The sequence below is a fragment of the Triturus cristatus genome, chromosome 5_1 (assembly GCF_964204655.1).
Source record: "Triturus cristatus chromosome 5_1, aTriCri1.1, whole genome shotgun sequence".
Taxonomy (NCBI): domain Eukaryota; kingdom Metazoa; phylum Chordata; class Amphibia; order Caudata; family Salamandridae; genus Triturus; species Triturus cristatus.
In genome coordinates this window covers 6,702,824-6,847,002 of record NC_140587.1, presented here as the reverse complement: position 1 = coordinate 6,847,002, position 144,179 = coordinate 6,702,824, and the positions used below count along the sequence as shown (strand labels likewise).

Sequence of the window (144,179 nt, the reverse complement as noted above, 5' to 3'; positions counted from 1 at the left end):
CGCCCTGTTGAAAATTGAAACAGCGATGTGATTAAGCATTCACTAAAGACATGAATTCCCCTTTAGGACCGAGTTTCTTCCCTTATGTTGACTAATGTTTGAACTCCATTTTGTATTGTCATGTCTCCACGTGCTCAGCACGAGAAGAGTCCTATCTTCGTGTCAGTTGCTCTTGTTATCTGCCTAGTAACAGTCTATAAATAGCTCCTTTGTCCGTCTGGCGCATGCCCAGACTTGACCACATATGTTATCAGTTAGTCTTTGCTTGACCATGTTTCGCGGGCTTAAGGAGTGTGTTAACTCCGCCCACATATTGATTCTGTATCGAAAATGTCCATAAAAGGCAATATTCTTTGCTTCATGTTGTATCCACCCACTTATGAGCCCCTCTGTTGTGTATAAAAGGGGACCGTGTACGCAAGTTTTTTGTGCTACTCTATGCAATACTGAAGAGTGTTGTATAGGTTGTAGGACCACCCTTAAGGGTTAATAAACTCTGTCTTTGTACTTTGCAGTTTCCGTGCCAACTTCCTTCTAGTTTCCATTACAGGAGAGCGAACCCTTGTACTCTGCGGGCCTAGCTGGGGCCTATATTCATCAATTGGCGCCCGTCACGTGGGACACATCGGCGACTCGGATGCTCGAAGGACTGGTCGTGACGAAGGTGAGGAATTTGGCCGGGGATGTGATCACTGCCAGAGGCATTTTAGTCCTGGCATCCCGAGGTTTTTCTTCCTTCCCTTCCGAACTGACCATCTGGGTGGCGCCGGTCCTCGACTGAGACCTCTTCTGTCGGTTTTGCCGTGACAGCCGTTTGGGCGAATTTTGGAACTTGGCAGTTGGAATCTGGATACTCTTGATTGGTAAGAACCGTTGTACGGTACTTGCTCCGAGTTTTGAAGCCTGGGTTGGCCATTTGAGTTTGATTTGTGATGACCGGTCATATCTTGTATTGATTACTGTGAGAATATATGCGTTGCAACACATATAGGCAGGTAATGTGGAGATATTTCTCCGGAGCTGTGTAAATTTGAACGGCGCAAAGTTTAAGTGCCATTTTTTTGATAATACTGCATATTTTGCATTATTTTTGAGCATGCCTGCTTTTAGAGCACTCCGTAAGTGGTGCTGCTGCTTTGGAAACCGGTTAAACCTCGAGTAATCTGCTCCAGCTCCCCCAGAGGGGACTCCTAATAGGGATATGTATGTGAAGCATGGTCTTTCTTCTTTAATGTACAGCACAGTATGGAGGAAATACACCAAAAAGGATCCTGAGTTGCGTTGGCCTTTGTATGGATCATTTGATATGCGTAAGATTGAGTATGTGGAACAGTGTATGTGTAAACGGCGTGCTCGTCAGGATATGTTTGAGTGTGTACGGTTGTGGGTGAAGGAAGTGCGTGAGCGAGAGAAGCGTGAGAAAGCGCTGTTTGATAAAGAGCAACGGAAGAATGATCATGTGCGAGCGCAGGAAGCGAAGCGTCGGGAAGAAAGAGAACTGACGGAGAGACAAGAGAAAGAGCGTAGGTTGCAAGTCTCGGGTCAATATGCTGTCCGTCAGCCACTTTTTCCTGTCCTTACTAATCTTGAAGATGATTTTTATTTATTAGATCGTTCTCCGCCTCCTTATGTTGGCGCGTCTGCTACGAGATCACAGGATTCTGGATTGGTTGCGGGTAAGGTAGACACGCGGTCCATGTTATCAGTTGACCGAATGGGTGAGCTTCGGCAAGTTTCCTTTCGTGCACTTAAGGGCAAGCTATCCCTTACTGAATTGTTGGACTCTTGGGAAAAGTGGCAGGATAGAGAGAAGTTGTATTTTTTGGGACACTTTTCTGAGGAAGTGATTACTGTCTTTCGGAAATATTCAGACGTTTTTGAGCCTGATGATGTGGTATTAGATGCTAAAGCATTACGTAACGGTGTCTTTTCTCCCTCTAAGGCCCCTGATGCGGCTCGACGGCTGTTTGCATTACGGGACGCGGCGAGTGCCCTTAAAGAGAGAGCGCGCCTAAAAGCCGGGGAGGAGGAGCAGTCGGATCCACGTATCGGCGGCGACCAATCATCTACCTCCCACTCAGATAAGAGCGAACTAGTGCATGCTAAACCAATGCGAGAGGCGGCACCTTTGTATGTTCCTCCTAAAGGAGCGGGAACTAGTTCGGATATTACTTCCACCGATGCTAAGGGATATTTTGTGTATAATTGGGTTTATACTCCCTGGCATAGGGCTGATGTTATGGCATTAAAGAATGCATTGCCTGACCCCCGCAAGAATCCAGCGGCCTTTTACGAAGAAGTCGAAGGGGCCTTGAATTCTTGTACTATGACCTTAGCAGATATAGATTTGTTCTTTGGGCTTATCCTACCACCGGATATGTGGCGATCTGTGCGGAAGGTGGATGATCAAGCCACTTTTAAGGCCAAGTGGTCTGAGATTGAGGATGAGGATAGGGAGAGGAAACCCGCGCAAAAACCGCCTCAGATTATTTTAGATCTCCCCGCTGCTATTTTGACCAAGTTGAAAACAATTATTCCCCCCTAAAAAGATTGACTGGAATATGTTAGCATCGTGTAAACAGAAGGTTGATGAATCAGTCTCAGATTTCTTTACGCGTTTTGAGGAGACATTTCATGATTTCAGTGGTCAGTCACTTACATATGATACGGGTCGCCATCTTTTTGTGGATAAATATGTGGCGAATTTATTACCGGGAATAGCAGCTCGTTTAAAAGCGAGTGAAAGTTCCTGGTCCGCTTCGTCTCCGGCATCCCTCCTGACTATGGCTCAGTATTATGAGCGTCAGGAACAAGAAGCGAAGGGGCAGGAGGAGAAGAGATCGAAAGATTTGAAAACAAAGGTGATGTTAGCGCAAGTGTATGGTCCGCCTCGTCGGGGTGTCGACAGAGGTAGGGGAGGATTCTATGGTCCCCCTTCAGGTCGGTCAGATGTAAATAGGAATCAATGTGCGTATTGTAAACAGTCGGGTCATTGGGCCAGGTATTGCCCGGCGTTGTATGCATCTCGTCAGGGACGTGGTCAAGGACCACAGAGAGGTAGAGGGGGCTTTTCGAATTTCAGAGGAAATTCTAATGATCGTGCTCGGTTTGAACCTACCGCGCAGGAGCGAGATAGACCCAATGTATTTGATCGACAGCACCAGTATCAAATGTCAGGGACTGACCGCTCTGGGTACCATGATTCGCAGCATGCATAGGAATGCGTTGGATGGGGGTTGGAATCAGTTGAAGTGCCGGTTGATCAGAAGGGTCCTTATGTTTCAGCAAAGGTTTTGGGTTCTACTGATCGGTTCCTAGTTGATACAGGAGCGACCCGCAGTGCGCTGTCCAAACAATTGGTTCCGAGGGCTCCCCCATCTGGCTTAATGGTTACATCGGTAGGGTTTGATGGTACACTCTCTCGAAGCCCTCTTTCCCGACCCCTTGCATTCCATGTTGATCCCTTTTCTGTACCCTGTCCGTTTTTGCTTGCCCCGAACACGCCTGACAACATTATGGGTCTTGATATGCTTAAGCACTTCAGAGCTACGATCCGCTGCTCCCCCGCTGGAGTACGTGTGATATTGAATGATAATCACCCGATGACGGACCGGATGTGTGTGGTCGTGGAGGATACTGTGTTAGCTTCTCTCCCTCATTCTTTGTGGGCTACTTCAGATACCGATGTGGGACAGATGGTGATTCCACCTGTCCATATTAGTGTCCAGGAGGGTGCGGTGTTACCGCGCCTCCCTCAGTATGACATTTCCCAGGAGGGGGAGGAGGCACTCACTCAGATTGTGCAGGATTTGATTAAGGTGGGGGTAGTGGAAGAAGTTCCCTATAATGTTTGTAACAGTCCTATTTTACCCATCTTGAAGAAAGATATGGATGCCAAAGTTTATCGGTTTATCATTGATTTAAGGGAAGTGAACAAGATTGTGATACCTCAGTATCCAGTGGTTTCGGATATCACAACGTTGCTCACTTTGGTCCCGCCGAAGGCGACCACGTTTTCAGTTATTGATTTGAAAAATGCCTTCTTTTCAATCCCTATTCATCCTGATAGCCGATACCTCTTTGGCTTTACTTTGAATAATAAATCTTATCGATTTTGCAGAGTCCCTCAGGGCTACACAGAAAGCCCTAGCATTTACAGTCAAGCATTGAAAAGGCAATTGGATTCCTTTGTTCTGCCCGAGGGTGTCGCCCTTATACAATATGTTGATGACATCTTGTTGGCGGCTGACACTCCTGAGCTGTGTGAGAAGAGTACGTTATCCTTGCTTTCCTTTTTGGCATCTCACAATCACAAAGTGTCGAGGAAGAAATTGCAATTCTGTAGACCAAAGGTGACTTATTTGGGTCACCTTTTGTCTAAGGAGGGGCGTGCACTCACACCAGATCGTATTCAAGCAATTTTGGACACGCCAGTGCCTTCCACACAGAAGGACGTGCGTGCATTTTTGGGTCTTGTTTCTTTTTGTAGGCAATGGATATTAGGATTTTCACACATAGCTAAACCATTGTTAGCCCTTTTGACAAAGGACACACCGATTCCTCTTCCCTGGTCAAATGAGTGTGAAATTGCCTTTCAGCAATTGCGACAGGCCCTCTGTTCAGCACCAGTGTTAGGTACTCCTGATTATACGAAGCCCTTTTCACTGTATGTGCATGAGAAAGATGGATGTGCATTATCAGTTTTAGTGCAGATGCACGGCGACAAGCAGCGCCCTTGTGCATATTTTTCGGCCGTACTTGATCCTGTTGCCCGAGCATTGCCTGGTTGTTTTCGATCGGTCGCGGCGACAGCTGTGTCAATACGCCAAAGTGAGGGAATTGTGTTATCTCACAAACTGTTGGTATTAGTCCCCCATGCTGTTGATGCCCTGCTTAATCAGACAAAGACGCAGCATTTGACCAGTGCTCGTTTAACGGGATATGAGTTGACACTTTTGGCTCCTCATATTACGTTAAAGAGGTGTGTAACGTTAAATCCGGCCACATTGTTGCCGTTCCCGGAAACTCAGTCTGAAGCACAAAAAGCACACGACTGTATTCTTGTGACTGAGGAACAGACAAAGGGTCGAATTGATCTCCAGGATACGCCCTTTTCAGATGTAGATGGAGAACTGTGGGTGGATGGATCATGCCTGAAGCTACCAGATGGTACGACTTCAGCAGCGTATGCAATTACCACACTGCAAACAATAGTGGAGACAGCACGCATACCACAGAAATCAGCTCAAGCAGCGGAACTGATAGCATTAACACGAGCATGTGAGCTCAGTACAGGATTGTGTGTGAATGTTTATACAGATAGCCGCTATGCCTTCGGAGTAGCGCACGATTTCGGCCTACTCTGGAAGGAGAGAGGGTTTCTAACGTCACATGGAGCACAGATAATGCATGGAGTGTTAGTTCACAACCTTTTGACTGCATTAACATATCCAAAGAAGATTGCTATAATTAAATGCAGTGCCCACAAGAAAGTGGTTGATAAAGTTGGAGAAGGGAACGCTTTTGCAGACCGGGTGGCACGAGAGACTGCGATGCAGCCTGGTGCTACTGCAATGTACGTTGTGAAGTCGCAGGCAGAAAGATGGCACGATGCAAGGAGAGAAGTGCTGGAAATACAGAGGACCGCTTCCGATAAGGAACGGGAGCAATGGTCTAATGATGGAGAATTGGATGATGAAGGTTGTTGGAGAAATAAGCAGATGGATAGATGGAAGTTACCCACAGCTTTTGTACAACCTATGGTTCAGATGGCACATGGGCTAGCACATGTTGGAGCTTCCGCAATTGTAAAATTGCTTACTCAAGTCTGGGAGCATCCAGAGATTGCTAGTACGGCAAAGAGGGTGGTACAGACTTGTATGATTTGTCTGAAGTACAACCCTGGAAAAGGGACACGAACTCCAGCAGGAGGGTTTGTAACACCCACTGCACCTTTTGAGGTATTGTAGATGGATTACATTCAGTTTGAACGCTGTAACAATCTGAAGTATGTTCTAGTAGTGGTTTGTGCCTTCAGCAAATGGGTTGAGGCCTACCCTACGAAAGACAATACTGCAATGACTACAGCCAAGATGCTATTGAAGGAGTTTTTCCCTCGATATGGCGTTTGCAGACTGTTGTGGAGTGATAACGGACCCCATTTTATAGCAGACGTTATTAAGTATGTGCTGAAAGGACTGGGAGTTTCCCAGAAATTTCATGCAGTGTTTCACCCTCAGTCTGCGGGATTCGTTGAGAAGTACAATGGCACTTTGAAACTTAAGATCGCGAAGATCCAAGCTTCGACTTCTTTGACTTGGCCAGATGCTTTACCGCTGGCATTATTGTCAATCAAATCGATACCGCATTCTCGAACCGGTCTCACGCCGTATGAGATCGTGTTCGGACGCCCAATGAATATTTGGGGTACACCAAGACCAAAATTAGTGTATGACATACCTTGTATAATGATGAGTGATTACTTGGCACAGTTGACTGATAACTTGGTTTCTATTCATCAACAGGTCCGAGAAGCGCTCCCTGACCGATCCACTGGTGAAGGCCATTCCCTTCGACCTGGAGATTATGTCCTAATCAAAGCGTTTGAGAGGACAAACAGTCTGGAGCCGAGGTGGTCGGGTCCTGAGCAGGTGTTGTTGGCGACAAGAACAGCGGTGCGAGTCTCCAATCGAAAGAACTGGATTCATTCCACGCACTGTCGGAAAGTGCCGCCAGGTTTGGTGGAGCCGGCTGTGTTGACCGACCATCGAGAGATCCTGACTACCCAGAAAGGCCGTGTTGTGGAACCGAACGACAGCGAGGAGCTCTTCTCGGACCAAACGATTCCAGAAGTAAGGCGATATCATCTCAGACCAAGGAAGTGAATTCTTCAGTATCGGGACAAATTGTCAGAACGGCCCTTAGGTTAGTGAAACGGAGAGCCAATGAGGCAAGGGGGGGGATCAGCCCTGCCTTAGTGTAGCGACACCCGTCTTGGCCCGCTGGTGAAGAAATCAACGGCTGCCTAAGGGGAAGAGTTCTGACAACCTTTTTAGTTTCAGGAAGATATTGACCCCTTACTATAAGATGGAGAAGAAGAAGAAGATTCTTTGTGTGACAAGCTTTATTATCATTGTGGCTATTGTAGGTATAACCACATGGTTTGTTGAGGATGTGACTCCTGCCCGTGAGTTGCTTGTTTTGACCACCCCAGTGCCTGAGGAGCACTACTTTTATACCCTTCCGTATCAAGAATTGAAGCACCGTCAGTCTTATTTGAATAACACTATCATCCAGATGTTGCATCATACCCATGTTGCTACAAATGCTACGAATTGTTGGATATGTGGTATGATGCCAGCTCATCAGAAGAAAGGAGGAACGCCATTCATACCTCTTCCCTTTTCTCATAATGGCTCTTGTAGAGCATGGTACACTCTGCTTTTTGCTACACGGAAACCTACCGTGGGACGGTTACTCTTTAGACTTAATAGGGAATGTCACCAAGATAAAGATGGTTATCCACAAGCGAATGGGACAATATGGGAATGGGAAGAGTATCGACCAGACAATGAATCGATCCCCTACATTTTCACGAACACTAGAGACACTGTGGGGAAGGACCGATTCGTGATTCAAGTAGCGCAAGCACAAGCGGACCTGTGCGTCCAGAGTGTGGGTTATATTCCTGTTGGTGTTAGTGACTGTATCACTATCCTGAACATTGACGGGTTGAATAATTGTACCTTCTTGGCTTCCCATAACACATACTTTGTATGTGGGAATAAGGGTTATTATCGTTTGCCAGCCGGTTGGTCCGGAGTATGTTATGTAGCATTTCTATTACCCCCTGTATTCTTGGCACCTGCATCCTATCATAAAGATTTGAAGTTGTTGAATAATGTGACTGTAAATAGGTATAAACGTACTCTATCTATTGATGACGTTGACCAAACTGATACTAGCTTGCAGCAGTATATTGACTTTAATTTAGGATTATTTTTCTTTGTTGGAGCTGCCCTAAATAGTAGGAAAGTTCGAAGATTGACAAGAGTTGTAGAGGCTGTGACAAATCAAACCGCTGCTGCTCTTGGGAATCTTACGGAAGAATTACAAATTACTAGAATTGTTGCATTACAGAATCGTATGGTGTTAGATGTTATGTTAGCTGACCGAGGCGGAGCATGTAAAATTATCGGAAGTAGTTGTTGTGTGTTTATTCCTGACCACACACCATCAGTCTTTAATGCTATCAATAAATTACATAAAATTGCAGCTGAAATCCATACAGAAAATGGCACTTGGACCTTTTCTGGATGGTTTTGGGCATTGATTACCACATGGGGGTGGAAGGTTTTAACTGGTCTCTGTATTATCGTAGCAATTCTGTTTTCTTGTTGCATTTGTGTCCAATGTGGTCCTTTACTCTGTTCCCTATGTGTGTCCTTCTGTATTCCTGATAAGAAAGCTATTGCCAATGTCACCTATCAAAAACATTTAACTAAAGAAATAGAAGAAATGATGAAAATTGACATATATGATGATTATTCTAATAAGCCGAATGTCTTCAATAAATGCTGAAAGGGTCGTCTGTTGAAAATTGAAACAGCGATGTGATTAAGCATTCACTAAAGACATGAATTCCCCTTTAGGACCGAGTTTCTTCCCTTATGTTGACTAATGTTTGAACTCCATTTTGTATTGTCATGTCTCCACGTGCTCAGCACGAGAAGAGTCCTATCTTCGTGTCAGTTGCTCTTGTTATCTGCCTAGTAACAGTCTATAAATAGCTCCTTTGTCCGTCTGGCGCATGCCCAGACTTGACCACATATGTTATCAGTTAGTCTTTGCTTGACCATGTTTCGCGGGCTTAAGGAGTGTGTTAACTCCGCCCACATATTGATTCTGTATCGAAAATGTCCATAAAAGGCAATATTCTTTGCTTCATGTTGTATCCACCCACTTATGAGCCCCTCTGTTGTGTATAAAAGGGGACCGTGTACGCAAGTTCTTTGTGCTACTCTATGCAATACAGAAGAGTGTTGTATAGGTTGTAGGACCACCCTTAAGGGTTAATAAACTCTGTCTTTGTACTTTGCAGTTTCCGTGCCAACTTCCTTCTAGTTTCCATTACAGGAGAGCCAACCCTTGTACTCTGCGGGCCTAGCTGGGGCCTATATTCATCAGCCCGGCCAGCGGTGACTACCACCAGCCTGGCAGGGGCGATCCGCCCATCATCCTAATGGGCCCCATATTTGTTTAAAATATAATTTTTTTAATTAGTCTTATGTATATTACATAACTGAAATGTATGTGATTTATGTTTTTTGTATAAGTATTGTTTATGTTTTTTAATGTATGTGTTACATTTTCAGTAGTTATCAATTTTATTTTAATAATATTTTGCGTTTTTTAGTACCATAGTGGGTTGTGGGTTTATAGGGGAATAGGGTGGGAAGTAATTTAATATTTATTTAATTGAGATTTTATAGTGCTAATTGTGAGAAGTAATTTATTTGTAACTAAATATAAATTACTAATTGATTGTTAATTAATATTATTAATTAATTGGTAATTAATCATGGTAATTGTGCAATTATTTTTAAGTGCGGGATGTGAGGTGCATAGGGGTAAAAGGTGGGAAGTAATTTATTTTTAATTATTTGATATTTGGTGGTTAATTAATAATAATTAATTGATTCTAAATTAAATATGTAAATTGTTTCCTTAATTTTAGGTACGGGTTAAGGGTTTATAGGGGTAAAGGGTGGGAAGTAATTTATGTTTAATTGATTAATATTAGTTGTTAACTAATAATAATTAATTAATTGAAAATTAAATATGGTAATTGAGTAATTAATTTTAGGTGCAGGTTGTGGGACTTATAGGGGTTAAAGGTGGGGAGTAATTTATTTTTAATTAATTAATAATAATTGATATTTAATTAGAGTAATTGTTAGCTTTTTGTGTGTTGGTTTTACTTTTATAGGGGTAAAGGGTGGGCAGTAAATTAATTTTACTTACTTTATAACTAGTTGTTAAATACAATTCGGTTTTTAATTGTTAATTTTGTAATTGATGTTTTTACAGTTTATTGTTAGCAGTGGGTTGTGTGGGTTAGAGGCGTATAGTCTGGGAAGTTAATAAATGTTTATGAGTTTTAATTAGTTGTTTAAATAATAATATTTCTTTAATACTAATTAATTATGTTAATCATGGAAGTACATTTTCTTTAAATTTAGATGTGGGTTGAGAATTTTGTGGTGTTATAGGATAGGAAATCAAATAATTAATCATTAAAAAAAATATTGTATAATAAAAAATCTTTATTTGCTTCAAAATTATTCTTAATTTTATTTAATATAATATTTGTATGTATTTGTCATATGTATGTAACTTTATAATACATTGTTTTTATTTTTAATATTAAGGTGCCGATTCCGATCCTGTAAAACCCGGGTACGAATGGTCGTACGGAGCATTTTCTCCGTACGACTCGTACCCGGGAAATCCTCCTTACAAACCAGCAAGTACGATTCGTACAGAAATACCATTTCCGTACGATTCGTACAAAACTACGTGCGGCTAAAAAATACCCACAATTCCGATCCCGGACATCGCGCACGTGACGTCCGGACGGAGTCAGGCAGCGTTTCACGGACCAGCAAGTACGATTCGTGCCTACGTCACTCCGCACGGCTAATATTTTACGGCAGCCAAAAACTCCCGGGAAATTGAGGACGACGCGAAGAAGGAGCACCTGTACGCGATGGACAGCCATGGACCCCATCCTACGTGTAATCCCGGCCCTCCTAGCCTACGACCTGGTCCACAGAAACCGACGCAGACGCCGCAGAAGGTCAGAACAACACCCATGGTCAAAGGGGGGGCGAGGGGCATGCAACTTAACCCCTACCCAAATCATGACACATATATCATGTACATACAGCATCTCCAGGGTCTGGTCACTTCGGGGGGTGTGTTCACCAAGGCCTGTGCCCCGCCACAACGGAAGTGGACGTGGACGCGTCCCGTCACCACATAAATGGTGGTACAACCCGTACCCACGCCCTCAGAGCGTGGGATCGGCCCGTACCCCAACGTCACCCCAACAATGATGGTACGGCCCGTACCCATGCCCTCAGAGCATGGGTACAGGTCGTACCACGCGTACCCCTACGTCACCCCAACAATGGTGGTACGGTCCGTACCCACACCCTCAGAGCGTGGGTACGGGCCGTACCCCTACGTCACACCAAGAATGGTGGTACGGCCCGTACACACGCCCTCAGAGCGTGGGTACGGGCCGTACCCCTTTGTCACCCCAACAATGGTGGTACGGCCCGTACCCACAACCTCAGAGCGTGGGTACGGCCCGTACCACGATAGTTGGGGTGACGTAGGGGTACGCGTGGTACGGCACGTACCCACGCTCTCAGAGCGTGTTTACGGTCCGTACCCCTACATCACCACAACTATGGTGGTACGGGCCGTACCCACGCTCTGAGGGCGTGTGTACGGCCTGTACCACTATAGTTGGGGTGACGTAAGGGTACGGCCCATACCCACGCCCTCAGAGCGTGTGTACGGGCCGTACCACCATAGTTGTGGTGATGTAGGGGTACGGACCGTACACACGCTCTGAGAGCGTGGGTACGGGCCGTACCCCTACGTCACCCCAACAATAGTGGTACGGGCCGTACACATGCCCTCAGAGCATGGGTACGGCCAGTACCACCATAATTGTGGTGATGTAGGGGTACGGACCGTACACACGCTCTGAGAGCGTGGGTACGGGCCGTACCCCTATGTCACCCCAACAATAGTGGTAGGGGCCGTACACACGCCCTCAGAGCGTGGGTATGGCCCGTACCACCATAGTTGTGGTGATGTAGGGGTACGGACCGTACCCACGCTCTCAGAGCGTGGGTACGGACTGCATCACGCGTACCCCTAGGGCACCAGTACATCAGTGATACAAGGCGTACACACGCCATGAATGTTGTCATAGGGCCTGGTGCAGCATCTAACCAGTGTATTGGGGGGGTGTATGCCCAGGAGAGCAGTGTACTGCACCAAGGGTGCAGGCGGGTGGGTGGGTGTCTGCCTAGGATTCACATCAGTGGACATGTGAGGGGTGGGTGCATATCACTCCCAGCAGTGGACAGAGACATGGGGGTGGGTGCAGAGGAATACCAGCAGTGGACAGAGATAATGAGGGGTGGGTGCCTATCACTCCCAGCAGTGCCCAGACATATGAGGGGTGGGTGCATATCACTCCCAGCAGTGGACAGAGATATGTGAGGGGTGGGTGCCTATCACTCCCAGCAGTGCCCTGACATATGAGGGGTGGGTGCCTATCACTCCCAGCAGTGCCCAGACATATGAGGGGTGGGTGCATATCACTCCCAGCAGTGGACAGAGATATGTGAGGGGTGGGTGCCTGTCACTCCCAGCAGTGGACACAGATATGTGATATGTGAGCGGTGGGTGCCTATCACTCCCAACAGTGGACAGAGATATGTGAGGGGTGGGTGCCTATCACTCCCAGCAGTGGACAGAGACATGGGGGTGGGTGCAGAGGAATACCAGCAGTGGACAGAGACATATGAGGGGTGGGTGCATATCACTCCCAGCAGTGGACAGAGATATGTGAGGGGTGGGTGCCTATCACTCCCAGCAGTGCCCAGACATATGAGGGGTGGGTGCATATCACTCCCAGCAGTGCCCAGACATATGAGGGGTGGGTGCCTATCACTCCCAGCAGTGGACAGACATATGAGGGGTGGGTGCCTATCACTCCCAGCAGTGGACAGAGACATGGGGGTGGGTGCAGAGGAATACCTGCAGTGGACAGAGACATATGAGGGGTGGGTGCATATCACTCCCAGCAGTGCCCAGACATATGAGGGGCGGGTGCCTATCACTCCCAGCAGTGGACAGAGACTTGGGGGTGGGTGCAGAGGAATACCAGCAGTGGACAGACACATATGAGGGGTGGGTGCATATCACCCCCAGCAGTGCCCAGACATATGAGGGGTGGGTGCCTATCACTCCCAGCAGTGCCCAGACATATGAGAGGTGGGTGCATATCACTCCCAGCAGTGGACAGAGATATGTGGGGGTGGGTGCAGAGGAATACCAGCAGTGGAACGAGACATGGGGGTGTGTACATCATCCTCAGATGACCACAACTCCATGGGTGTATGAACGCATCCACAATGTGCGACTATGTTGAGAGTGCCATAACAACACATCACTGACACCAGTGTCCCACTCCCATGAGGATGGATGTCCTTCCCCCACTGCATGACACACCGCATGTGTGTGTGATGACAAATGACACATGCATACCCACCCCTGGCGGATGCAGCACAATACACACACTGAGATCATGCCACAAGACTGTATAGTCATGTTAAAGTCTACTAAACTAAAAGAGCCAAAGGGAACACACACTGTCACGCACATTCCAGGAGTGATAGGAATGTACAGGTGCTGGGACAGCCACCAAGTTTTTGTCTCCCATAGAAGGAATAGGGTGGAGTTCCCACAGATACAATGCCCACAATTGTGAGTCAGGTGCCCAAATACCCTGAAGAACAAGTAACATGTGTGCTATGCAGGGAGTACACACATGCATAGTGTGTAAAAGGGACCATTTCTACATGAAGGCATGGCAACATACTCTATACACAAGTACAGTGACTACCAAGGATGGCACAGACGATGCAGGCGGAGACATTGCTCAGCAGGCATGGCCATAGTTGAAGGGATCCATCACCCACCAAGGAAATGTAGACACAGGTCAGCACAACAATTGTGCAACTCCCTGCAGGGAAGATGTCAGGTGCCACAGAGGAAGGAACACTCCTTGGGACAATGTCTCCAAACACAAAGAGCATACATGACCAAATCTTCTTTGCAGAGACCTTGTGATGGGACGCAGATACCAGGGTCCACCCCATGAGCAGCAGACTACAACATTTCCCAGACACCTAACACATTATCACCACCCCAACTCAGGGAGCATCAGCACCAACATCAATACCAGAAAAGCAATAGTGTGCAAAGGAAAAACAAAATGCTTTATTCAGCATTAAATTAAAACGTATTAAAGGACACTATTTACAAAGGCCATAGGCCAGTCCAGATGCGAAGTCCTGGGTGGGGACACATGGCCACGTGTCTCCCCTAGCTTGCCTGCACATTAGACACTTCATGTTCATCCACTGGGGGGGGGCATCATGTGGGGAAGGACCAGGCACCGCAGGGACAGGAGGGGGAAGGGTAGGTGCTGTGGGTGCAGGGACGGACGACTCCACCACAGGGGGTGGGGCAGCGCCAAAGGTGGTGATTAGCAGGGCGCTGCACACTTCCGCAAGCTCGTCCAGCATCTCCCCTGCACCCGAAGAAATCACAGGCCCCATGGAGGGGGGGGGGCCGGAGGGATGGGTTGCAGCGCTACTGGGGGAGGTGGTGGACAGGGGGGGGACTCAACTCCCCTACCCGTGGAGTGCCTTGCCCGTTTGCGGGCTGGTGAACCAGTGGGGCTGAGGCCCAGCACAGCCAAGTAGGTCTCCTTCTCAGATTGTGGGGCAGGGGAGCCGAGGGGAGTGACATTGGAGGGACTGGGGAGTGAGGAATGCGGACTCCGACTGTGGCTGCGTGTCTGCCTGTGTGCCCCAGACCCAGTGGGTGTGCCTTCTTCCCCCTGAGTGTGCGTGACAGGAGGTGTGCACTTGCCCTTCCGTGTTGGTGTGCTGCCTGTGTCTGGTGGGGTGCATGCCTGGGAACGTCTGGGTGTGCTTGGGACAGGCATGGGAGTGGGAAGTGTGGATGGTGCAGGGGTAGGGGGGACGAAGCGCTGCAGAAGACTCGCTGCTGCCATCAGTGACGAGTCCATGGACCTCAGCAACATCCGTTGGTCAGACATCGCTGATGACATGCCCTCCATCTGTGTCAGCAGTCTGGTGTGGCCATGGATGATACTCAGCAGCGATGTCTGGCCAACCTGCAACTGCCGCTGAATGTCCACAGACTCGGCAGTGAGGGCAGCAGGGGAGACAGGGGCAGGGGGTGCGGTGCCTGGCACAAAGGAGACATGTTGTTGCCCTACACGGACAGAAGGGACCGGAGCAACTGGGAGGGCGGTGATGGGAATGGAGGGGCGGTGATAGATGTAGTGCTGCTGCCAGCTGTTGGAGCAGCCTCCGCCCCCTCTGGGAGTTCAGCCTCGGACCCGTCAGCGTCGTAGTCGGTGTTGGTACTAGACAGGTTCTCCGCCTGACTCCCCTCACCCTCCGTGCCACTTGCTGCGCCAGACTCGCCAGCACTGGTGGCACCGGTGCTGGATCCCTCCTCCACGTCCGTGCAGGTGTCTCCCTCGGTGTCCCCCGACGATGCAGTGGGCAAGGTGAAGAGACAGGAAATAACCAGACACCTGTATACATATGACACATTCGTCCAAACAAAATAGGTCACAGTGCATATCATGAAAAGCATCATGAGTAACATCTACAATACTCCGCACATATGTAAGCCCTGCACTCCCCAGTTGGTTGACCCATCATGCCCCTTGGAAACAATGAATATCAGGACACAACAGCTAATAACTCGATATCCAATTAGACAGAGGATATGGTGTCTGGGAATTGTTGAGCACAGCCAGACTATGAAGGCATGCCACCTCTTGTTCACTGTGAAAGAAACAGTATTGGTGCACCCAAGGGCAAATAACTGACGCCGATGCTGAAGGTGTCCCCACACTCAGAGACCAGTGAGTAGTTAGGAAAGCCAAAATAAATACATTGTGAACCCTTGGGAATCACAACACTTTACACAATCGACGTGTTTGGAATGTGTGAATGTGCCACTTTTTGATCAGAACACACATGTGCCTGTATAACAGAAGTCACACAAGGAGGTGCACAGAAAACTACATTTACACAGTCATTGTATGAGCTGGCAGCCCAAATCAAATAAGTCACTGTAAAGAAGAAATTGGGTATCAGTAAGTACATATATATGGCACCATGGTGGTCTGGATGACTTGACACTCGTAAGTTGGTATCATCAACAACCAAGAACTTACCCAAATGCAACCACACAGTGGGAACATGTATATGTATAATCTCTAAACAAATATTTTTCTAAACTGTGCCTTCGTTTTTAATGTGCCAGCGTGTCACATGGCCACCCGTAACATCATGACACATTTGGCAACACATCTGACCCACTACCTGTCATGTGGAGTGGCACACATGTTTAAACACAGGACAATGCATTAGCTAATGGCCCTACAATTGTGTCGGAACAAGGAGCACCTGCACTGAGGAGACACCCTCATGGGAACCAAGATTGTCCACACAGATGTCAGCACACACAGACCAAACTACGTAGCATCTGGACCACACACCGTTGCCAAAAATGGATGAGCAGGAACCATGTCTTTTAACTTTTGACACATGCTGCAAAGCACAAACATTAAACCCTGTACAACATGACTGGGTCACTGCATGTTGAGTGTCTGTCCAGACAATTATCACACACAGGTCGGACCTGGCAAGGAGACATAAGGTTTGGACATGTAGGCCTTGCCCGCACAAACCCCCCCTACCTGAGACAATGTGATTGAGACAGAGCAAGTACTTACACCTCTTAATCTGGGTTTACTAAAATGTGCATCAAGAACTCCTAAATGTACTCAACATCACCTCGTGAGGCTGACCACACATATTAGTGACAAACAACCATCATCAGATAGTTGTACATAGACACACAGGCACTGGCCAGTGTGAGTATGCACAAGCCAAATGGGGTCACCCTGTACAGTGGACACATGTAGCACACTTTACGTAAATACAAATGAGGCCAGGGAACAATGCCACAGAGGCAAACCTATGCTGAACACACCGAGAATGTCCACAGTGTTGGATGACACACATGATTCCTAGGAAAAGGTGTCTCAGGGGACTGTAGTGGGCACACTGCTCCATGGTCCTGGAATGATCTGACTGCAACAGGAGCAGCCGTCCCGGCACTATGCATATCTCCCGCTCATGCACATCATGTCTGATGCCACAACATCGGTCATGCATGCTGCAAGTCTGTTCATTTTAAGCCTCACACTCCTATGTTGAGACTCAGCATCAGTGCCAACAATTATGGACCCCCAAATGACTGAACAGGACAGGGCACAGGCAAGGTACCAACACATGTCACAGACCACCCCCACACATGATGCAGCAAGCATTGTGCACTTGGATTAACTGGCAGCCTAGATGACCATGTGCAAGAGTGATTACACACAGACCAGGGAACACATGTCAAGGAGGGTAAGGGAGGAAGAACAGCACCGGTTGACTTGGGGGAACAGGATATTCACTGCACATATAAACCCTGGCAGTGTATCCAGGCGACTGAGCACTTCCAAAAGCTGGTGACACACAACAAACACACATGTACCTACCTCCTCCTTGCTGCTGTCTCTCCTGTAACCGCCTATCCATGTCAGGGAAGACCACCGCCAGGACACGCTTCATCTGGTGGGTCAGTCGTCGACGCCCGCTGTTGGGGCGTGGAGGTGAGTCCCCCAGCAGGACCCGGGTGATCCTCCTGGTCCAGCACCGAATGTCCTGCCAGCGTTTCCTCACTTGGGGTAGGCGCCGACACCAACCCTCCACCGACATCACGGCCCTGACGGCCCGCTTCCAAATTCTCCCCTTCTCGTAGGCGGTTACCTGTGAGGATGACAAAGTGAGACAACATCACTACACCTGCTCCATGTCACAGGGACACACATTTGAACATCTTTGCTTTTCTGAACAGGGCATAGTATGCAGCCAACTAATAGCACCTTTGTCATAGGGACATTAGCCTCTTGGGAAGCCCAAATGCACTACATGGCATTGAAAGTACACAGGTGGCATGAGGGGTGCGACACACTCACTGATCATGGCACACACTGTGCATCACAAGCAACACAAGGATGATGGACAGCACCTCAAAGCAGTCACATGCCCCAGGCCACTGACGCAACCTCAGCAGAGTAGACAGACACACACAGGCACACATCAATCACCTGCCATTGACAACAGCGGATACAAACCTCACTCTGCAGATGTGCCACTTGCCTGGGGGGTGTCACAGGTGTGGGGCTAGCTCAGCACGTCAGACACACAGCATGGCTTCCTTCTCACATCAAATGGGTAGAGCATATGCCTCCTCCATGCAGCTGTGGTGCAAAAATCCACATAGACACTCACCCACATGACAAGGAACATTCACACACATCAATGTCCAGGGGGCGTACACATCATTTGGACACTCTCACCACAGCTCCACTCAACTCACACACATCTGTGGGTACAGTCACCTGTCACACCGGGGGAACCACAGAATCACATCATGACTATAGAACAAAAATGCCCAAGAGGATTAGCCAGGCTGAATGTGCCATGCACCATGCAGTGATTGTCACAGTAAGCACAATGCAAGTGAGGAATACAGACATGAACTACATCATGCTCTGCATGGGAGACATAAGGCATTCCCCCCCTGGGACCCACTCTAAACAACATTGCATGTCTGTCACACCTGGACGCAATGCCAGAAGTGACAGACACAAAAAAGGGGCACAGTCAAAGCTAGTGGAGTCAGAACTCACCTGCTCCCCTGGTCTCCCATACAGGCTGGGGTACTGTGGGAGGATGACGTCCAGCAACGCCTCATTCTCCTCCTGGGTGAATGGCTGGGCCCTCTCCACAGACCTGGACATGGTGACAGAGGAAGCAATGACAGCAGCAGTGGTGTCCAATGACGTGTTGTGCAGGCAAGTGCCCTCTCATGGGTTCTGGCTGCCTTATATCTGCCTTGCTGGGCTGTTTCATTTACAGGAGTACAGAGTGATTGGTCAGACTCATTTGCATCCTACGTTTCCTCCAATCCCTTTAAACATACACCAGTGAGTGCCTTTGCATGGTTCAAAATTTGAGCATCATGTCAAGTCAACAACCACTTTGCAACATTGTATATTGTCTCCAACCGACTTTTGCTGGCCACCTGATGAAAAAATTTGAACTGGAAACTCGATCTCGATAACAACCAGCATGCATTTAGGCCATAATACTTGTCCCTCATGTGTCCCCTATGTAATTTTACAATCCACACACAGATACGGTGCGTTTGACACGTACCCCTACGGCACCAGTTGCACAGTGCGTTTGACACGTACGTGTACACACTGGTCGTACACGTACGTGTACACACTGGTCGTACACGTACGTGTATGACCAGTGTGTACACATACGTGTACGACCAGTGTGTAAACGGACGTGTACGACCAGTGTGTACACGGACGTGTACTATACACGTCCGTGTACACACTGGTCGTACACGTCTGTGTACACACTGGTCGTATACGTACGTGTACGACCAGTGTGTACACGTACCTGTACGACCAGTGTGTACACGGACGTGTACTACCGTATAGGCCTGGGCGGTAAATTCCGTTCCGCTCGCGGAATTTGCGGAATTTGCGGAATTTCGCGTTCCGCGGAGAACGCGAAATTGCTCAAATGTCTGCTTTCCGCGATTTCGCGAAATTTTTTGCTTGTTCGCGTTCTCAAAATGCGTGTTCGCAAGATATTTCTCCCCGAGCACGCAAACAGCAATTGTGAACAGGAAAAAACCATCGCGAACAAGCAATTCCGCGTGTTCGCGGAATTTCTGCGTGTTCGCGGAGATTTTTTACCGTTTTGCGGAGATTTGCGTAACGCAATTCCGCAAATTCCGCCCACCCCTACTACCGTAGTACACGTCCGTGTACATACTGGTCGTACACATACGTGTACACACTGGTCGTACACGTACGTGTACACACTGGTCGTACACGTCCGTGTACACACTGGTCTTACACGTACGTGTACAACCAGTGTGTACACGTGCGTGTACTACCGTAGTACACATCCGTGTACACACTGGTTGTACACGTATGTGTATACGGTCCTTACACACACGTGTACTCCTACGCCAACACCAATATAGTGATACGTACCGTACACACGCCCTCAGAGCGTGTGTACGGTGCGTTTCACATCTACCACTGGTGATAGGAGGTGCACAAGACAGGAATGGAGGTCTCACACTCGCACAAGGCTGAACATCAAGTCATTGTCAGTGCAGTCCTTCTTGTGCAGGACCTATGTGTGTCAGGCAGTGATATGGTACATTTCTCCTCATGTTTTTGCACAATAGATGTGTGATGACCTGTGGACAGATGGCATGTGTGATGGGGCACTATGTGGCACACTTCCCCTTCACATTTTGCACATATGTGCATGTAGTACAAACGTGTCAAGCACTGCATCACTGGTATGGCACAGTTACCAACACCCGCAACTGTACCCTGATGCCAGGCACAGGGACACTGACACCTGACATCTCACTACCAGCGTGGCCCGATGTGACTATGTCGTGTGTGTAATGTGTTCCCATGAGCTTGCTGTTGGTGTTCCGTCAACTGCATCTGCTGTTGCTGCAGCCAACATGTGTCTTTGCGTAGATGGCCATGGAACACATATACACACACCATGCCACATGTGGATTCACACGTTACTTGTGTCTGGATGCTTCGAACATGTTCTTTTGACATGAGGACATATCTGCGTCGTCTCCATGTCTGTGTTTTCTTTTTTCACGTGTACCCCTTCATCACAATGTGTGTGAGCTGCTAATTTTTAATGACATGTGCCCTGTGCGTCTAGCTTGCCGCCAGCTGTCTGTATGAGATGACATCCTTCAAATGCAGATATGTGGATGTATGTCACTCCTGTGATGTCTCTGGCTGTTCACTTACACTGGCCCACAGCTTGTTTCAGGGCATGTAATGTAGAACTTGACAATCAACGGTTATAGCTGGCTCTTCGTAGCAGTCTCATCTGGCTGGCATACGTGTCCTGGATGTATTGCACAGACCAGACTCTGTATTTCGCAGATGTGTATTAGCAGTTGAACATGTGCTCAGTTTATTGACATTGGTGTTGTGATGTACTCACTCTTCGTTATTCCTTCCAAATTTCTGCAGGGCACCGCCTCTCCCCCGACCAATGCCAGACTTGGGTGCCATGAGGAAACTTGACTGCATACGCCGTTACAGATTCACCCAGCAGTTAATTGAGGACCTGACAAACAGGCTGGCACCAAACCTCCAACCGCGACACAGTTATCCTACTGCGCTGACCCCCAAGATGAAGGTGATGGCAGCCCTACATTTTTTTGCCACCGGTACGTTTCAATTCACCATAGCTGATGTGGGTGGCATGTCCAAGACCATGTTCAGCCGTGTCCTGCATGATGTTTTAGAAGCCATGTTGGAGCACCTGGTTGAATTCATCCATTTTCCGACTCCTGAGCAGTTGACAGGTGTCAAGGGTGAGTTCTATGCCCTGGGAGGGATGCCCCATGTAATTGGGTCCATTGATGGGACACGTGGCTTTGGTGCCACCACAGGCACAGGAGGTAGCCTATTGAAACCGAAAACATTATCACTTCATTAATGCCCTTGTGGTGTGTCTACCTAACATGCTGATTTCCCATGTCTGTGCACGTTTTCCAGGGTCAGCACACGATTCCTACATCATGAGGCGTAGCAGGGTGCTAGAAATGATGCTGCGGCTGCACAACGAACGAGCATGTCTTGTTGGTGGGTATACTCTGTTTGTCCTGTATTTAGCGGTATCTTTGTATCTTACAGCATCTCCTGACCCACTTCTGTACATGATGTTTCCATGTAGGGGACTCTGGCTATCCCAACATGCCATGGCTGATGACGCCTCTCCACAACCCCAGAACAGCTGCAGATCACCGTTACAACAACACCCATGGGCAGACCAGGCGAGTGATTGAGAGGACGTTTGGCCTCCTGAAGAGCCGATTCCGGTGCCTTCACAAAACAGGCGGATTCCTCCCATATGCACCGGTCAAGGTCTGCAAAATCTTCATTGTATGCTGCATGCTACACAACATGGCAGTGGAGAAAGCTGTGCCACTCCGGATGAGCAGGAACATCCACCCGTGGAGGATGAAGGGCTTGGTCACGGGGCAAGTGAGGAGGTGGAGGATGAGGAGGAGGACATCCAGAGTCAGCTCATACGCAACTTCTTCTCATAATGGTGAGTCCCTGGGTCTGAGTGTGCACGCTTTTAGCCTTGTGTGGCATGTGTTGCGATGTGTGTGTCCAGCTGACTGTATGCTAAGTGACTTAGAGGTGTGTTCTGATGTGTCACTCGAGTGATGATGTCATTCCACACATTGTGGCTGAGACAGTAAATTTAAAACTAGCATGGTGACAACCTTATTCCTGTAGAGTCAATGACCATGCAGGCGGTTGACTATCTTTTCAGTGACTTCTTGTGTGTCTGTCATCCCCAGGTAGTTGCGCATGCTGTCTGCTCGTGGCATCGTTGGGCTCCTGCTATTCCTCATGAGTATTGCAACGTGTGCTGAATCAGCGTTACATGCACGGACATGGTGAAAATTCTCCTTTGGGTAGGATTGCAACAAGGCTTTTTGGGTGTGGTAGTTGTTTGGAATGTGTGGGCACTGCTCCTGTGCATGTTTTGTCACTATGCATACATGTCGACTCACCATGGGGCACCTGACATGTAGCATGACTCCCATGAATTGATAGTCACCCTACTTGACAGTCATCTGTAATGGGATTGTGGATTGTGAGGAAGGCATCAATGTGTGTGAAACTTCCTTCTGAAACATACGGGAAGCTACGGGTGGACATAGTGTGGGACATCCCCATAAGAGGCTCAATGGGGAATTGCAGCCTCTCCGTGTGCAGCAGGGGTTGTTTGGCTCACCCCCTTCACTTGTGTGCCAGTTCAATGGCTTTACAGCATCTGTGTTGTGAAGGGGTGTCCAGTGTAGGTCCCACATGTTCAGCCAAATGAGCTGTGAGTCTGTTCATATTGATGCATTCCCATAGGTGTGAGCCTGAGTAATAAAGGTGTTCCTCACCCTCCAAGGTGCCTCATCTCTGTCAATGCAGGTCTCTTGCCACTGTGCATGCGGCATCTCTGGAATAGTTGTCAAAGATTGTGCATATGAGTCAATGTGTAGATGAGCAACATGCATGGTGTTCTTCATGGATTTGAATCTCTATTGTGCATGAAGTCCATGGTTGTGTACGGGCCCTCAACACCTGCTGAGGGTGTGTTTCTTGTGCGCAGCTCGGCCTTCAGTTTCATGATCCGGTGTCAGTCATCTTTGGTGATTGTGCATCCATTGTCTCTGGGTGTGCCATTGAAAACCGGACACTCCTTCCTTTACATACACCTGTTGCAGTTGGCCTTTCTGACATCCTTGTCTTTGTGTGCAACTTGTGGCATATATTCCAGGACATGCCGCCTGCTGCTGCAGCCCCTGCAGCAAGGGCACACAGAGTTTCTGGATTTGGCAACACACACACCTCAAAGATGCTCCTCCCTTCCTCTCCCCACCCATTCATTTGGCTGGCATGAGCTTGTCTGTGGCACTGTTGCGGCCACGCGGTGCCAAAGGCTGGACCGTCTGCACATGCAACGTGCACATTGCACGACCCTCATGTCCTTGCATGACCCACATCACACTACAGTCTGATGTTGCAGCCACCCTCCATGCAATGTCCATGCGCATATCTACTGGCTGCTCTCAGGCATACACTAAGCGCACACACAACACCTTTGCATGATGAGTGTGCAACTCCGACTGCCTACACAGTGCTGCCACACCTTCCAGGCCCTGTTACACCAACCAGGTCATGTCCCTCCTACTCCCCACCGGCTCTGTACCCCAGCAAGGCCATATGCGTGGGACTCAAGGCTTCTGCATGTAGTATGGTGTCGTCATCTGGCACATGGCACAGGTATCATCTCTCAGCGTGTCAATCTACAATGTGTCCAGGAACCCCCTCACCACCATCACATGCGCACAGCACCTCATCATCAGCTCGTATGCCATTGACAGCCAGGTGCTCCTCACCCTCACCAAAGACGCCGACATTGCCAGTTCAAATAATCAAGAATGCATGAGATCCATTGATGGATGGCTGAACATCAGCCACCTGAGGCTGGACTTGTACAGGACTGAGGTAATCATCTGCGGATTGTCCCCTTACAGCAGGGTCAACTGCTTGTGTTCCACCCGCAAGAGCCCTGCACAGGCACCCAGTGGGCACGCACACAAGATGGTGTGCATCATGTATTGCTCGCTCACATTTGCCATGGTAATCACCGGCATCTGTACCTCAGGCTGCAACACCCTCTGCATCATGCACATGATCCACAGATAGATCCACTCCAAGGAAAGACAGACCATCCCCCAGGTCCACGACAACATCCGTGCCAAATACTGCCCTGCCCTCTACGGAGCTAGTACATCCAAACTCCCGGGAAACTAGTACACATCCAGGGTGCATCTGCACACCTCAGCTTCAACATCCGGCGCCCCAGCCACATCACCGTCCAGCAGAGATAGCTGCGATGGATCACTGTGTGCTGCAGGATGACCTTCAGACTCCCCACCCACACTCAGGAGTCAGGCCACAATCCCGACCCAAAACCAACCTTGTACCACTGTCATCCGAGACCCCGTTGGGCCATCTCCGTGCATCCAACCTTGCCCTGGCCATCATTCTTCACATCCACCATACTCCAGCATGCAGGACTTAGTTCTCCCACCTGGGAAAACATACCTGGTACTCCCTCCCCGGGAACCTCCACTGAGCCATGACCTCTATGCCTTAATGATACTCTTCCATATAGGTCTGTCCGCACAGAATTGCAAGCCCACCCTCAGCAGCTTGAGGCCATCACAGGTGAGTATTGTGCTCCATGTCTGCATTGAATGATACATTGTGACCCATGTGTGTCCTGTACCAGACTCAGATCCAAGGGTATGGATGGGTGGAATTAGTTGAAAACTGAGGCATAGTTTGACATTTACACACACATATGTTGTGGACTAATGCTAAATGACTGCAACATCTCATGATACAAAATAAATCTTTTTATTTGCGGTGGGGTACGTGTTTTGGTAGATAAAATGAGGTGCTCTACCGGGTGCATGGAATCCAAAGTTCACAAGGGGAGATGGTATCTTTGGCATTAGAAGTCATCAGAGTCCAGACCACAGTGTTGGTCATCATTGGTCAGACTGTGACCAGCAAGTCCATGTGGCAGAGAATGTCATTGGATGTGGTGCTGCTGTTGCGCCAGAGGGCCAGGTGCCAGGCCAGGTGACCTGGGAGATGTGGATGGTCCGCTGCCTCTTACGGTCTTTTCCGTGGACGACCCACCTTCCTCCGGGGACCCTCAGATGCAGGCCTTGACGATGTTTGGGACGCTCCGTCGGACGAATCCTCCTCCTCCTCCTCCCTCCCTGTGGCTGGTGCTGGTCTGCGCCTGGTGTCACAGGAGGGTTGCCCATGTTGTCGGCGATCTGACGGAGTGAATGGCTTATGTCCCTTTGCACCGCCAGGAGCTCACCCAGTCTTGCCTCCATCCGTCCTTGGTGTTGTTGTTGACTGGCGTGTTGCTCGGCCTGCAGGTTCTTCATCTCGTCGAGGGTCCCCTTCATCTCTGTCGGGCTCCCCACTACCCGGCTGATGCCCCTGGTGTCACGCTGGTATGTGTCCAGGATGTGGCGTATGTGTGACATACCGGTTCCCTCAGCTGGCTAGTCAGGTTCGCGCCTCCGCCTGCCTCCACTCCCACCACCCTTGCCCACACGAGCCTGGCCTGCCATTGTGGGCACATTGGGTCTACGGGACCCCTGAGGGATGGCATTTGCGGGGTTGCCTGCCTCCTCCTGGGTACCCGGAGAACCTTGTCCCTCCTGGTCAGACTGGCTGTGTTGTTCATTGCGAGCAGGGCTCCTGGGTGTCTCCTGGGATGTGGCAGGAATGGGGGTGGTGGTTGGCACAGATGTACCTGAAGCAGGTGCTGCAGGGGCTTGGGCACCAGAGGGGCCAGGTTGGTCGGGGTCATCCACAGAGTGGTGAGAGTCGTCGCTGCCGGTGGGATCATCTTCACGCCGAGCCTGGGACTGTGATTGTTCCCCCCCATTGTTGGGGGGAGATCCATGACATTGCGCTGTGTGTGAGAGAGAGACAATGTCAATGCTGTTTCCTGCGACATCCGTGTTTCAGACATATTCAAGTTGGCACAGTTCCTCCAGGTAGTTGGATGTGCCTAGCATTCCTCTCAATGTCCACTTGTGGATAGGTATGTTGCGGGGGACAGATTGATATGTTCTCCTGAGTGTTTAACCTGTAGAATTGTGGCTAGAATGCTTATTTGGCTATGGATTGATCTTGTGTCACATGTCCATTGTGAGAGTGGATGAATCCGTTGCCTGCCCCAGGGGTGTGTGCTTGTGTAAGGGGGGGGGGGTTGTGACCTGGCCTGCTGTTGTGTGTAGTGTGATTTGTCATTGGGTCTCCCAGGTGATGTGTCTGTCCCCTCATGGTGCATGCTGGCATGACAGTGAGTGTGAGTTCCTGTGCTAGATATCTGAGCTAGTGGAGTTGGTGTTTGAGTGTACAGTGGTCACAGGAGGGCCTTGTGCTGCATACAGTGGGGCCAAGTGTCAGCTACCTTGTCAGTACTTTGCCAGTCCCTGTGCCTTGGGCATGCTGCATGGGTATGTACCTAGGCCATATGGGCTGAGGGCATTGGTGTCTGCTTCTGAGTGTCACGATGTGTTTTGTGAGGCCCACCCTCCCAGCATCCTGGACATCCAGTCTTGGGTTTGTGGTTCGTGTAGCCTGGGACATGGCATGGCCTTGCTTAGTGAATGGGGCATGGACATGTTAGTGGCATGAGCGTGGTTTTTGAGTGTGGTTGTGTCCGGTGAGGGCTTGGGGCTAGTTGCGTGCATTTGGTGTATTTGGGGTGTGGATGCCATTTCCCCCATGTTACGTAAGTAGTTTGTGTACTCACCAGGCTCTCGAACTCCTTCGACTCTGTGTACTCCCACCGGCGGAAGCAGGGCCATCACCTTCTCCTCCCAGGGATGATAATGTACGGGTCTGCAGGGCAGTCCACCTCCAGTGATGTTGCGCTGGGCGTATTCCTCGTTCATTTTCCGCTTGACTGCCCTGCGCAGATCGTACCACCTGGCTTGGCATTCATGCCTGTTCCTTCAGATGGGCGCAACAGCATTCACCTTATCGACGATCCTCTGCCACAGGCTAGTTTTTTGGGCTATACTGGTCTGTCTGACCAATGTTCCAAACAGCTGTGGCTCGACTCTGATGACTTCGTTGACAAGGGGGTCCAGCTCCACCCTTGTGAACTTTGGATTCTTGTCTGTGGGCATGGTGTGGGGTGTGGGTGTGGATGGTTGTGGGTGTGTGGGTGTGAAGAGGGGGTGTTTGTGAAGGAGGTTGTGTGAAGGTGTGTAAGTTAAGGTGTAGTTAAGGTGTAAGTAAGATGCAGTTGTTTGTCTGTGGGGTCTGGCAGCAGTGGGTCTGTTGCAGAGGCTCATGGTTGTGTGTGTGGGCCCTTTTTATTGGTCCATTTGTGGGTGTGGCTGGGTTTGAATTTGTGGTGGGTGTGTTATAAGAGGTGGTTGTGATTTAGGGCCTCTGTTTGCCTGTTTTGATGTGCCAGGTCAGTCATTGAGATGTATTTTGTCATGTAGATGTGTTTTGTGGTGTTGTGCGAGTCGAATTGACCCTCCTTGTGCTGTTTTACAGTGTCCTGGTTCTGTACGAGTCTTTTTCGCGTAGGTAAGGTCCATACATACGCAATGCTGGGTGAGGGTGCTGGGGTACGGTGTTGGGGTACGGTGCGTACAGGTACGGGGCTGGGGTACGGGCCTGGGGTGCAGCGCGTACAGGTGTGGGGCTGGGGTACGGTGTTGGGGTACGGTGCGTACAGGTGCGGGGCTAGGGTACGGTGTTGGGGTACGGTGCGTACAGGTATGGGGCTGGGGTACAGGCCTGGGGTGCGGTGCGTACAGGTGGGGGGCTGGGGTACGGTGTTGGGGTACAGTGCGTACAGGTACGGGGCTGGGGTACGGGCCTGGGGTGTGGCACGTACAGGCACTACGGTCCTGGGGTACGGTGCGTACAGGTACGGGGCTGGGATACGGGCCTGGGGTGCGGCACGTACAGGTGGGGGGCTGGGGTACGGGCCTGGGGTACGGTGCGTACAGGTACGGGGCTGGGAGACGAGCCTGGGGTGCGGCGTGTACAGGTGCGGGGCTGGGGTACGGTCCTGGGGTACGGTGCGTACAGGTACGGGGCTGGGGTACGGGCCTGGGGTGCGGCGCGTACAGGCACTATGGCCCTGGAGTACGGTGCGTACAGGTACGGGGCTGGGATACGGGCCTGGGGTGCGGCGCGTACAGGTGGGGGGCTGGGGTACGGGCCTGGGGTACGGTGCGTACAGGTACGGGGCTGGGAGACGGGCCTGAGGTGCGGCACGTACAGGTGTGGGGCTGGGGTACGGTGTTGGGGTACAGTGCGTACAGGTGCGGGGCTGGGGTATGGTGTTGGGGTACGGTGCGTACAGGTACGGGGCTGGGGTATGGGCCTGGGGTGCGGTGCGTACAGGTGGGGGGCTGGGGTACGGTGTTGGGGTACGGTGCGTACAGGTACGGGGCTGGGGTACGGGCTTGGGGTGCAGCGGGTACAGGTACAGGGCTGGGGTACGGTCCTGGGGTACGGTGCGTACAGGTACGGGGCTGGGGTACGGGCCTGGGGTGCGGCGCGTACAGGCACTACGGTCCTGGGGTACGGTGCGTACAGGTACGGGTCTGGGATACGGGCCTGGGGTGTGGCGCGTACAGGTGGGGGGCTGGGGTACGGGCCTGGGGTACGGTGCGTACAGGTGCGGGGCTGGGAGACGGGCCTGGTGTGAGGGGCGTACAGGTGCGGGGCTGGGGTATAGTACTGGGGTACGGTGCGGAGGGGGGGTACGGTGCTGACATACGGGGTAAGGTGCTGACATATGCAGGGGGTGGGGGGGCTGTACGACTCGTATCCGGGCACAAGTTTACCCGTGTACATGTGTGCTACAGCGTTCGCTCCGTACGGGGCCTTTTACATGCGGTTGTGTATTCGGATGGGCGGTACGGATCGTACTTGCGCGTGGGGACTACTGTTTACATAACATATTCAGGTTCTCTTTTTTGCTGTTTTCAGATTCGATTGAATTTCACCAAACACAGTGATTTCAATGTTGATCATGATATAACAGCGGGCAAAAAATACAATCAATAAGATTGTAAAAAAGAACCAAATCTGTTTTCAAAATATTTATAACAACTTCAACTATCTGTTTACATTTTCAAAAATAAACACTCTCATTAACATTGCATATGATACAAAGATCAAATATATGAACTACTTCTTTCAAACACAATTTTCTAAATGCAATATCAAAGAAGAGAAACGATAATTCAAACACTAATTGTTGACATCATCCCAATAGGCCGAATGATGTTTCCGAAATCATTTGCTTTGAAAGCATCCTAAAAAACCAATTTAATTCATGTTGACATCTTCCCAATTGGCCTAATGATGTTTTCAAAACTTTGGCACCAAAAATATCAGATGTTAATTTGGTAATTCGTAAGGCAACAGACATTTGAATTCCAAATGGGCATTGTTACAATGTGTCCATCCTTTATTGCATATTACATACACAGTATAGTGTCCAGATGTTGTACTAGGTCCATCATGTGAAATAATAGCCACTGCTTTAAAAGTTCTTCCTGAAATTGACACTTGACTTGCCACAACATTTTTAATTTTTGTTTTCAATTTTCTTAATCTGCTGATGAAGATTTTTTAGACAAAACACGACGTTTACAATTACATTAGCATAGCAGTTGATACCTGAACTATTTTCTAACTGATATCCTGAACTACCATAAACGTTATCCATTTTCATTTTTTTTGCAGTCTCATCATTCTCTTGAATTGTTTTCTTCTTTCCAACCTCACTAGAGTGTTTCTCATATGTTCATTTTGGAAATACTACACGTTTTTCATATATGGGATATTCACTAACCCTGGGCGTAGTTCGTGAAGTAGCACTACGCGAAGCTACGCAAAGTGCACTTCGCACTACGCGAGCTATGCGTAGCACTTCGCGAACTGCGTAGTACCCTGTTCGCACTGTGCAAGATGTCGTTTTCAATGATTGCACAGTGCGGACAAGCAACCGGCACTGTGCAATCATTGAAAACAGCATCTTGCACAGCGCGAGCTGTAGTTTTCTGCCGCTCGGGTAGATTTTTACTCGAGCGGCAGCTTTCTCATCGCGAACTGGTAGTTTCTCGACCACTCGCAATGAGAAACCTGACCTCCTCGCGTTGAGAATCTCGCCGGGAGGTTTATTTTCCACGCTCGCGATCGCCAACTTGATGTTGCTGATCGCGAACGAGGAAAAAGTCTCGCCGGGATGTCATTTTGCTTGCTCGCGGCCGCCAACTTGACAATGAGGACCGCGAGCAAGCAAAAAATGACTGCTGCACTACGCAACACTATGCTACGCGTGTTTGCACTGTGCTACGTGCAATTCGCGTAGTGCGAAGTAGCGCAAACTTCGCAAACTACGCGAGCGTAGCGTAGTGCTTTGCCCAGGCTTAATATTCACCTTACTTGGTAGCATATAGTCTTCTTAACCGATTATACTCTCTTACACAATTTGCATCTGCACTAACCTTTTTCTCATCAAAATCAATCAAATACAATCCAGATAATGTTCTTACTCAAGATAATGCAACATATACCATTCCTTTTTTAAAAACTGTACTTCCAATGTTTACCAAAGCACTGGCTTCACTTAAACCTAGAGATGTATGAATGGTCACCGCATGTGCTAAAGTAAGAGGAAACTGTTTTCTACGGACATACAAGTCTTCGGCCAGCAAAAAATGAACAGCGCAACGCGCTATCTATCTTACCTCTTCAATCTGATCAAATTCGAATTCAATTCCATCTCTGTTCGGATAATTAACAAAATCAACAACTTTTCCCATTGCTACATTTACTAAACCTCTTTCTACATCCAAATTACACCGTAAAATTACCCGACAGTTTTCACATACATATAAAATCTTTTCTAAACAGATATAGACTTTTCCAAAGAATCCAATTTTTATTTAAATTTTTCTGAGAGAATAATAGTAATTCCTTCGTGTTCTATTTTATCAATGGCTTCCATTTTCATTATTTGTTATTTTTCCAGCTTCAAAGGTTCTTCATTGAATGTCGAACACTCTTGCAGTGTTGGCATTAGGCAAATTATAGACTTCTTTTCTCCAATTTTTTGTACATTATTTCAGGACCAATATTTTCATTTGGAAACATGTTTGTAAGTAGGCAACTTTATAAAGTTTGAAGTTGAAGTTTATTGGTTTATATAGTGCTGAATCACCCCAAGGGGGTATCTCTGCGCTTGGACGGTAGTCTTAACAGCCAAACCAGAGGGCTAGAAAAGACGAGTTTTAAGAAGTTTCCTGAACTGAGAGAAGTTCGAACAGTTGCGAAGCTGAAGAGGTAGCTCATTCCAAAAAGCAGGGGCAAGATGAGTGAAAGCTTTGTCAACACTGCGTGTTTTTTTAATTCTGGGGGTGCATAGAAGGAGTTTAGAATCTGATCTGTGAGGGGGTGTACTTGATTAGCTTATTAGAAAGATAGGAAGGGCCTAGGTCGTTTAGGGCCTTGAAGACAGTGCAGCCTACCTTGAATATCACCCGCTTTCTCACGGGGAGCCAGTGGAGTTTTTTGAGAAGAGGAATAGAAGGGGTTCTAGGTGGGGCGCCTGCTACAAGGCGAGCAGCCATGTTCTGCACTACTTGTAGCTTGTTAAGGGAAGCTTCATTGGCCGAAAGAAGCAAAGCGTTACAATAGTCCAGTCTACTTAGTATCAGGGCTTGCATCAGCATTTTTTTATTAGTGGAAGGGGGTAGCAGGGGCAAGATCCTTCTAAGTAGACCTACAATATAGTAGCAAGTGCCAGCAGTGGTGTTGGCATGAGCGTCTAGAGTGAGGTTCTGATCGATTCTGATACCTAGGTTCTTGACCACTTCCTTAGGCGACGGGGCATTACCCAGCTCCTCGGGCCACCAGCTGGGTGACCAGCATATGGCAGCTCCTCCAAACAGCATGATTTCAGATTTCTCTCTGTTTAATTGGAGGAAGTTATTCCGCATCCAGGTAGCGATGGCCATCATGCCCTCGGAGAAGATGAGTTGTATGTCTGGTCTGTTCTTATCAAAGGTGTGGAGGAGCTGGGTATCATCTGCGTATGATATGGGATTAAACCCTAAGTTCCTCATGAGTTGAGCCACGGGGGTCACATAAATGTTAAAAAGGGTGGGGCTCAAACACGAGCCCTGAGGGACCCACTTGGTAACATTAGAAGCTTCTTTACCATGTTTTGTCAAAACACCAATTCTTATATCTGGAAAAATGTTTCCATAATGTTCATCACTTGCTTGTTGCCTGTTATTAATAAGTTCTTTATATTCAAAATGAGACCAAATGTTGACATTTCCAATATGTCCCAAAGATTTCTTAGTGTCTTCATGGACAAGTGTTTTAAAAACTGGTTGCCCTTTTATAGGAGTAAGTTGTAGTAGGTCGCTGAATACAATTCCATGTTTTTCTCCAACTAAAACATCATAATCCGTTTTTAAAATCTGCTGCATTCTCAAATGTACAAAGGCAAGGATTAAGTTTGAGACCATGCTCTCCTCATCAATGTTTCTTTTTCTTTAGTACTCTTGAAATTTCATAACAAGCTTCTCCAGATAGCTTGTCATATTCCAACTTATTTTCATGTTCAACTGGTAGCATCAGTAAACAATGTAATGTAGTCCCTTTAAAGTTTAATGTTGTGTGCTGCTAACCCAGCTGGAGCGGTTACAACTCAAGATAGATGTGAATCAGTGGTTTTCTGTAGATAACTGGTCAAAACTTTAATTAAAAAACTTTTCCCTGTACCAGCTTGACCACTGATATACATTCAAATAGGTTTAAATGATGTGCAGTTCAATTTTTTTCATGATGTAAACCATGCTCTTTCTGTTGTGTAACTTGCTGATATATTTCTTTCAGTTCAATATTTAGTTGTTCTTTGAAGTTTCCCATCTCCATAATATCCTGTTGTGCTTGTTGCTTTGCCGTTTCTACTTCACTCATGGCTATTGCTGCTTTATTTTCAAGAAATGGTTGTCCTAGTGGATCTTGACTTTGTGGAGCAGAACTTTGACTATCTTGAGAACTGTCTCCTGCAATTTCAGCTGCAATAGTAGTTTCTTGTTCAATCTCTTCATTCAACATTTGTAGATAATTTGGAAAAACTGTGCATTCAGTGTTATCTTTACATGCATTAAAAGAATCTTCAGAGCAGTCAAAATCTCCAAGTAATTCCATTTCACTAAGCCAAGGCTTGAAGAGTTGCAGAAGTGCTAAATAGAATCTTTTTTTTTAATCTGGAGTATCACACCTGAGTTTCCTGTGATTAATAAGATGTCCTTTGGTATGTTTTACCAAACATCAATCAAATCCAAATACAGCATATTTTTATTCATTTATATTTTCTGTAACATTTCTCTTAAAGCTGTAATATTGCAGAACTTCATCGATGTTTTCCAGATGTGGACTTCTTTTAGGATACTGCATTTCCAACATGTTTTTTTTAACAATATCTGTACTTTCCGGTTCATTTAATGCTAAGTATTCAATTTCTTGGAAAGATTTCAATACTCCATTTCATGTTGCAGCAAGACCTAGACTTACCCAAATGATTCTTCTTGACTTTGAATATAAAGATGGAGATGTCAACTGATCCGAACATTTGTACGATCCAATCTCTCGATGGGAAAGCATCTTCAAACTGAAGCTGTACAATTTATTACTAAGAGTCTTCTCTTGTGAAATTTCTTCCCACATTTCTTTCAACTCTGTCTTTTCAGATTTTGTTATGTACGATGTAATGTAGTGAGCAACAGCAATTGAATTATCTGCAACATACTGGATATCCATAATTGCATTCAACATGGACACAATCACTGGATTGTAGTCATTAATATACTTTGAATGTTCACTTCTTTTTATATTGTAAGTATTCTTTGGAGATTTTCGAGTTATAGTATGCCTCACTGCTGACATGAAACTGTTGACTCCTCCTTTGGAAATTACTGGACGTGGGAATAGCCACCAACTCTAGGTTATTATGTGCAGCTCTAGCTGGCATTCTGTTCTCTTCTAATTTGCTGCAACATTATTTACAAATACGTTGACCACTAACCAACTCAAAAAGACCTTCCACCAACAAAAAAGCACCAAATTCCTCCATCATTGTTTTCCTTTTAACTTCTTAGATACACATCAACATTCCTAGTTTGATTTCTATAGTGAGTACGTCGACAAGAAATACAAATATAGTTTAATTATTTAGAACAAATTACATTAAACTTTGTAATTTCTTCAACAAACTTCTCAGTAGTACTATCTTCCACCTCTTCTTCAACAGCTACACTTATCAAACTCTCACGTTGTCTACACTCTTCTGCAGAACTAAAGAAACAATACTCTATATCATCACAAACTTTTTTTACATCCGATACTGACCCATGCAAAAGAGCAGTTTTTATTTCACTTAAAAATAATGCAGGACTTTTTAGATAGTACAATCTTCTTACTAACTTCCGCATTGCAGAGTGATGTACTGCTAACATTCTCAAATGATGAAAAACGCATTGACACACTGTTCTAGAAAGACAAGCCAGAGAATTTCCCTGCAAGCCAGTATTTTTTCTCACTTTACAAGCATCTAGTCCTTGCAAACTCTTATCTTTTGTTTAATACTTGTTTTTAGTACACTCTCGTAAGAAATTTGGTAAAATATCAAAAGACTCCTGTTGTATACTACTACAATCCCACGTATACACTGGAGCTTGTGAAGGTCTCCCTTGAAATTCTTCAGCTATCACTTCTTTCACATTTCTAGGAACCATCTTTCTTTTTTTAATTTCACAACTGTTCTTCACTTCACAAGCACAACCACTGGTATCAACTGCGTGAACTAATGTATTGTTTTGAAAATAGACCTCTTCATTAAAAAAAAGTTTTCGGAACTAGAAGTGTGCTTCCATTCACCCAAATTGTTTTTACAAAAGTTAGTTCTGTTAATTAGTCTTTTCCTTTTACTTTTCTCCTTCATAGAATGCATTGGTTTATCCAATGTTCGCATTCTTTTCAAAACTAATATAAACAAACTTATTTTTCAATTCAAAAGCCTTTTTCGACTATACTTTCAATCTGTTGTTTCTTTTTGTAAAATGCTGATATTTATGTATATTTTTTGCAATCTTTCAATACATTTTGTAGTACTCTACCTTTATACATACGTTTCCTAATATTGTGATATTGTTTCATCTTTCTTTCAACATAGATAGTTTTCTCAACTTTGTTCTTTTGCACTTTTTTGTCATGGTGAATCTTTCTTAATAATAATGGAAAAGATCTGATTTTTAAAAAAAATAATGTAATATTATTAAAATAATTATATACAAATATTCTTTTCTATTACTAAAGAAAAACCTTCTATTTAAAAGCTACAAGCAAATGCCTATATGGTTTTTGGAATATGGTAACACTTACACCTGAGCTGCAAAATAAGAGAAGAGGGGTGCAGAAACAGAAAAAAGGAATCCAGCAGTAACGCCTGAGCGATTACAGCTCTGCATATCTAGTGCCTGCATTAATGTAAAACTGCTTGGTGACTACTTGGGTGTTTTATAACTGCATGAGAGTTGGACTCAACTATAAGTCTCTCCATATTTTTACAAGCATGCATACATATGTCTCTATGTTTTCAAATCATCATAATATCTAAAACAAATATGTATACAATATTTCTGAAATATTATAAAATCTAGAATCTGAGACATGTAATTGATCTGCTTGAGTGGTTACATAACTCTATGGGTAGTGCTTGGGTGATTGAATGAGTGCAAAGGTAGTCACTGGGTAATTGCAATAGAAGATGAAAGAGGAAAGACAAGTGCAGAGAGACAACAGGGGTGCAGAAAGAAGCAAGAGAGGTGCAGAAAGAAGCAAGGAAAGTGCACAATGAAGCAACAAGGGTGCAGAAGGAGGCAAGAAAACTGCAGAAAGAGGCAAGAGAGTTGAAAAAACAGGCACAAGAGGTACAGAAGAGGGCTAATTGTATGAGTGCAGACATAGACGTTGAGTGCACAGATAAGTGTATAAATACCACCTGAAGGCATACATGAGTGTATAGATACAGAATGCATGATTAAAAGACTGCAGGAATAGTACATAACTAGTGCCTGTGTGATTGCATGACTATAGGGGTAATATGTGATGGATTACTGGAGTGCATAGCATGAGAGTTGGGCCTAGCCACATATAAAGCAGCCCACTATGACAGGTAAACGGGGTGCGGAAAGAAGCAAGAGTGGCTTGCACGCCATTAATACCCATTTAACACCAACATTTAGCAATAAGTAACAGGCGACCATTCTAGGTTTGCACAGGGCCTTCCACCACGCTGCAGCACCTGCCACTGCATTTTTGTTAACGTTTGAGCTGTTTGACGTAAAAACAAGGCTTTTGTGTTCAAATCTGCAGATTAGGGTGCAGATGATGAATTATGTGGCTAATGCAGAAAATGTATAATTGTGCGAAAGTTGGTGCAGCCAAACAGTCGCATAGTTCCCGTTGCCCTGCTCATACCTCTGACTAGGTTCACAAGTGCTCCTCAGTGATTCTCCCCGTATCTTTAAGAGTGCGCATACATATGTCTCTACGTTTTCAAATCATCATGATATCTAAAAGAGATATGTATACAATATTTCTGAAATATAGTGAAACCTAGAAACTGAGACATGTAATAGATCTCCGTGAGTAATTCCATAACTCAATGGGTAATCCTTGGGTGATTGTATGAGTGCAAGGGTAGTCACTGGATAGTTACAAGAAAACATGGATAGTGACTAGCTTATTGCATGAGTGCACACATACACACTGAGTGCATGGATAAGTGTATTGTCATGATTCTGCCAATCAAATGTTTTTTAGTATTACCAATTGTTTTGTTTTTACCAGTACATGTTTATTGGTTTTGCCAGTGCTTATAGTTTACACACTATCACTTGTTTGTGCCAATGCAATAGTGATTGTTTATTGGATTTGCCAGTGCTTATTGGTTGCACACTATCACTTGTATCACTCATTTGTGCCAATGCTTGTTGCGGACTTCAAACTCATAGTCTGCTGCCCAAGGTCTATTGGCCCTTCTCAGCTCCAGTAGTTTACCTGAGAGCTGTCATCTGGAAACTTCTTGAGAAAGCCTTTAAAAAGGAGCCACACCCTGTTCTCTTTGCCGGTTTTTGAGAACTCTGAGCGTGAGCAGCAGCAGTAGATCTCCGGTCTCAGTCAGCAGATCTTTGACGACTCAATGCAGGTTGTAGATCCTTCCCTTGACCACCAACAGGTAGGATCATTCCATTTTATTTAGAGGAGCAACATGCTGATATTTGCATATTGACTCGAGCTCTCTTCCTCAAAGTGATTCATTGGACATTTGTTTAGCGGACTTTGGTACATCACGCTGAAGCACGTCTTGGGTATTTTTCCCATATTGAACATTGACACAGTGCGCTGAAGCGCTTCTTGGGCATTTACATATTGGAATGTGGCACATCGCGCTGAAGCACATCCTTGGGCATTTGCATATTGGAATGTGGCACATCGCGCTGAAGCGCGTTTTGGGGCATTTGCATATTGAACATCGCACATCGCGCTGGAGCACTTCCTGGGCATTTGCATATTGACTTTGGCACAATGCACTGAGGCGCTTTCTTGAACATTTGCATATCAAACATGGCCCACTCGCTGAAGCGCTTTCTTGGTGATATGCATAAGATAATATTCACATTACAGGTTGAAACCAACCTTGCATTTGAAACCTTTTGTGCATTATAAAATCATTTGTTGGAATTAGCGTTTTGATTCTTAACAGTGTTACATGAAAAATCATAATTTAAGATAGAGACAGTGTAACAAAGGCTAATAGACTCTCTTATATGAAAGTGTGACTCGCTCTGGGGCATAGTGTTTCTGTAATAACGAGATTGATCATAGAGTCTATATTGTCAATTTTTGTTTGGAGAATTATAGGAACAGCCATCCCATTCCTTGTGAAGAAGGTATTAGAGTGACGACTGTTTCATAAGTAACCTGCTTTTCTTTACAGGTATGTTGTTGTTATTTAACCATGCTAGTTTCGTTCAAGAGTTCACACGGTATATCAGGAAAGCTAACTGAGGATAACGTCTTGTTCCAGGACTCCCTCCCTGCAGAACCCTTCCCAAATCCTGCCCCCCGTCTGGCCACTTTGATCCTCAGTGCAATTAGGCTTGAGTCAAGGCTGCTGGAAGGTGGGCTCCTTGAGGGGACTGCTCTGGAGGAACCCAATGATATTTACCAGTTCTGACATGTATAATTAGCACCTAAAGGCATGGATGAATCATTGAGTACTGCCTAGGGGAATAGATGAATCCAACAGAAGGGCATGGGTGATTCTACGACTGCAAGGGTAGTGTGTAGGTAATTACATGAGTGCATAGGTACAGCCTGCATAATTGGATGACTGTAGGTGTAGTACATAACTATACCCTGGGTGATCCCATGCCTATAATGGTAATAACTGGGGGATTACTGAAGTAAATAGCAAGTGAGTGGATGATTTTATAAGTTAATGAGTACCCACCTGGGTGATTACTGAATGACAAAGATAGTGCCTCAGTGACTACAGAAGTGCAAAGGTAGTGACTGGGTGATTTTAAAATGGCATGACTACTGGCTGAGTGATTACATAAGTACAAGAAAAGAGCGTATGTGATTGAAAGACTACACGGGGATTAAAGGACTACATAGGTAACACCTCGGTGATTGCATGACTACAGGGATAATGTCGGGGGATTTCCATAACTACATAGCAAGTGACTGGGTGATTTTTATAAGTGCGTGGGTACTTCTTGGGTGATTACAGGACTACTGAGCTAGAGGCTGAGTAAATAAAAGAGTGCGAAAGTAGTGCGTGGGTGATTTCATAACATCATGACTACTGGCTGAGTGATTACATGAGTACAAAGGTAGTGCCTCCATGAATCAAAGAGTGCAGGAGTAGTGCCTGGGGGCCCGATTCACAGAACTAACTTAAGACAAAATCCTAAACTTACTATCATTTTGGTATTCACAGAAGGCACTTACTCATTTTGGTATTCACAGAAGTTAGGACTCCTAAACTGAGAAAAATCCTAACTTTAAGACTTTCAGTAATCACAGAAGGCATTTAGGAGTCCTAAAGTTAGGACTCCTAACTTCTGTGAAACAACGAAATGAGTAAGTGCCTTCTGTGAATACCAAAATGGTAGTAAGTTTAGGATTTTGTCTTAAGTTAGTTCTGTGAATCGGGCCCTGGGTGATTATATAAGTACATGCCTAATACCTTAATGTATGCATAACTGCATAGATAGTGCCTAAATGATTGCATCAGTGCAGCAGAAACGCCCGAGCGGTTACAGCGCTGCATGCGCGACGCCTGCGTCATTGCGAGCCTGGATGGTGCGTGAGAGTTGGGCCTAGCCAAATATAAAGCAGCACATTATTTCACATCTCAACTGTGAGAGTGTCCATATTGTTAAAATCACGCATACAAATGTCTCTACGTTTTCAAATCATCATCATATCTAAAATAAATATGTATAGAATATTTCTGAAATATAGTGAAACCTTGAAGCTGAGACATGTAATAGATCTCCCTGAGTAATTCCATAACTCAATGGCTACTCCTTGGGTGATTGTATGAGTGCAAGGGCAGTGAATGAATGAATGAATGAATGAATGAATGAAAACAAATTTTATAAAGCGCTACTCAGCCCAATGGGCATCAAGGCGCCTAACCAAAAAGCTTGATAGGTAAAATAGACTTGCTTACTGGTAGGCCTTAATAAAACACCATGTTTTGAGCGCTGTTTTAAAATGGACTAGTGACGGTTGGGCCTTAATCTCTGCGGGAAGGGCATTCCATAAACGGGGGGCTACATTGGAGAAAGCTCTACTGCCCCATCTAACTTTCTTAACACGGGGGACTACCAGAAGATTCCTCTCAGAGGAGCGAAGGCACCTGCTAGGAGTATAGCAGGTTAGCAAAGAACCTAATGCATTAGAAGATCCAGCAGATAGGGCTCCAAATACTAGGCTCAGAAGTTTAAATGAAATCCTCTGCTGGATTGGAAGCCAGTGCAGACTTTTTCTGGCTAAAGTAGCCGAGGACGAATAAGGTGCAGCGATAACAAATCTTGCTGCAGCATTCTGTACCGCCTGGAGGCGAGAAATGAGACCCTTGTTGTTACCTGCATACAATGCATTACAGTAGTCCAATCTTGAGCCCACTAGGGCAACTACCGTCTGCTTACGGGCCTGGGGGTAGAGATAGTGAACAATTCTCCTCAGAATCTTAATAACCCCCCAACAGGTGGCCACCGTTCTGTTTACCTGGAGAGTCATATTCAGTGAGGAGTCAAATATAACGCCGAGATTCCTGGCCGAGCGGGATGGCATAGGGCAGGTTCCCAAAGATGGGGGCCACCATTCATTGGACCAAATGTCCTGATTATTACCAAAAATCAGAAGGCAAAAAGAGGACAGAAGGCTCAGGGCCGGGCCCGCTACTCCTAACTCCCTCAAGCGTGATGTTAAAGTTGAGGGAGACAGGGTATCGAATGCTGCCGTTAGATCCAATAGGACCAGAAGTGTGGTCTGACCTTGGTCCACCTTCAATCGAATGTTGTTCACCACCATAGTGAATGCCGACTCCGTACTATGGAATTTCCTGAAACCATGCTGGGAGTTGTCCAGGTATCCAGAGGAATCCAGAAAGGCCGACAGATGAAAATTCAGTTGAGATTCGAGCATTTTGGCAGGAGCAGGCAGCAGAGATATCGGACGGAAGTTTTTCAATATTTCTGGGTCCAGGGTGGGCTTCTTAAGCAAGGGCCTCACTATCGCCTTCTTCCAGGCTACCGGAAAAATCCCCTGTGCCATGGCACCATTCATCACCTCCAACAAAGGAGGTAATAGCGTGTCCCGACATGATTTCAACACTTTCAGGGGACAAGGGTCCAAAGGAGAGGCTGATTTTGTCCTGTTCAGCAAAAGATCAAGCTCCTCAAGGGACAGCGGAGGGAAAAGAGTAAAGGTCTTAGAAGGATCTCTAGTCCAAGACTCCATTTTTCCCAAGGCCGAGGAGGGATGAGTTCCCAAGGTACTCCTCTGTGATTCCAGAGCAAGATAGATATCCTCGATTTTATTGTGGAAGAACTCTGAGATTTTATTACACAGCTCCTGCGACCCTACCACTGGATCAGGCACTTGAAGGGAACAGAGGGAGTGCACGATCTTAAAAAGTTCCTTAGATGACAAAAGGGATGAGGTAAGATTAGAGAAAAACTCCTGCTTTTCCTTTATCACCCTGACCTTATAATCTCGCAGCAGATGTTTGTATGCCTCTCTTTCCCTGGGGTCCCAAAATTTTCGCCATTTTCTTTCCTGTCTCCTAACGCCCTGCCTCAGAAGCCTTAACGGCTCAGAGAACCACGGAGCAGAAGGTTTACGTCTTGCTGCATACCGAAGGGAAGTGGGGGCTAACACATCAACCGCTCTAGAGATAGATTTCGCGAGCTCTTGTGCAGCCTCACCTGCTTCCTTGGTAGAGGAATATGAGATAGCCCCTATGAAAGGAACAAGAGATTTGTTGGTAATATTCTTGTAGCTCCTTTTAGGTACTCTATTGATGGAACTCAGCTTAGGCGCCCCTACAAGGGGAGATACTAATTCTAAGGGCACTGCCAGATGGTCAGACCAAACCAGACGTAGGGGGGGACCAACTGACAGTCTCGGGTCGTTGGAAAACACCCCATCTAGGATATGTCCCGCTCGATGGGATGGACTGTTTACCAATTGTCTAAAGCCACACGCGTCCAGCGAGTCAACCAGGGAGAGCGTATCATTGGAACCCAAATCATCCAAATGAAAATTTAGATCTCCAAGAATGGTCAAATGGGGCTTACCAAAGTAGGGTTCCAAAATTCTAAGAAGCTCACAGCTAAAATTAGATCTAGGTCCAGGTGGTCTGTAAATAAGAATACCTGTAAAAGATACCGAAGGGGAGCAAGAGATACAGAAGTACATGGCCTCAAAAGAGTCTGAGGACTCGGACAAGGCTTTAATACTACAGACAAGGGAAGTTTCATAGAGAATTGCCAGCCTGCCTCCCCTACATCTTCTTCTATCAAGTCTATGCAACGCATAGCCATCAGGAATAGCTATCCGTAAATCGTGACCAGCAGAGTCCGACGCCCAGGTTTCAGTCACAAAAACCCAAGAAGGTTTCCTCGCGGAAAACTCATGAAAAGCAACATTGTTTTTAATAAGAGACCTAGCATTGACTAGGAAGCCCTTTCTGAGTTGAATATCATGCCCTTGGATGATAGAAGCATGAATCACCCCATTATTAGAGCAAGAGGGCAGTAAAGTGCCATTACAAGTACGACAAAAAGTAGAGCGTAAGAGGCCCTCAGGCGAAAACCTGTGGTGACATACTAAAGGGGAAGGCTTTAAAACAATCAGCTCCTGAAAGGAATATGAACATAATACCTGAGGCAACGAATACATATCCTCAATGCCCAGCTCATCCCGCAGCGCGTCCTCAGCGCGGACGGGCGCAGACGGGCTGAACTCAGGCGTAACTCCGGCGGAAATCCGGCGACCCCGCTGCGCGAGTCCGCTGCGCGTCAGCATGACCCCCTTATTTAGACGTCTAGCGTCCTTGTGACGACTAGAACGTCCGATGTCCAAGATGTCACCGCCAGGCGTCCCAATGTACACCCAATGTGGCCGACAAGCTCCAACTTATCCGGGAAAGGGACCCGCCCAACAGCGGTGGAATAAGCGTTTTTATCGTGCGGGTAAGAGGGCAGATAGAAGGGCTCACAATTAAAAGCAGGGGATAATGCAAAGCAACTTTAACCAAAATACAAAACGGCCGTTTTAAAAAACCAGTAGTAAGCGGGATGGCAAGCAACAAATTGCAGAATGTGCTCTAGGCGCTCTCACCTAGCAAGGCTCTCCGCCTAATTTACCCCCCTTATGTAGACGTCTAGCGTCCTTGTGACGACTAGTACGTCCGAAGTCCAAGCTGGCGCCGCCAGGCGTCCCAATGTACACCCAATGTAGCCGACAAGCTCCAACTTATCCGGGAAAGGGACCCGCCCAACAGCGGTGGAATAAGCGTAAGTCACTGGGTAAGTACAGGACAAGATGAAAAGTGACTGGCTAATTGCAAGAGTGCAGATATAGATGTTTTGAGAGCACAGATAAGTATACCAATAGCAACTTAAGGCACATATGAGTCATTACGTACTGCCTAGATGACTGTAACAGTAGAGCCTGCGTGATTCTATGACTGCAAGAGTAGTGTGTGTGTTATTACATGAGTCCATAGATACAGCCTGGATGATTACATGACTGTAGGGGTAGTACATAACTAGTGCCTAGATGATTGTATGACTACAGGGGAAATATTTGGTGGATTACTAGGGTAGATAGCAAGTAAGTGTGTGATTTAATAAGTACATGAGTAATGCCTGGGTGATTACTGAACTACTAAGGTATTGCCTGAGTGATTACAGGTGTGCAAAGTTAGTGACTGCGTGATTTTAAAAGTATATGAGTATTGGCTGATTGATTACATAACTACAAGAAAAATCCCTGCATGATTGAAAGGATAGTGTCTGGGGAATTGAAGTACTGTATAACAAATACATTGGTGATTCCATTAGTACAACGGTAACGTCTGGGGGATTAAAGGAGTACATAACACTATCCAAACCTTAAAATTTTTAAAGAACAAACATACACTTTCAACCAAACATCTAAAATTATGCAGCATCTTTCAACTATACCTTTCTACAGACTAGTAAAAAAAAAGCCTAACTAATAACACCTTATGTGAGCATCTTTCAAACCACAATTTTGTGCTGCATCTTCACCATTCAAACTAAAATTATGCGGCATCATTCAACTATACCTTCTTACAGACTAGAAGAAAGAAGCCTGGTTAATAACACCTTATGTGAGCATCTTTCAAACCACACTTTTGTGCTGCATCTTCACCATTCTATGTAAAATTATGCGGCATCATTCAACTATACCTTTCTACAGACTAGAAAAAAGAAGCCTAATTGATAACACCCTATGGGAGCATCTTGCAAACCACACTTTTCTGCTGCATCTTCACCATTCTGCAAGTACTCATAGTCTTGACCCTACCACATAAAAGGCAACAACAGCACTTTATTATACATCATGCACCTTCAAATTTATAAGACATATGAAAATACATATATAAGTAGAAACATACTTGGGACAGAAATCCATGCACATGTTACAGGCTCCACCTTCAAATTTAAAGCAACAGCTAAAATGATGCGGTATACTACAAATGTACATATCCACACACTAAAACAAACTACCATAATCACTAATCCATCTTCCAAAATACACATATTACTATACAGAATCTTTTTCAAACTACATTTAAGTACAATAAAACAAACTACAATACACATCTCTACATTTAATAATATATTATAAACCTAACAGTTTTTGAATAATTGTAAAAGTTCAAAAATAAACCTAAAGCACAATACACCTCACAAATTTATAACTGACCATTCAAATAGATTTGTAGAATTTAAAATATCACAAACTCTTAAAAGATTTTTTTTTGCACACAATAAATATAAGGCAACAGTTTCAGCAAGGTAAAACCAGTAATGGCAAACGTTCCATTTCTTTCTCTACACAAATACATGTAAGTAACAAATCACACTGCTTCCTAGATTATTTCAAATTGTAAAACACATTTCTATTGGTTACACAAAGTGCCCAAACTGCTTCTAGATTTTTTTGAAGTCGCGACTCCACCGTGCACCTCCGCGATCGAGCCATGAATTCATACTGGAGTTCAAAAATATATTACAAATAAAAATACCGCTATCTTTCAAGAATACACCACTTCTAAAGATACTACTGACTTGGGAAATCTTACTTTAATAACATTTCACTTATATATAAATTACAATTTCACATTTTAAATCCATAGTATGTTCTTTAACAGCTAATCAATTCTCTACTTATTAAAAAACAGCATCTTATCCACCATTTTACATACCTCTCATTCTACCAACTGACTTCCTCAGCTACATACATCTTTCCATTGCTTCCAGACATCCCTTCAAGATGCTTACAGTATGGATTGTTAGGCACAGCTGTGTTTTCTGGTGCAAAGGGTATGCTGAACACAGAGGTATTGACAAAGATCTAGCTTTTCAAAATGTGGATATTAAATGGATTGCACAGAGAGGATTAAAGTGGCACCAATTGATGACTTTGGTTAAAACTTTTTTGCATCTCCAACGCCCTGACCTCATGATTGTGCACTGCGGTGGCAATTACCTAGGCACATTGACTGGGGTAGGTCTGGAAATGCTAATGAAGGACACCTTTGGACAATTGATGTTACTTTTCCCCAAAACTATATTTGTATACTCTAACATATGCCAAAGACAGTAATGGAAGTGGTCAAATCAATTCTGTCCACAGATTGAAAAAGCTAGAAAGAATGTCAATAATGCGGTTTCTGCTTACCTCAGAGACCATTGGATGGGCTCCATATATAACAACAATCTACGTTTTGTTATGGATCACATCTACAGAAGTGATGGAGTACACTTCACAGATCAAGGAAACACAGTCTTTATCAATAACCTAAAGCTCTGCATCAGCACTTACATGTAGCTCCAACAAACTCACAATGAAAACAAGGGCTCTTTTTAGAGCCACCCTATAACATAATACTGATTATTATTATTTTTTACACATACAATTTATTTTTATTTTTGGTGGGATTCGTGCACGCAGCGCAAATTCACAAAACAAAGGCACAAACTCAATGCACTACAACAGTTTTTACAAGACTGCAAGATGGTCGAGCAGACGTGAATGGTCCCGGCTCTCAGTCCACGCTGGTGGCTCGACTCTATAATCACTCACAGACTTCACCAAACTCGCTCCCGGACATCACCTTCTGCACCCGACCTGCTGGTGAGTGCGCAGGGGCCTTGGGAATCCGCAATTATGCTGATGTGAGCCTTTTTGGGGCTCAACTGTGCTGGCCACGAAACCTCACAAAATTGCGGCCGCCAGGTCTGCAGCGCAAAACGGCTGCTAAATGCTGGCTCTCCCCTGTGGGAAAATCGATTAATTCACTGGCGCGACCGCTCCCCTGTACGACCTCCGGAGCGCAATACCAGTGCTGCTGTGAACCCCTCCAGGTGGCAGAGACCGCGATCAACATCAAAAGGCACATGAGCGGGAACTTCCATTGTGGCAAGAAAGGTAGGAGCAATAACGGGCCAGCCTGGAGGGAGTGTGGAGCATTGGGACCCCAGGGGGCTTGGTCTGGTGGGCACTCGAGTGGGATTTCAGTGCCCTATAACTCCACGCCTGACTCTGCCTGACCTTAAGATGTCGGCAAGTATCTTGTCGAGCAGTTAACTGACAGTTGTACTGATTCCATGCTTGCCACCCGGGACACTTAGTACCAGCTAGCGCCCTCAAAGCAAGGAGGCATGTAAAATCCTGCACCTTTGTGGTATGTGCAAGCCCAATGATATGGCCCAGCAGCACCCATATCCCTCCTACCGTTGGCCTCCCATCCTGTGCCTGAAACGCTGCGCTGCCAAGGGGAGGGTGACACAAGTGTAGAGCTTTGTCGTCGCTAGCCTCTATTGATGGTGCTACATTCAAGGAGTAAAGAGGCTCTTGCCTTCTGCGACCAGCGACACCACCTTCCACGCAAAGGGTGGTGTGGAGCTCGATCCTATGCCTCCAAAGAAGGCGACAACTAATGTCACCAATTTTACCCCCCCACAGACAAAAGACAGCCACTTGAACACGGTGATCCCACGACTGCCATGGCTCTCACCAAAGAAAACCCCAAGCCTTGCCTGACTCCAAGATGGTGCCCGCCAGAAAAATACCATCGGTGAGGGAGGATCCCGAGGTTTTAACTGGTCAAAAATCATTACGGAATAAAGAATCTCACTATAAGAGCCAAGATAAACTGCTGAGTCATGGGGTTAAACAGTCCCCCCTTAAGCATCACTCCTTACCTGGGACTTGCCTGACTCTAAAATGGTGCCCAGACTTCAATTCATGACTTTGAGACCCCATTTAAACGTTGGGCCCGTTTACTCTACCTTCTTGGGCCCCCACGAGGTTTTTCACTCCCACTGCTGATCAGCAAGATCTGACCCGCTTCCCAGTCTCCTGCCCCCCTTCCCTCTTTCCTCTCCTGGGGACTTGTTTCTTCTGTATTGGACTTTTGCAACTCTAACTATTGTAACCATGTGCCCTTTACCAAAGCAGTCCTTCTCCCCTTGCTTGCTGGGGAGGTATCCAGCATTTATACCCTGGAGTCTCAGGCACCCCTCTGAGAGAGTCCACAGCGTCAAGGGAGCCACACACAGGGGAGGTATGGGAATGGCGCCCCTTTGCCAAAGCACTCCCTCTACCCTTGTTGGGGAGAGATCCAGTATGTATGCCCTGGAGTCTCAGAGACCCGTCTGAGAGAGTCCACAGTGTAAAAGGAGCCACACACAGCAGAGGTAAGGGAATGACACCATTTCCACTGGGATCACAGCACACCGGACGTTGGACATGGTTTTTCCTCATCTCCCGGTTGTGCTTCTTTCACCCCCCCCCCCCTCTTTCCCTCTTTCATTCTGTGTCTACCTCCCCAGCTCCTATCCCCTCTCTCCTGAATCTCTCCCCTTACCGGCTTTTTCCCTTACGTATATGTATTTAACGCATGTAACTACGCTCCTACAACTTGTAACTATGCTCTGAAACTGTGTAACTTGTAACCATGTAACTTGTAACTATGCTCTGAAACAATGCTCGTCCTCATTTACAGCGCTCTGATACCTCCGGGTCTAGACAGCGCTATATAAAACTTTTCAAATAAAATAAAATAAAATAAAACAACACACTTTTCAACTTTAACTATTATTTTTTAATTTTATATATTTTTAACAACTCTATCAATTGTAATCTTGTCATTAACTTCAATCACAGTACCTTTTTAAAAGAAATTCAGAAATACTACCATCTACATTATATAATACCTAATTATTTATTTAAGGTGGATTTGCGAACCCATCGCAATTACACGGGGGGCGCGTTGGGGTCACAACTCCAAACTCGAAACCAAAAAAAATGAACTCCTTCAATTATTTCGTATTCGCCCTGGGGACGCCATCCCCTGGGGCCTGCCCTTAGTGTTGGGGACCGTCGGGGGAGTCCCAATGTCCACACGGTCCCGCTGGTTCCCGCCTCTTGCAGGAGCCGGCATTGCTTTTGAGCAAGAAGAGCTGCTGACATGCAGCGCCCCTTGCTCAAAAGCAATCCTGCTTTGCTTCATTGAAGCGAGAGAAGGTTTTCCTGCTCTCGCTTCAACAAAGCAAAGCAGGGTTTGCTATGACAGGGTGTGAGTGTGCTCCTGCTCTGTCATAGCAAACAGCAATGTCTGGGGGTGGGCAGCCCGGGATATTGCAGAAGCCGGCCCTGGGGAGGTGGGGGTCCCCAGGGCTTCGGGGGTCCCAGCAAGGCCCCCGCCTTACAATTACAAATGCCCCGGGGAAGTGACAGTCCCCGGGGTAGTGTGGGAGGTTACAATCCCCATGCATTTAATCAGCAATCCCCAGGGAGCTTGAGATCCCCGGGGCTGCGGGGGGTCCGGGGAGGTGTCGGTCACCGGGGCCACTGGCCCCCCAACCTTACAATTACAAATCCCTTGGGGAGATGGCGATCCCCGGGGCAGTGTTGGGGTTCTGACCCCCCCATGCATTTAATCAACAAGGCCCGTGGTGGTGGCAGTCCCCGGTGCTCCAGGGGCCCCGTGGGCCTCCACAAATTAATTACTGATTGCCCCCAAGACCTACCCAAAGACTTATACAAAAAGAAGCGCGGTCGCTTGACGATCCTTTACGAAATTTTCTAAAATAAATATTTTTTCAGATAAGCTCCTATCTTGAAAGTTTGGGGTGATTCGTCAAGGGGGGGCTGAGAAAAAAGGGGGGTCCCAAAACATGTTTATTCCATGCAATATCCATAGGAATCTTTAGACAAGGCAACAGGTCAAACTGCTGAACTGTATTACGCCAATTTTAGCAGTGAGAAAGGTCTTGGTCCCAGAAAGCACGCTTTTGTTTAAATGGTATAAATCCATTCAATAGTTTTTGAGAAATATCAGAATTTACAGATATCAATATTTGAAAATTCTGACATCCGATTGGCTGAGGCATTACGAGCATGAGCTTGCGGCTCATTGGCTGTGAACGGTTGAAACTAGGAAGTGTTGGCAGCCATTTTGTGACTCAGTAGAAAGGAGTAGGGGAAACAAAGAGAAAAATTGTATAAGAGGGTATAGTAGGAACACTGTGAATTTAGATTAAGCAGTCTGTACGGTGCAGAGGGAGGGAGTTTGAATGTTGCGTAGGCCGTGGAAATCACGTCCACAAAACAACGATGCGTGGTATTTCAGCAAGGTTGTGTTGTCTCTGGAAATCCCATCGGGAAAACAATGCACCGTACTGCGGCGGCAAGCAGTGTGTAGTGTTCACACACAGGTAGTGTGAATGTTGCGTAGGCCGTCATTAGTGTGTGAAATTAAGCGATGATTTCACACGCTAATGAAAAGCTTGATAATAGGGAAGTGTGGACGTAACCAAAGAATCCACCTCCCATTCCAAACATGCCTAAGTCAAGTTTTGACCAGGCGTAAGGATCCGTCGTAAACCTCGGTTAGCGCGGCTTTCATCATCGCTTCGTGGTTCCGGGGCCACGTTGTAAATAACGTGATGTCCTGTTCGCGACCTTTTTTCATGGTGATACGGTAAGGTACGCCTACTGTGCATCTCATTAGCGATGTATATCGCTAAGATGCGTGGTGTTACAAAAACGGCAGCTAACATGCGTCAATGCATGTTAGCGCCACCTTGTTAATAGGGCGATGAAATTATCGCCGCTTTAGCGGCAAAAAGTCCCGCTAAAGCAGCGATAATGCCCTTGTAAATATGCCCCATACTTTCTTAGGAAAGTGAAGCTGTATAAATCAGATGGGTGACAAATAAAAATGCAATTCATAAAATATCCCTTAAGCGTGGCCACACTCTGCCTTTTTTTGTCGGCTATAGTTTGTAAAAGTGTTGCCCCATTTTTTTTTTTGTATCCTCATTCGCCATTAATCTCACTTCAAATTGCGCTCCAGGTGTCTGTACTTACTCTCAGAAACTGAGGGACTTAGGCTGTTAGAAGTGGACGCCCGCCCACTAGTATCAGAAGCACCATAGAGGTCAACATGAAAGCCGCTGAGATCTCTCCTCCCAAGCTCTTAGAGCAAGATGACATTCGCCAAAAAGGCCACCACAAAACCTGGTGGTACGTGGCTTTAGCTAGAAGAGTTTTAAAATGGCATAATCATTGGTTTATTTGGGAAAAAAAAAAACACTCCATGATTTTTACTTTGTCATCTGGTCCGCCCATCTAAGTTGCAGAGGCTTCCAAAAGGCCTTCTTTTTGTCACTCCCTTGTCTAGCCAAATCCAATTTAGAAACTGCTAGTACTGAAGACTGCCAGTCCAGCAGAGTAGGAGAACTTGATTCAGTCCATTTTATGCAGATTTGCCTCCTAGCTAATAAAATGGAGTAAAAGAGAAGCAGTTCAGCGGGGCCCTTGATGTTATCTGCAAGGCCAAATATTATCAAAGCTAAATTCATATTAACAGTGCGGCCCAAAACGCTCGTCAGGAAGTCACCAACCTCTCTCCAAAAGGTGGCCAGGGCGGGACATTCCATGAACATATGTATGTCTGAAGCTGATACCTGGCCACATTTTTTACAGCTAACTGGTGGCCCTTTGGAAATTAATGACAACTTATGGGGAGTAAAATAGGCCCTATGGATGGTAAATAGGTGATTCCTTTTTAACCAAGCTGGTTTCACAACTTCGTGTAGAGTCTTACATGATTTCTGCCAGAGTTTAGACCAATCTTGTGTAGGTGAAGAGCTCCCCCATAGTTCCTCGGCTACCTTGAATTCGCCATCTACTTCGTCCAAAAGGCTTTGATACCAAAAGGAAACTTCTTTCCTGCCCGTGGGCTTATTTACCAGCTGATGTTCTAGAATGCTGCCACTGTCCGAAACAATTTTCCGTAAACCAGTTTGGAACCAACTCTTGATTTGATAATATTTGAACCGCGACAGACCTCCCCCAACCCTATCCCGGAGAAGTTCCCAGGAAATAAGGGTGCCTCCAACGAGGAGGTCTCCCCAAACCGCCAGCCCTGTCTCTTTCAAGGGTCGTGCCAATCTATCCTTCAGACATTCTGGAGTGCCAGGGGAATCCCATAGAGGGGCTAAGCTAGAAAAATAATCAAGCCCCACAGCACTTCTCGCCTTAGCCCAAGTTTGGGCTACACCTTGGAGAACTTTCAGCTTAATTTTTTTTTAAAACTTCGGGTCCCCAAATTTAAATAGAAAACCCTCTTCTGCCAATTTAGCATCCCTAAGCATGGCCAAAAACATCCCGCCACTACCAAAATTCACAGGCATCTTCAATAACATGCGTGAGTGTGAGAGTTGGAAAGCCCAAGCATACAGTTGAATGTCTGGCAGCGCCAGGCCCCCCTTTTCTCTTCTCCTCTTCAACTTTTTCCACGCGATTCTCGGTGATTTAGATGCCCAAATAAACAAATTGATTTCCCTCTGAAGTTTATCAATCATGGATTTTTCAAAATAAAGGGGAATACAATTAAAAAGAAATGTGATCTTTGGTAAAATTGTCATCTTGATTAGATTGATTCTTCCAATAATGGTCAAAGGAAGTATAGCCCAAGTTTTCAACAGCCTTTTACATTCCTTTACCACTATACCCAGATTAATCTCAGCGATCTTTGTGATATCCGGAACTACGTAAACTCCCAGATACCTCATTTTGGAGCTTGCCTGATAGTGCTGGTATGTCTCTGATATATTCCAAGTCATAAGCTCTCTTTTTGCTGCATTGATCTCATATCCAGAGACAGAGCCAAAATCCTGAGCTAGGCCAATCACTGTAGGGAATGCTGATGTAAATCAGATGAAAGAATCAAGATGTCATTGGCATACCGGGCTACCTTCCTTTCCCACTCCCCATATTTAAAAGGTTGAATATTAACATCTGACCTGAGGCGCTGAGCAAATGGCTCAATGTAAAGGTCAAATAAAAGGGGGAGAGTGGGCAGCCCTGTCTAGTGCCTCTGGTGATACTAAATGGATCTGTTACATACCCATTAACCAGTAGCCTAGCCGTAGGGCTATGATAAATTAACTGGACTATATGACAGAACTTTTCCCCCAAACCAAACTTCCTCAGGGTCTCTGACAGGTAAATCCAGTTTACTCTGTCAAAAGCCTTAGTGGCATCCAATGTCATAGCCACTAATGGGAGGGAATATGCAGAGGCAAGATCGACAGCGCCAATTAAATCATACGTAAGGTCTGAGAGCTGTCGGTTCCTGACGAACCTCTTCTGATCTGGGTGAAGGACATCTCCTATCATAAGACCCAATCTCGCTGCCATGATAGAGGTAAACATCTTATAGTCTACATTTAAAAGCGAGATGGGTCTATATGACCCGCAGCTTGATGGAGGCTTCCCAGGTTTCAATATGAGGATTATTAAAGCATCGTTCCATGAAGATGGGAGCCCTAAACCGATTTCCAACACATAGTTAAACAACTGCGTTAAAACAGGAACTATCTTATCTCCCAGCAGCTTATAAATCTCCGATGGAAGACCATCAGGACCTGCTGCTTTCCCTGTTTTGCAACGTTGAATAGCTTCTCTAACCTCCGCTTGAGTAAAAGCTTGGTCCAGATATTTTTGTTGGTCCGACCCAAAAGAGGGAAGGGGAATATTCCCTAACCAATTCTGAGCCCTAGATGGACCTAGCCTTTGGTCTTCATGATAAATTTCCTGAAAATAAGTCTGGAAGACCTGACTAATTTCCCCATCTGAGGAGAAGGTTAAACTTTCGTTGATAATCTCTTTAATGTTATTTCTTGCTTGGTCAGACTTTGCTTTCCAGGCAAGAAGCTTACCCGCCCCCTCCCCGTATTCAAAATGGGCTATTTTACTAGCCTCCCATCTACGTATAAGCTTGGATTGGAGGATGTTCTCCAGCTGCCCTTTTAGAATACCCAATTAAGTTTTTTGTTCCTCCTGGGTTTCAGGAGAGGCTAGAAAGGAAAGTCCGATCTCTACTTCTTTTATTTCTCCCTCAAGAGATGAAATCTCCGCCTTATATCTTTTATTACAGAAACTGGCTCTGCTGGTAATCTGACCCCGTAGGAAGGCCTTAAAGGAGTCCCATACATTAGTTATTAGGGTTGACCCTAAATTTATCTTAAAAAAACATTCCGTTTCCTGTAATAAGAAAGCTTTTTCATCTTCTATTGAACGGTCAAACGACCAGGTACGAACGGGAGCTACCATTGGATGAATTAAACTTATCAAAACCCCCGAATGATCTGAAAGATGATTGGCCAAGTATGAAATATCTTTGACTTTTTCTCTCAGTGAGTTACTTATTAGTATATAATCTAGTCTCGATTGATTGATGTTGATATTTATAGTTTCTAAACGACACACCTGGTTGTGAACCCGCCCTTTCTCTCCAAATATCTGCTAACATAAATTGTTCCATAACCTCCAAAAGGAATTCCCGGGATTTCAAAGAGGTCACAGCTCTACTGTTTAGAGATTTATCCAGCACAGGATTTAAGACAATATTAAAATCCCCAGCTAAAATTAACGGTTCAGTGTAGTCTAATAGGTGGGAGAAAATGACTTTGAGACTAGAAGGGTCGTCAACGTTCGGTCCATAATAACCGACCAGAATATACAAAGTCCCCCCCATCCTAACCTTAACAATCAGCCATCTACCACCTGGGTCCGCCACTTGTTGTAAGACCTGTGCCTTAGCGGATTTCTTAAAAATTATGAGGACTCCTGTTGGAAGGCGGACCCCGAGGAGTCGGTGAGACCACCAAGGGGGGCCCTCGCACTGCACGAAGTAGCCGAGCGCTGCCGAGAAGTCTCCTGAGAGATCCTTCTCCTATCACGTACTAGCACAGTAACACCACCACACCGGACTCAAGGAGGTTGTCTCAAGACAAGCAATTCTTTATCATCAATAAAAGGTTACGAGTTCAATATTTACACGAAGGGATCGAGGGATCCACCAAAAGTCTCAATGTCTCTTTGGAAGGGTAGGGGTAGCGGGACAGTCTTTGGCAGGAATGTGGTACGAGGGTACCTGGGGCCCAGTTCTTATCCTCAAGCTGGAGGACCTCCGATCTCGGAGGGGTCGAGCCGCGACGGCATCAGCAGGGCTCTGGCGTACAGTTCGTGGAGAGCCGCGATTCAATCAGCAGGGCTCTCAAGATGGTTTCTGCTCAGCTCGAGCCGCGACGTCGTCAGCAGGGCTCCGAGGAAGGTCTCAGCGAGGTGGGGCCGCGACGGCGTCTGCAGGGCTCCGATGTTCCAGGTGGTTCAGGAAAGGTTCACAAGAGGGAGCCGCGACGCAGTCAGCAGGGCTCGTGATGGTTCCGACAAGAGTTCTTCTCCGTAGGGTCAGCCGCGATTCGATCAGCAGGGCTCTCGACTCCGGGATACAACTGCCGAGCTGTGGTGGGGTCGCCCCAGATATAGGTCTGGAGCCCTTTGATGTCCGGACCCTTGCGCCCGAGGGGGCGGAGTGGCCGGGTGGAGGTGGCCAGACGCCCAGCAGGAGAGGCGCCAGGCCCATGGGAGTTTGCAGGGCGATCACACCTCGAGAGGGGAGGACAGTTGGGGGTCCCAACGATACCGTCCTCCGCCGGGGGCGATGAATGGTTCCTGCGGCACCCCCTGGCCAGTCCGTGGTGCCTCGAGGTCGGGGCTTCGCTGGGGTCGAGGCCGGGTTGAGCGGGGTCGCGCCGGCTGGTGTACGGGGTGACGTAGATGCCAACAAGATGGCGGAGCCATGAGGAGCATGCGACCACGTGCAGTTCCAGGTGAAGGGCCTTGGAGCAGTTCAGACGGGTGGCCCGTGAAGGCCGGGGCGGGGAACGGCCACAGTCCAGGGGGGTTAAGGACCACGCCACGAGGCCGGGTCCAACAGGCGTCCCCCCCAGCCGAAGGCATGGAGAGTCACCCATCTCCTTGGGGATTCTCCTCGTCAAGGCGGAAGAAGCGGGACAGGCCGTCGGCGTTGGCGTGGTCATTGCCGGGCCGGTGTTCGACGTCAAAGTCCATCCCTTGTAGCGAGATGGACCATCGCAGCAGTTTGGGGTTCTCGCCCCGCATTCGCATTAACCATTGCAAGGGCCGGTGGTCGGTCTGGACCCGGAAGTGGGCGCCAAAGAGGTAGGGCCGGAGCTTCTTGAGGGCCCACACCACAGCGAAGGCCTCGCGCTCAATAGTGCTCCAGCGTTGCTCCCGGGGCAGTAGTCGCCGGCTGATGAAGGCCACTGGTCGGTCGAGCCCCTTTTCGTCAGTTTGGGAGAGAACGGCCCCGATCCCATACTCGGAGGCGTCCGTCTGTACCACGAACTCCTTCTGGTAGTCCGGGGCCTGCAGCACCGGAGCAGTACACATGGCCGTTTTGAGGGTGTCGAAGGCTGTTTGGCAGCGGGGTGTCCAGTGTACCTTCTTGGGCTGCTTTTTGGACGTTAACTCTGTGAGGGGGCCGACAATGCTCCCATAGTCCCGGATAAACCGTCGGTAGTATCCGGTGAGGCCCAGGAAGGCCCGGACAGCGGTCTGGGTAGTGGGGGGTTCCCAGGTCTGGATGGCATCTATCTTTGCTTGGAGGGGGGCCACCTGCCCGCTCCCCACTTGATGGCCCAGGTAGGTCACGGATCCGTGGCCGATTTGGCATTTGCTGGCCTTGATTGTGAGCCCGGCCCGCTGGAGGGCGGCCAGGACGGCCTTTAGGTGGAGGAGGTGCTCGGCCCAGTGGTTGCTGTACACGGCAATGTCATCTAAGTAGGCCGCGCTGAAGGCCTCAAGCCCGGCCAAAACTTTGTTCACCAGTCGCTGGAAGGTGGCCGGGGCGTTCTTCATTCCGAAGGGCATCACCCGAAAGTGGTAATGCCCATCCGGAGTCGAAAAGGCGGATCTTTCTTGGGCGCCGGGGGTGAGCTGGATTTGCCAGTACCCGGCGGTGAGGTCCAGCGTGCTCAGGTAGCGAGCGGCCCCTAGGCGGTCGATGAGTTCGTCGGCCCGGGGTATTGGGTGTGCGTCCGTCTTGGTTACTACATTCAGGGCTCGGTAGTCCACGCAGAATCGCAACTCCGGGGGGTGGCCGGGAGCTGCGGCCTTGGGCACCAGGACGACAGGGCTGGCCCACGGGCTGTCGGAAGGCTCGATGACCCCCAGGGCCAGCATCTTCGCTACTTCGGCCTGGATGCAGGCCCGCACTCGGTCAGGCACCCGGTAGGCTCTGTGTCGTATGGGGGGGTTCTCCCCGGTGTCGACGTCGTGGACGCACCAGTGGGTCACCCCCGGGGTGAGAGAGAAGAGGGCTGCGTAGTCCCGCAGTAATCGCTGGCAGTCGTTGCGCTGTTCCGGGGTCAGGGACGAGGCGAGTTGGACCCCTTCGATCGATCCATCGTGAATGTCGGCTTGCAAGAGGTCGGGCAGGGGCTCGGAGTCGTCCTCGCCCCCCTCGTCGGTCGCCAGCAGCAGGCTCAGTTCGGTCCGGGCGAAGTGGGGTTTTAGCCTGTTAGCATGTAGGACCCGGAGGGGGTTCCGGGGGGACTCCAGATCGACCAAGTAGGTGACGGGACTTTTCTTCTCCACCACCTTGAAGGGCCCGGTCCACTTGTCCTGGAGGGCGCCGGGTTCGACCGGGGCCATGACCCATACTTTCTGACCTGGCTCGAATTCTACAGTAGAAGTGTTGCGATCGTACCACCGCTTCATGTCCTCCTGGCTGGCCTCGAGGTTGGCTTCGGCGAGGGCTCGGAACTTGCGGTCTGGTTTCGGAGGGTCAGGAGGTATCGGTAGACGTCAGGAGGGGCGCCTCGGGGCTTCATCTCCCAGCCCTCCTTGACCAGACTGAGCGGTCCGCGGACCGGGTGTCCATACAATAGTTCAAACGGGCTGAACCCCAGGGACTTCTGCGGGACCTCCCGATAGGCGAACAGGAGGCAGGGCAGCAGGACATCCCATTTCCGCCTGAGTGGTTCTTCCAGGCCCTGGATCATCCCTTTCAATGTTCGGTTGAATCGCTCAACCAGTCCGTTCCCCTGAGGGTGATATGGGGTCGTGAACTTGTATGTGACCCCGCACTGTTGCCACAGGGACCGCATGTACCTGGAGATAAAGTTCGTGCCGCGGTCGCTCACCACTTCGCTGGGGAATCCCACTCGGGAGAAGATCCCCATCAAGGCCCGGCCTACCACAGGGGCCGTTATGGTTCTGAGCGGGACCGCCTCCGGGTACCTGGTGGCGTGGTCCACGAGGACCAGGATGAAGCGGTGGCCCAGGGCGGTTTGGGGGTCCAGGGGTCCCACAATGTCGATTCCGACCCGTTCAAACGGGGTGCTGACGGCGGGAAAGGGCTGGAGGGGGGCCTTGACCCGACCCCCCGTCTTTCCGCTGGCTTGGCAGGTCTGGCAGGACCGGCAGTGGTTGTCCACATCTCTCCGCATCCGGGGCCAGTAGAAGTGGGTCACCAGACGACTGTACGTTTTGTCTTGCCCCAAGTGTCCGGCGAGGGGCACATCATGGGCCAGGTTGAGAAGAAACTCCCGGAAGCGGAGGGGGACCACCAACACGCGGCTGGCCCCGAGTTCTGCTACTTTCTGTTCACTGTACAACAGGCCCTCGGCCCAGTAGATCCAGTGGGTGCCGGTCTGGTCACCGTTGGCTTGCGCGGTCGCCTGCTGCCGGACCCCTTCGAGAGAGGGACAGGACTGTTGCTCTTGCTGGAACTGCTCTCGGGTGGGGCCCCCTTCGTGTTGCCATTGCGTCAGCTCTGGTAGGGCGCTCGGAGAAGTCATCTCTTCGGGGGAGGATTCGCTGGACCCAGGGTCGGTGTCCGCCTCCTCCTCGCTGCTGGCGGGAGGGGGTGTGAGCCCCTCGGGTCGGGCGGTCCCGGAGGTCGAGGATGAGCGGGGGGCCTGGGCGGTCATGGACCGGGTGATGGCGCAGGCCCAATCAGCCAGTCCCAACATTCGGAGGTGCTCTCGTCGTTCTACTTGAGCCCAGGGGGAACTCTCCAAGTCGTTCCCCAGGAGGCAGTCGACCGGGGCGTCGTCGCGCACTGTCACCTTCAGCAGGCCCGTCACCCCTCCCCACTCGAAGGGGACCAGGGCCATCTGGCATAGGCTTTCACTGTTGTCGGCCGTCCGGACAGGGCACAGCACATTCGGTAGAATCTGTTCAGGGGTCACCAGGTGGCAGCGGACAGCGGTGATACTGGCGCCGGTGTCGCGAAGGGCTTCGGCCCGTTGTCCGTTGACCGTGACCTGCTGCCGGTACTTCTGGGTGTTGGTTGGGATGGGGGTGCAGGGTACCATCTCCCGGCTACCCAGGCAGACCAGGGACATGGCTGCCGGCTCCCACTCAGTGTTTTCTCGGTCGAGGGCCTCTTCTTCCTCTTCTCCTCCCCCCAAGGCGGCGGCTGTCAGCTGCCGGGGCGGGGGCCCGCCGGCCCCGTTTCTTCGGTTCAGAGGGCAGGCCGGGTCGCTGGCAAAGTGTCCGGTTTGTTGGCAGCCATAGCAGGTCACTGGTGGCCGTGGTCCGGGTCGGGCCGGGCCCACCCTTCGTGCTAGGCTCGGGGAGAGATGTGGCTGCGGTGGCCCTCGAGGGGGGCTCCTGGGGGCCCCAGCGGGAGGGTCTCGGTTCCTGTTCGGCCCTCCCCCCCCACCGCGCTGGCGTGGGGGTCCGTTGGGGTTCCTCTGGTACTCCCCCATTGAGCTCCGGGGGACCCGGGAGTTGACCCATCGATCGGCCTCGACGGCCAGTTTCCGCGGGTCGGTCATTTTGCTGTCGAGGAGGTGCTGTCTCAGCTCCACGAAGCAATTGTTGGAAAGATGTTCCCACACGATGAGGTCGACCAGCTGCCCGTAGGTGGTTACTTTGCTGCCTTTGATCCACCCTTCTAGGGCCCGACTAAAAAAGTCCACATATTCCACCCATGTGGTACCCGGGATTTTCTTGCAGTCTCGGAACCGCTGGCGGTACATCTCCGCTGTTAGCCCGTAGCGGGTGAGCAGGGCCTCCTTCATGTGATCGTAGGAGGTCATCACTTCCTCCGGTAGCTGGAGCAGCGTGTCCCGCCCTTCACTCAGGAATCGCCCCCACAGGCCTGCGCCCCAGTCTTTTCGGGGCACTCGATGGGAGGTCATGGCCACCTCATAGGCCTTGAACCATTGTTGGATATCGTCATTTTTGTAATACTCCTTGACGACCTCCTTCGGGATATGTACTTTGGCCTCGGCAGGCGGTAGAGTGTCTCTCGTACTGGGGGTGTTGGTCCCTCCGTTCTTGGCCTTGATCTCGAGCTCCTTGAGGCTGCGCTCGTGCTCAAGGGTGAGCTTCTTTTCCTCCAACTCCCGGTGTCGTCTCTTCTCTTCTATCTCTTCTTGAAGGCGTAGCTGCTCGAGGGCCAGTTTCTTTTCTGCCAGCTGGAGTTCGCCGTCCAGTCGCAGTCGGGCGAGCTCTAGCTCGTGGCTCCGGACCTTTTCCCGCTCTCGTATTTCTTCTTCGGAGAGGCCGGTTTCTAGGCTCTTTCGTCCTCCGGTTGCCGGGGTCAGTGCGGTTGCTGTGGTCTCCGTCAGGGGCAAGGGCCCTTCTTCCTGGGAGGGGCCTGCCCTGGCCTCCAGCCATGTCCTCAGAGCTTTCTGCATCTCTTCCTTGGTACCGAGGCTGGTGGTTGCAATGCCTTTGTCTCTGCAGAACTGTTTTAATTCTTTGTGCGTATATTCTTCCAGCCGTTCGGGCTGGAACTCCATTGTCGCGTTGTTTTCCTGGCTGCTCATGATGCTATTCGTTTGGATGGGTAGCTAGTGGGTACTGGCTGGTACGTACTGCGTTCGGCTCGGATCCCGTCGCTGGCCACCAAATGTTGGAAGGCGGACCCCGAGGAGTCGGTGAGACCACCAAGGGGGGCCCTCGCACTGCACGAAGTAGCCGAGCGCTGCCGAGAAGTCTCCTGAGAGATCCTTCTCCTATCACGTACTAGCACAGTAACACCACCACACCGGACTCAAGGAGGTTGTCTCAAGACAAGCAATTCTTTATCATCAATAAAAGGTTACGAGTTCAATATTTACACGAAGGGATCGAGGGATCCACCAAAAGTCTCAATGTCTCTTTGGAAGGGTAGGGGTAGCGGGACAGTCTTTGGCAGGAATGTGGTACGAGGGTACCTGGGGCCCAGTTCTTATCCTCAAGCTGGAGGACCTCCGATCTCGGAGGGGTCGAGCCGCGACGGCGTCAGCAGGGCTCTGGCGTACAGTTCGTGGAGAGCCGCGATTCAATCAGCAGGGCTCTCAAGATGGTTTCTGCTCAGCTCGAGCCGCGACGTCGTCAGCAGGGCTCCGAGGAAGGTCTCAGCGAGGTGGGGCCGCGACGGCGTCTGCAGGGCTCCGATGTTCCAGGTGGTTCAGGAAAGGTTCACAAGAGGGAGCCGCGACGCAGTCAGCAGGGCTCGTGATGGTTCCGACAAGAGTTCTTCTCCGTAGGGTCAGCCGCGATTCGATCAGCAGGGCTCTCGACTCCGGGATACAACTGCCGAGCTGTGGTGGGGTCGCCCCAGATATAGGTCTGGAGCCCTTTGATGTCCGGACCCTTGCGCCCGAGGGGGCGGAGTGGCCGGGTGGAGGTGGCCAGACGCCCAGCAGGAGAGGCGCCAGGCCCATGGGAGTTTGCAGGGCGATCACACCTCGAGAGGGGAGGACAGTTGGGGGTCCCAACGATACCGTCCTCCGCCGGGGGCGATGAATGGTTCCTGCGGCACCCCCTGGCCAGTCCGTGGTGCCTCGAGGTCGGGGCTTCGCTGGGGTCGAGGCCGGGTTGAGCGGGGTCGCGCCGGCTGGTGTACGGGGTGACGTAGATGCCAACAAGATGGCGGAGCCATGAGGAGCATGCGACCACGTGCAGTTCCAGGTGAAGGGCCTTGGAGCAGTTCAGACGGGTGGCCCGTGAAGGCCGGGGCGGGGAACGGCCACAGTCCAGGGGGGTTAAGGACCACGCCACGAGGCCGGGTCCAACAACTCCTCTTATGTTGGTTGTCTGATTCGTGCAGACATATGAATCCACCCATCTTTTATTTTTAAGGAGGGAAGATATCTCTTCTTTCACCAGATGAGTTTCCTGGAGAATCAAGACCTGGGCCGATGAATCGTGGAGATACTGTAATATCCTATCTCTCCTTGGCCTGGTTCGTAAACCATTAATGTTCCAGGATAAAATTTGTATGGGGCTCATATTAAGTCATCTGAGGATGTATATAACCCAGCCCAGCTCCAAACACTATTCCTAAAGATAACATAAGTACAAACAACACAAAGTGGAGAATGAGGATTTTTTTTTAAAATAAGTTTTCGTTTGCTGCACCCTAACCCAACCCAGTGTCCCCCCCTATCCCTCCCCCCCTCTCTGGGAACCCGTGCCCCATATTCTTGTTAATATAAAAAGGCATCAGTTACTTTTAGATGAAGTAGAAAAGAAGTGCTACAAGAAATACTCCCGCACTACATCATCTCAGGTCACAACAACAATAAGAAGTAAAAAACAGTTAAACACAAATTACGTCATATTACATAGAAATGTACGCTTTATCAAAGTATTAAATGAAACACTATGTATACAATATGAATTTTAGCAACTACTATTTTATAAAACATTAGCAGTGTTAAAAACTGGGAGGTAGCTTAATAAAATCTGTTCTTTAAAAAAACAAAACTGGGAGGTAATAAGTTATCAACGGAAATAACTGTAGTATATGTTGTTAATCACAGTATTAAAATATACAGGGTGAGTTTATAGAATTCCACAGGAGAACAAGAATAAGGACCAAAACAAAAAATTCTACATTTTTACAATTTCTATTCTGTAGAACTCGGGAAAGTTCTGTCGTAGTGGAGAAAATATCATTCAGAAATGTAGGGTTTATCAAATGCATTCAGTAAGAAAGTATCTATGCAAACAATCTTTTTTTAAAGTGCAATTCCGAAAAATATTCTCACTGTAAAAATATCTGATCAAGTAAGTTATAAAGGTCAATAAGCTGTATTTCAGATGGTTTACTCCTGGCGCCAACAAATCTCCAACTCTTGTTGTCTGACAAAAAATCCACTGTACTACAATGTACAGAGTGTCCCTGATGCCAGACAATAGGAAAAGGAAATTAAAGTCATGAACACAAAACAGATGAATAACGAAATATTTTCCAGCGGTGAATATGTCCAAAGCTTCTTTTCTCCGGGACGTCGAAATCTTTCGTCTTCGAGTCGACGGGTCATGAACTCCACTGAGGTCAGTATGAATGTGAATATTACAATATAAATATTCACACTATATGATCTCGGGTGGGGGAAACAGAGTAAGAAGCAGCTGACGTTACATATAAATCTTTAGTCTTCGGGCCCATGGGTCACCAACATCTCTGAGGTCAAGTATAGTGTCAATATTATAATATACAAAGTCACACTATATGAGCTCAAAGGAGCGAGAAAAGGAGCAGTGTTTTCTTTATTCTGTTTCTGAATACAAGCTGCTGACGTTACATATAAATGGCAAAAACAATCAGTAACACTTTTTTCTAAATACAAATATTTAAATAATCAAAAATAGCTACGTATTATAAATATCTGCTATGTCATAATCAAACAACTTACAACTCCGTAATATGTTTTGTTGTCGCAAAAGAGAACCCAATGCTGGAAAACGGAACCTGCATCACAGAATGGACACACGTAAATAACTCGCACAAACAAAACTAATTGATTAACAGGTGTGGTTTATATACTATTTGGTTATTGATTAGTCTATGGAAGGAACATGTTGCTCTGCCCATTTAGATGTCATGTTTTACAGTTGACACGTGCTCACGTTTTCACTGTTCAACATGTGCACGTGTTGGGAAAAGTTACAAAATGTGAAGCGGTTAAGGTTTCGATTTCGATCCTCACACGTATAAGCTCCTTAATATGTACATACATTGGAGAGCTTAAAAACTGTTATCCGGCAAACCGTGTCATTTCCTTTCTCATGACTAAAAACATCTATTAATTGCCATAATTGTAAATAGAAGATATAAAAAAATATCGTTCAGAATAAAAGAAAAAATAATACGTGCTAATATTTCTTATCACTATGGTTTTAAATTATAAAAAAATGCCAGTATTTGTAAAGCGTACAGCTACCTTCAGAGAGGTGTCTCGGTGCTAGGGGGCGTTGGGAAGATTAAGCAGGGTATTGCCCACAGTGACATAGTGGTGGGCTAACGTGCTACAGGAGCCGGCAATCGAACTGTGAACACTGTTGTTCGAAGTCAGGTATCATAGCTGCTGCATCACACTTTTTCCACAATTAGATGTTAATTAGTGCTAATTAAATTTTAAACAGTTTTAAATTATAACTTATAACACACTACTGTTACAGTTAGTTTTTCACTACAAAAAGTATGCACGTTTTTTTTATTTACTTAAAAACAATATAGGTTTCAGGGATATTGTAGTTGGAAATTAGCATTTATGAAACCTTTGAAATTCACTGAAAAAACCATAGGTTTTAAAAACATTATAGTTAGAAATTAGCATTTAAAAAACCTTAGAAATTCACTGAAAAAAACAGGTTTTAAAAACGTTCTAGTTAGAAATTAACATTTAAAAAACCTTAGAAATTCACTGAAAAAACCACAGGTATCAGGCATGTTATAGACAGTTGGACATTTCGCTCGTACAAAACCAGAGAAATTCGGCTGTTATAGTTAGTTCAGCTAACTATAACTCACGCCCCTACAATGCACTGCTGATGATGTCACATAATACATCATTCATGACATGGTCAGTGACATCACTGATGACATCACTGGTGACATCTCAAATGACATTACTCAACCACAGTGTTAAGACACTCTGCTGTGGCATGTGTCTGTATGTTCTGAAGTCTTTGTAGGATGTTGCCGCAGTCCATTCGGCTGGTGACGAGGGCCTGTGTCACGGTGCATCTCATGTGTAGGGGTATCCACTTGAAGATCTTGCGTAGCATGCGCAGAGTGAGGAAGCAGGCAAAGGAGGTGGCGTTGATCTGCGATTTTATGGTGAGCATGTTGTCAATGATGATTCCGAAGTTTATGGCATGGTCGGAGGGAGGGGGTGTGGGTCCTTGGTCTGATGGCCACCAGGAGTTGTTCCATGAGTTGCTGCTGTTGCCAAAGATCAGTACTTCCTTCTTGTCAACGTTCAGCCACAGGCAGTTGTTCTTCATCCAGTGGGCAACGTTTGTCATGCATCTGTGGAAGTTGGTTCTGGTGGTGGTGGGTCCGCTGTGGTATTATTCAGACTGCTGCAGCATGGTTCATGCTGATGTGGTATTATTCAGACCGCTGCAGCATGGTTCAGGCTGCTGTGGTGTGGTTGAAATGATGTTCTTTGTCACCATCCTATCCACAAACATTAAAGAAGTACATGAAATACCAGCGAGATTAATGTGTTTGTCATACAGGTGCCTTCATCTTGTGAAACTAAGTTTCTGACTGTGTCACTTTCAGACCTGCATTCCGCTTTCTCCGACACGCCATGGCTCTTATCTTTGCCGTAGAAGAAATCAATAGAAACCCTGAACTCTTACCAAACCTCACACTGGGCTACCAGATTTACGACTCTTGCACCAGTGAGATGAAAGCACTTCACAGCACTATAAATATATTATCAGGTAAAACAGAAGCAGTTCCAAACTATGGCTGTCAGAAGAAGGACATACTGTGTGGTATCATCGGAGACTTCTCTTCAGCAACATCCTTAGCGATGGCTGACCTTGTGGGAATCTACAAGTATCCACAGGTAGGAGGGGCTGATGACTTTGTACGTTTAGTAGTAACAGGAGTTTTCTACTAAACTGAGATGGAAACTTCCAGCATTATAAGAGACATGAAGTTACAGACTACATATGCATAGTTTTAATAAGATAATTTGAAAATATTAATTTTTGTTATTAAGAGGTTATTTTTAAAAAATGGAAATATGTTTTAGTTTCCTAATTGATTATTTACATAATTTATTGTGTTAATTGTTTTTAAGAATTTAGATATTAATTGATAATATTATCTTTAAGGCCTAATGGATAAGGGTTTGACGCTCAACATCCTGTGATTCTGGGCAAATCACTTAGGGGCTGATTACGATTGCGGGCGGACCGAGTCCGCCCGCCATCGTAGTGGTGCCTGGGACTGCCCGCCTTTATGGCTGAGGTCCTGCACAATGCATTACAATGTGACTGCCACTGTGGCGGTCACATCTTGCATCTTTACCATTGCAGCAGGTGCTGCTGGCTGCAGCACCCGCTGCAATGTTGAAAATGTATGTAGTGCGTTTCCCTGTACTGTTTCCATGGGGCACAGGGTCAAGACTGATTTGCATATGGCTGGGTCCAAACTGGGGTGGCGTAGTGGGCAAAAGAACGATTGATTTAACCCAGATCTTTTGACTGGGAGAGAATGTTTGCATTGTCAGCATTCTGTCCATCATTTGTTTGCTGTAACACTTTTCACCCTAAGTGGGATGGGTATGCCCATAAGTAGGTCCCTTGCTCACTGTGCCACTGGATTCAAGCTAGCCTGGCTGAAGAAGGGTGACATACTCTGAAACCGGTCCCAGGATGCTTTTTTCCAGTCCAGGGAGGACCTGGCCTGGCAGGTCAGTCTGGACTGTTCCAATGGGGCACAGGGTCAAGACTGATTTGCATATGGCTGGGTCCAAACTGGGGTGGCATAGTGGGCAAAAGAACAATGGATTTAACCCGGATATTTTGACTGGGGGAGAATGTTTGCATTGTCAGCATTCCGTCCATCATTTGTTTGTTGTATTCCTGTACTACGTGGCAAGCACCACTCGGTGCCTGCCACTTAGTGCAGGGAAATACAGGGGGTACCCATGGGGGGATATCATGGGTACCCCCCAGTGCACTACCACCTCCCCCCAACACAAAGGAGGCCCGCAACGGGCCCCCGAAACCAATCGCCACCAGCCTTTCCATGGCTTTGTCCAAATAGGGACCCTTGCTTCTAGTCAGCGTAAGGGGGATACACTCCTAAAATAACCCCTGCTCACCCTCTTGGTAGCTTGGCATGCGCAGTCAGGCTCATCTTAGAGACAGTGTTTAAAGCATTTGCTCATAACCAATAGTAATACAGTGTAAGCACTACAAAAGGACACCAAACCAGTTTAGAAAAATATCCAATATTTTTATATAGTTAAGACAAGACCAAAAACAATAAAAATACACAATACAGTACTTAGAAATTTTCAGTTATCAAAATAACCTTGAAAAATAGTTCTTTGAAGTTGATAGCTCCCCCTGGGGCTATCACGGCTTAGTGAACAAACAAATCCAAACAGTTCTGGATGACTGCGCCATTGCGGGCCAGCTACGGTGTCAGGAAGACCCGCAAAACAGTACCTTTAGAAATGCAGGGCGTCGGCGACCTCTCGTTGAGCTTCTGAAAGAACAGCGTCCGCAGGTGTCGGTTCTGGAGGTCGGTGCAGGAGTCATCGGGCCCTCGAAGTCACACGAATTGCAGATCGAACTCCTTGCAGTTGAAGTCAGGAGTGCTGTCGTCAGCAGGCGTCGGGTGCAGCGGTGCAGCGTGCGGGGCCCACAGGTCGCGGTGCGAACAGCGGCTCAGCGGCTGCATCAGATGGCGTCGTCGTTGAGACCAGGGTCACAGTGGAAAGTGTGCTGTGCTTGTCGCGATGCTAGCAGGTGACGGTGCCAGCAGCGGTGTTGCTGAAGTGCTGTCGTTGGCTGACGAACTGGAGTCGATAGTGCTGGCGTCGGTAGGTCAAGGCTGTAGTGCCGGATGGGGGAAGTGCGTTGTTTAACATTACAAGCTGTGCCCTCGAGCCACAGTGCAAACAGTGGCATTGATTTCGGCATGGAGCGTCATCGTCGTAAAGCGAGGCGATGCGGTGTGCGGTGCCCAGAGGTCACGTTGTGGGCATCAGCTCGGTAGCGGCATCAGCAGGCGTCGTCGGTGATACCAGTGTTGCATTGGTGCAGCAGTGCCTCCAGGTCGTGGACTCGGCTGCGGCGTTGTAGACACGTCGGGTTGCTTTTTTTTCTGTTGCAGCACAAAACACACAGTTCCCAATGCTGATGGCAGAAGAACTTGATGTCTTTGCCGTTCCTGAGACTTCTTGAACAGGGGGAAAGCTCTACCTCAAGCCCTTGGAGAAATTCACAAGAATAGATTGCAGAAAGTCTAATCCAGTCTTTTCACTGTCCAAAACAGATGCAGCCACTGCAGGCCAACACATCAAAGCACTCACCAAAAGGGTAGTTCCTCCTCACAGTTTGTCTAGCTCTTCTTCTTGGCAGTCTTCTTGGTCCATAAGAGTTCTCAACTCCTGGGGTCTGGCCCCCAATATTTATACCACCAAAGCATTTTTTCTATGAAGACAGAGAGTGTCTGTACCCAGCCAAAACCAGTTCTGTCCTCTCTGGTGCAGCTTCCTGGCAGGGAGTGGAGACAACATTGTGCAAGGCAGACCAGGCCCATTCAGGTGCAAGGAAATCTCCTCCCGCTACTCTAAATGCAACCCAGGTCTATTTATCCCATCAGACTTCCGGAGCCGCTGCCCCTCTCCAGCCCCTGTCATCCGAAAGCCAGACATGCAATACACAAACCTAGTAGAGGCACACTGGATGGTTAGGCAAGAAAATACCTACTTTCTAAAAGTGGTATTTTCAAACACAGAATGTAAAAATCACCTTCACTGAAAGAAGCATTTTAACATTCTGATTTCAGGCATTCTAAGTTTATTTTCCTACCTTGTTCCCAGGGCCAGTTATGTTTATAGGGTGTTATAAACAAACCCCACATTCTGTCCTATGGGAACATGAAGCCATGCATTGGTGAAAAACGAAATACACTGTTTTTCACCACCAGGACATTTCACACTCAGCAGTACATGTCCTACCTCTAGCCAACACACCACCCTGCTCTCAGGGGTACCTTGGGCCTACCTTAGGGGTGACTGACATGTAGGATAAAGGAAGGTTGGGGCCTGGCAAGTGGGTGCACTTGCCAGGTCGACATGGAAGTTATAACCTGCGCATAGACTCTGCAGTGACAGGTCTGAGTTACCTTTTCAGGGCTACTTCTCTGGGTGGCACAACCAGTGCTGCAAACCCACTAGTAGCATTTGATTTTCTAGCGTTGGCACTCTCAGTGCACTCTACTAGGGCCTCACCAGTAAATCAAATATGCCAATCATGGAAACACCAATCCAAAACATAATTTACAACAGGAGCACTTGCACTTTAACCCTGAACAGCAGTGAGAAAGGGTGCAGAGACTCTAAACCAGCAAAACCAGAATCAAAACCAGGAGGTCAGAAAGCAAAAAGACAGGCGCAACACGCCAAACTATGCCAAGACTAACAGGCTTCAAACATCCTGTCTGGTATGATTTTTAACTTATACTTGGTGGACCTGTCTAAAGTCCTTCTCCCAAATAATTAGCAGAAGTGAAGGTTCATATCAGTGCCAGTGACACTCTCCTGTTGGATTTAACTGGAGCGGGCGCCAAAGGCACTTAGGTCAACTTATAAGATATTGCATGAGCAATGATATTAAAATTGACACATCTAAAACAAAGATCATTGTTTTTTGTAGAAACAAAAATAAGAAAGGCCACTGATGAATTTTAATGAATTCCATTGAGAAGGTGCTCCGCTGTAAATATTTAGGTGTGCGGTTTGAGGACAGGGGGCAAGCAACAGAACACAACATATCAATTAGGAATGTGGCCACCTTTTTGAGCACAATATTCTCTCTGTCAGCTCGTGCTGACACAAGTCATTTGTGTAAGGTGATGGAGTGTAAAATTACTTCAAACAACCTCTCTGGTGTGATTGTATTGAAAGAACAACTGGGTGACTGGCTTGAGATAATACATTATGGGGGGAGAGGATGTGGTCTGACGGCTAGACTGCCGACTTTGGAGCTGGAAAACCAAGGTTCGAGCCTTGGGGTCGTGACACATCTTGTGATTCTGGGCAAATCACTTTATCCCCCCAGGCCTACCAAATAATTTTTTCTAGAAATGTATCCTTGTGTAACAAAACCGGTGCTAATGTAAGGCGCTCCCATACATTCGGGCCGAGTTTGTGCTATAAAAATCTGCAAAGAAAGAAACAAAAGAACATTCAGGCTCCACCTGCATCTCCCCAAGAGCTTAGCTTGAACAGATACAAACAGCTCGTGCGAGCCAGATTTATTGTTATAAGTAAAAAAAGAGCTCACCCTGACACTCTGAATTTTTTACCTTTGGAAAAGGATAAATTAAGGTTTTAGATGGGTATTTTAATTGAAAAGGGTCACAAAGGACCAAGAAGCCAGGGACCTATGGTTGAAGGAGTTTCCAGATAAAATATTTTCCAAATTAACAAACAAACAGGCTAACCTGCTATCAATCAGGCAATATGTTGGAGTTTTAAGTACAATATTCCATATTAGGTTGCTCCCTGTGCTATATGAACAGCAGAGGGTTGCACATGATCTCATACAACATTGACCATTGGAGCTGAATAGCATTAATCACCTACACTTCGGTTTGATACCCTGGAGAGCTCAACTTTCTCCCACTGAAAGTCCTGATGGTATATTTGGGAGTGCTTTTAAAATCCACAAACCATTGAGCTTCTGAGCACTAGAAAAGAACAGATGACCTCAGGATCAAGACCAAGGGTTAAAGGGGCCTGGAGAAGCCTATTGTGTCCTGTTTTGAAAATAATCTTTATTTTTATTAAGGCTATCTGTGAATACTTCTGACAGGGAAACATAAAATGTATTAGTCTAGTCAAATTAGTTTAAAAAAATGGGCTAACCTAGAACTGATTGCAATACAATTTCTGTAAGTGGATTGGTATTGAAATTTTTCCATAGAAAACGATGGTGAAAAATTTCCACTCTATCATGACGCGTTAATCCAATATGGCGGATTTTTCAAAAGGGCTGCCCATTATTTGAGATATAGGGTATAACCGTTTATATTCCCATGTGTGGTATCATTTTATATGTTTTTAGGGATGGGAAAGTCAAAAATAACATAAAAAATTGTTTCTGATGACTATAACATCAAATTGGGATTAATACAATGAACAACGATAATTATATGTTAATATGCCAAACATAGGTTTGGCATTATTTTTTATTTACATTTTTTTAACATCATTTGAAAAGGATAAACAAATTTCAACTAGATAATATAGCACTTCTCAATATGACACGACTATTAATCCTGTTTTGTTTGCTGTTTTGCACATGTGAGATCAGCTTGCTCTCTGAGAAATATTTCAAATGATCTGTTTCCAGTTGTCACGTTCAAGGGGCCTCATTTACAAGGCCCTTGCACCGTCGCTGCATCCCTTTTATTTTTACGCAGCGGTGACGCAATCCGTGTGCCACACTGCGCCATATCTACTCACTGACGCATCGGGTCCAGTGCTTCAGGCTGTAAAGCCCTGCTTCACATTACACCTGCGCTAGGTATAATGTATGCAGGGTGGGCGTTCCTACGCAATAAGCCACATCTACAACTAAGAGTATAGTTTCCAGCCTGTGGAACCAGGCTTGTGGTATCAGGATCTGTAAATTTTGAAACACATACAGGAATCACAGGGTACCATCATCCTAAGGAGGGATGCTTACCCCATGATATTAAGAGAACGTTTTGTCCAGTGTGTCAGGTGCTTGTTTGTCGTTGGCAACTAATGGTTTGAGATTTGATTTGAGATACCGGAAGAGAGAGATATGCAGGCTCAAGTAGTAGAAGCTTATATTTTGGATTGGAAGTCTATCCTACCAAACCAGTAATCCCATATCCCTGGTCATGGTATTAGGAGGGGCATAATTTATCTGGAGACACAAGGCGGAACAAACCTATATATTTGGAAAGCTTCTCCAGCCATTGAAAGCAGGGAGCCCAATATGTGTTTTCACAATTTCTGGTAATATTCCAAAGGAAAGCCGTCGGGTCGCGCCTGAATTCATATCACGAAGAGCATCTTCCAGCTCCTCCAGCTCTAGTGGGCGATCTACATGGTCCCTCTCAGAGTGGGAAAGAGTCAGCAGTAGGATGTCTTCAAGGATGAGGCAAGTGGATTCCCTCTCAGCCCTAGGACACATACTACAGAGGGACCACAAATGTGGAGGCAATGGATGGAGCCTCTGTGTGGATTGTGCCGTCTGGAGCAACCTCACTTGTAGCCACCCACGACCCCAAGTTGTGTGTTATCAGCCAGTACAGCACCGTGTCAGATTCACCCCCCCATTCATGGGCTCTCCTAGGGTGGGCCATCCAGTATTTTTTGGCCTCATCCAGAGAGAGTTGCCTGAGTGTGGCAGTGTGAATAGTTCATGGTGAGTAAATTTAAATACAACCAAAAGTACAATGGTATCCAAAGGTAGGAGTCATTTCACAAAAATGTAACTCACATGTGGGCATGGGTATCGTGGACCAGTTAAATGATCCCTCTCTTTAGTTGCATCGATCTGCACATGTTGCACATTTAGCACAGGTGGGGCATCAGAAACCTCTCCGTGCTCTTTATGTCATCTGGCCATTTATGGGCTGCAGTCTAATATCATGTGTTTTTTAATAATGTCTTTGAATGTTCCTTTGCTCTTGTTTGTAGATCAGCTATGGCGCTCTCGATCCTCTCCTCAGTGACAAATTGAGATTTCCGTCCTTCTTCCGGACTGTCCCGAATGAGGTCTCAGTGTACGCAGGAATCACTCAGCTGCTAAAACACTTTGGATGGACCTTGGTGGGGATCCTGGCCTCGGACGATGACAGCGGAGAGAGAGCGATGCAAGACCTGAAGATGATGATCACCCAGAGCGGAGGCTGCGTGGAGTTTTCCTATACGTTGCCTACAGATCTACCTTCCATTAGTGCTAAAAGGATTAATCGAATTATTGATGCCATACAGAACTGCACTGCTCAGGTTATAATCATCTACAGCACCAGCACATCAATGACAAGACAATTTCTTTATGATTCCTGGGAAAGGGTACCCCATAAAATTTGGATAGGAGCCGTGAGCATGTCTTTTTCTAAAACAAGGACCGGATTAGATGACCTGACTGAATTGAATGGGTCCCTGACTTTCTCCATCAAGGAAGGACAGATTCTGGGGTTTCAAGATTTCCTCTATGATGTGGATCCTATGAGGTTTCCAGATGACAATGCCCTGTGGGAGCTCTGGCTTTCAATATTTGGATGTATCATGATCTCTAAAGCTGATTTGGTCCATGCTTATTCACCGCATTTACCTATATGTTCAGGAAATGAGACCCTCAGAGACTACGACCTGCCCTCCATCAACGCCTTCAGTTATCGATTCACCTACAGTGTGTACACGGCTGTCTATGCCTTGGCACTCGCCTTACATGACATGTATGTGTCTGAGTCCAGATCAGGATCTGCTGCTGGGAGCCTCAAGCAGGACTTCAAGCCCTGGAAGGTGAGGGATTGTTGCAGGTCCTGCTCAAGGCAGCATAGCCATTCTCTCATGAAAACAGATGATCAGTCTTGATGGCTCCCTCATGCCTTATCTTCTGCAGTTTTCCTTTCATAGGGATCAGTTTACTTTTGTAGTTTTGTCAGATTTTTGTATTTCCTTGGTATTTTTCTGTTCATAATATTCTGCACGATTCAGAAATGCCGTATGCTTAGTTCCAAGTCTGTGAATTCTTTTGGAAAATGATACCAAGTTAAGTTGAATATTTTATCTCCAGCATTACATGAAGGTTTGTGAAGATACTCCGTTTCCTTCGTTTATACCTCAGTTGACCTTGTCTTTGACCTTTAGATCCAACTTTAACACATTTAATGTCAAGAACAGAAGGCAGACAATCTCTAGCTCCTAAGTAGCAGAGGAGGGTTGTCAGGAAATCAAACCCTCAAGAGAACCAAAATGTGGGGGCTACAATCTCTCCCTATATCCAAAGATACAGTAGTTGGTCTGCCCTGGTTAGAAGGCAGCATCTCAAGATGGCTGCGCAGCGCTAGGTCAGAGCTGCAGCTTTCCGGTGGTTTGTACGTGACTCGGGAGGACAGCTGAGGCTCGCGCTGGCTCTGAGTACCGCGCACTTCGCCGAGTCCGTTGAGGGAATCGGAAGATTCTAATCTGCGTTCGCAATAGTTTTGAGTGTAGCAATGCGTTAAAGACCCGTTTATTCCGTCGTTAGTTCAGATTTAATCTACTCGTCGGTGTCCTGAAGGGAAGTCCTGAAGAAAACTGTTACAAGTCAACTTACCGATCTCCGTTTGCTCGTCTCTTCGAGTCTCCTGCTTAATCCAGTCACGCAAGTACCTTAAGAAAAGAATAGAAGAAATTAGACATTTAAAATTAAAGACTAGACAGTTCTATGATACTTAATATTTTGGATCCAGATTTAGTGTTCGAATACCAAAGAACATAGAGTCAAATACTTACCTGTACCTGTTGAAGACTGCACCGTTCTTTTACCTGTTTAAAGAGATAAACAAAGACAAAAACAGGTTAATGCTAGTAATTAAAAGAAGTTCCTAAAAGAAATAATAGGGCAATCTTTCACACAGTATAATTGTTTATGTTAATTTGCAGGATATACTATCACTTAATTATTCTACCAAATAGACAACACAAGGCAACAATATCTTAACAGAAGAGAGGCAATAGCTTGGTCTCCTGAAGGGTAGGTAGGGGTCTCTAGGAAGAGAGTGTGAATTTTTGTGATTATTTTTGAATTATAAGAGTAGTTGACTTAATTGGGTTTTGTTATATATTTTACAGTGTGAAAACAGAGCCAGAGAACACTAAAAGAGGTAGCTGTAGAAGACACCAGATTAAGGTCCAGCAGTCTCTTCTCTGTCCCATCCCCTTAGCCCCCAGGGAGTTCTTTCACACAACTAGAGTTCCATTTGGTGTGTAGAGGGAAGCTCGAGGAGGCATTGGGAAAAGTTTGCCATTCTGCTCCTGTGAGTTGTCTGGGAAACTTTAAGTAAGACTCTTCTGACAGAGTGAAGTGCCCAAGAAAATTTTACTCGCCTGGGCAGAATGGCCGAAGGAATCGACTTGAAAAGTTTGGGGGGAGTTCTAGAAGTAATACAAAAGGAATTGTTAGCAGTTCGAGAAGAGACTAAGACACTAAGGCAAGAATTACTGGCCTCTAGGCGAGACACCATAGACTTAGCCAGTAGAATGGATGGGTATTTTGCAGGCACCAGTTTTTCAGCCCTATCTCAGGATACCCAAACTAGTAAGAGTACCACGCAAGTCATACACTCCTTATCTCCTGTTATACCGCTCGCTCCTCCAGAGCGTTTTAGTGGGGACCCTCAAAAGGCATAAATTTTTCTCACGCAATGCTCATTACACTTAATGTGTCGGCCCGCCATTTTCCCTGATGCACAGTCCCGGGTAGCCTTTGTTCTTTCATACTTAAGAGGTGACGCTGCTGCCTGGTCCTTGCCACTGGTTTCAAAGGATTCCGCTATCTTATATGATTTTGACGAATTTAAAAAGGAATTCCTATGGATATGTGATCTAAGAAGAGTGTCTCAAGCTACGGACAATGAGTTGTTGGAGTTAAGTCAAGGGAACAAAGAATTGGTTGCATACCTGGCTCAATTTAATAAACTAATTGTGGAGACAGATTGGCCAGAGAATAAAAGAGCAGCCCTATTTTATCGGGGTTTGAAGGACGAATTGATGGATGCTCTGTCCCATATTCGAAATCGACCCACCGAGGTCTCCGCCCTCATCAATTTGGTCTTAGAATTGGATTATAGACAGTCTGAACGGAAAGGCGAAAGAAGGAGGGATTTTCGTCCGAGTGTGCCTAGGTTTGATCGAGTTAGATCAGAAGGAACAAAGTCTGCTGAGAGCACCCAGACGGTAGAACCTATTCAGATTGGGGCCGTCAGAGGTCCCCTTTCAAAAGAAGAAAAGGAGAAGAGAAGATCTTATAACCTCTGCATGTACTGTGGGGTCAGCGGCCATTTTGTTAAAGTGTGTCCGAAGAAACCAAAGTCTTCTCTGAAGGAAAACTGGCGGCACCACCAGTAGGAGGGGTTGGACTGGTGGATGCTAAAGAAAACACAACTCCAGAATCCCATTCATTGGCAAACACACTACAATCTTCCACTCGCGATACATCTCTGTTGGAGAATTTCTGACCAATATCTTTGCTTCAATATCTGGCCAAGATTATGGAATCCCACGTTAACATCACTCTGACTAAATATCTAGAGTACAATCAGATTTTGGATAGCTCTCACAACGGGTTCCTATTCAGACACAGCACGGAATCAGCGCTCATGGCAGTCACAGAGCAGCTGTGGGCAACTCTAGATGAGGGTAGTGCGTTGGCACTATCTTTACTCGATCTCAGTGCGGCCTTTGACATGGTCTCCCATGAGATCCTTCTCCAACAGCTTGAGGAGATCGGGGTCAAAGGCAGGGCTCTGGCCTGGTTTGCCTCGTTACATTTCCAGGTCCACACGCCCCATCTGTCTAGTATCTGTATCTGTCTAGTATCTACCATCATTGGAGGAGTGTGGCTCAATGGTTAGAGCGGCAGACCCTGAAGCAGAGTTCTGGCCAGGGACCAGGGTTCGATTCCCGCCTTGGCGGGGCTCGGGCTCAATTTCCTCGGACCTGTCTATTCTTGCCTCGGTGCCTATTCTAATCACGGGCCCCACGCTGCAACTCTGGGCAATAGCTTGCTTAACCTCCACACCGGCCCCAACAGCGCTAAGGATGCCTGGCTTCACCCTGGGGGTGCCCAGGAGTGGACACTTCACAGGGAAAGCCAAGAAGGGTTCCACAGCGGTATGAGTATCAGCGCCAGGAAACCGCAAAAGGCGACACCGCAAGGTAGCCGTCTGGTGACAGTGCGCTCTATAAGTACCTTGACATTTACATTTACATTTACCATCTAAGCTGTGGTGTTCCCCAAGGCTCTGCCTTGAGCCCCACGTTGTTCAACGTGTACGTCCACCCTTTGGCTTTTCTAGCCAAAGAACGTAACATCAAAATGGTATCTTATGCAGATGATACCCAGCTGATGTTCACCTTTACAAACAACCCGGCAATAGACCAACTGAAATTCCGTGCAGATGTTCTAGCTATTTCAGATTGGATGACAAACAACTACCTACAGTTGAACACTGCCAAAACGGGGCTGCTCCTGGTAGGCCATGACACCCACAAATGGGATTACCAGTGGTGGCTGCGACCTTGGGCTCCCCTACACAACCAAAAAACGCTGTTAAAGATTTAGGGGTTCTGATTGACTCAGCCCTCTCTTTTGAGCCTCAGGCAAAAAAAGTGTCTGGTACCTGTTTCGGCCTCCTGCGCAGCCTCAAACCCATTTTGGGGTTCTTCGATGCTCCTACCCATCAACTAATAGTGCAATTGGTGGTCTTCTGCTCGGCGTCAATAAAACAAGACTCCAACAAGTACAGAATGCAGCAGCACGTACTCTTGTTGCCTTACCTAGGCAGTGCCACACCTCCAATCTTCTACACAGTCATCACTGGTTGCCCATTAAACAAAAAGTTCACTTTAAAACCCTATGCACTACTCATAAGATTCTGCACGGCCAGGGTCCCCAAATCCGTTAGGAACTCTGCACTGCCTATGTTCCTACGCGCGCACTACGCTCCGCTGAACAACATTTTCTGTGCGTCCCACGAGTCCGCCGATGCAGAACCGGGGGTCGTTCCATCAAAGCCCAGGCCCCTGCACTGTGGAACTCTATCCCTCGGGCTGCCCGCAGCACTCACAATCATTGGGCATTCAGGAAGCTGATCAAAACCTGGCTTTTTACATCCGACTAACATAATTTCTTCCGGCTACCCGCTCTGCGCTCTGATAGCGCTGGGACGGCCTGTTGCTGGGGCAGCCGTGCGCAATATAAATCACCTTAACATAACATAACATAACATAACATAACATAACATAACATAACATAACATAACATAACATAACATAACATAACATAACATAACATAATAATAGACTAGTGTGATATTCTTTCGGAGTGTTCTGAATCAATCCCCTTGATGTGCAAGTATAGTAGATGACAGCTCCTCCACCGTCATCCTGACAGAGATGTCTCATCTTGCCAACACTAATTCTCCTTTGTGTCAATATCTGGGAGGAATACACAAAAGCCAACTGCCAACTACATCAAGGGCCTTATTACGAGTTTGGGGGTCCCATGGACTGTCGTATCCGTGGTGGTGGTTCGAGCGCAGAGAAATCGTAGTCCAACCACCGTATTACGAGGTGGGTGGATTGGCTTTCTGAAGACCGCTGCTGGACCCCCCTAGCCAGCAGCAGACAACCGACCACCGGGCTTGCAATCCGTGAAAAGCAGCCAAACTCTTAATAAGGCACCTCTTCATGTGACCCAGAATACAGACTGCAGGTACCAAATAGTTAGGACAAGAAAATGCCAACTTTACAAAAGCTGCATTGTCAGACGTTTGACATAGACTCTGACTTTACTATTAAAGAGGGATTAAAATTACAATTCCTTACTGGCCAAACTCAACATTCCAACCTACTTATTAAATGTAATAAGGTAACGCAATGTTATCCTATGGGAGAGAGTTTCTCAATACCGGTATGTGTAAACCTTAAAAGTACATGTCCCACTTTTTAAATACAATGCACCCTGCCCCAATAGGCTATTTAGGAAGTGCCCTAGGGGTAACCTATATTTTAAAAAAATGAAGAGTTTGGACTGGCAAGCAGTGTATTTTGTCAGGATTAAATGGCAGGCATAAGGCATGTTTCGAAAGGGCTTCTTAAGTGGGTTGCACCATCACTGTTGCCGGCCCACTAGTAGCATTTAATTTACAGGCCCGGGGTACACTTTACTAGTGATAGACAGGTACATTTAATATTCTAATTGGGTGTAAGCTAACGACACAATGTTTAAGTGAGAGAGTACAAACACTTTAGCTCTGATTAGCAGTGGTAAAATGTGCAGAGTTATAAGGCAAACAAAAATGGAATCAGCTAAAAATAGGAGGCGTGAGGCAAAACGTTTGGGGGGAGAATACCTTAAAGCTGACAGGTATTCAATGTGCTTCATCATATCAACAGATGGCTGTTAGAAATGGGATTTCTGGTTGGCTAAGGCTTGTGCCAAAGTCAGGCAGAAACCACCACTCTAGTCAGGGCAAGGAAGTTACACGCCAAAGATAACTCCTGCTCACCCCCTTGGTAGCTTGGCACGAGCAGTCAGGCTTATCTCTGAGGCGATGTGTAAAGCGTTTGCGCGCGCACCCAGCAACAACAACCAAGGCCCACCACAAAGGAAACTCCACACAAGGTATTATAAAAAAATAACCTTTGTATTATACCACAACACATTAGATAAAAACACACACTCTACAATGTGCCAACAGGTACGGGCAGAATTTACAAGGGATTATATATACAGGGGACAGGGCCACATGGACCACTGTCCGGAATTAGCACTTTGTAGAAACAGCACTTAGAACATAGGAATAAGACTTTAGAACATAGCACATACAATCACTGTAGCACTAAAATAGAACATGTAGCACACAACCAGTAACTACTGGTATTAGGTAGGTACCACCTACGCAACCCTAACCACCTTAGGAAAATATTGCGCAGGGAATCAGGACCTCACTAGCACCACCTGTACTAGGGAGAAAACAACCACCTAAGTATCACAATACCTATAGGGGTAAACGCACATTACACATGATGCATCACATTCAGAGGTGTAGAACAAGGTACATGACGCATAAACACATTTAGAGGTGCAGGTTAGGAAGAATAGCGCCAAACTCACATTAGCCACAACCTGTAGCAGTCCCTAGGCCAACTGGCCGTGAAGGGGCAAGGACGCCCTGTGTCCAGCAGAGTCAGGGTGCGCCTGCGCAGGCTGCGCAATCCAGGGCGCACAACCTAAACGTAGCAGCTGCCCACTAAGTGCGGGGCAGCTGTCGGACAATGATGGGGCCAACGCTGGAGCCTGGCAGGCTCTGTCCACGGACTGTCCCCTGAGCCCCTCTGGGCTCTGAACGATAAAGAAATGCCCCCGTTAGAGCCTCACAGGCTCAATAAACAAATGTGTCCCTAAAACGTGGTGGGAGCCTCGTGGGCTCTAAGCAACCAATGCGCCATCGTTGGAGTCCCTCTGGACTCAGAAATACTGCCCCCAACCATTGGAGTCCCACGCGGGGGACTCGTGAGCCTCGCAGGCTCTGGCAAACAATGTGCCCACGTTTTGGAGCCTCACAGGCTCTATCAAAATGCCCCCGGTCGTGGGAGCGACCCGCTGCCTTCCGGGGCCGCTCTGGGTGCAAAAGAAATTCCCCCGACGTTGGAGCGCTCCGAGCGCTCTGAGCAAATACTGCCCCCGTTCGTTGGAGCACTCTGGGCTCTCTGAGCAACTCCGTAGAGCACTTGGAGCCTCACGGGGCTCACAGACCAGGATCGCCCTCCTGCGGCCCCCACTCACCTCCGGACTCCGTCGGGTCGGGCACAGCAGGTGACACGGGGCTCTTCTCTTCCGGTCCGGCCCAGCGTGGGATAGGCTCCCGCCTGGGTCTTCGCTCGATGGGTTTCCAACGCGCTGCTCGGGGCTCTCGCGGTTGAGCCTCCGGTCACGTGGGTGACACTCCCTGCCGCTGGACCAATCCCAGCGCGGCAGGGAGGTGACGTCAGCAGGCTGCCGGCGGTTAACTCGATACCGGCTTTCTCCGAAGCGCGGAGTGGGCTCCCGCCTTCGGTTTTAAAGTATTAAGGGGCAAAAACAAGCGGCAAGGTCCCTGACGGGGTAGGCACCCGCTAGGGACACGGATTTTCCAATAAAGCGGGGTAGGCTCCCGCTCGAGCTCCACAATGCGGGGTGGGCACCTGCTTTACTACTAGGCGGACTAGCAGGGAATCCCTACGCCGGGGGTTCCCTCGCTAACAATTGCAGCTCCGCGCTGCTGGCCACGCATAAAGCGCTCCTAGCCCTATAAGTAAATGGAAAGCGCTTCCAGGTGCTTTTAGGGTAAAGAAAAGCACTCCCGGGTGCTTTAGGGGAACCATAAAGCGCTCCCTGCGCTTAAAGTAGGATCCCAGCAAAGTCCAGCAAAGTTCTTAGGCAGGTGGGCAGGGGGCAAGGCTGGGCCAGGGGCCAGCTCACTGAGCCCTCCAGGCAGGAAGGCAGTCCAAAGTGGCGGTTCCTCCTGGCCTCCTGCAGCAGCAGCCCCCCCTCAGGATCCTGGAAGAGAACAGTTTCTGTGGGGACACAGCCCCATTTTTATACACTAAAACCCTTTGTTCTTGGTTCAGGGTGAGGGGGAAAACCAGTCGCAGCTGGTTGGGGAGCACCCTTGATGTGCTCAGCCCCTCACTCTATTCACTGGCAGGGCTAGGGTCGTCAGTCGCACCACAGGGGGCGGAGCCAGCATTGTGTGGGGAAAGCCCTGCCCTATTCAGGTCCAAGGTGCCCTCCTCCCCAGCCATCAGCATGCTAATCTCACACTCACCACTGGGGCAGACCCAACCAGACTCCTGGAGCCAGGCTCACCAGCCAGCTCCAGCCAATCATACGCCAGACACACTGCACACAGAAGTGCCCACTTCTAGAAGTGGCACTTACACACTAGGTACGTGCACGCCGCACACATCATCGCGCAGCATTCAATCACACGAGACCGCACATACCAAACTCGAGCATGCACACCCCACGCATCAGGAACTACTAGGGACACATAAATTCCCCATGCATTCCTATGGGAGGGTAGGCCTATCTCACCACATGCACTCAGAGTGCGCACGCACTTCACCCTGGGACACAGGGAAAGTGCGCAGAAACCAAAAATCACCACACCAAGTCACCAATAAAAAGCAAAAAAAGTTCAGGGGTGAACCTGCCAGAAGGGCCAAGTCCAACAATGGCGGACGTACTACATCCTCCTATTTTATACGTGGCTTTTTGTAGCCCTATCATATGCTAGGGACTTGCAGGTTGTCATAGCCAAGTATAACTAGTCCTAATTACCATATCTCTTAATTAGCAGAGCACTCACCCTAGGCCTAGTTAGCAGGGCCCATTAGAACACAATCAGACTCAGAAACACCAGACTCAGGCAAAAATGAGACGAAAAGTGAGGGGACATCTGCAAAAAAATGCAGTTTTCTCACAATAGAACTGGGGTAGATATTACTTTTATTACATGTGATCTCTGGGATAAACTGCATCTGAGCGTCAAGCATGTATGTCCTTCCTAAACATGCAAGTTATTAAAAGGTCTTCCCCCAGTGATTCTACACCCATGCTAACTAATACCTATTTTCCTCTTTTAACAGCTGAACAAGTTTCTTATGAAGTCGCACTTTAAGATACCGACTGGGGACAACATTAGTTTTGAAGAAACAAGTGTCATGTCAGCAAAGTATGACATTTTAAACTGGGTTAATTTTCCCAACGGATCAATATCTGCCATCAAAGTTGGACATTTTGACCTCTCATCCTCACCAGGTCACCAACTTTCAATCAACCAAAGTGCCATCATATGGCACTCTGAGGGGCCCAACGTGGAACTGGTGAGTGTGAGACTCCCACCTGGGTGAATCTTTACATCATATTTCATCTAGGTGCCTGTCTCATGCCTGCACTAGGCTTAAATAACTTTATGCTCTCTATCTGTATCCATGACAAAGCTTTGATACTGTTTACATGTCTAACTAAATAAGTAAGTAAATATACCCAGATGTCATGTGCAGACTAAAACTTATGCCAGAAAAACAAATGTTCACAAGGAACTCATTTGGTTAAACAATTTTTGATATGCAAAATAGAATTATTTGCTCAGACTCAATCAAAATCCCACTATTAATATCCAATACGACCTTTGGATAGGTCCAGGCATGCATTACCATAAATTGTGTCTTGAAATACAGACTAAAACTTAGACAACATTCATAACATGCATGAGTGAATGAACGAGTGGGTGAAATAACGAGTCAGCGATTGAGTGAGTAAATAATAAGATTGATCGTTGATTGGAATGTCGGTGTTGGTGGTGTCAATGGACTGATGTTATTGGTAGGATTGTGCAAAATTATAATAAGAGGGTGGGTGAAATGATGCCTGTGGGACATTTACCACACCTTCATGGGTGGTTCAAAATGTGCCAAGCCAGCATCACTGTACTTGAAATCAATAAATGAACAACAAACCTCATTTCCATTATGTGACTCGATGTTCAGAATTCTGAACTCCCCCAGAAGTCCCAGTGAGGACTCGCTTGAAGCTTCAATCCCAGTTCGGGCTCCAGGACGCTGGATACCTTTTCCCGAATGTCCCCCTCTGTCACTGGGCATGTATTAGGAAGTGCTCTGGTGGGCCCTGTGTGCGGACACTCTTTACTTGGGGCCTTTGTGCTGGTCAAGAGTCTCACAGAGAGTGCTTGGGACTGGATCCTGCAGTCTAGGAGGGTGCTCCCCTTGTTGGATGTGTGACCAATCTCTGACCTGACCCCGGGACAGTTCTACAGTTAGCTGTGGGTAAATACCCCATCTGGGCTTTATTAACCATCCTACTGTGATCAAAAGCCTTGAGGCAGGGTTCTTCAGAAACTGGGAGGGCTCCACTGCTTGGACAGGTTAAGAAACTCTGACCTGACCCTGGGTCACAGATCTGGAATGTCTAGGACTGGAAGACTCTGCCCTGAGCTCAATGATTTGACCAACTGTGTGTTAAAAAGCTGAGGATGGGGGTCCAGCAGGTCGAGGGTGGGCTCCTCTCTTGGCTGGGTTGAGAACCTCTGACAAGTGACCAGGTCAGAGTTCTGACTGGCTGAGGGATGAAAGTCTCCAGCCCTGGGCTCTGTCCTACAGCCGGCCTTGCATCAAAGTGCCCCGGATGGGGTCCAGCCGGCCCAGGAGTTTATCCCCCCGCTTTTCTCTATTAAGAGTCTGTGACCAGGCCTCGAGTCAGCTTGCTGAATGAATCTGCGGTGGAAGACCCTGGCCTTGGACTACCTTTACGGACTTGCTGTGTTGCAGCCGGGGAGGGTGGAAGCCCCACGCCATACTCTGGTCAGCCATGTCTCAAAGTGCCCTAGGTAGCGTTCCGCAGGCCCACAGAGGTTCCTCCTGCCTTTCTTGGGTAAGAAGCTCTGAGCGGGCCTCTGGTCAGAGCTCCAGCTAGCCTGGGGGTAGGAGACCATGGGATCCATATTCCGGCTGGTCATGTCTTAAAGTGTCCAAGATGAGGACCCACAGGCTCAGAGAGATCTCATCTTGGCAACAATAAGAAGTTCTGAACAGGACCTGTTCTGATCGGTACCTGGGTCAGATCTCGGGGGGGGGGGGGGCCGGGGTTTGGAAGCACACCGCCCTGGGCTCCCTTCCTCGGTCTGCTGTGTCTCAAAGTTTCTGGGATGGGGTCCCTCAGGCTGGGGGAGTTCTCCCCTGCTGGCACTGGTTATGAACCTCTGACCGGGCCCTGGGTCAGAGCTCCAGCTGGCTCGAGGGAGGAAGCCCTCAGCCATTGGTTTCATGTTCCTGCCAGTCATGTCCCAAAGGACCTAGGATGGGTTCCTGCAAGCCCAAGGCAGTCTCCCCTGCCTGGCTGTGACCAGGTCCTGAGCAGGTCTCTGACTGTCCCACGGGTGGATGCCCTTGTCACTGAATTCCATGCTACATCTGGATTTTTCTCAAAGTGCATGGGATGGAGTCCAACGGGCCTGAGGAGGACTCCCTTGCCTGTCTAGGTTAAAAAGATATAAGTGGACCCAAGATCAGAGCCCTGAGATGAAAGCTGTTGGCCGTCCGGACGCTTCCCCAACCTACCATTTCTTAAAGGGCCCAGGACGGGGTCCCGCAGGCCCCTGGAGGTCTCCCATGCTTGGCTACGATAAGAAGCTCTAACCATTCAGAGCCCAATGAGCCCCCCCACAGCCTCATGCCTGGGGCCCAAAACAATCTCCGAGAACTCAGCCTGCGGAGTCCCTCACAAGCCTGCACTCCGGTACACCTCAGGGGCTCCAGGAGACTAGAAGCAAAGAGCCTCATACCATAACACCATTGTCAGTCAGAGTACCATCTGACATAAATATACCGCCCGCAATAATGCGTAATAGAAGATGTCTCTATTGAAGTTAATAACAGAAAATCTACATCGAACGGGCTGATATTTTAATACGCAATATTTAGGACTCAAGTGATATGTCTGTATATGATACTCTGACATACAACTGATGTGATGCAAGCTGGCATTTAAAAGTTCCTAGATTTAGGTGTGCCTTTTCCTCCAAACAAACATGTTTACACTGCATCATACATGTTAAATTATCTTCTTTTACATATTCCCTTTCCTGGATCTTCTGACTTTTGGTCTTACTTTGAAGACAAGTGTTTTTAAATTAATCTTCTCATGTTGAATTATCTCTAAGTGAATTGTTGATCTTTTACTAAAGTGTAAATATTCATCTAAATAAATACAAAACAAAATACATATTTTTAGCTACACGGTATAAGATAATGTGGTTATTCTTAATATTTAGAAATCAAAGGCTATTACTTGTGATATGCCGGGGGCAGCGTAACATGAGACACATATACATGGGTAGATTACCATCAAGAACTGTGAACATTTTCTACATTATTACCTACAACTAAAAGATGGAGACAAATGAGTTATATTTAGTCAAATAACAATGGTGCACATAAAGAGGTCACTAACTGTGCAAAGGATTATTCCTTTGATGTCCTCACACAGGTCTCCTTTGTAGTTTTACCTGAACCCTTCCTTCATTCCAGTGATGTCCTCACACAGGTCTCCTTTGGCGTCTCACCTGAACCCTTCCTTCATTCCAGTGATGCTCCTCACACAGGTCTCCTTTGTGTCTCACCTGAACCCTTCCTTCATTCCAGTGATGTCCTCACACAGGTCTCCCTTGGCGTCTCACCTGAACCCTTCCTTCATTCCAGTGATGTCCTCACACAGGTCTCCTTTGGTGTCTCACCTGAACCCTTCCTTCATTCCATTGATGCTCCTCACGCAGGTCTCCTTTGGCGTCCCACCTGAACCCTTCCTTCATTCCAGTGATGTCCTCACACAGGTCTCCTTTCCCTTTTCACCTGAACCCTTCCTTCATTCCAGTGATGCTCCTCACACAGGTCTCCTTTGCTGTCTTACCTGAACCCTTCCTTCATTCCAGTGATGTCCTCACACAGGTCTCCTTTGGTGTCTCACCTGAACCCTTCCTTCATTCCAGTGATGCTCCTCACGCAGGTCTCTTTTGGCGTCCCACCTGAACCCTTCCTTCATTCCAGTGATGTCCTCACACAGGTCTCCTTTCCCTTTTCACCTGAACCCTTCCTTCATTCCAGTGATGCTCCTCACACAGGTCTCCTTTGCTGTCTTACCTGAACCCTTCCTTCATTCCAGTGATGCTCCTCACGCAGGTCTCCTTTGGTGTCTCACCTGAACCCTTCCTTCATTCCTGTGATGTCCTCACACAGGTCTCCTTTGGTGTCTCGTCTGAACCCTTCCTTCATTCCAGTGATGTCCTCACACAGGTCTCCTTTCCTTTCTCACCTGAACCCTTCCTTCATTCCAGGGATGTCCTCACACAGGTCTCCTTTGTAGTTTTACCTGAACCCTTCCTTCATTCCGGTGATGCTCCTCACCCAGGTCTCACTTTGTGTCTCACCTGAACCCTTCCTTCATTCCAGTGATGCTCCTCACACAGGTCTCCTTTCCTTTCTCACCTGAACCGTACCTTCATTCCAGGGATGTCCACACCCAGGTCTCACTTTGTGTCTCACCTGAACCCTTCCTTCATTCCGGTGATGCTCCTCACGCAGGTCTTACTTTGGAAATATATAATACAGATATTGTATTGAGATGTTTTTAAAGGATTATATTGCTGATATTATATTGAGATGATATTCTTTTTTCCATATTCTCATCAATTTGCTGGTTTATTTATTGTATAATTGAAATCTTTCATCGAATATGAATACATTGTTGAAATTCGGACTCAAAAGTAATAGTATCGGGTTGCACATTCAGCTTTTGGGTTGCCCCCTACATTGTTATTTTTGCTATTAGTACATAGGTCAGTTCCCAAAATTCGTTTTCATTGACAAAAAGTTGATATACTTTGCAACAACTTTTTGTGGATTGGAATTTTATACATCTAATCCTAAATCTCAATGACAAAGTGACAAAGTGACTATAAACTCAGCAACTACCATCAATAATGTACAGAAGATTATAGGCCAGACTTCTGCCACTAGAATCGGAGAGCATTGGTTTTCAAAGTGATTTATAACCTCCAAGGCTGACCGTCCCCTGGTCAAAAACAGCATTACTTCAAGTAAGAACACGTCTGACTGATAGCACATTAACAACACCAAGCCTGATGACCTGTTATGCCATCCCTACTCTTGGAATCCTGCAATGTTTATCCTTCAAAGCCCCATCTCTTGCAGATCTCACGGATAAACTCAACTCCCTCAAAGCCACTTCTTGTGAAGATGAAGTCCATCACCACAGCTCTCTCACGGATCCCCTCTCATCCTCACTCACCATGGTCAATGCCTCTTGTACTCAAGAGATTTTCCCAAAAGGTCCCAAGACAGGCCAGTTCTACCACTCCTAAAGAAACCCATACTAGACCCTGACGATATTGTGAACTACTGGCCCATCACTCAGTGACGATTAATCAGTCAGATTGTTGAAAAATCAACCTGTGGTCAACTCCAAGATCACAGTAAGGCTAACCATCTCCTGCAGGACTCTCGACCTGGCATTAGATCTCTTTGCAAGACAGGAAGCACTAGCATGCACATCGTAGGCACTGCCCTGCTGACCACAGTTGAAGGTGACCTCTGCCTCTGGATACTGCAGGACCTCTCAGCTGCCTTTGGCACAGTCGGCCATCCACCCTCAGGCGCACACTGGAATCTTGAAAGAGTTTCACCAGAAATGGCCTTCGCTGGTTCTCCAGTACACCGATGAAAGACAAATCTACTTAGAAGTCTATTCTTCTTCAGACATCATGGGGCATATTTACAAACCCCTTTGGCCATGCGAGCATCACTTTTTACGACGTTCCTGTGGCGATAAGGGCTTTGCTTTATTTACAAGGTTGCGTTAAGCCACTTACCCTGGCTTAACGCTGCTTTGTAAATAAGGCTCCCGTTCACGCTATGCTTCGCGTGTAAGGGGAGGGCAATGGGTGTTGCAGTGGGTGTTCCACAGCAGCACCCCTTGATTCTGACGCTGCCCCCTAATAACATAGGAGGTAGCGTCCCCCTCCCTGCACATAAACAATCATTTGTTTTGAATTGCTGCTTTGCAACTTCTGTGTGTCCTGCATTAAGCAGCACATATATAAGTTACAAAACAGCATTTGAAGATTGTTTATGTGAAGGAAGGCGGATCTTCCTGTACATAAACAATCTTACCCTGCACGCAGACACCCTTGCACTGTGGTGCAAGAGTGCCTGCGTTGGTGCTCGGCTGCTAAGGGTAGCACCAGTGCAGGGGGAAACACAGGGCTGCACCATATTCTTGTATATCTGGTGCAGCCCTGTGTTTCTGAAGTGGTGGCGTGAGCTGTTAAGGCAGGAAGGCTAACTCCTCACTCTGCCATTTCCCTTGTAAATATGCCCTTCAGTTTGCAGGAAGGTGAATCTTTTTTCAGGGGGTGATGTAAAACCTTATTGCTTGAAGAGTCACCAGGGCATGGCTTTGCACCAGGAGGAGATCGACCAGAGTGGTACTGCAGCTGCTGTTGGTTTTATGACCTGTGTGCAGAATTGGGTGGTCATACAGTATATGGGAGGCTCATATACTCTGCAGACGGCCACCCCTGAGATCCAAGGTGTGGACTGGTTGAGAGGTCCCTGCTCTGACCGATGTATGAATACATTTACTGCTTTATGGGCAAATATTTCAGAAAGATTAGATTATGGTCCAATAAACCTAGATTGACCATTGGGCTTCATGTCACCAGCTTTCCTCTCCACCACTCTCCTCTTGCATATCTGTCTCAAACAATGCCTTAACATCGTCCAGAGCTGAAAGTCCAGTACCGGAAGCTCAACCCAACTCAGACAGAAATTATAATAATTTAGCAAGAATTACAAACGAGAAACAGTGCAAACCCGGCTCAAAACATGAGCGTGACATGAACCTTGATGGCTTCAAACCCCAACTTTCATCGAAGGCCAAGTTACTTAGATGTCCCCGGTCACTGACCTTTCGCTCAAGGAACAGAGTCCAGAAAAAGAAGTTTGAAAAAGAAGCTTGGTACCATGTCTTTTTTAAGGGAAGTGGAGCTATTTCATTCAGAAAATGACTTCAGAACTGCTGTTTAATTCCTCGTACACTCACATCTGGAGCGTGGTGACACCATGCTCAGTGGTCTCTCAGACTCCACACTCGCAGCCCTAAGGGACATGCTACACACTGTAGCACGGCTTCTCCAGGGCATGAAGAATTAGGATCAGCCTGTTCTTGTGGAAATACATTGGCTCCCCTTGCCTGTCTGCACACTCTTTGATAAAAGCTGTGTTAGTTACAATGCTGTCATAACCAGCACCCCTGCTTATCTTCAAGCTCAAAATCTCTCGTCAGGACACCATCAGACTGCAGACTGAAAGAACATGGAAGCAGGCTAGACAAAAATTCTATATCACAACAACAATCTGAATGAGACTGTAGTTAATGATGTTATGATTGGAGCTCTGATATTGTCAGAGTGACTTCATTATTGATCCTGACGAATGCCAAGAACAGTTATGTCATCAGGGCAGAAACATGTTGGTCAATAGATAGGGTACATCCAACCCTATATTCACTGGCTTTTTAACCACTATCACTTAGGCAGGAAGAATAAAATTGTGGCCCCTAAGTAGATAGTCTTTAATTTCACTTTTTGCGCTCTGCCCCTCGTCACCGTTTCGAGTTGGTCGCACTCCGGCTCCTTCCCTCTCGGGTTAAGTCGTGGCCCACACAGGGCACCTTGCGGTCCCCGTGTGCTGGAGGAACCCAATGATGAAGCATGTCACCCTCGGGTGAGTGAGGGTTTTCGTCCATAAGTGGCACATGCCCAAGATAACGGTAGATTTTAGTTTTCAGTGAGCTACCCTATATCTTATGTGAGATTTATTTGTATTGGAAGTTATATAGGCTAACAGCTGTTGAAAGTAGCTTAATTCTTCCCTCTAACCCTCCTTTTTGTGTGAGAAACACATCCATTTTGTGATGCCAGGGCTCTTTCAGGATTCTACCGTGTTTCCACAGTAGGTACATGTCTACCCCTCTAGAAGGGTGGGATCATACTCCCACACCAGTTACTGGTGTGGGGGTATGATTCCAAAGCATTTGACACCAAACACGACATGTTTTGATGCAGCCATCCCAGAGTTAGCATTTACCGCGAGGTTATAATGCACTTAAGAGTATATGGTTCAACCGCATCCACAAACAGCCACAGAGAATAGACTCTGAGGGCTGCAGAGGGGCCCTGCTCAGGCAGAGGCACCCCTTCACATGTAAACCAAGCACCCTGCCCTCAGGATTGACAGGGCCTGCCTTAGGGGTGACTGATAGGCTTATATGTGTGTGTAAGGTGAGATATAGGGAACCTATATCTCAGTGAGGAGTGCTACCACTACCTCACCCCCTCTGCAGTAGCAGGCCTATGGTGTCAGTTTTAGTCTGCTTCCCAGGGGTGGCATAATACATGCTTCAACCCTTGGTAGGCCTGTGAGGTACCTATGCCCTTGGTACCTAAGGTACCATATACTAGGGGCTCATAAGGGAAACTACCTTTACAACGCAACTTTTACAACGCTATGCTATTACAACGCATTTTTTACAACGCAAAAGCTTTTACAACGCATGCATTTACAACGCATGCTATTATATGGTAAGTACTTTTACAACGCATATACCATTACAACGCATTCTTTGAAAAAGCCTTTACAACGCATGCATTTACAACGCATGCATTTACAACGCATGATGTTATATGGTAAGTACTTTTACAACGCATATACTATTACAACGCTTTTTTTAATTTTGTGATTTTAACTTAAATAAATATATATTGTATAATTTAATGTTTTTTTAAAAAAATGTTTTTTTTTAAATGTGAGTAGTTTAACAAAAGATTAATACTTGAGTATTTTTCTAATATAAAAGAGTATTTTTTAAGTTAAATTAATACTTGAGTATTTTTCTAAATACAAAGAGTATATTTTAATTTACATTTAAAAATATAAGATTTAAAAAAGAGTATTTTTCTAATATGAAAGAGTATTATTAAAGTTTAATTAAATAAATATAGTTTAAAAAATTAAATGATTTGGCTTATGAAAAATTAATAATTGAGTATTTTTATTTGAATTATAATATGTTAATAATTTAAAAAAAGATTTATTATTAATTATTTTTACTAGAGCTTTCTTAAAAAATATATTTAACAATTTATTTAAAAATTAGTCTTATGAAAGAATTATACTTGAGTATTTTTAAAAAATTACAGAGTATTTTTTAAGTTAATTTAAAAAAAAAATATATTATTAATAAAAGAATTGTATTATGAGAAATTAATAATTGAGTAATTTTAATTTAAATAAAATATGTAATTAAAAGATAAATAAGGATTATTATTAAATAGTAATTCTAGACCAATTATTTAAAATTAATATCAATAAATTAAAAAATTAAAATTAGTATTATGAAAGATTAATACTAGAGTATTTTTAATCTTCTTATATAAAGTTTAATGTTTGTAAAAAAAAGGAAGAGTACTTTTGGAGTATTATAAAAAAAAATTAGAGAAATGTTTAAAAAAAAGATAAAAAAGTAAAAATATTTTTAATATTAAAAGAGTAATTAGAAATTCATTTCAGAAATAATAATACCTAAAGAAAATAGAGCAGGAAAAATAGAACTTACTTTAAAAAAAAAATCCCATGCTTTTGCATTGAAGTCTATGAGCTTATTTGTCCTTCATTTATTTTGGCAGCTTCAGAATATACAACCCGCGGAACAAGAAAAGAAGGATCAGAAAGAGAAGAAAGAGCAAGTTTTGAAGGAAAAAGAAAATAGAGTCGAGGTAAGGAACACATTTAGTAAATTTACATTAAAAAAGTTACATTTTAAAAGAATAAATTACAATTTATAAAATAATAACAGTAAACAAATAATGTTTTTAAAATATTTCTTTATTGAAACAAACTTAAAAAATAAACCATATTTTTATTGATTTTTGCAAAACAAGGAACATTTTTTAGAAAACATATAAATATTTTAATTACATTTTTAAACATTTATTTACAGATTAGTTAAATAAAGTAGTCCGTTATAAATATTGAAGCACGCGATGACGTAATGACGTGAGCGTCGACGTAATGCGCCATTTTGAAGAGCATCGGAGGAGGAAGCAGCAGGAAGCTGATCTGCGTCCAGGTAAGAAATATTTTCACTTTAAATTATAGATTAAACCTTTAATAGTGATACATATATAGTAAGGAAAGAATGAGGAGAGGTTGCGGAAAAACTAATTGATGTTTTAAATGTTTTTAAACATGTCCACATTTATGTCATTAATGTATGCCTATGTCGGGTCGCGAAAAGTTATTGGTTTATTTAAAAAATGTATGTAACTGTTAAAAAAATTAAAGTTACTGTTCACAAAGTTTATTTCTTAACTTCGGAACTAAATATAGTGATTTTGTTCTTCATTTCTAAGAGAAAAAAAATAGCGTATTCGTAAATTTTGGGAATTAATGATTGAATACAAATTGGTGTTTATGCAGCAATGTGCATTTTGGATTATGGCTTGACATGTACAATTTAGATTGGTTTGAGTTTTGGTGATTTTTTATGTCGGAAATTAAAAAAGAAGTTTTCTGTAATTAAACTAATGGCGTTCGGTTGTTGAAAAATTGGTCCAATACTATGGAACAGTACATTTGATGACATTGGTAGTTTTGCTAGAAATGAAGATTTGAAACAAAAAAAAAAGGACCCGACTTGTTTGTTTGAAAACTTTTTTAGAAAAAACATTGTATGCCAATTGTAATTTGAAAAATATTTAAATTTGAAGCAAAGCAAGAAAGTAAGTAAAAAACTAATTTTAGAAAGAAAGAATGTTAGAAAGATTTTCCAGGTAGTCTATAGCCACACACAACGAAAATTGTTGTACAATAGCCAATAGTCTCTCAGACATTTCCCTTGTTTTGACAGTTACTCGTGGGTTTAGACTACCTGCAAGTGTTTGGGCTATTCTCATTTCTTGAAAACTTTGCTCCTTCTTCAAAGTTTCCAAAAAAGAGTAGAAGTTTGGATGAGGTTTGCCAATTGTGTGGTTGAAGGAGTTATGCCATCCCTCAATGGCATTGTTTGTTTTTGCTTCTCCCTCTAAACAACTCGTGTAGCAGTTCCACCACTCCACATGGAATCGTGGCTTCCTCCTGCGACCCGATCTGCTTAGGTGTCCAATCCATGTGTCCTCGAAATAATTTAGAATGGGTGCCAATTTTTCTTCGTTACTTGTATAATAAACAGATTCTATAGTTGCAGTGTAGTACTCGTCCACACTATCAGGAGCAACAAAACAAAGTGCTGTTAATTTTTTTAGTTCAAATTGTAGTTTGCTATCACGAGAATATTCTGCAACTAGGGATGTTTTTTGTAATTTACGCCAAAATGCCTGGGAAAAATGAAAAAAACATCCCTGAATTTGGGTATCCATGTACGTTTTATTGATCACATTGATCATGCTCAATTCAAAATCTATAATTATTTTCCTAGGACTTTTAGATGTTTTACTTTTAATCACTGATAAAAGTTCAGTGTATGTTGCAGAAGTCTTATCAGGTAGCAAACTATATACTAATGGAATTACACTATTGTTAATTTTGGCATGTATAGTGTAAATTTGAGTGAAAGGATGGGGTGTACTTTTAAACGTCCCATCCATCATCCAAATTTCACTACTTTCTAACTTAGCAAGGTTACGTGGGGTACTAACAATGAGTATTCGTTTCTGAGGGTTTTCGTTGTCATGCAGAAGGAAAGGTTCATCAGAGAAAGAAATAGAAAGATCATGTGGAATTCTAATGTCAGAGAAAGAATGTGGTGTAGATAATTGAATGTTACTTGCCTGCTTTTGTCTTTGAATAATTCTTCTCAAATTAGGAATTATAGGCATGTTACTAGCAACATGACTGGGGACATGCTGTGCAACCTCTCTTAAAATGGATCCTGTAGAATCATTGGAGGTGCTTGCAATAGCTTTCATTTCGTTAACTGTTTCTCTAATTTCTACCTCCATTGCAGAGGCAGAGTGGTTATGTTCTGTGGTTTTCACAACTAAATTATCAACAGTAACCGCTCTGCCACTGCAATGGGTAGTGTAGTATTGCACACACCTCCAATGATTTCTAGTTAAACTTATTCTTTCCTTACTACATATGCATCCTCCATGGTTTAATACATTTTTTCCCTTCCTGGATTTAATGTACTTCGCAGCTTCAAGACTAGACATTATCTGAAAAGAGAAGACAAGAAAAACAAATTAGGTTGAAAAAGTAAATGCAATACCTAAAATGTAACACTTACACCTTCCAACACTTTCCCTACTGCTGCACCTTCCTGGAGTTGGAATAGTAAATTGCACCCCTACACCATCACACACTTTCCCTACTGCTGCACCTTCCTGGAGTTGGAATAGTAAATTGCACCCCTACACCATCCAACACTTTCCCTACTGCTGCACCTTCCTGGAGTTGGAATAGTAAATTGCACCCCTACACCATCCAACACTTTCCCTACTGCTGCACCTTCCTGGAGTTGGAATAGTAAATTGCACCCCTACACCACCCAACACTTTCCCTACTGCTGCATCTTCCTGGAGTTGGAATAGTAAATTGCACCCCTACACCATCCAACACTTTCCCTACTGCTGCACCTTCCTGGAGTTGGAATAGTAAATTGCACCCCTACACCATCCAACACTTTCCCTACTGCTGCACCTTCCTGGAGTTGGAATAGTAAATTGCACCCCTACACCATCCAACACTTTCCCTACTGCTGCACCTTCCTGGAGTTGGAATAGTAAATTGCACCCCTACACCATCCAACAGATTCCCTACTGCTGCACCTTCCTGGAGTTGGAATAGTAAATTGCACCCCTACACCATCCAACACTTTCCCTACTGCTGCACCTTCCTGGAGTTGGAATAGTAAATTGCACCCCAACACCATCCAACACTTTCCCTACTGCTGCACCTTCCTGGAGTAGGAATAGTAAATTGCACCCCAACACCATCCAACACTTTCCCTACTGCTGCACCTTCCTGGAGTAGGAATAGTAAATTGCACCCCAACACCATCCAACACTTTCCCTACTGCTGCACCTTCCTGGAGTAGGAATAGTAAATTGCACCCCAACACCATCCAACACTTTCCCTACTGCTGCACCTTCCTGGAGTAGGAATAGTAAATTGCACCCCAACACCATCCAACACTTTCCCTACTGCTGCACCTTCCAGGAGTAAGAAAAAAAAATTCTTCAATCTGAAAACTTTATGTTATACATTTTGGGAATATTATAAAAAAAAAAAAATTGTTTGTTAAACTAATTGATGGTTTAAATATAATGTTGTATAAAAATACCTTGTTTTTTTGGAATTGGTTTCCTTGGTGAGGCTTCTGAAGTGGAAATGGCCTGCAGGCTGGAGTAGACACTTATGTGTTGGTTGGAATCGTAAAAGAAAAACAATTGTCTGCAAAAGTGATAAAAGGATAAAATGAGAAAACTGAACGTTGTAGAGAAATGCGAATTTTAAATAACTTTTTGCAAAAATGATATTCAATATAACTTATAGTACATAACACTTTCCCTACTGCTGCACCTTCCTGGAGTTAGAATAGAAAATTGGACCCCTACACCATCCAACACTTTCCCTACTGCTGCACCTTCCTGGAGTTAGAATAGAAAATTGGACCCCTACACCATCCAACACTTTCTCTACTGCTGCACCTTCCTGGAGTTGGAATAGTAAATTGCACCCCTACACCATCCAACACTTTCCCTACTGCTGCACCTTCCTGGAGTTGGAATAGTAAATTGCACCCCTACACCATCCAACACTTTCCCTACTGCTGCACCTTCCTGGAGTTGGAATAGTAAATTGCACCCCTACACCATCCAACACTTTCCCTACTGCTGCACCTTCCTGGAGTTGGAATAGTAAATTGCACCCCAACACCATCCAACACTTTCCCTACTGCTGCACCTTCCTGGAGTTGGAATAGTAAATTGCACCCCTACACCATCCAACACTTTCCAGACTGTTGCACCTTCCTGGAGTTAGAATAGTAAATATTACCTGTACACCATCCAACACTTTCCCTACTGGTGCACGTTCCTGGAGTTAGAATAGTAAATTGCACCCCTACACCATCCAACACTTTCCCTACCGCTGCACCAACCTGGAGTTATGAAAAAAAATTCTTCAAACTGCAACTCTTATTTTAATTATTTTGGGATTATATTTATATTAAAAATTAAATGGTTAGTCAAACATATTGATGGTTTAAAAACAATGCTGTATAACAATACCTTGTTTTTTTGAAATTGCTTTTCTTGGTGAGGCTTCTGAAGTGGAATTGGCCTGTTGGCTGGAGTTGTCACGTATGTGAGGGACTGAATCTTTCAGCAAAGAAACAAACAATTGTCTTTGGAAAAAAAAAGAGAAAATAAAATAACTTAACGTTGTTGAAAAATGCAAATTCTGATAAACTTTTTTAAATTATGACATAGAATATAACTAATACTACATAACACTTTCCTAACTACTGCACCTTCCTGGAGTTAGAATAGAAAAATGTACCCCTACACCATCCAACACTTTCCCTACTGCTGCACCTTCCTGGAGTTAGAATAGTTTATTGTACCCCTACACTATCCATCAGTTACCCTATTTCTGCACTTTACTGGAGTAACAATAGCAAAAGGAATGACTATTACATTGTGGAAATTATAACACTGAAAATTTAAAATACCTTTTACAGTTGTTGTTTGTTCTCGTGGCTTTTTGGTAATGCTGGCTGCAGGATAAAGTTATTTTTTAAATTTAATTAATCCTCAAACTTGTAACCGATTTACTCTGGAAATAAAAAAAAGTTTTATAAATTAATGTGTCTTAGCCAACGTTGGTTAAAACAAAATAATTAATTTTTTGAAAATATGATATTTGACAAATGAGTATGAGTAACAATTGGTAAAGCAAAACATAATACACTTTGAATGCATTTTTAAATAAGAGTAATAATGGATACACCTACACCATCACTCAATTACTCTACTGCTGAACATTCTGGGACTTAGAATACTAATAGTTACCCCAGTAACATGAAACGCTTTTTCAAATGTAGTACCTAACTGAAGTCATATTAGTAATTGTTACCCCTGCACCATGGTATAATTTCGTTTATGATGTAGTGTGAATGAGTAAAAAAATAAAAAAATCACCTTTACCATACAACACTTTAGCTAATGCTAAAAATATATTTTTAAAGTAAAATAATTACAATTAAATAACATTTACCTTCACAATAGTAAAGGTGAGTCGATTACGTTGAGGTGATGCAAAATTAGGTACACCAATTCTTGATTTTCAAAATATAGCAAGTTTCTGTTTTTGGAAAAGAAAGTAGTTGTTTTAAGTTGGTATATATTTTTAGTGATAACAAATTAGAAACAGTACATTTTAAAAGTTAATATAAAAATTTTAAAAACATATATTGTATGGAAAGCAAACATATTTTACGCTAAAGCAAGGTGTAAAAATATTTTACTGACTTACTAGTAGTTGCAAACTAATAATGCTTTTCCGAACGAATTCAGTGCTCTCTCTGAGGAGGTCGCAGTGGAGGTGACAGAGGGTCAGGTTTTGACGTCTGGTCTCTCTGGTAGTTGATAATCAACTGATTGCAAAATGGTGTCTTCCTGGTATTTATAAGTTTTACTCTGTGTCACTATTAATTTTTTTTAAAACTGCGTTTGTTGTGTTTTTTTTTATACTTTATTTTACTGTGGAAAATGATAATTTAAAAAAGCATTTAAAAATGTATTGTTTTCATTCATTTGCTCCGTTTTGGCATCCATTTTGGAACATGTCTTTTGGTATTGTTTTCATAGAAAGTGTTGTAGGACAAGTTTTAAAAGTGAGATGGATAAAATGGCGCCTATGTGTATGTGTGTTCTGTTTTTCTCTGTTTAATTACTTTCCGATGTAATCATGATAAAAATGTGTATGTATTGGTGTTAAATCTTTCGTTGTTTGTATAAAACTTTGAAATGTGTGAATACGGAATTTTAGGAGGGATTTTGAGTATTAATTTTAATACTCGAGTATTAATTTTAATACTCGAGTATTAATTTGGTAATGCATTTCAGTAGATTTACGTACAGTTTTTCTCCACATTTTAATACACTTCCCCACCCTAAAACCCCTAATTTCCCTGCATCCCGTGCCAGATTTTATTGTACTTTTAAATAAAAAAAAAAAAAATTCGCGTTGTAATGGTATGCGTTGTAATAGATTTCGTTGTAACAGCACTTTTAAGTATTTTAATAGGTTTTGCGTTGTAAAAGTGTTCGTTGTAAAGTAATGCGTTGTAGTAGTATTTGCGTTGTAAAAAATGCGTTGTAATGGTATGCGTTGTAATAGCATGCGTTGTAACGTCATACATCCGCTCATAAGGTACCACAGTATCCAATCACTAGTGCATCTAATATGCACTCCAAGTTGTTTAGAGAGAACAGTGAGACTGGGGCCCTGATTAGCAGGGACCCAGCCAGACTATAGCCAGAAACCAGTGTTAACATCAGAAAAAAAGTGGGGGCAACATAAGCCAGATCCTACTCTCCTACATCAGCTAAGACTTTACATCTAATCTCTTTTATTCCCTCTTTCTTCACAGATTTCTCGCTCTGTCTTCAGTGAGAGCTGCCTCCCTGGGCCGTCAGCGAAGATTTTACATGTAATCTCTTCTATTCCCTCTTTCCTCACAGATTCCTCGCTCTGTCTGCAGTGAGAGCTGCCTCCCTGGGCCGTCAGCGAAGTCTTTACATCTAATCTCTTCTATTCCCTCTTTCTTCACAGATTCCTCGCTCTGTCTGCTGTGAGAGCTGCCCCCCTGGGTACCGAAGAGCTCCAATAGAAGGGAGGCCCATCTGCTGCTTCGACTGTGTGCCGTGTGCCGAAGGGGAGTTTTCAAACAGGACTGGTGAGTGAACACCTTATAGTTCTTACAGACCAGAGACCAATTGTGTAAAGTACACATTTGAGCGTATGTTGATCATGAGAATTGTGGGGCTATTATCAAGGACGTTGTTAAAATTATCGCTGCGTTAGCGGCAGGTAACTGCCGCTAAAAGCGGCGATAATGGCCATGATAATATGCCGCAGAGAATTCCAATAGAAGCCCATGTTCTGGTGTGAACATGGGCTTCTATGGAAATTCTCTGCGACATATTATCAAGCCCATTATCGCCGTTTTAGCGGCAGTTTCCTGCCTCTAAAGCGGCAATAATTTTAACGCCTTCCTTGATAATATGCCCCTAATTGTTTAAAACTTGAAGGAACATTTCAAAGATGCCTGGCACAGTGGAAGGAACACATGGATTTATGAATTTAGCTGTTGCAATTCTCAGCAATTGGACTCGGTAGTTTGTACTTTGTTAGTTCTTGTGTCAATATGATTCATTGGGGGCATAGGTTGGAGTGGTGTCGCAGGAACTTGCAGGTCAGATTATTGATAAAACAAATATAATCTGACATGAATATTGTATCCTACATATCACTTACACCTGCGTGTGTGTATAGACTGTGTAGGATTAACTGCGATGGACAATACTTTGTAAGAGATGTCTCAGATACAACATTAGGGCCACAATAGTCTGGTGCCACACCCGCGCAGTCGATCTGAAGCCCTCTCAGAGGCATCTCATTCAAGAGAAGGGACAGGAGTGGACTGATTATCCCTTGTGATTGTTGACATGTATAGTTAGCTGTTTCACTGTTGGCTTATGGGGCCTACCTATGTTTGTTGCCGCAGACTAAAGACGAACGTGGCCTCACTGACACCAGTCATTGCTCGAACACTACATTGAATTGAATTGAATAGACACTTGTAAAGCGCATGGCTACCAAAGGCCTCCCAGCGCTAGAGACAAAGCCATCAAACAATCAAGGGATCAGAAAGTTACGGAGAACAGTAGTTTGCGGAAAGAGAGATGATTGGCCTTGAAGCGGATATGATCTGGGAGCTGATTCCAGCATTTGGCCGCGATGAGGGAAAAAAGACGTCCCCTACTCCAAGCTCGGTATACTCTAGGAACTATTGCTAGATGGTTTTTTTCCAGAGCGTAAAGATCTTTTAGGGAGGTAAGGGGAGATAATGGATTGAAGAATCGGAGGGGCCTTAGCTGAAAGTGCCTTATGAGCAATACACAAAGCCTTGAACTGGATTCTCTCAGCCACCGGAAGCCAATGCAGAGACAAAATGTAAGGTTTAGCTGATTCGCGCTTGTGAACCTGCATCAGAAGTCGCGCCGCACAGTTTTGAACCATTTGCAATTTTTTAATGGTTGCGGCCGGAGACCCTAGGTAAAGCACATTGGCATAATCAAGCCTCGAGAGGATCAAGGCTTGCACCAAAAGCTTCCTGGCAGAAAACGTCAGAAGTGGAAGAACCCTCCTGATCATTTCTAGAATGCCATAGCAGGTACCTGCCAACCCACACGCCTGTTCCTTAAAATTCAGGCTGTAGTCCAGCCACACCCGAGACTAGTAGATACTTCTCAGCAGATGTTCCCTTTGCTTCCAGATCCTCAGTAAATAAGTTCTCTGCTCTCTGTCATTTGGCCTCATCTGCCTGCTTAAGCCCTCTTTGTGCTTTGCCACCTGGTGTACTCAAGAGACATTTTCAGTATCGTCTGCTGAAGGTAATGCTGACAGTTCCATCGTTGCTCCTCTCTCCATCATCTCTCTTTACCCAATTCTCCAGTCACTTGAGTGCTCCTTTGTTCTTGTCTTCAGCTCTTCCATCTTCAATCATCAAATCCCTCTTAAAGAACTTTATTTCACATGTTCTGGCCAATGATAACACTTAGCGTTGCACCGGAAACTTCTGAGCAGGGCTAAAACTGAGATGGTTCACCCTTATAGTAGAAAAAACACAAACAGGACCTGACAACCTTGCAAAGAGATGCCCTAAAACATAAGCTCCTTCCCAGAAAGGCAGTGAAACAGAGCAGGAAACCCTCTCCACTGGTGTCGACGTATCTAACACTGTCCTCAAGCGGCTCAGGGCTAAGAATGGCTGGTACAAGCCTTGAGGTCCATCATTCCAATGGCTCTCTTTCTGTCTCTCTCCTTTGAAGGGCTTGGCTTTTAGCTCAGGTTCATGGCCTATAATACCCAGCAGAGCCCTGAGCAGCGGCTGTGAGGCTATCTGCCGACAGAGACAGCTGCAGTTCAACTAAAGAATGTGGATACACTTTTCATGTTCACAAACCCACCTGCAACTCATGACACTCTTATTGTGGTCATAATTCTGAACACCTAACAATGGTAATGGCCTCAACTCACACAAGAACTAACCTTTCCCAGTCCTGGTAATACTGCGCACACACACGTCACAAGCTCCAAGATGGAGGCACCTGTTGCTGGGCCTTCCATGTCACCTCCTCAGCTACAGCCTGATATAATTTTAAATGATGAGCACCAGGGACTCTATTACATATAGAGTGCAGTTTCACTGTTTGCACCACAGTGCATGTTCAAACAGGTGTGCTTTGCACTAACAGGAAAAGTGCACGCTATTAGGGTGCATGCACTGCCCTCAGGTCAGCCACAGATTTGTGATGCCCGAAGGGCAGCGCATTCAAGTGAAATAAGGCAAGTGGGGAGAACAAGGCACATGAAGGTTGAAAAATATGGTCTGGGGAGAAGCACTTTATCTGTGGAAAATGGACATAAAAATTAGATGAAATATGAGGAAAATATGTGTATAAAATGCTATGCTTAGGACTAACAACTTGAGAAGAAATGATTAGAGCATGAAATCAACGAACATTATCAATAAGACATATGAGCAAAAATATGTAATTTAAGACTTAATATATATGGAAGTGTCCACGACAGCAGATCTGCACAAGTCGACTGGGATCTTCATACGTTGTTGCTTTATTGTTGTAGGTCACTTTAAAAATACACGGGTGAAAGAGCCCAAAACAGGCGCCCAAAGAAATATCTGCTGAACATAAATGTAAACATTCCTTGTGTCGATCTGGAAGATTTGTGCATAGTCTTGAGTGAAATTAAGATCACATCCTGTCCAGGAAATACATTTCATTTGCTTGGCCGCTGAGATGACCTGGAGCTCAGTTTATCACAGGAAATAAAAAATAATTCTTCTGGGTTTTGTTGAGTTGGATGGTGTGGCAGGAGGATGTCCCAACCTATATGGTTGTAGAATATTAAGTGATGGCCCATCCGATAGGGTAAGAAGCTTAGGAAGAACTATTTTTAACAATGTGATGGGGTTAGTTCCCTCTGGGAGACTGAAAATCCACAGGTTATGTCATCTACTTCAAAGTTTAAGATCCTCAGCATGTTTCTGTAGAGTGAGGATTTGTTATTGAGGAGAAGTCACTTAGAGAGAAGTCCCCTGCAGAGTTGTAATTTGATGCTCCGCTATAGTCATCATCTCTGCCATATGAGACTACCGATCACCTAGACATAGTAATTTAGTATTTGTCTCTTCCATATAAGGGCGTAAGGCTCTGATCTCTTCTAATAGAAGATCCATTGAAGCAATGGGAGATGGTTTACTAGGAGATGGTGGGTCTTTTTTAGCCACTTGGTTTGTAAACTTATTTGAGACTAATTCTGTAGAATGTGAAGTAGAAGTGGTGGATGACGCTGAGGAATTACCTCTCTGTGAAGAAGAGCAAGCATACTCCATTATGCTATGCCGCTGAGCCACAATGGGGTGCTTGAGATATTTAACAGGCATATTCTTCAGAGGCTGTTTAAGTCTCACAAGCTTGCCCATGTACAAAGCTGACCAACAACACTAAATGTAGAAACAGCAAGCCATGAATAACAGGCGAACGCCTGCAGACCTCACTCAGCCGAGGAAGAAAAACAAAATTATAAATTTCCCGCTCAAAATGATGAGAATATTGAGAATTGGTGAAAACATAATTCCTGCTTTTGTTTAGAATCATGAGAATCACACTTTTAAGAGTAGAAAAGTCAATTCAAGGTCACCTACATCCATGAAGAGAAGGAAGCTTAACTACTGTGTAGTTAACAAACGACATGACAAGCAAGAGTCCCAGGATTAATATCCAAGTATTTGGCTATCATACGTCAGTCGTTTATCAGAACATTTGCGCAGCTGAATACATTTTTAGGAAAAACTGTGCATACTGGCAAAAGATAATAATGTCCCTTACAGAATCCTCATTGAACAGCAATATCCACACTTGCCTGAGTAATATTGAGGTAATGGCCATTTAAAAAATCTCCTGGCAGCATGGGAGGAGGTTACACGTGTGAACAGGGAGTGTCCAACAATGAGCACGTAATCACTTTAGCACCTGCAACGCCGTTTCAAACTTGTGAATACGGTGCACGCCCGTGCATAGAGAGATGAGGCCCACCTGTAATGCTGAAAATTAGGTCCCTCAGGCCAAAAAAGAGTAACTGTTGATTCTACAGCACCTCACATCAGCAAAGAAGCGTATAGAAATTGGACACCGTTGGAGACCGCCCCAGCAACTCCTTTGAGCATGCCGGCAAGTGTAGCTTCACCGGAACACTGTCATCTTCCTTGGCAGTACGTTGCACCCCCAGAGATTCATATCTCAACTTACTACTTATTGGATTTTGTTGTTTTGGTCTTGTTTTATTTGTAAAAACATAATCTATTTTTCTAAACCTGTGTGGTTTCTTTTCATGGTGTTTTCATTGTTTTGAGGAAATATGAATTTTATGATCAGTTATGTCCCCTATCTTAGACCCCAACGGCTCCATGTGCATGCTACAGGTACATGTATGTTCCCTCCAGTTCCAGTTATGAAGACGCAAATACATGTGCGTCCACCGTCAACATGTCCTCTTTCAGATCCGCCATGAATGAGTCGGATATTCCGTTCCTAAGTATGAAAGGCCACCGACTTTATGTGGTTCACTTTCCACGTTTTACAGTTCAGGCGAGTAGGCCCTGAATTCTGCCATCAAGCCTTTTCCTGCTTTCTGCCTCTGAATGCTCCAGTCCGAGCCCGCATCTGTATCCATGAACTTTGTCCTACTCCCTGCGCGGCTAACGGTGCCTGATCCGGCCTGTTGCCTGCCAAAAACTGTATTTCACCTTCAAGATTATCTGCTCCGCTCCTCATCCGATGCATTCCTGTCTAGTAGTTTAGGTAAACATTCTTCCAGCTACCGAGCAAAGGGCCAGGCCTCACTGTCCTCATGCAAGTAATTCATAGCCCCTGTTACTATGGAGGATTCCTGCCCCCTCGCATCTCATGTAGACACTTAGACGCTTGTACACGCACTAACAGTCAGTATAGAATAGATTCCGTCCGAGAGACCTTTCCTTTTGGATAATACAGTTCTTTAAACATAAGATATTAGATATGATTTGGGATTAGGTTGACATGACCCCTCAGACTTCTGTCTCCACATGTAGAGCTAAATGTCAAGTCCCCTTCACCCTCTAGTTGTACGTCAATCACACGTCATGCGGCTGCGCACGCATCTCTGCCAAGTATTTCTGCTGACATTGCAGGATTCTCTTATGGATCCACCCACTTGTGACATCATGTTTAATGACGTTTCTAGTTACGCCTATATGTACGCCTTTTTTCATTACGTATGTGTATTATTATCTGTATTATCAGCTGTTACGCCTCTTGCATCTGTCTTAATGTAATGCTTTTCATATAAATATCTTTACTTGTCAATAATGTATTGCCTTCCCTTCCTGAACCCTCGTGGTGATGGAATTTGATGCCTATGGTTCGAACCATAATTCCTTGTAAGGAATAAAGCCTTTCAGAACCTCTAATACCACGGATTCTGCCTCTTATTTTTACTGAGTTATTCTTACTAGACTTTACCGCATAAAAAAATAGTACAGGTAATTAAATATTTACCACATAAATTGGCGCCCGAACAGGGACACTTTCTCATCTCACGCGCCGGAGGTGCGTTGCAGGCCCGGTCTCCTGCCACAGCTGGACGGACAACAACGCGTACCTGCAGGATTTCCTGTATCTCCCTCCGGCCAAGCGGGGGTGACTGAGGCTGCGATCAACACCCAGACGAGGCGGTGAGAAGTGCGAAGTATCCCGACCAGAGCCTAGCTGAGAGAGCAAGATCCGAGGTATACAGAGGCCCACCAGGTTCCGAAGTTCCGAGTCGAGTCCAGTCCGGTCCAGTTCAGCTCAGTTCCGAGGCCTTCCGTTCCGTGCTACCCGGTGAGTACCGTTGCCGGGGAGGCATTTAGACGTGCACATAGGTTGTGCCGGTCAAGACGGGTTTGGGTACACAGATCCGGTCTGCACTGTTTCAGCAGTGTATCTGTACTGTTTAGCAGTATATCTAGTATGTCTTGCATATAATTCAGTATTATTTAGTGTTAGTATTATGTCAGTAACTAGTTTTCTATTAGTTATCATCGTTCGTTAAATGTTAAATGTTAAATGTTTTAATACGTTCTACATATTGTGGTGTGAATGATTGTTCATTATTGTGTTTATTGTATTAAGTGTGTTCAAGATTAAGTAATAAGGTCTAAAAATGCCGCTCTTTTCAAAATTAAGACAGATCAAAACCAGAAAGGGGGTACTCGAAGAAGCTGTTCCCATTCCACCTAGGGACACTCCAGGGTACTTTATGTATCATAAACATGGCCTAGATGCCGTATTATTTCTTGATTTATGGGTGGACTACACCAAAGATTTACCAGAAAGTCAGAGATGGCCCGCAGCTGGGACCTGGGATGCAGATTGCATCATGAGAGTAGAAGAAGAATTATGGAAAAATAAAGCCAGACAGTCACAGAAAGATGCCATTGAATTATGGCGTAAAGAATCATATAGACGTACAGAAAAGGCGCTCAGACAGGAAGAGAAAAGTAGGGAGAATTCAAATAAAGCCCGAGAAAATATATTAATTGAGGAAGGTATCCGAGTAAAAGCAGAACAAGTAGACAGACAACGAAACACTCTTATGAATGGTATGTATCCTCTTTTGGCCGAAGGGTTACCTCAGGCCACCCCGGAAATACCGAAAGACTTGACGCCTCCATTACTCCCGATAAAAGCACATCCCAAAACAGCAAAAGACGTTTTCCTTTCTTCCTATTTAGATGATGTAGCTCCTGAATATGCTAATGTTCCGCCACACACACCGCCCACCGATGGTGCTCAACGCCAAGATCATCCGTCTGTATCCCCGCAACAACAAACTCCTACGCACATTCCCACAGGTCCATCTGCTTCTACCGCTTTTCCTACATCTACGGTTTCTATCTTACATCCAACAAATCCTTTCGTGCCTAGCACCTCAGACGGTGCGATAGGAGGTACGACAGAAATTTTTGCCACGCCACCCCGAGGAAATAAATTATCCCTTAGGGATTTAGCATACGAACGTACACCCCAACTAGCAACTTCCGACATGTTTAAAGAGCATCTAGTGGATTGTAGATATGATCCTGTGCCCGGTAGACGGGACGGTATGCTGCTGTCATCACTACGTATACGGCGAGCTTCAAGGTATTTAGCGACGCTACCAGGAATGGTGGCACATTTAGACAATATATATCACTTTGTCCAATCAGGGCGAGGCCCTGAAAGTATTGACGAAGCCATGGAATACCAGAAAGTGGATGTACAGAGACAACTGTTACGCTTCTTCATAAACTGTGTGATCAGAAACCAAGACAGGCCTGAGGTAGAGCAGAAGGAAATGCAAGTACTTACCAGATGGGGTCAGAATATATCAGAAGGGAAACATGATAAACAGACATGTATAGTAGTTATGTGCCGAAAGATCCGCAAAGAAGTAGAACGAATACATAAAGAAAGATTAGAGACAGACCAACATGAATCAGAGGGAGAGGAGGACGAAGAATCAGAAATGCCCACAGGACACTTAGAGACAATGGCTTATGTAGGTAAAGGAAGATCTTTTAATAACACCAGATGCTTTAATGATCCGATACGTCCGATACGTCCAGAATGTAACAGAAATTTTCAAGCCCCTATGTTAAATACAAGGTCTCCTGAACACCTATTCCAAGCTGCTGATAGATTACTCCGAGACCGAAGGGGGTACCATATGCTCGATTCCATGGATGAACAAGAATTAGCCAGGTCAGCAGTACAATGGGCTGACAGTCCCGGCAAATACAGTGATGATGCACTAGCACACACGTTTCTGAACCTTGCCCCAGACGAACAACGATTAGCTGGTATATACATGATTCAACACCTCCTTATATTATATAAAAGTCAACACTCCGATCCTGGACCCCTACCTGACATACTGACAGAATTACTCACGAATAAATGGAGAGGGTCAGGTACTGATTTAATTAAAGAAATTCTAGAATTTCGAAACCAGTATATAGTTTTCGTATGCCCGGAACATGTTCCAGTTCCCACTATGGGAAGAAAAATGTATCACATAGATAGACAGAATCCCTTACGCGAAGTACACCCAATCAGAGGTGAAGATAATACCTTTAAACGCGTGTTTGTGTACACGCCTATAACTAAAATTGAATTATTAGAAATGAAGAAAGTAGTACCCAGCCATGACAAGGATCCAGCAGGTTTCCACCGTGAGATAAAAGACATGTTACTCATGGGAGAGTATACCTACCCCGACATTATGAAAATATTAAAAGTATTAATGCCTGCCGGTATTTACGAGAAACTCAAAGAAAAGGAATGGGAGGTGGGAGACCAAAAGATAGAATGGACAGCATTAGAAAATGAAGAAAAGGCCCGAGCTGCAGGTTCAGGGCTTGGGGAAAGGACTACAGCATTACCAGGATTATTAGTACAGGTACTGCCACGCTTATTAACTACGAAAAAGGAGGACTGGGGTGCAATCTCAGCCTGTAAACAAAAGCAAGATGAAGACACTAGTGATTTCTATTCCCGATTTGAAAAATGTTTTGGTATAAATAGTGGCATAAAAGCAAGTAGCGAGTCATACCCACATCTGTTTGTGACAAAATTAGTTGAAAATTCCCTACCGCAAGTTAAGAATAGAGTATTGAAATTTGAGAGTACCTGGCAAGGTAACACCCCGTCACAGATGTTACAGATGTTACAATATCACCACAATAGAATTAGAGAAGAACAAGAACATGAACAAAGACGTATGAAAGACACGAAAATGAAAATGCTTGTGGCTCAGTCAGTTCCAGCTGATGGTCATAAAAAGGGTGATTCCGCAGGTCCGACGAAAGGGACGTGCAACTATTGTAAACAACAAGGTCATTATATACACGATTGTGCAGTTCTGAAACATAATATCGCCACGGGTAAAACTCAGGAAAGACCACGTCCACCTAGACAGGATCAGAACCAACAACAAATCCCTCAGCATGCACAATCTAGGCCAGCTCTGCAACAGGCAGCTCCACAACAGACCGTAGCCACATCACAGCAGCAGCCTATTACTGCAACACAAAACACGACACAACAGATGTACCAGTATGCACAAACTGATTATCCCGATTATCAGCGATACACATGAAATAGCCTAGAGAGGGAAGTTGGCTTACCCCTTATCGAGGTTCCTGTAGATCAAGAGGGACCTTATGTACATAGTGAACTATTAGGGGAAGACAGAAAGTTTTTACTTGATACAGGGGCAAGCAGAACAACTATACGACGCAGTGAAGTTCCAGGGGCACCCCTCTCAGGCTCACAGAATATTTCCCTTGGATTCTCAGGAAAGCCTATCATTAATGAAGTATCGCAACCCCTTCCACTTACGGTTGGTCCATTGACACGAACTACAGATTTATTGCTTACTAAATCATGTCCAGAAAACTTGTTAGGTATAAAAACATTGAAAGCTCTAGGAGCTATAATATGTTGTTCTCCGGAAGGAGTACGATTATTTTTACGTGACTTCAAAGGTCACTACGTGTCCAGAGACATGGATCACCGGCTGCAGAATTTACCTACACATTTATGGGCACAAGGCCCTACTGATGTTGGTTGCATGAACATTACACCATATCGAGTCACACTAAAAACAGGAGTGGTACTACCACGAATGCGACAATACAAGTTACCACCAGATGCTGTTGTGGCTTTGCTGCAAATCATTGACGAGCTCATTGCACAAGGAGTGGTTGTGGAAACCGACTCCAATGTATGTAATTCCCCGATAATTCCGATTCTTAAAAGATCGGATCCAAAGGCACCACCAGTATATCGATTAGTTATTGATCTGCGCGAATTAAATAAATGTATTGTACCACAATACCCTGTGGTCCCAGATATCTCTTCATTATTAACAGCTATTGATTCAGAAGCAACGTTCTTTACTGTAATTGATCTCAAGAATGCCTTCTTTAGCGTCCCAATAGATCCGGAAAGTCAATATTTGTTCGGATTCAGTTTAAATGGACGAAGTTTTAAATTCACACGCGCTCCTCAAGGATTCACAGAAAGCCCCAGCATCTATAGCCAAGCACTGAAACGAGAACTTGACAGTATCCACATGCCAGTTAACAGTGCCCTGCTTCAATATGTCGATGATCTGCTGATCACCGCCCGAAGCGAACCTGAATGTGAAAAAGCGTCACTGACGGTTTTACAATTTCTGGCCGACAAGGGGCACAAGGTGTCCCCTTCTAAGCTGCAATTCTGTGTCCAGCAAGTTGTTTACCTTGGGCACTTGCTGTCCAAGGAGGGAAGACAGCTTACACCCGACCGCATCCAGTTAATTGCTAACATGCCACCACCTAAGACACAAAAAGAGGTGCGGGCTTTTATAGGTCTCACTTCATACTGTAGGCAGTGGATCCCTCAATATGCATTTCTAGCAAAACCACTCATTCAGTTGACAACACAGGAGGCAGCCACATCGACTGTCCTCCCTTGGACTCAAGAACATACGCAAACCTTTGAAAGCTTAAAGAAAGCTTTATGTCAAGCACCTGTTTTAGCAACACCATGTTACAGTAAGCCTTTTACACTATTTGTTACCGAACGCGAAGGTACTGCCTTGTCAGTACTCACTCAGGAACAAGCAGGATCACACAAACCATGTGCTTATTTTTCCAGTACATTAGATCCCGTAGCTCAGGCTCTTCCTGCGTGCCTGAAATCAGTGGCAGCAACAGCTTTAGCAATCAGACAAAGCGATGCCATAGTGTTAGGACATCAATTGACAGTACAAGTACCACACGCAGTAGAGGTTCTCTTGAACCGCACACAAACACAACACTTGACTATAGCAAGACTCACCGGTTATGAATTAACATTGTTTCAGCCACACATAGAAATCAGACGTTGTAATACATTAAATCCTGCCACACTTTTGCCAGTAAACGGAACAGATCCATTAGCACATGATTGTATTGAAGTCATTACTATCACGACAAAACCCAGACAAGATTTGACAGATATCCCTTTATCAGATCCGGACCTGACATTGTATGTAGATGGTTCATGTATGAGAACAAGTACAGGAGAGATAGTGGCCGCTTACGCAGTCACAACAGACACTGAAGTCATTGAAACAAATTGTATTAACACTTTGTCAGCTCAAGCAGCAGAGCTCATCGCTCTGACACAAGCCTGTATTCAAGCCAAAAATAAGAAAGTCAACATATACACAGATTCACGTTATGCATTCGGAGTCGTCCATGACTTCGGCGTACTGTGGCGAGAGAGAGGTTATTTAACTTCTCATGGTACCCACATCCAACACGGACCCCTCATTCAAGCTCTATTAGACGCGATTCATCTACCTACTGCAATATCGATTATGAAATGCAAAGCCCATACAAAAGTTACCGATATCATTTCTCAGGGTAACGACCTAGCTGACAGAACAGCTAAACAGACTGCTCAGAATCAGACTCATACAACTGACATGACAAAGACAATAGTTCCGACACCAACACATTGCATGACAGTTAAGGATCCCGCCCTTGATGTAATTGACATACAGACACATGCTACACCAGAAGAAATAAAGAAATGGACTGAATTAGGAGGGATCCAAACGGATCAAGGATGGATGACGAAGGGAAAATCTATATGGTTTCTTCCCGATTCCATGGTTCAAGTCATCATTAACACAATACATAGTCCAGCGCACCTAGGAGAAAAAGCTATGCTAGACAGCATTCAACACATTTGGTTCAACAAACACTTGCGAGCAGCAGCCAAACAGAAAGTACGTACCTGTATGATATGTTGTCAGTTCAACCCAGGTAAAAGCATTCCCGTAGAGCAGGGTGGATTTCAACCTCCCGATCACCCTTTTGAAGTCCTCCAGATGGATTATATCCAGATGGAACGATGTCGAGGATTCAAATATGTTCTCGTAGTTGTCTGTGCTCTTTCCCGTTGGACAGAAGCCTACCCGGTTTCAGATTACACTGCCCCGACTACTGCCAAACAGCTAGTCCGAGAATTCTTCCCACGGTACGGTTTGCCACGTGTCGTGTACTCAGATAACGGCCAGCCATTCTCATCCGAACTAATGAAACACGTTTCACTTCTGTTAGGTTACCAATGGAAATTCCACTGTGTCCGACATCCCGAGGCAGCAGGTCTCGTGGAACGTCATAATCAAACTCTGAAAATTAGATTGTCCAAAATATGTAGAGAAAAAGGTGTCGATTGGATAGTAGCCTTACCAGTTGCGCTCTTTTACATGAGAATGGTAGCACATTCTCGAACAGGGCTATCCCCGTATGAGGTGATCTTCGGTAGACCACCAAATATTTGGGGGACGCCTATACCTCGTAAAATCACTGATGTTGACTGTAATATGCTGACAGATTACCTGGCTTCCTTGATGTCTGCACTACAATCTTGTCGTTCACAGGTAGCTGCAGCTTTTCCCGATAACACTGAGGTGAAGCCCCATGACGTGGTTCCAGGTGACCTGGTTCTTGTGAGGAATTTTGACCGGAAGACCCAGCTGGAGCCTAGGTGGCAGTCGCCCAAGCTCGTCTTGCTAACAACAAGGACAGCCGTGAAGATTGAGGGACGTAAAGGGTGGTTGCACTCGAGCCATATCAAGAAATTTTATGGACTACCGTCCGATGTGAACACTCAGCCCTGCATTCCCTCACAGACAGACTCAAAGCTCCCCTTGGTTGAAAGGACGGAGAACAAACTCTATAAACTGAAACTAAGGTCTAGCAAGTCAGACAATTTGATTGTTTAAGTCCTCTCCAAGGTGAATCGGTTGAATTTGTCTCTGACATGTATCCTCTAGACCGAAATAGAGAGAGAAATAGACAGATACAGCTTAAAAAACATGCGTACTGTAAATCGCTTCGTAGTCACTGCATAGTGACATTATTAATTTTGTTTTTTCTAAGTCTTCTGATCATCATTTCTAGTGTATTGCTACATATGTATTACCCTATTTCTAAGCGTGCTTACAATGCTACTGCTGAACATTCTTTTAGCGAACTACCTCCGCATGAGTTGTCTTATAGATTTGCGCTGCGCAACAACACTTTTATTAGTATGTTACATCATTCCCATCAGACCAACAATGCTACCAATTGTTGGATATGTGGCCGACTCCCTCCCTATCAGAACTATAAGGGAGTTTTGCCTCTCTTTCCGTATCCGTTCACACACAATGGCTCCTGTGGAGCATGGTTTAGTTTGATTAATTCCCTAGATTCAAATTCAGTAGTTTATCAAGACAACTGGGTATGGGGAAACCTGAACCTAGTTTTGCTTAAAGTCTGCTACCCTAACAAGGAGGGACTTCCCAAAAGAACAGGAACTGATCTAGAAAATGAAGTATATGGATTAGGTAACTTTACACTTAACCTCATGATTCTGAATGTTGAATCCGAAGCTACACCAATCTTGCCCGCTATGTCAGTATTTCCAGTTAAAGGTGAATTATGTGTAAGAAAGAATGGTTCCATACACATGGGCCATAGTAAATGTACCACTGTGATAAAATTCAGTGATCAAGGCAAGTCTACATTCAGAGCTTCTCGTCATTCCTACTTCATATGTGGCCAGACTGCATATATACGTTTACCTCTAGATTGGGATGGTACCTGTTACATAGCATTCCTTCTGCCACCTGTTTTCCTAGCCCCTCCTGATTATCACAGAAATACCCATTTAGTACACAATAGACAGCAGAGAGATCTCCCGATTGTCGATTACACTGAAACGGCATGGGAGCAATACACAGATTTCAATAAAGGTTTCTTTCCCTATATAGGTACAGTCACTAATAGTAAGCTGATACGTAGATTAACCAGAACCCTTGAAGCAGTAGTGAATGAGACTACTTCCGCCCTAGGCAACTTAACAGAGGAGCAGTCTGCGATGCAGATTGTTGTGCTTCAAAATCGTCTTGTCCTTGACGTCATTCTGGCCGATAGGGGCGGAGCTTGTAGGGTCATCGGATCAAGTTGCTGTGTTTTCATACCAGAAAACTCGCCGTCAGTATATAAAGCCATAACTCGCCTTCATAAGATTATAAGCCAGATACACCAGAGTCCAGGCACCTGGACTTGGTCCGGTTGGTTCTGGAGCGTGTTGTCAGCCTGGGGATGGAGGATTCTATCCTTCCTAGGTATTGGCTTTCTCATACTATTCAGTTGCTGCTTATGTCTACAATGTGGGCCAGCGATTTGTGGTCTGTGTGCCACATCGTGTATCCCGCCTTCAAGTTTTCGTTCAAGATCCCGGAAGAAGAAAGAAGAACAAATGATGCTATATGAACAGATTGATGGATTGATGAAGATCGATATCTCCTGAGGGTCCGTAGGGGACAAGGAGGGAATGAGGAAATATGAATTTTATGATCAGTTATGTCCCCTATCTTGGACCCCAACGGCTCCATGTGCATGCTACAAGTACATGTATGTTCCCTCCAGTTCCAGTTATGAAGACGCAAATACATGTGCGTCCACCGTCAACATGTCCTCTTTCAGATCCGCCATGAATGAGTCGGATATTCCGTTCCTAAGTATGAAAGGCCACCTACTTTATGTGGTTCACTTTCCACGTTTTACAGTTCAGGCGAGTAGGCCCTGAATTCTGCCATCAAGCCTTTTCCTGCTTTCTGCCTCTGAATGCTCCAGTCCGAGCCCGCATCTGTATCCATGAACTTTGTCCTACTCCCTGCGCGGCTAACGGTGCCTGATCCGGCCTGTTGCCTGCCAAAAACTGTATTTCACCTTCAAGATTATCTGCTCCGCTCCTCATCCGATGCATTCCTGTCTAGTAGTTTAGGTAAACATTCTTCCAGCTACCGAGCAAAGGGCCAGGCCTCACTGTCCTCATGCAAGTAATTCATAGCCCCTGTTACTATGGAGGATTCCTGCCCCCTCGCATCTCATGTAGACACTTAGACGCTTGTACACGCACTAACAGTCAGTATAGAATAGATTCCGTCCGAGAGACCTTTCCTTTTGGATAATACAGTTCTTTAAACATAAGATATTAGATATGATTTGGGATTAGGTTGACATGACCCCTCAGACTTCTGTCTCCACATGTAGAGCTAAATGTCAAGTCCCCTTCACCCTCTAGTTGCACGTCAATCACACGTCATGCGGCTGCGCACGCATCTCTGCCAAGTATTTCTGCTGACATTGCAGGATTCTCTTATGGATCCACCCACTTGTGACATCATGTTTAATGACGTTTCTAGTTACGCCTATATGTACGCCTTTTTTCATTACGTATGTGTATTATTATCTGTATTATCAGCTGTTACGCCTCCTGCATCTGTCTTAATGTAATGCTTTTCATATAAATATCTTTACTTGTCAATAATGTATTGCCTTCCCTTCCTGAACCCTCGTGGTGATGGAATTTGATGCCTATGGTTCGAACCATAATTCCTTGTAAGGAATAAAGCCTTTCAGAACCTCTAATACCACGGATTCTGCCTCTTATTTTTACTGAGTTATTCTTACTAGACTTTACCGCATAAAAAAATAGTACAGGTAATTAAATATTTACCACAGTTTTACTGTTGTTGTGTTGCACAAATACATAACACATTGCTTAATAAGTTACGCCTGACTGTTCTTAGCCAAGCTACCGAAGGGTGACCAAAGGTTACTTTATAGTGAGTATCTGACTTACTTGACTAGGACTGGAGTTAGACAGGGTGCATACTGTTTCAACCTGAAAACCTTATTTCTAAAAGAGTACTTAAAAAAATAGGGTAAGTTGTCCTTGGGTCATGGATTTCATGACTTACTAATTATTTTCCATTTTTAATGTTGCTCTTGGGGGGCTGCTACACTCCTTGCAGCCCCCCACAGTATTAAAACAAAATGTTGTTGTTGCCCCTTGTAGGGACACCACCAATGTGCAAGAACATTCATTTATTGTTCATTTTCACCCAGGCCACCTGCATGCTTTATTTTGTTACAGAGCTGCAGGGAAAACCCCAGGTCCCCCACAGCCCTATCCAGCCCCACAGCTGGAACACATAGTAGGTGCCAAGAGGAGGTAGCAATTCTTTTAATATGTGAGTGCCCAGGGCATGCACAATGTATGTGTTTTTTGGGGGACGAGGGGTGTGCCTCAGGGTCCTGAGGCCCTGGACATCTCCCCAGAAAACTCCATCCTGGATGCTGGTGGGTGCTGTCACCTTTCCTTTACGCCAGCCTGGGTTGGCGCAGAATTGTTTGACTGCTTTCCCCAGGCAAGAGCAAAATCAAGTCCCCGGCCCTGGAGTGCAGGCACAGTATGCCAATACTCTCCTTGGAAGGGAACCACTGTGTTTCAATGATAGGATCCCAGGGACACTGTGAAGTCTGCGGGCCCCCTCTCCTTTTTGAAGATATTTGGCCCCAGGGTATGGTGCTCCCATGGCACAATGTCAGATAATGTGCCCCTCCACTTCTATTATAAACTAGCCCCAGGATTGGAGTTCCCGCATCCCAATAGCTGCTCTGGGAGGGGGGCCCCAGTCACACCCCTCCAAAATAAGTTTCCAAGTCCTCTAAAGGCTGTTGTTACATTTTATTTCTTGTAAGCCAATCAAATGAGAGCGCTCCCTCCTGCTAGGAGGCCCTTAGGCCATTCAGAATGCTCTATTCTTTTTAGGTGGGATTCAAGGGACTCTACAACGGTCCCTTAAGCCCAACCATCCAGATATACAAATGCATTTTCTCATTAATGGCTCAAAACCCACTGAATAGATTTACACCAAATCAGAAAAAGAACTCTTTCCGGACAACAATCTAGCTTCCTGCCAAATTTGGTGCAAATCTGTTCAGCAGTTTTTGTAGAAGCTCTTTTAAAAAACATCTATGGAAAATGCATAAGGATTTTGAATTTTGGACCCCCACCTCCCTTCTTCCAACCTCCATTTGACGAATCACCCTAAAATCTTTCATGCACAAAGTAGACAAAAATAGAGCAATTCTTAAAAAAAGTTTTGAAAAGCTGTCAGAAGTATAACTACCGAGTGATGACAACTAACGGCCTGGTTACTATGTCAGTTAAAAACTAAACCGCCTGCCTTCTTGCCGGATTCGGTCCTCACCGACTTGCAGTCGGCGGTTCAGCCAGAGTAGTGATGATGCTTCCGAACACCATTCAGAAGGACTCCTATTGACTTTAATGGGAGCCTGTGCTCTGACTGACAAGTGGCTGATATGTGGAAAATGGGTGTCTGCGGAAAGAAAAGGAAAAAGGAAGGTCTCCTAACAGCATTTGCTCTGTCAGGATCAGATCTGGAACGTGTCTTCTTGACCGAATCGGAAAGGTTTCCAATCGACCGAGTACGATGCGAGTTAACCGTTAGGAATATCCCAATCCAAACCTGACGGCATTCAGAATGACTGAGCTGTACGGAGCAGAATCGTACTTCTCTACAGGCGGCATTTCCTAACGACCGATTATGATGCTGGATTCGGACAGCCTTTCAGAAACGTGCCGTCAGACTCAATCTGTAGTCGGAATCAGACTTTGGGGGCCCAGAGGGTGCCCCCCTGTACCCGGAGCCTTCCCAATCAGGCTCTAGGGGGTTCCCATGGGACCCCCCTTACAGCCATGCACAGTGTGCCAGGCATCAGGGGGTGCCACCACAGGGTGCCCGATTTTCCCCAGCCACCCATTTCTTCAATGGGAGCATACGCATCCAGATGCATCATACTTGGTCGGTTGGACTCTCCCGAGTCGGTCGAAACCATTCCCAAACTGATTTGGTCGGAATGATTGCCAAACCACATTGGAATCGGGATCCAAGTTGGGTGGATGGCTGCCGACATGGTCTAGGGGAATCAGACTGTCGGTTGGAGGCTTTCCGACCAACATCGTAATCAGACCCTAAGTTTCCTTAAAAATACATCATGCCTCAAATGACTAAATTCCCCCACCTCACATTTGCTTTCCCTTCAGGCACGGCTTTAATTCCGAGAACTGCTATTACAAAAAAAATAACGTCCAGGAGTGCAGCACCTCGCATCACACTTTTAATGACTGCATTAACAACTGTTGGACTTTTTGCAGGGGCAACCCTGAACTTTTTGCCTTCCTCCTGTATTTCTTCTGACCTGTTGTTGGCTGTTTTATGACTCTGGGCACTTTACCACTGCTGATCAGTGCTGAAGTGCATATGCTCTCTATTGTAAATTCATGTATTGATTGGTGACTCCATGATTGGCTTATTTTGTTTACTTGTCAGACCCTAGTACAGTGCACTGCGTGTGTCCAGGGTAGGTAATCCAAATGCTGCTAGTGAGCTTGCAGGCCTAGTTGTGCCACCCACAGAAGCAGCCTGTAGAAGTGTGTCTCAGGTCTGCCATTGCAGAGCCTGTGTGCAGTCTGGTACTGCCATGTTGACTGACCAAGTGCACCCACTTGCCAGTCCCTAAACCTTCCCTTTTCTTCATCTCAGACACCCCTATGGTAGGCCCAAGTGCAGGGTGCATTGTAAGTATAAGGTAGGACATGCCCTGGTGTGTGTGTGGCATGTCCTGATAGTGAATTACAGCCACTTTTGTTTTTCACTATTGCAAGGCTACCTGTTCCCCATAGGCCAGAATGGGCAGTTTGATTATAACATCCTATAATCCTAACTGACACAGGGAATTAGGTAGAAATTCGAGTTTAGTATGCCAGAATTCAGAATGATAAAATACATATTTTAGTGAAGTTGGTTTTAACATTCCGTGTTTGAAAATACCACTTTTAGAAAGTAGGTATTTTCTTGCCTAACTATCCAACGCTGCTTCTGCTAGGTTGTGTATTCCTTGTCTGGAGTTTGAGTGACAGGGGCTGGGGGATTCCAGGAGACAGGGTGAGTCAGCACAGGGCTGAATGGAAAGAAATGCATGTAGATGAGTGGGAGGAGTTGCACCTGGGACCTGAATAGGGCTGTGCCTTCCCTCCACAATGCTGGCTCCACCTCCTGTGGTGCGTCTGATGTCCCTGGCCTACACTGTGAAAGGAAAGAAGGAGTCTTGTCAACAAAGTGCTCCAGGACTGACCAGAACTGGTTTGGACTAGGCAAAGACCTCTCTGCCTTCAGAGAACAAAGAGAAAATGAGTATAAAAGAGAGGCCCCAATCCCCAGAATTTTAGATCACTTTGGAAAACAAGAAGAACCTTTGCTAAGGAGAGGAACCAGAGAAACTGAGGCAGAGACTATTCCTAACTGAGTGTTGGTTGGGGGATTGGCCTGCAGTGGTTTCCTGACTGCCAAAGAAAGGAGAAAGGAACTTTGTGTGTACTTTATTCAACTTGTGAAGGATCTCCAAGGGCTTGAGATAGAGCTTGCCTCCTGCTGAAGTCTCAGGGACAACAGACTTCACCCACCATCTCCCCAAGAGTTCTTTTGAAGTGCCTACTGCTGTGTTGGGCCTTCTGATGGACTGCGTGTCACATGGAGCTGGGACCGCGACTCATGAAGAAAAAGTGTGTCACCGCCGCAGCCGCTGCCGTCGCAACACTTGAGAAGGGTGTCGCCGCTGCAGCTTTCGCTGTGCATCGCGAGGAGCGCCTCGCCGGAGAAGAGTGTTGCCGTTGCATCAGATGCCTTTGCATCATCGGAGAAGCGTGTCGCCGCCAATACGTTTGGTACTGTGTGATGGTAAGAATGTTTAGTTTTCTATATTTATGTCAAGTTCAGTGCCAATCCATAAGGGGTGCACAGTTAAAGGCTGGGGGTCAATAACTTTTTAATTTCCTCAATATTTAGTGGTGGTACCGCAGGGGTCGTCACTTAGCCCTCTGCTATTTAACATCTATGTGACTCTGCTGATTTTTCTGGCGGAGTGACTGGGGGCTAAAGTGATGGCCTACGCGGATGATACCCAACTGCTGTTCACTTGGAATAAAGAAGATGACTCGGTGGCTAGACCTCACCAGTGTCTGTCCTCAGTCTTTCAGTGGTTGGCTAATGCACAGCTGAAATGTAACGAGGCAAAGTCGGAGGTCCTGCTGTTTGGTTCCTTTTCTCCTGAGTTCAGAGCAAGACTCTGGCCCTCGGGCTTTCCATGTCCCCCCAAGATTAATGGGGACGTCAAAAATCTCGGCTTCTGGTTTGACGAGAACTTGAACTTTGCATCGCATGTAAAAAAACTGTCCGGCACATGCTTTGGGCTGATGAAGAGTTTGAAGAAGTTTCTCCCCTTGCTGCCATATAAGGCCAGAGAGACGGTGGTGCGCGCACTGGTTCTCTCCCGCCTGGATTAAGCGAATGCCCTCCTGGCGGGCAGCCCGGGCTACCTTGTAAAGAAATTGCAAGTGGTCCAAAATTCGGCCGCCTGACTTCTAGGGGCGCTGTCCTCCAGGCATAGTGTACGGGCGCAGCTTCGGTCACTTCATTGGCTTCCCGTTGAAACACGACTGAAATTCAAAATGCTGTCAATTGTGCAACAGGCCCTCTATGGATTAGGCCCCTCTTATTTGCAGGACAGATTCACCTTCTACATTCCTAGGAGACAGCTTAGGTCGTCCTCACTGCTGCTGATGCAGGTGCCCAAATTTAAGCGTCAATGGCTTGCCCGTAGAGCCTGCCTTGCCTGGAATTCGCTTCCCCTGACATTGAGGGCCATTTCTGATCCTCGTCTGTTCAGGAAGTCTTTGAAGACTCTGTTGTTTTAATGGACATCTGTGTTTTTGGGCCGCCTTTCTGTTGCTAGCGCCGGGACACTTCCGAGTAGCTGTGCACTGAATAAATTAAAATAACATAACATAACATAACATAACTGATATCTTTAGCGTTGTTTGTTTAATCTGCATCAATGTTAGCAAATAAAATCCAGAGCAGGTAGATGAGGTTTCCAGAAAATCCAATTGGAAGGCAATGATAAACAGAGGGAGTATAGACATATTTTGTTTTTTTAATTGTTTTTTAAATTTGGCATGGGGGTGGTTTAAAAAAGGGGGAGAGGGTTAACATTTAGCAGAAGCTTGGAAGGAGTGATTAAATCTGATGGATTTTCATTAACTAATAGAGTCAGAATTAAACTGCATGAAATTTGGAAGCTAGGAAATTGAACACACATAAGGCCAGGACAGCCATGCAACCAATATTTGCTGCAAACAGCCAAAGGTTGGAGCACAGGGCCTGGTCGAGCCTTTGCATAGTGCAGAGTGGGTACGTGTCAGCCCATGAGCACTAGAGTTTGAGTGGCCATGCTGAGTTGGGCACAGGGCTTGGCCCTGAAGCAAACCCAGAGGCCATGGCAGATTGGAAGCGGGTCTGAGGGTGTCATTTTGAGAGCATTTTGTTAGAATCGTTATAGTTCAGTAAAACGTTTTTAAAAAAAGTGGAAAATGCTATAATAAATTGGCAAAAAGCACTGTACACAGCCAACATCTGTGTACATCAAGAGGGAGCTGCTCACCTTTGTTAGGGAGAGGTGTGGCGCAGTGGACAGGGTGGATGCCCCCAGAGCACGAGCCTCACCATTTGATTCCCGGCACCGGCGGCAGCTCGGCTCAGCACCATGTGACTATGGGCAATAGCTCACTTGATCTCCCTGACGGCCTTGAGACCCTTAGGGGTGATTAGTTACAATGTTATGATGTCACCAGAACTCCTTGATTGCAATATATTGCATTGTGATTGGATTGGAATTAGCATGCTTAATGCTTGTTTACCATTTATGAATAAATTGTTGCCTGAATGAGAGGCAGGGGAGAGGGTTAATGGATGTATGCGATCCAAAAAAGAGGCAGAGAGTATTGTGATGAGTGTGGAGAGATGGTAGTGATTTGATAGTAAAAGGGATAAATGTGTAATGGGCACTGATGCAACAGTTATAGCTTCTATTCTTACAAAATATAAAATATCTCCTTCATTTCAGATGTGGAAAACTGCCTGAAGTGCCCTGAGGACAAGTGGCCCAATGTCAGGAGGGACGGCTGCATCCCTAAAACCATTGTTTTCCTCCCATACAATGATGTCCTTGGTGAGACTTTGGTCTTCACAGCTGTATCCTTCTGTATAGCCACAGCTGTAGTGCTGGGAATCTTTATTAGACACCGAGACACACCAATAGTCAAGGCCAATAACCGAGATCTCAGCTACGCACTCCTCGCCGCCCTAATGTTGGCCTTTCTCTGCTCCCTCCTATTTATAGGACGCCCCGGGACATGGACCTGTCTGATCCAACAAGCTGCATTTGGGATTATTTTTACTGTTGCTGTGTCTTGTGTTTCAGCAAAAACCATGACTGTTGTCATTGCCTTTAATGCCACCAGGCCTGGCAGCAGATTAAGGACATGGCTGGGATCACGGGTGTCCGGCTCTATTGTCCTCATGTCCACACTAGGAGAAGTGGCAATCTGTCTGTCTTGGCTGCTCACCTCTCCACCTCACCCTGGCACTGACACACAGTCTGAGACTGGGAAGATAATCTTGCAGTGTGACCAGGGCTCTGTCACTGCCTTCTACAGTGTGATTGGTTACGTGGCCCTCTTGGCCTTTGCTAGCTTCATGGTGGCTTTTCTCGCCAGGAACCTCCCTGACCGATTCAACGAGGCCAAGCTCATCACATTCAGCATGCTGGTGTTCTGTAGTGTCTGGGTCTCCTTCATTCCTGCCTACCTCAGCACTAAGGGCCGCAACATGGTGGCTGTGGAGATCTTCGCCATCTTGGCTTCTAGCGCTGGACTGCTTGGCTGTATCTTCATGCCCAAATGCTATATCATTCTATTTAAGATGGATATTAATACCAGAGAACATGTAGTTTTGAAACGTAATACGTAGTATTGAAAGACATTGTCATATGGCCCTACATGACACACTACCAGAGAGATAGTCTCCCACGTATACATACATTTTGTATTTTTTTTAAACCGCAGAGTTTTTTTAGTTCTGTAAATTTCCTTGGGTACATGCGTCTCACTCTTGTTCATCATAACTTCTCAGGAGCTCCCAGGAAAGAATAATACTGTGAACATTGAAGGAGAAGAACAGTTTGCTCAGCCAATACTCCTCAGGACAAATCCAGTGGTAAGAGTGGGTCAGAGTTGATCAATGAGACTCTAGCGCTTCCAGTGGTGGGAGAAGGAATGACACCAGAGTACATTTTTACATCCTCGTTCTACATGCAGAGCAGCTGGGGCACAGATTGAGGGCAGGGTAGAAAGGGCACAAGAACTGGACACAGGCAAGAGCTGTAAATTCCATCAACTGGCCTAACTTTTGAAACCTAGATAAATGTAGCATTGGAGAGGAGAATTCTATATTTGCAGAAATTCAAAATATCAGTTTAAGGTTTAAATGTATTTCTTTCTAGAAATGTGGGCTTGAAGATCTATTTATGAAACTAGACCTGATCATTAGGCAGATGCAAATGTGTGTGCAGGTGTGTCTGATCACACATTGATGCCCTACTTGGTGCAGTGGAAGGTGCGGTGGAGAAATGCATGAATGGTTCCCCTGACATCCGCTTTCAGATTCTTTCATCTCTTTTTGAAGGGCTACAGGTAGGAGGAGCTGAAAGGATGCGCTGTTACCTTTATCATGAAGGGCATTTCAATATGTCTCGATAGAAGAACTGTTGTGGGTCCACCATATGGCACACTGTATTTTCTCTCCTGTGTTAGCCTAACTGCATGTAGTCGGCCACTTTAGCTTTGCAAATGTTATGAAAGATCACCCTTGTTTCTGTACCACACTTTATTTTACAAACAAGCTGCGCATGGTTGGTTATTTAGCTTTACGGCTGGGATTCAGTCTGCACATTACATACAAGGTCAAATAACACTGCACCCTGTGTTTCTCTGTTATCGGACACTGACACCAACACATAATAGATGAATCCAGCAGCTGTTTTTGAACATGCAATTTTTATCATACAAGCCGGGACTTTTCTGTTTGAAAATAATGAGGAGAAACTCTTGCAGAGCAAAGGTCCCAGGACGAGAGAGCTGCGCCATCTGAGATGTAGCACAGCTACAATTTGAGGCCAGGTATGGGGTCCACCACTAATCGCAGAAATCTCTAATATGTCACTGTGCTTCCATAGTGAGGGTAGGCTTCGGAAGATCGGTCATCCAATGTGGCAGGATGTTTTATTACGTATAATCTATTGATCGTGCTAATCACATTGTTAACCTTCATATATTTTCTAAATGCAGCGCAGTTGCTTCATGATAGAGCACGGTAGTTTCAATAAATATTGTAAACTTACTTTGTGTCTCTTTTTTATTTATTGTGGACATGTATGAGTGAGAGAACGAAAGGTCATGACCTGCTACTATCAACCCTGAGAGGGTCGAGAGGGTTGTGTTCTGGGGTGATAACTTACTTGTTTTTCTGGGAAGGGTAGGATGGCAGGTAAGACACCATGAGCAACCCTGGATTTGGGCCCATAGGTACTTATGTGGTATGGTTACTGAGTCCCTACATGCTGAAGTCACGTGATCTCTGACATAGTTCTGTTTCTAAGCAGAATCCCTGTAACATGGCACCACCAACACTTGGTCTGGGACTTATTTACGAGTCTCCTGAGTAGTGCTTGTGCTCGCCCTTGATACTCTTACACCTCTCCCCGGATACGTCCTTGGTGTTGGGGATTCATCCTCCACAATATTCAATAAGCACCTAATTCTGTTTGTTTTTCATACTCGAAAGTTTAAAAGGATAACCCATTTTTTTTGTTATACTTTGTATTTCATACTGCTTAATTTATGGCAGCAAAATGGCCTTTTGCTATTTCAATGAATTGCAGACCTGCTGCCCATGCACGTTACGCATCATGGACTAGCTAATGTAGGTGTGCTTTTATCTTTGTGTTAGAACCAGACTGCTTATCGCTTTGAAGGCTTTTATTCTTGGGTTGAATTTGAAGCTGTGAATGGTAATACAAATACATTTCATCCATTCACAACTCCTCCAGCATAAGCTCAATACAGAGCATATGAACTCATGGAAATACCACTGTCATACTTGGTTCCTTGGCACCCTCCCACATATACACCTGTACGCATGGGGCCCCTTAATAATGATGGGGCAATATGGCCGGCTTTAGCTGGGTACACTCCATATCCTGATTTGGCTAATCAAAATCTTCTTCCAACAAAAGCATTATACAATGCTCTAGTTACTTTATAAAGATGCTTGACTCAATCTGAATTGCCGATCTTGTTGGCACAACCAGCAAGAGCTGGCCTGCCACTGCAAGCCCCGTTTCCTACAATAAGTCCTGCAATTGTTCATTCAGTTATGGGCAAGAGACCCACTAATCATGATGAAATTGACCAAATTGAAGCTGTGTTTCACCTTACGGGACCACATGACAAGCACAGGATTTTGACTATGTTCTTACCCCATGGAATGGTTCCCGCTGTGACTGCAACACTTGGGGGACAGTTTTTGCTGCCGTTTATTGGTCCTCAGATATGAATTTACCTTGAAAAAATGTAAAGACGAGCTTTAGAGCAAAACAGGAACCGGTTAGTTTAATTAATCGCAGTGGCAAGGAGATCAGCAACAAAGGTGTGTCTGAAGACTGCCTCCTTGATAGCGTTCAGGCCGAGCTCAGTGTTGTCAATCATCTTCAGTAGTTCCCATCTGGTTATCTCTAACCAGCGGGTGTTTGCTTTTGTTTTTACAGTGAAGAAAGGTATGAACCCTCTAGCTTTCACCTGCGTGTCTGAAAAAAGTTTAAATTCTTCCAAAATATTCTTGTACTGAGCCCAACCAAAATAGTCAGCAGTTCTTCTTGTTCGAGCCTGATGCAACAGAGTTTTCTCTATATCGGATGTCAGAACAATTCAGAGAGATCTTCTCCAGGGATGGTCAGGGTTAAGGTGTGTATGGTCACAAGGGCGCATGAGCCCCACCATCCAGGGACAAGATGCGCAAAGGCAAATTCTCTGCATCAACGTGGAGGTGCCCCATTAGAGGTCTGATAAGTGCAGTATTGCTTCACAATTTTAATTGTTGCCAAGAGTTATTGTTCCTTATCCTCCGAAACACAAAGAATAAAATGTAAGCTTCCGTGCAATTAGGGGTTTTCTCTTCCCTTCCACCATGTGTACCGATTTATCTTAGTATCCCAGATTTCCTGGCATGGGGTATCTGTGCTGGTGTTTGACCCCCTCCCATGGGATCCATTTCCCCTTGGGTCATCGAGATGAATGGCCCGCACTGGAATTCCATACAGGGAGTCCATTTTTCATTAAGAAGGTTTGCCCCAAATATGTTAAGGGCCACCCTGGGACTACAGACGGAGGCGGAAGTGGATGTATTTGTCCACTGGTGCAGTGGTTTTGCTACCCCTAAGAACCTCTTTTCTATGAAGTCTCAGTGCCAAACAGTGCCCTTCCCTACAGGCCCCTACTGCACATCCTATCTAGCTCAGTTTGAATGTCGGTAGGTTCGGTGAAAAGGTATAGTGCTGTGTGGTTGGTCTCATACCAGGTGATTTACTACTCTTGGTGTTGTATCTTGGCCCTAATCCTACATAGGTACAGGTGGATGTGACTTTTGGTTTCTTCAGGGCTATCTCTATGGAGCCTGTCTGCGCATACGGTGTAGGGTATCAGTGAACATATGGAACATGACCTGTTCCTGGTTTGGGTGTCCACGGTAGTCATGTGCTGATACTATGTGTTGTGTTGGAGTGTGCTGTGTAGTGTGTGAGGAGTGCTAGTGTTCAGTTCAGTGTAAGTGCAAGTAAAGTGGGAGAGGTCACTATGCAAATACTGCAAAGATGTTGACGTAGTTTGCATGAAACTAGGCAGATTTCTGGCTTCAGAGGGGTGTGAGAGCACCCACGCTAGGCAGAGAGAGCACAAAAATACATAACTTTCAAAACATTCATAGGTCTTGAGATGATCTCCAAGGGAGATGTCTGTCATATTGGTGCTTGGTGCCCACGGGTGTCTTGGTGCAGTGCAAAAAAGAGTTTGTAAAGAAGTGTCCGTAAAGGCAGCTAGGAGTCTATGTTTTTGAGTAATTGGCCCACATTTATGTTCTTTTGGGGGCTTCAGCTGGAGAGGTTGCGGGCTTCTGCAACAAAGGTGCAAATGTGGCTCGATTGCAAACATGTTTGGATAAGAGCTGTGGGTTGTAGGTTAGCTTGGAAAAAACACATATCGTTACAGTTTTTGGTAAATTCCTGTGCCTTGTTTTTAGGGGTATGTTCTGTAACTTTACTATGCACAAAACATTTTAGTGGGGTACTGGAAAGAGGTGGTAGTACTTTTAGGGAATGGTGAGATTAGGTCTCTTCAGGGTTATTTTGTTGGTAATTTGGTCACCCCCTCACTCGCAATGGCATGGGAGAGTACTTTACTTTGCAGGCTGCCTCCTTTAAGAGAGTGTGTGTGTGTGTGTGTGTGTGTGTGTGTGTGTGTGTGTGTGTGTGGTTTTATCAGTGCATAGGGTATCCTTTTGACCTTTCCATGCTTTGTCCAATGTGAAGGGAAGTGGACATGGAATCATTTTTAGGGGCTTTGTTGGTAATGGTGATGTTTCCGTTCTCACATGCTTGTCCATCTCCCTAATGGAGTTGGGTGATTAGGTGATGCCCTTTTTATGGAAAGTTCAGTTTTTCCGGACTACTTTTGGGCTTCTTTGTGTGTATTCACCAATGCTTTTCAGTGATGCTGCTTTTAATGTAGTGTACTGGAGGTAGTCGTGGAGTTGTTTGTGTCCTCTCTGTGACTTTGCAGGGGAGTAACTGGGATTCGTCATGATCGGCCCAATGTGGGTAATGCCAATGACGGTAATGGATTTCCTGTATGGACTGGGTGTCATGTGGTTGCTTGCTTTAGAGTTTTGAGTACATCCTTGACCTAGGTGTGTGGGAAACCTGGCTCCCGACACCGGAGCGTCTGCCTCATTTTGGAGCTGTAAGGGGGCCTTCATTTGGTGGAAACTCTGGGCCTTTGGAAACCTACATAGCTCATCCGAAGTTGGAATTCGACGAGTGGACCTCGGTGCTCATTTCTATACACCAGTCTGGAGCCACCCTGCTCTTTCATTGGACAGCCAACCTCGCCCCGGGGGGTCAACAACGGAGAGATGCCCATACCCCTGTGGACACCTGGATGGCAAGCTTAGCGCGGATTCCCGATCAATATAGTGCACTGAGGCCCTAAAGTTGTTTGCGAATGCAGGTAATGTAATGTATCTGGAAAGGGTATGAAGGGATTATGTCTTGTTTGCGAATGGTTTTGTGTGTTTGCATTCAGTGATTGTGCAAGGGCATTGCCTCCCCACACAGTCACTCCTCCATGCTGTGGCTGTGTCCCTGGTCTTCACTGGCCTGGTTCCCTGTCTGCTGCACTGTTACAATGGGCTTGGCCAACCACCCAGCCCCTGCTGCGGTGGGGTGGATGTTGCCTGCTTTCCCTGAGGCTGATTGTAAGATGCATTTGTGTTGCTCTGGGCATGATTTTGGGGATGAGTATTCTGAGGGGGCTGTCCAAGGATTATTCCTCTGTGCTCTTGATAAGTATTTAGGAGACAATAGTAGGTTCTGTGGTTTCTTCAGTAACAATAGTGTTATTCTCTGACATCTGGTGGCTGCCAGCCTCTCTGCTGTCTGGTGCTAGCACTCTGTTGCAACCCTCTGGGATTCCGTGATTGATTCTTCTTCAAGCCAGGTGCCATTTGCACTCTTGTGGCCACCGCAGTGCTCTTGAGGGTGATCTTCCCCTATTCTTGGTCATTCAAAGGGGGCCACCGCATAGGGGGTATGGATGTTCCCCTGCCCACTTTAGACCCAGGAATTTCCCATTTGATAGACGGGCATGTCAAATTTCTACAGAGGTCACTTGTCTGGGTGCCATTTTTGCGAACAGGTAATGGGCTTCCGGCACGGGGAATGCACCACATGGCACCTCCTCTTCACCACTTCCTCACTGGAATAGGTGCCACAGTGGTAAATGAGGCTGATCTGGGTAACCCCCGGGAAGCATGTGGGGTAGTTGCTAACGCCCTTGTCCCGCTGTACCTTGGGCTGACTTCCCACCTAGTCTCAAAAGATTCAGTAGGCATGTGGGTGTCATCGTCTTGAAGGTCTGCCCCTTGCACACCTTGCATGCTATTCTTTTGGCAGTTTCTACCAAGAGGTGATTTGCGTGACCTGCCCACTGCCGAGATAAGGCGGATAGCTCTAAGAGACTTCCCATGTATTCCTGGACAGTCTCTTTGAAGGAGTTATCTCTCAGATGAATAATGCTCTTTTTCCTGTTTTGAAATGGAATTGAGCATACCGTATAGTTTTAGACTATAAACATTAAAATAGTCGTACACGCACCTTTGCAATACAAAACACACATAGTAAGACACTTATAAAGAATATAGTCTGTAAAAAATATAAAACATCTTGGATATTTCCAACGGTTTCTCCTGCCACAATTTAGCGCCTGAAAGCAGAGATTGGACAGCCTTCTCAGCGCTTGGCTTTCACATGAGATACTCTAGGCTCCCAATAGGCTATAAGAATAGCCCAGGACTATTTGATATTGACCCTGAAGCATTATCCTATGTAGATGATATCCACCCTACAGACGATGAATCAAACCCACATTTAGCCAGAGTAGATCATATAATATTGGAATTTGCTGAACATGACTATAAATTAAACTTTAAGATATCTAATATAGCTTTTCTGAGTGTTATTTTCCTGGGATGTGAATTTACACATGAGGGAAAGAGATTTGCACCTCATTTTCTGTAGATGTGTGCATACTTGCAACCTCCAAATACATAAAAAGAATGTACAGTCCTTGTTAGGATTTCTTAATTTCAGCAGGACTGCATTCCTGATTATGCACAACACATCAAACAACTTTAGGAATTAATACACCCTGATTTTTCTACTTCAGGTTGGACATCACAGCACACAGATACACTCAGATCTTAACAACGTCACCTACATACATGTGTTATACAGTGTGCAATTGGATTTACCTATATAACCTTTAATGATTGTAAAACAGTGCCTAAAGCATACACATTTAATGTATATTCCAGTGCTGAAATGTGTTCTACTTTCACTGAAAAAATACTGACTACAGTGCAGACAGGTATCAATCAATCAATTAATCAGGGGGTTTATAGAGGGCGCTACTCACCCGTGAGGGTCTCAAGGTACTACGGAGGGTGAGGGGGGAGCAGCTCCGGATCAGTTGAAGAGCCAGGTCTTGAGGTTCTTCCTGAACATGTGCAGGGTCGGGGAGCGTCTGATGTTCACAGGGAGCTCGTTCCAGTTCTGGGCTGTGATGTAGGAGAAGGCTCTCCCGCCTGCTCTGATTCTGCGGTTACGGGGGACCTCTGCCAGGGCGTGGTCGGTGGAGCAGAGGTTCCTCTTTGGTACATGAAGGATAATCTCTTGTTGAGGTATTTGGGTCCGAAGTTGTTGAGGGATTTGTAGGCGTGGGTGAGGAGTTTGAAGGTGATCCTCTTCTCGACAGGGAGCCAGTGAAGGTCTCGTAGGTGTTGGGTCAGGTGTTTGTGGCGCGGTGTCCCGAGGAAGAGTATGGCTGCGGCGTTCTGGATGGTTTGGATTTGGTGTAGAAGAGTTCTGCTAATTCCTTTGTATAGGGGGTCGCCGTAATCCAGTCTGCTGGTTATGAGTGCGTGTGTGACGGTCCTTCTGCAGTCGGGGGGAACCATTTGAAGGTCTTACGGAGGATGCCCAGGCAGTTGAAACTGGTAGAGGCGACAGCGTTGATCTGGAGGTTCATGGAGATGGAGGAGTCGAGGATGATACCGAGGTTTCGTACGTGGTCTGTAGGTGTGGGTGGATCCCCGAGGATGGTGGGCCACCAGGTGTTGCCCTAGTCGGAGGTGCAGGGTCCGAGGATGAGGACCTTAGTCTTCTCTGAGCTTTAAGCAGCTGTCTTTCATCCAGGCTGCCACATTCTTCATTCCTTCCTGGAAACTGAGTGTGGTGTCTTTGGGATTTTTCATGAGTGAGAGGATGGGCTGGGTGTTGTCGGCGTAGGATACAATGCTGAGCCCATGCTGTCTGACGATGGTGGCGAGGGGGGCTATGTAGATGTTGAAGAGCGTGGGGCTGAGCGAGGATCCTTGGGGTACTCCGCAGTTGATATCAGTGGGTTCGGAGAGGAAGGGAGGGAGTCTGATCCTCTGGGTTCGGCTGGAGTAAAAGGATTTGATCCAGTCCAGGGCAGCTCCTTGTATTCCCATGTCTTGGTGTCTGGCTGCGGGTGTGCAATGTGAAACGGTGTCGAAGGCTGCGGAGAGGTCAAGAAGGATGAGGGCCGCGGTGTGTCCCAGGTCGAGTAGCATGCGGATGTCGTCGGTGGCAGCGAGGAGGGCAGTCTCGGGTCTGTGGTTGCTGTGGAATCTGGACTGGGAGGCATCCAGGATGGCGTTCTCTTCTATGAAAGCGGTCAGTTGGGTGTTAGCGAGTCTTGATGACTTTGGCCATGAAGGGGAGGAGAGAGATGGGCCAGTAGTTTTTGAGGTCTGTAGAGTCGGTCGTGGGCTTCTTGAGGAGGGGTTTAACCTCCACACGCTTCCAGACGTCAGGGAAGTTGCCAGACCTGAAGGAGGTGTTGATGGTTCGTTGTAGTCCGGGTGCGATGGCAATGGCTGCCCTGTGGAATATGTGCGGTGGACAGGGGTCCGTTGTTGCTTCTGAGTGGGTTTTCTTCATGGTAGTGTGGATGTGTTCTGCGGTGGTCCCAGGTCATGATGGTGGCATGGGGGGGGGCGGTGTCTTGCGTCTGTTCGCTGAAGTTGTCGTAGAGGGCCTTGATCTTCAGATGGAAGTAGGAGCGGAGCTTGTCCCAGAGTTCCTGGGAAGGTGTGACGTCCATGGCTTCTCAGGGGGGTTTTGCAAACTGCTGTATGACTTTGAACAGTTCCTTTGCATTCGTCTGGACTTTGTATGTATGTATGTATAGCATATTTATAAAGCGCTCCAATCACCCAACGGGCATCCCGGCGCTGTGATCCGACTAATCCTGTAGAAAAGTTAGTACTAACAATGGCAAGCTACTCCATCCTAGGAAACAGATGAGTTTTCAATTCTTTTTTAAAGGAAAGAAGTTCTCCAGAGCATCTGAGCGGCAGTGGGAGATTGTTCCACAACTTAGATGCCATGTAGACAAAAGAACGTCCCCCCATCCGCTTCCTCCGGATTTTGGGGATAGTTACCAAACTAGCTGAAGCAGAGCGGAGAGATCTAATAGGGATGTACCAAGTGAACATCTCCTGTAAAGGAAGTGGTCCCAAACCATGTAAGGCCCGGAAGACCAAACACAAAGCTTTAAATTCAACCCGCTGGGAAATAGGCAACCAATGCAAATCTTCAAGGGCTGCAGATGACGAGTCAGACCGTCGGCGAGAGAGTGCTAGCTTGGCAGCAAAATTCTGGACCCGTTGAAGTTTGCCCAATGCCATGATGGGAGCCCCCAGAAGTAGTGCATTGCAGTAGTCAAGTCTACTAAGAATGATACTGCGCACTACTTCTGGTCTGGCATGGGCAGGGAGCAAAGGGAGAATCTTCCGCAAGGTACGTAGAAGCCCCATACAGGAAAACACTGTTTTGTCAATGAAACCCTCAAGTTGAAGATTGGGTTCCATAGTCATGATTACGAACCGAGCTTGCTGCTGCTACCGTGCCTTGAACGGAGGGAGGCCAGAAGTCTTGCGGTAGAGAACGTGGGACACGATCCACTGAACAATGCAACACCTCCGTCTTGGAGCTGTTAAATTGCAATGAGTTGTTACTTAGCCATGTTGCCGTGGAGACCATACAGTGATGAAAGGTCTCCAGTGATACCGCTTTCTCCCCCTCAAAGGAGAAGACGAGTTGGGTGTCATCAGCATAATTGGTGACCGTTATGCCAAAAGATTTAATTAATTTGACCAGGGGGCGGAGGTAAAGATTAAAAAGAATGGGGCTGATGGCTGATACCTGGGGTACGCCCTGCCCTACCCTTCTGATGGTAGACTTGAAGGGAGGCAGGGCAACCACCTGATGTCTGTTGGCCAGGTATGAAACAAGCCAATCTCGGGCCAGACCCATAACCCCGGCCTCCTCTAACCTCCTGGTCAAGATGGCATGGTTGACCGTGTCGAACGCTGCCGACATGTCAAGCAGCACTGAAAAGCCTGCCTGACCATGATCGGCACGCGAACGAAGGTCGCTCAAAACGGTCACCAAAGCTGATTCGGTTCCATGGGCTGGCCTGAACCCAAACTGCGCTGCATCCAGACAGTCATTAGCTTCCAGGAAATTGGACAGATGTCTTCTGACCAATTTCTCCAAGATCTTAATCGGAAACGGAAGCAATGAGATAGGTCTGTAATTAGCGGGAGATAAAGGGTCCAGTGATTCTTTCTTCAGCAGCGGAGAGACTACCGCAAGCTTCCAGCTGTCCGGGACCTGGGCAGAGCCTAGAGATTGACAGCAGATTGCGTGGAGAGGAGGAAACAACTCCTGCCCAAACACCTTCCAGAACTTGTGTGGAAGGACGTCTAAAGGAGAACCTGAAGACACACTATTAGCTAACGCAACAAATTCTGTAAAGGAAGGGGAGGGAAAGCTATCCAACCTTACTCTTCCATCCTCCACCTCAAGTGTAGGCATGGGAGCAGTCACTGAGATCTTAGGACTCATTTTACTCAGGATGGTCTCAATCTTGTCTTCGAAGGCCATGGCCAACGAATCACAGAGTGACTGAGAGGCAGGAATGGCGGTGGACGCACTAGCCGGTCGAGACAGCTCATTGACAATTTTAAACAAGGCCTGAGCTTTATTGGAGGCTGACAACAAAGTCTCCTCAAGGAACCTTGCTTTTGCGCCTTTGATCTGGAGCTTATAGGCTGCCAACTCACGCCTAAAAAGTATCAGATCCGATGCCAGATAATGTTTCCTCCATCTTCTCTCTGCCCGTTTACACTGAAGTTTTAGTTGGAGAAGCTCTCTCGAAAACCAAGGCATGGCAACTCTTTTCCTGTCTCGTATTTTTCTTAATGGAGCCAGCTTATCTAGAGACGCCGTAATACGCTGAATAAAGATGTTATAGCTTTGCTCCACATTCTCATCCAGGTGAAAGGTATTCAAGAGCAAACTAGGAAGAGGTTCACTCCTCAAGAGCCTTGACCATTGTCTACCGATCTTAGCATTTCCCATGCTACTACACTTTAGGTGATTTTCCGGAAGATCGGCAGAGAAAAGGACTAGGGCATGGTCCGTCCAGCATTGCGGTAGAATATTTCCCACCCTTACCTGACCAGAATTGGCATAGATCAGGTCCAGGACATGGCCCTTCTGATGGGTTTTCGAGGCCACCAACTGCTCCAGATTGATATTACTACATGCCTGGGTAAGGCATGAATAAGCTGAGTCTGTTGGTCCACCTGGCCATAGATTGAAATCCCCCAGCACTATTAGTCAGGCATGAGAATTATATAGATCATAAATCAGATCTATAAGTTCGGACACGGCCGACATAGCACCAGCTGGGGGTCTATAGAACAAAAGAACAGTAAAAAGCACACCCCCTGTCCTTTCAATGAAAAACCCATCAATTCATGTTCCCTGATTTTCTTAATTTCTAGCAGGGAGAAGTCCAATGACTCTCTATAGATCAGCCCTACACCTCCTCCTCTGGCACCAATACGTGGGTTATGTCTAATCTTATATCCTGGGGGACAGGCCTGACCCAGTTCAACTCCACTATCTAGCCTTGTCCATATTTCAGTCATGAACAAGGCGTCTAAATCATATTGTTCTATAAGAAGCGCAATCTCTGCATGATGCCTACCCAAAGATCTCACATTCAGCAGACCACAAGTCAAAGACTGAGGGCTGTTAATGGCAGTAGTGAGCTGACATTGTGCCAAGTCGGCAGGATTCAAAGCACAAAGATCCTCTTTTGTATATGTTATGCGCTTAAATAGGGGTGGCTCCACTATCTCAGCCGCCAGCGCGCCCTGTGCGCGAACGGGCGCAAACGGGCTTACCTCTGGCGCACCTCCGGCACGCCCACGGCGCGACCGCTGCGCACCAACGCTGCGCGCTGGACCCTCCATTCCTTTTTATCACTGTGGAGCGCGGGAAACCGCCTAAGCGAAAGTCTAGGACGCCAACCAAGATGGCGCCTAGTCCCCGGCCCGTTTATCAACCACTCACCTAAGATGGCGCCTAACGCCGCGATGTATACCTCCCCGGAAGCCCTACACACTAAGTCCCACAAATGTGGGTGAAGTTCCAATTTAATGTGCAGGTAAGACTCACTAATCACCCTCCTACGCGGCTGCACCGAATAATGTACAAGCGCGAGCACAAGCGCGAGCAGAACACGAGCAAAATTATAACAAAAATTAAAGTTAAAAACAGTAGTTTAAAAGCCAATAGAGCTATGACATGAATACAGGTTCAAAAGGATCACTTTGTCTCTTATGAATGTCCGTTTGTTGTCTCTTATGAACTGGTGACATTCCTTCAGGGTGTCCCTGTGGTTGTTCCGTGCTTCTGTAATTTTCTGGTTTCGCCAGGCGTCTGCAGGAGCGTCTGGCTTCTTGTATTTCTGTGGTGAACCAGGCGGCCTTCAGAGGGCGTGGTTTGGCCGGGCGGCGGAGGGGTGCAAGCTTGTCGGCGCAGCAGGAGATCCAGCAGTGCAGTTCCATGGCTGTTGTGTTGGTGTCAGTCGTGGCGCTGGGGGGGTCATGGAGGATGGTGGTGTTGAGGTGTTCTTCTGTGACCTTGCTCCAGTTCATTCACGGGGGCGCGGGGGGTTTGGGTGCAGTGGTGGTGTTGAAGATGAAGTGGACGCAGTGGTGGTCCGTCCAGAGGTGTGGCTGAAGCAGATGTTTGTCCCTCCCTCAAAGATGGGGTCGAGGGTGTGTCCAGCTCTGTGAGTGGGCGTGTTGCTTCAGTCCGAGGTTGGCGAGGAGGATGATGGAGTCGGGGTCATCGCCATTGTCAAGGTGGAAGTTCAGGTCCCCGAGTAGAGTGTAGTCCATGGTGATGGTGTGGGGTGCGGCGAGCTCGGCGATGACAGTTGCGGACTGGGCGCGATGTCCCGATGGTCTGTAGATGAGGGTGCTGCGTAGTGTAGTCCTGGGGCTGATCTCGATCTGGAAGTGGAGGTGTTCTGTGTTGGAGTAGGGGTCGCTCGTGCTTGATGTAGAAAGTCGGAGGGGGGTCTTGAGTGCGATGGTGAGTCCTCCTCCTGGGCGGTGGGGGCGGTCCTTTCTATGGATCTTAGAGCCATTGGGGATGGCAGTGGTGTTGGTCCAGGTCTCCATGAAGAAGGTGATGTCGGGCGAGAGGGTGTCGATCGGGTCCCAGATCTCTACGGTGTGCCGGTGAAGGGAGCGTACGTTGAGGAGAATGAGGGTTAGGGTTTCGGTGATGCGTGCATCAGGCGGGCCTTCAGTGGTAGTGGTGGTGGTGCCGCTGGTGAAGGATCTGCTGCAGAGTGTGCATGAGAACAGTCCGTGGGTGGTGTTAGGCGAGGATCTTTCGCAGTCGTTGTGTCTTCCGGGGTTGAGAGCATGGAGTGCGGTGGAGTTGTATCGGTGGGTTCGCAGAGATCCAGGGTTCCTGGCACTGGCCGTGTTCGGGTTGCGGACGGGAGCAGACGGGCTTGCCTTAGACATGCCTTCGGTGCGCCAGCGGCGTGCCACCAGCGGTCGCCATTAAGTAGGGGAGGGTTGTGCAGCTGGGAGGCGGGAACGGGGGCGGGTTGCGGCGGGAATAAAAGCAATGAAAAATACGGCGATAAACACAGAAGGACTACAGTACAATTCCAATTATACAATGAACGGTGGTACAGGAAGGGGGGAGCCGAATTCTAAGGGGGGCTCAATCAACTTGCTGCTGACACCCAAACAGAGGATACAGGTCTGATAGGGGGTAACAGTGTTAATGGGCTACAGTGGGGGTGAAGAAATCTCAGGGGTTTCACTGATACACCTGGTCCTTTTAAACCAACAAAGAGGAGATTGGCACAGAAGTAAAAACAATGCATTTATTAAACCTCAGATGAGGGAGATTGCGTCACACAGTACCCTCAAGTCACTGTAGGAGGCATTCTAAGGAGTACAGAGAACAGGGGCCTTACATAGCCACACAGGGGCTCAAAAGAAGGCGGTGCAAGTACACATGAGAAGAGTTACACACATAGATGGTCATACAGAAAATGCACAGTCAACAAGTAGGAGGAGTAATGAGTTGCTGACATCAGTTAGAACAGCCTGACAGTTCTATACTAGGAGCAGGTGCATTCTACTAGCTAGGCCCTTCTGAGAATGTGCAAGGTTCTGGAAGAGGGATAAAGCAAATGGCCCGCACATAGCTAACTAAGATGGCTGCCAAGTACAAAATGGCTTTCAGCTCATTCTAACAGATCCCTGCAACCTTTAACAGGGGAATGCAGGGGGGGGGGGAAAGAATTACCAGCGAGGAGCCCAGCAAGGAGAGGTCTCAAACCCTGCCTTGGTGGGACTGTATACCGAGCACAGCAAGGCGGAGCTGCTGGGGAAAAGCTGATGTCTGAGCAGGTATCCTTAAAGGATGGCCGCTTGCACAAGGGAAATGCTGTATTGTCGTCACTCCGGTGACCGCCTTAGAGGCTGTCACAAAGGTTAGCATTCCTAACGCTAAAGATCTCCATCCAAGATGGACACGAGGGGCAGCGTCCACAACAGCTGTTGATGGAGACTTCATCTTTGACCCGTCTGTTCTGACACAAGATATCCTACAGTACGAGCATGTTATCCAATGCTCACACCTGTCTCTCCTCTTGATCAGTATAAATATATTATTTACTCTGATGGTTCAGCCCCGACTGCTATACATTCTTAATGGCAATATTCAGTGGCATGCACCACTGTTGGCTGAACTGGAAGCTTTACTTCTCCAGCTCTAGCTTGCGGATCCAAAATTCACCGCCCGTATAATCTGTGATTCGTGTTACTGTGTACAGCCCTTTAACGACAATTTACATTCTCTGGCTGAAGAAGTCCTTTAATGATTCTATACATTATCGGCCACAGAATAGATTCAAAGATTCTAAAGGGAAATCAACGAGGCATAAAACAGTTTGGATTCTAGTGACAGACCTCAAAGACAGGTTGCCATGGACTCATGTTACAGATAGATTGAGTCATCAGCGTTTTTGGAGCACACGTTGTAGGGAGTTCTTTGGCTAATGAAGCCCCAAAATCTACAGTCGCAACTGCTGCTGTTGCTGTAATTACTCATTCTAAAACAAGAATAGGTAGTCATATCTTGGCTGCCCGTAATGCTAACAAAGATGGCACGCCTTTACCTAAAGGCTTTCCATTGAAATACACGCGCATGAAGGTATTGGTTCCGCACATGCTAGTGTGGCGGCCACAATTTCCTTGCTACAGCAACACTATTGGTGGCAGGGGTAGTAAAACCAGGCCAAAAAAAGTCTGGTGTTGCAACATTTGCCAGCAAATTAAAGCTTCCACCGGGGCCTGTCCACCGCAGACACACCTGATGATTTTCCACCAGCCTTTTGGCTGCTTTCCTCTGGACAACTGTGGTCCGTTAATTTCGGACACTGTTCAAGGTTCCTCTGGATATGGCCACAGCATTCGACTGTCGCTCAAACTGTTTTTAAAACATACAAGTCTTTATCAAGACATATTGATCCAGTACACTCCACTCAGACCAGGGCCCGGCCTTTGCTTCTGAAGCATATCGGATATTATGGCATCTCTCGGTGTACAGGTGCATTATTCCTTTCCATAGCGGCCTTAGGTTAGTTCTGGTGTGGATAGGATGCACCGTGACTTAAGCAGTCCTTAACAGCTGGAGTATTAGGCACTGGGCGTAGCTTGATCCATCACCTATATGGGCTTCACAAGATTTTAATAAGCTCCTAGAAAGATCTCTTGGTGGGTGGACCTCATACAAAGTATTTTTTGGAATCAAAATATATGTTACGGACTTTGACAGTCCAACCATTATGGCGGCTGTCACACCCTTTGATGTGCTGTCTAAAGGATCTACAAAGGCATCATGACACCCAATCCAACGAGCATTTGAAGACATATGCCTCTGTGAGAATCGATGAGGAACCCAAACCTTCTGGCAATATTCCAAAGTGCAGGGATCTTGTGTGAGAAAAGGTAGTGTTGAAAACGGAGTCTGGTTCATCATACCGAGCACCGGTGCCAGTCCGTGGCATACAAGGCACAATAACGTTTATCTTGCCACTGCTTCTTGGTTCCAAAGACAATCGTTTTGTCTCCAATGGTAAATCTTCTACACTTATGTGACAGGAGGTTTGGATACAATGAAAGACACAGACTCATCCCACAACAGCCAAATGCTTCTCGCTATACGATGGATCATCTTTGAATATGTAGCAATCAAGCCTGTGGTCTTGTAATTAAATGTCAGAGCTTCTACACTTAAGTGACAGGAGGTTTTAATACTATTAAAGACACAGACTGATCGTACAGTAACCCAATGCTTCTAGTTGTATTACAGGTAAGCTTTAAATATGTATTGATCAAGCCTATGGTCTTGTTATAGAATGCTAATTCTTCTGCACTTATGAGGCAGGAGGTTTGGATACTATTACAGTTGCAGACCCTGCACAATGTTTCCTCAGGTCTCAGTGCCTTATTAAGATGTCTTCCTGCTTTGATCTCGTCATCGTTTACCAAATTCAACGCGTCCTCCATCCCCACTGCATCAGGTACATCACCTTGGTCAGGGCAGATGAAAATGGGTTTGATGTTGATGTGACATAGGGATACCAAAACTCTCTAAAGCTCTGTCCTCCTCCTTAGGGTTACCCATGCCCCATCTGATAAAAATAATTTCTACTTTTATTCTAAAGCCTCGTTTTAAAAAAAACAAATCCTTCCTTAATGTGCCATCTACTCAGTAATAGGTACATATCAGATCTGTGTCCCATCACTCAGCAACCCTCCACAACATGTCAGCTCAGCCACCCATCACTCAGCAACCCTCCACAACATGTCAGCTCAGCCACCCATCACTCAGCAACCCTCCACAACATGTCAACTCAGCCACCCATCACTCAGCAACCCTCCACAACATGTCAGCTCAGCCACCCATCACTCAGCAACCCTCCACAACATGTCAGCTCAGCCACCCATCACTCAGCAACCCTCCACAACATGTCAGCTCAGCCACCCATCACTCAGCAACCCTCCACAACATGTCAGCTCAGCCACCCATCACTCAGCAACCCTCCACAACATGTCAACTCAGCCACCCATCACTCAGCAACCCTCCACAACATGTCAGCTCAGCCACCCATCACTCAGCAACCCTCCACAACATGTCAGCTCAGCCACCCATCACTCAGCAACCCTCCACAACATGTCAACTCAGCCACCCATCACTCTGCAACCCTCCAAAACGTCAGCTCAGCCACCCATCACTCAGCAATCCTCCACAACATGTCAGCTCTGCCACCCATTACTCACCAATCCTCCCCAACATGTCTGCTCAGTCACACAGCACACAGTAATCCTCCCCAACATGTCAGCTCAGTCACCCATCACTGAGCAACCCCCCACAACATTTCAACTCAGCCACCCATAACTCAGCAACCCTCCACAACATGTCAGCTCAGCCACCCATCACTCAGCAATCCTCAACAACATGTCAGCTCTGCCACCCATTACTCAGCAATCCTCCCCAACATGTCTGCTCAGTCACACAGCACTCAGCAATCCTCCCCAACATGGCGGCTCAGCCACCCATCACTCAGCAATCCTCCCCAACATGGCGGCTCAGCCCACCCATCATTCAGTCATCCTCCCCAACATGTCGGCTCAACCACTCGGCACTCAATAATCCTCCCCAACATGCCCGCCAAGCCACCCAGCACTCAGCAATCCTCATGATATTCTCATATTGCAATCTCTCTAGGTATCTCTTTTGAGTAAGAAACAACTGGGACCCGGCAACAGACCGAACTTATAAAGTAGTCCTGACTCTCCCATGTACTTATGACATTTTTTTCCTAAACTTTGCCTCTCGATGCTCATAGTGAACTAAATATTTCACCCCCATCCAGAATCCAAAGGATTGGAAATGTTTCTTGAAATACCTTGGAAAAACAAGAGACAAGAGGTGATTGTTAAAGAGGAACAGTTTGTTTAATTAAACAGAGGGGCCGGGAGAAGAGTTACTGGCGCAGGTGATGCAGCGGAGTTTACCAGCTCTACACATTCATACACACAACACTCATTTGGGCCCACACACATTCATACACACCGTGAGCTGGCAACTATCCACTGGTCATCAATTATATTTACCCTAGGAAACCTTTACGCCAGTATTCTTACCAATCCTGTCTAAGGAGTGAAATGCACTGTCGAAGGATCCAGTAGTAGAATAGAATAGGGAGGAACATACAGCAATGCGTGTATCTTTTGATTTAAAGAACCACAGACTCAGAAGGAGTTTCAAACGTTTATCTGAATTAATAATTTTGTGAGTCGAATCAAATACACATGAATAGACCAGAAATCTCCCTCAGGAAAATAGTACAATTAGCTTATAATCAGTTTCCATTAATACGTTCTTGCAATGACAGCACCTGAGGAGAGAAGGGACACAGAGCAAGAACGGAACATTTATCCTACAGATATATTTACCTAGAATGGTATGAGGACCCCGACATCAAAGAGTCAAGGATTCAGGACAGGAGTTGAGAGCAGAGAGGTACGACCATGCGTGGTTGCCACAAAGTATGAGGACATCAGTCGCCCTCCAAGGCCCAAATGCAAACTATTAATAAAGTCAAAGAGAGACATGTTAGAATACAAAACAAAATGAATTCACTGTATTCCACTTACTTCTACTCTAACCCCATTTACTTAATACATCTTTTGCATTAATAGCTTAGTAGTACGTGTATAGGTTAGTTTCAGCACGGTATGTTATTTTAAGCAGCCATTTTAGAAACTACTGAGCAGCTGCAAAGATTTCCCCCCGAGCGGCAGAAAAACATCACACCACGTGATGTGGTTGCCGCATGCGCAGAAGATTGCCCGCGTTTTAGCGGCCATTTTTGGAACACTCGAGTTACTTATTCAGACAGCACATAGAAAAGCTTCCCCTAGATATGATTATGTAAAATGTGGTGCAATTTTGGTTACAGTATTACATGTTATTCAAGAGGATTGCATACGAGCAAGTTTCTTTTGATGTGAAACCTTGCTCCATTAATCCCCTCTCTGATGGCATTTTATGCCATCACTAAATTCTATTTAAATCAGATGCCAACTTTAGCATTTTACCATATCGATGTCTTCAAATCTTTCATTCCTTCCCTTAGATTTCTTAAATTGTGATCCTTTCATTCTTTTGAATATATTTCCCTTCAATTCTTCAAGTCGTATTTCTTCTAATTTTCTTTTCCTACCTTTCTCATTACCTTCGTACCTTTTCTTTTTCCCACTGCATTTACGACAACACATTATCATTAGAACTAGCAAAGTGATGCCCATGATCGGCAATAATATTTGACCTAAACTACCTTTACCTATGTTAGAAATCCAACTACTAATGGTGGAAAAACTATTTGTTATTTTCTTCCATACACTGTCAACCTCTAGTGTTTTCAGTTCTTCTTCTAAATGTGTAATATTTTTAATATATCTTCCAATTTCTACACATTTTTTTTTTAAAAACACTTTATTAACACATACAAAAACATAAATGCACCTTTCGTCATTACATAATATTCCAACGCAGTACCACTATTAGCATAGTGTCCTTTCCAGACAAGCCACAAAAATCAGTATCCCTACACACCCCTCCTGTGACTGCCACCCCCCGCCTCCCCCCGCCCTCCCATCCATCCCACATCACGCCCCTCCCCAGGCCGCGAGAATGGCACGACTTCAGTTTCAGTCACTCAGCTCGGACTCTGAGTCCGCCACCGGGGGTTCACAGATATTGCCTCTAAACGTGTTCCATTTTCCCCAAATTCGTTGCCAGCGCCTGGGGCAGCCCCTGTTCGCACACACCACCCTCTCCGCTGTCATGGCACTGTCCATGTCGCGGGCCCATCTCCCGTGTGAGGGGGTTGCCTGCGCCCCCCAATATTGCGCTATGGACCTCCTCGCCATCACTAGCCCGACAGTCACCCAGGTTTGATCAGCCTGGTTAAGGTCAGTAGCGTCCCACACATTCAACAAACACATTCGGGGTTCCAGTGTGACTACGTGACCGGTAACCTGCGAGATCGTCCCCATGACCTCCCCCCAGTATGCAGCTATGTTCGGGCAATCCCACAGAGTGTGGTAGAAGGTGCCCGGCAGTCCACACCCCCGTAGGCATAGCGGGCTGCCAGCCCTCCCTATTTTGTGGAGTGTAGTTCTGGTGTAGTATATCCGGTGCAGTATTTTCAGCTGCACCATCTTTAGTTTGGACGGGATGGCCACCTCCCGGGGAGACGCTAGCGCTTCGAACCATTCTAGTTCGTCCATGGGCCCCACTGCCGCCTCCCAGTTTCGCTTGAGGAGCTCCGTGGGATCTTTTTGATGATTCACCAGTTTACGGTAGGTCAGTGAGATAGCTTTCTTGGTGAGGTGGTCTGCGAGTAGCCTGTCCTCTAGCGGGGAGGACTCTGGTGGTGTGGTCCCTTTGGGTATAGCTTTCTGTAGTGCATGCCTGATTTGTAAGTATTTAAAGTGCTCGGTCTGTCTCATCTGGTAGTCTGTTTGCAAAGTCTCAAACGGTATCACCCCGCCCCTCCTCCAGAGATCCCCGACCTTGGAGATGCCTATGCGATCCCACCCATCGAATTCTTTATGCAGATGACCTACTCCTATCTTAGGGGAGATACATAACGGTGTTTGTCTCGTGATCACCCCCTCCCATCCCAGCCTTCGCTGTGCCGTGCGCCAGACCTGTACTGTGTGCGCCGTAGGGCCCTGCAACCTGTTCGCCCCTGACCTAACATAGAGGGCTGGGAGGACTCCGTGGAGGCCTAGCTGCGCCCTGTCCATTCTCAAAGCGGGTTCATCTTGCGCTGCGTGCATCCAGTGATTGACTATGATAAGTTGGGACGCCCAATAATATAGACGGATGTTGGGCAGCGCGATCCCCCCATCGTACCAGCTCCGCATGAGCTTGCAGAGCGCTATTCTATGAGGTTTACCCTCCCACAGAAGATAACCCACCTCTGCGTTGATAGATCGAAAGTAGGAGTCTGGGACTAGAGCGGGCGCATTTTGTAGCGCGTAGAGGAAGCGAGGGAGAGCCATCATTTTGAATAACGCCGCTCTCCCCAGCAATGTCAGCGGCAGGGAGTGCCAATATTTGACATCACTTTTCAATCGCTTGCGGGGTGGCAGCGAGTTGCGTTCCAGGAACAGCGCTGGGTCCGACGTTATGTGAATACTTAGATATTTGAAACCATCCTCTGCCCGTGGTATTACTACTCCATCAGGGAGTTGCGGCGGAGGCCCTTGCAAGACGTAGAGCACAGACTTCACCCAGTTAATCGAGTAGCCCGAGAAGTGACCATAGGAATCACAGATATCTAGCAATGCAGCTATGGACCGCTTAGGTTGCGTCAGATAGACCAAGATATCATCCGCATAGAGGGAGATATGATCATCCCAGCTCTCTGTGCAGCGAAGCCCGGAGATAACTGGATCTTGCCGGATCCAGGCCGCCAAGGGCTCCAGGACCAGAGCAAAGAGTAGTGGGGAGAGAGGACACCCCTGCCTAGTGCCTCGTCCCAGCGCGAAGTCTCTCGACAGTCGGCCATTCACCGTCACCTGTGCCAGAGGGTCTGTGTAGAGGAGCTGCACCCACGCGCAGAACTTGGGCCCAAAACCAAAACGCACTA

General features: G+C 46.1%; 1 protein-coding gene across 1 annotated transcript; it reads left to right on the top strand.

Moving 5' to 3' along the window:
- Positions 1–65,073: 65,073 nt before the first annotated feature.
- On the top strand, positions 65,074–122,109 carry LOC146829927 (vomeronasal type-2 receptor 26-like). Its single transcript, XM_085605716.1, has 5 exons — positions 65,074–65,337; positions 72,193–73,023; positions 81,901–82,137; positions 98,746–98,869; positions 121,205–122,109. Exons 1-5 carry the CDS (start codon positions 65,074–65,076, stop codon positions 122,107–122,109), a joined length of 2,361 nt encoding a protein of 786 aa, XP_085461842.1.
- The last annotated feature ends 22,070 nt before the right edge of the window (positions 122,110–144,179 follow it).

What these genes read in the sequence shown, in the direction of transcription:
- LOC146829927 (XM_085605716.1), top strand. Translation starts at nt 65,074, where the DNA reads ATGGCTCTTATCTTTGCCGTAGAAGAAATCAATAGAAACCCTGAACTC. An exon ending in GAATCTACAAGTATCCACAG is followed by an intron (nt 65,338 to 72,192) that starts GTAGGAGGGGCT and finishes TCTTGTTTGTAG; the next exon opens with ATCAGCTATGGCGCTCTCGA. An exon ending in AGGACTTCAAGCCCTGGAAG is followed by an intron (nt 73,024 to 81,900) that starts GTGAGGGATTGT and finishes CTCTTTTAACAG; the next exon opens with CTGAACAAGTTTCTTATGAA.